At 42.6% G+C, this 144,179-nt stretch overlaps 2 protein-coding genes and 1 long non-coding RNA gene across 3 annotated transcripts; 2 read left to right on the top strand and 1 right to left on the bottom strand.

Annotated features, from left to right (window-relative positions):
• Positions 1-33,703: 33,703 nt before the first annotated feature.
• On the bottom strand, positions 33,704-57,509 carry DCLRE1A (DNA cross-link repair 1A). Its single transcript, XM_040992075.1, has 10 exons — positions 57,135-57,509; positions 55,630-56,683; positions 52,343-54,016; positions 50,339-50,472; positions 49,295-49,413; positions 46,306-46,449; positions 42,613-42,758; positions 41,478-41,632; positions 35,173-35,314; positions 33,704-34,214 (listed from the first exon to the last, which is right to left on the bottom strand). Exons 2-10 carry the CDS (start codon positions 56,126-56,128, stop codon positions 34,054-34,056), a joined length of 3,174 nt encoding a protein of 1,057 aa, XP_040848009.1. The 5' UTR covers positions 56,129-56,683; positions 57,135-57,509; the 3' UTR covers positions 33,704-34,053.
• Positions 57,434-93,784, top strand: NHLRC2 (NHL repeat containing 2). The gene is made up of 11 exons (XM_040992076.1): positions 57,434-57,814; positions 62,124-62,276; positions 67,359-67,814; positions 70,314-70,435; positions 71,830-71,959; positions 82,662-82,761; positions 86,284-86,515; positions 87,074-87,196; positions 88,079-88,288; positions 89,652-89,871; positions 93,440-93,784. The coding sequence occupies exons 1-11, from the start codon at positions 57,637-57,639 to the stop codon at positions 93,694-93,696; spliced, it is 2,181 nt and encodes a 726-aa protein (XP_040848010.1). The 5' UTR covers positions 57,434-57,636; the 3' UTR covers positions 93,697-93,784.
• A 14,996-nt stretch (positions 93,785-108,780) lies between these two features.
• On the top strand, positions 108,781-131,573 carry LOC121163972. Its single transcript, XR_005884991.1, has 3 exons — positions 108,781-109,079; positions 130,204-130,212; positions 131,563-131,573. It is a non-coding gene; the product is annotated as an uncharacterized LOC121163972 (long non-coding RNA).
• The last annotated feature ends 12,606 nt before the right edge of the window (positions 131,574-144,179 follow it).

The following is a 144,179-nucleotide window of genomic DNA, read 5'->3' as shown; positions in this document are numbered from 1 at the left end:
CTCTTAATATTTCCTGAGGCATCCTGATATGCAGAATCCTATTTTTCTCCCTCCCAATGGATGCTGGATTGCTTTAGTTTACTCCAGGGGCCAGGAAAGCAGGTGCTGTGGCTTGTTCTAAACATGGATACACTACGGGTCTGTGGGCTGTGCATGTGAGGATACGGGATTTTGTCTTATGAGTAAGGAACAGTCAACATTTAATACAGAGCTCCTGTGACACTGATTTGGGGCACCTGATGGTGGTGGTGTTGGCTTGCCTCTCACATGTGCTCTGGACAGATGAGACCATCCACAATACGATTGGAAGCTGATTCAAATTATCCTTTGTGAAAAATTAGAGAACAATTAACTACCAGACTGGTGACAGAGGAGTTCGGGAAGGAACAAGATGGTGAGGGAATAGAAGGCTTTTCATAACTAACATTTGGTGAGTACCTTCCATGTGCAAGGCATGATTCAGATACTACTGTATCTGGACTTTCCCTGGAAGAGGAGGTGAAGCTGTAGCCTGCAAAAGGATAATCCAGCAAGGAATAGCGGCCAACACTGGAGCAAGCCTGGCCTGAACTTTCCCAATAAGAACAAGGAAGGCACGGAATGACTCAGTGTTTTCACGCCTCTTTCGTTTCAGGGATGTGCCTTCACTTCTGGGCCTGTTGCCCAAGAAAACTACACGCTCCACATCTGATACCCCAGGAACCAGGGGAATTCTCTGGAGGTTCCTGTTAGGATTGATTAGCTTGTTTTATATACCCTTCCTTTTAGATAGTACTATATAGCATTCAAGTTTACAAGCAATTAAAGCAGACCTCTCATGGCAAAGGTAATTTGGGCTGCACATCTGCATGGGAAATGAGGTCTCAAGACTCCCTAATTGTAAAACCTTCCCATCAAGTGGGAAATAATACAAACATGCACTATATATAAGGCTACTCTGATGAGCCTAAAACCTCAGAATTACAACCACAAGAGATTGACAGCAAGGCAGGGCTATCTGGTAGGTTTGGGAAAAGCTTCCTAGTAGGAGCAGATTTGAGGGCAGTGTTGGAAGGTTGTATCAAAAGCCCCAAATGTGCAACTACCAGAATAGGATGGAACGGCCCAAGAAGTTCCCAAGGGCCCTGTGGAGCTCCTTCACCCCTTCAAGTGATCACCATCAGTGTTTTTTGGACATTTGGGTTCAGAACAATGCGTTGAGCACTGGTGATATTTACAAGAATACAACACATTCCTCATGGAGGAGATAATTTACTTAAGGGTACAGGGGTAAAAATTGTTTAGTGGTAAAATTTTACCTGCACTGAATTGAAATATAAATCCACACAAAAAATTGTAAATGAATGTTCACAGAAGCATTGCTTATAATAGCCTAAGAGTATGTCCTGAAATTGATGTTACTACAGCAAAGTGTTATTTCATCATAAAAAGGGATGAAGTACTCATATGTGCTATGATGTGAACGAGCATTGAAAACACTCTAAGAGACATGAAAGCCATATTTATATGATCCTGTTGATATGAAGTGTATGCGATAGAAAAATGCCACAGACACAGGCAGTGACTAATGGGTTTTGATAGGAATGGGATGAATGTGACTGTTAATGGCTACTTTTGGGGTGATTAGAATGCTCTGAAATTAGGAAGTGGTGTTGGATACGTAACTGTGAAAAATAAAAGCCACCGAGCTGTATACTTTAAAAGGGTGGATTTCATGGTATACAAATGATATATAGTAAAAAAAAAAATAATAATAAAATAAATAAATAGAGAAAAAATTTCCTACAAAGGCTGGGCTGGAGAAGGTAGGGGAAGTTGATAACAAGGCATTCCCTCGCCAGCTTGGTAACAAGCTTCAACCACAGTCAGCAACAACTAGAGACAGCAGCTGCCTTTCCAGTCTTTCCAGGCCGCCTTCGACATGAACCTTGAAGAGTATCCTTGTGTAAGAAGTCCTCTGACCACCTGCTTAACAAGAATTAATTTCTGACAGGTGACAATTCTTATAATCATCACATCTCAAAGTGAGATTATTCCCAACAAGTAGAGGTGCTACCTTGGTGTAAAGGACTATACACACCTGAACTTTGAAAGAAAGCATGACAAAAGAGGGTAAGGGGGCACTGGGTGCCTACAAGGGTAGGAGGTACAGAGATAGAATGCAGACAAGCAGGAAAGGCATTGGTAAGGCTCGCATGACAATAAACATGCTTCTTAACTTGCCAGTAGCTATTTGCCTATTTAGCTGGAAACTATGTCCTCCCCCCACCCCTTTCAGGAACCAACTCTTGAGTATTTAGGACTGCTAATATCTTCCTGAGCTCTAAGAAAATGCTAGCCCCAGGTTGGAGGTGTATGTGTGTGTGTGTGTGTGTGTGTGTGTGTGTGTATTTGCCTCATCTGATAACGCAACCCTGATTTCTCACAGGCTAGCTTGCAATAAATCCACACACAAAAATGCACTAAAAAAAATGGTCTTGGGTAATTCTCAATAATGACCAAATTATGAGATCTCCAGCAAGGAGACAAGATGCTGCAGCCATCAGCTTTGTGGAAGAGGTCTAGGGCTCCAACTCGGGGGGAGGGGCAATTCAGAAGGCATCGGTCTTCACCCATTCCAGAAACCTAGCAAGATGCTAGCAGCCCCAGGCAGCCTGGCTGCTGCACTCCAGCTTCTGTCTAATTAATATCTCACACTTCCAAACAAAGTGGGTGAAGCTGCCAAGAACTCTGCCGGAATTCCTGCCAGCTTACATAAGCCATGCCTGAGTGGTGCTGTGGATTTATTAGGCAGTGTTGTGAACATTTTGAATGCAGTATTTATTTACTGAGAGATATAAATAGACTTGATACTAGGTCACCATCACTTGAGGAAAGATGCTTCCCTTGGTATGCTCTTCTGTTGGCAGCTGGGCTTATGCTTCCTTCTGCTTACCATGGTTTCGCGTCCATAAGTCCACTACCCTGTCATCACACTCCCTCTCCATGGGCTGGATTGGAGAGATTAGAATTGCTTGATTCATTCTCTCTAAAACAGGAATTCAAGGACAAAAAAAAAAAAGGGACAGTGCATCACAACGCCGGGGGCCCTCTGAATAGAGTATTTATTGACATGGCAGATATTTAACTCATGTGGTCTAGCTCAAAGAATACCTTTCTATACCATCCCTGAGCTTCTTCTCTGGGGCAAAATTGATGATCACTCTGAGGCTTTCAGATCCCTTTGGATCTATTTCCTCTGTAGCACATGATCCATTAATATTGTTTGTCAATATATCTGTTACCCTATACAAATCTGGGTCTGTCTTGGTCACCTTTCTATTGAAGAGTCATCAGAAGGCTCAAGATCATGGCAACGTACACCAAACAGAAGTGAAAGACAAAGTCACAACCTCACAACGCCTCTTCCTTCCCAACCAAGTGCCATGATGACATCCACAGGTGCAAAACAACCTCCACTTGGCATTGATCACACAGATGGGTTCTAGAACTGCATAGTTCCAAGACTTCAGAGGTAACGGAGAAGCAAACTTGCCACTAGTGAGAGTCCTCAACTTTGCTCTTGAGTCAACAAACTGCTCACAGCTGCTTAGTACAGGCTTGGAAGTTAGAACTGATGGCACAAACCTCTTCATTCTTAAAGATGTTGAAAGGAATGGAGAAGGGCCTGACTTTTTGAGCACCTACTCAACACTTACAGCAGTATGTTTATTATTCCATGTAATCTTCTTGACAATTTTTCAAGGGAAGAACCGCCAGCTGCAGTCTACAGGTAAGAAGCATGAAGCCCAGACAGGTTGTTGTAACTCTGTCAAAGCGACCAGGTTCAAAGCCAATTTGGGCTGCTTCAAGCACCCATGGACTACTAGGGAAGACATCATTTGTGGAATCCTACTGGTTTACCATTTAGTGGGACTCAAAAAATTTGTTTCATCTCTCTTGGCCTCAATTCCTGCATCTGTAAAATGGAAATAATATTATTTTTTAAAACAAATTATAGTATAATCTTTTAAGGAAACCATGTAACCTTTAGTCCTATTGTGCTAAGCCCACTCATGGAGATAGGAGCAATTATCATGAATCAAGTATGGTAGAAATGACGAAAGATTGCATTAAGTGCTAAAATCTACAATAGAGACCGTTAAGCATGCAGGAATTCAAAGAGAACACGGAGCGGGTCCCTTAGAAGAGAGCTTAAACTCTAAAGAGTGAATAGCAATTGGAAAGCCAAGAGAATGAGTATGATGAGTGAGGGGGGAGAAACAAGTTTACACTGAGCATGACAGCAAACACATCACTGTGCATAAAAGTGATGAAAAGTCCCAGCGATTGAGTATTTACTGTAGAGTAGGAAGTGTGCCAAGCCCTGTGTAAGCCCTGCATCACTTAATCCCCCTAATCATTTTTATCTTGGATATTCTCCATTTTACTGACGTGAAAACTAAGGCTCAGAGAGGTTACATGATTTGCCTGGAGTCACACAGCTACTAAATTATAGAAATGAGATCTGAAGCCTGATGCTCTGGACTAGGAGAAAAACTGGCATGTGTTGGAGAGAGGTTATGGGGAGAGGCATGCAAAGCCAGGATGCCTCCAAGTCACTAGCAGTGTCAGTTGAAATGAAATAATTTTCTCCACAGGAAGTTAAGAGACACAACAATAACCTAAATATGTCTCCCCCAGTTTCCTAAAACTTGCCCTGTCCTCTTTTGGAACAGCATATCCATCTCATTTAATTTGACCTTTCTGAGGTATTTGCCACATCATTTCATTTTTGCCAATGTCAACAGGCGTTACACTTTGTTTTCAGTCTTGATGTCCACATAGTTAAGGTGGTTTCCAGTACCCCCCACTTTTCTTCCTGTTTTGAAAATTAGCCTTTCTTCCCCTTTTAAATTAATAGCTAATACCTTTTAACTTAATCATCTGTCTGTTTTTCTGCGTTGAAAGAACAACAATGAAAGGTTGGCTGGTCAATGAAAGCTCAGCTTGACTTCCTTAATTCCATCTGATAGATTGCAGCCACACGAAAGTACATGAAGTACTTTCCAGAGACACATTTCCTGAGGATTCTTTAGCAGAAGAGTTCCTCAAGGTCGTTGATTTGTAGTTTATATTTCTTTTAGTTTCATTGTACTCAGCAAAGAATTCCAAACCCTGTTACTATTTTAGACTTTCCTGTGTCTGTGAACAGTTCATCCCTGTATATCATCCTCCCGGCTTTGAGTCTTTTGTTATCTCTTTGAGCCCTTCAACCAATAGGACTCTTTCTATACAGTATTCTATCAGAGAGTGTCTAGGCTTTGCTTCAATCACGTATCAGTCAGTCCTTGTGCTCCAGGCACTTCAAGAATTTAAAGCTAGACTTTTATTACAGTAATGACATACACGATCTAAGAAGTCACTTAATTGACATCCACCAATGGACCAATCCAACACTGTGACTGGGTGATTTCAATAAGAAGTGATCCGGTGGGGCTGGTATAATTGTTTAACTCCTCTATCTGCAAGCACAGGCTTCCTATATGATTGCTGGTTCTAGTTTCAGCTGCTCTACTTCCCACCCAGCTTCCTGCTTATGACCTGAGAAAGTGGAAGAGGGGACCCTGCACCAGTGTGGGAGACCCAAAAGATATTCCTGGCTTCTGGCTTTGGATGGGTTCAGCTCTGTTCATTATAGCTCTTTGGGAAGTGAGCAAGTGGATTGAAGATCTTTCTCTATGTCTCCCTTTTTTTGCCTATCCGTAACGGCACACGGTCAGTTCACATGTCACCTAATTTACCAATTTCACGGCAGAAACGTTGGACTTCAGGATCAGGGTCCCCAGCAGACCCTAAAGATTCAAGAACCATCAAGTGACACTGCCATATCAAGTGACACTTTGCTTTCCTGGGATGCCAAATATCAAAGACGAGAGCAACAAAAGCAGAAGATTCTCCTGCTCTGGACGTAAAGGTGACCCTTTAGAAAAGGAAGTACAGTCTTGGAAACCAACATCCAATGATAATCACTGCATTTGCTCTCAGAAATATGTATAAACAAGAGGAAGGCAGTGCCTCCTTGAGAGCCCATCTCCTTCCCGTGCACTGCTCCCCAGTGAGCACTGCAGGTACGCCATCTCCACAGATGAGAGCACTGCAGGGCACACTTAGCCCCAAGGGTACCCCAGCTGGAGTGACTTCATGCTGAACTGCCCAGTGCCCTGGGTGTCTTTATATAACATACACCTCTGCTGTAGAAACACAGGGGAAACTATGCAGATAGTCCCTCCTTGGAAGCTAACTGGCAGGTGGAGAAGAACTATGGAGTCTTTTTCTATATGTTAACTGTTTTTCCATTTCAAGTTTAGAAATAAAACCAGATTTAATCACTGTGACAGGGCTGGGTAACATGTCTGTGTACTGAGTCCTTATGTCAATACTTTCCTAGAATAACATTTGCCTAGAAAAAAATAGAAAATGATACTTAATACTGACCTTGTCTAGTCCAATGCAACTCCATTAACATGCATTAAACATCCACTGCGTTCGAGAAACCATGAAGACATAAAAATGGGTTACATATAACCCATCCCTCTGTCATCACTTCCAGCATTGCAAACCGTCATGCAAGTTCTTGGGTGAAAGATTTGTAAAATAGCAAATCCAGACCAAAGCCAGAATCTCTTTCTTACTCCCAAACTGTTAACTGAGCTCCACCCCAAAATGGGACAAGAGCTAAAGATCAGATGTTCTTTGGTAAGTCCTACAACGTTTGAGTTTTAGCCACTTGCTTTAGTACCTGTTTGACAGCAGCCAATAGATATGAGGGGTCTTCACACACTTAATGGAAAATGTGTATTATGAAAAGCAACCCATGCATCATTTCAAAATATTTCACACCAAAATAGATGGATCTTTTAATTCCACTTCCTACAAATTTGTGAACCCTCTTGTTTCTCCAGCATCATTTCTTCTGCACCAGATCAAACATGCAGAAGTTGCTGTTGTCCAGAAATTTACATTCAGTTAAAATAATCATCTCTGGCATCAAATTATGATAAGAGATCTGCTTCCTGAATAATGAAAAAGACTGTTTTTGGAGACTACATGCTCTGCCAGTTCTCTTAGGTATTCTTATTGATTGACATATGAATTGAAATTAAAATACTATGCATACTGGTTACCATTTAAGCTAATTATACCTTTCCTTTAAAAATGAATAGTGTATTTACACTAAAATTAAGGGTAACTATGCTATGGATTAAATGCATATATTTTCAATTAATCACCTAAAACATCTTAAATGTACTTAACATGCTGACAACATCAAATCCTTTTTGTAGGTTTTCTGTTATTCCTAAAATCCTGGAATTAAAAAAAAAAAGCCTGCAGGACTGTGATTTCTGTTGCCTAACATAATCTTGGATTTCTGTTTTTGACAAATGTAATCTTTTGAATAACTTGTTTTTGTCCTGAGAAATAGCCATCCCACATGTGCACCCTTGTAAAGGCCCCAAATATTTTTCACCTCATAAATTTGCAGCATTTCTGCGAGGTAGTTGGAAAGAGGCAGACATTCCCTAGCAACATCTTTTGGATATAAAGAGCTCTGGATTTTAACATTCAAATGATAAAGTACACTGCTTGGAAAAGACAAGAAATTGGTTTTTAAAAAATTTAAAGCAGGAATTTGTTTTCATCACAATCAAAAAGAGAGGAACGCTATCAATGAATCCAGCAGTGGGATTCCCTGGGCAGTTGGGGGTGTAGATGACCAGTAAAACATCTGGATTTCATCTGACCCTCACCACCGACTCTCGAATCCATCACACAGCGAGAGACCGAGGTAAGTTCTCTGACACCTCACTTTCTCTCCAATTGGAACCCACATCTCACCTTCCAATAATGAGTGTCCCTCCTCCTCCAAAAAATATGATGATGTTTCCGTCTAGCCCACTGGTTCACTGTGAGTAATCCTATTTAGTTAAAGTTAGAACAGGTGTGAAAAATTCCCTAGAGCGATAACATTTCAGTTGGTGTTGACACTAACCTCGCGAGTTTAGACTGGATGTTTACTTTCCAGTATCAAAAGCACTGGAACGATTTCTCTCCACATACAAGATAATCTAAACAGAAAATTTGAAACCATGTGATCCACGCAGGATCTGTTCTGCAGAATCAGAATTGGAATCTTGGCTAAATCCAAAAGTAGCATATTGACAAAGTCACAGGATAGTAATTTAATTTTCCAGATAAAATGAGGGTTAGATGGCTGGGCAAGGGGGTTGTTTTCAAATTATCTCAAGATCAGCTGTTCCTAGTTTTGTAAGTTGTGTCTTCAGCCTTGAAAATAAATAATTGCACAATATTTCCAGAACATAGATCAGGTTGAATTCAGAAGACCAGAAATAACTGAATTTACTCTGTCTCTCCTTCACATTTCCTTACTTTTAAAGGAGTTATATATTTATTGAAAATGTTTTCAGTAAAACTTTCAGATCCATTTTGTTGAGGACTGGGTTGTATTCCATTATTCACTCTCCTCTGATGAAACTGGCACGGAGATTGTAACAATTCCTCTGCACCCGGACTTTGAAATCAGCCCTTAACAAGAACGTATTATTTTTTAGTGTTCCTAAACATTGTTAAAGCTAACAAAAGGTCTAAGAGTCCTAAGATACTAGGTGGGGTTTTTATTTCATTGCCTGATTGCTTTTGTTTTTCTAGAACACTCACACAGTCGAAGGAAAAGGCTGCAGTCGCAGTTTCTCTAATTCTGGGAGTCCGGCAGTCAGAAGGTCAGGGCCTCTCAGGGGCAGCTGATGACAGACAGAAGGACTTGGACATTCTGTGACCACAAAATAGGAAGCATTCCATGGTCACAGTGCTGGGGAAGAAAAAGCATGCTCTATTGTCACCCAGGGCCGCTGAAGACAGGGCTTTGCTGGGATGTGGGCAATCTTACTGACCTGCAGACCTGGGAGTACAGGTTTGATGGGTGTTGATTTGGATGGATGTTTCTTGGACCATTTGTTAGATTCACTTTCAAAAAAAAAAAAAAATATCAAACCCTTATTTCCACTAATTTGTCATGTGGAAACATGTAAGATCTGTACATGAGGCGGTGCCTCTACTGTGTGTGTGTCTGAATCTTCTATTATTTCCTCCTGTAAATTTTCAGTTATCCTCAGAACTGGGCAGAAATTCAAATTCAAATAAATTGCCTTTCTAATCAACCTGCTTACAAGAGTAGCAGGCCTCCAGTTTCTTAATCTACACAGAACTCATGGCAAAGGAATGCTGAATTTTCAGGAAGATTAATAGGAAATGCAAGTCCACTTCTTTCTGACTTACACATTTTGCATAACTCATGTTATTTTTAGCATCTGTTCACATTACAGTTTTTAATGTGATAAAATGGGATGAAACTCTAAAAGCTGACTTCTTTTAGGTTGAATTCCTGTTTAGTCTTAAAGAAAATCCTGAACATTTTCAAAGAAAATAACCCATTTCAATTTTCCTTAATCCATAAAAAAGTCAAATAGGGATGAAATGAATTGTAACAAGGGAATGAAATAAATTGGGGAAATAGTCTGCATAGGACAAAATCGAATTTACATTTGGTTTGGAAACATGAACCTCCTAGTGTCTGTGCTGGGAAGATTTTATTGCTTAGGTCAGTAGTTTTCAGCTCTGGCTACATATTAAGATTCTTTGATGAACTCCAACAACAACAACAAACCGGGAGAGCCTCCCTTACCCAGTGGAGCCAGCATTACTGGGAGTGAGACTTAGGCCATCAGTGCTTCTGAAAACGTCCTGAAACACTCACATAAACACAGTCAGACTCGAAGAGCACTGATTGAACTCTTGCAAAGAATCAGACCCGAGGGCCTGGCGTGGTGGCGCAAGTGGTTAAGGTCCTCGCCTTGCCCGCCCGGGATCCCATATGGGTGCCGGTTCTAATCCCGGCGGCCCAGCTTCCCATCCAGCTCCCTGCCTGTGGCCTAGGAAAGCAGTCAAGGACGGCCCAAAGCTTTGGGAACCTGCACCCGCGTGGCAGACCCAGAAGAGGCTCCTGGCTTTGGATGGGCTTTGGATCGGCATAGCATTGGCCGTTGCGGCTCACTTGGGGAGTGAATCATTGGACGGAAGATCTTCCTCTCTGTCTCTCCTCTCTGTATATCCACCTTTCCAATAAAAAAATAAATCTTTTTTTAAAAAAAAAAAGAATCAGACTCGAGAGACACATGTGGTCACATGGCCTGTGTTCTGGGCATCATTGCAGATCTGCTACCAGCAGACAGCAGTAGGGAGAAACAAAAATCAGGCCAGTGCCAGCCTTAGGTTAGATGTCCAGTCAAATGCACATTGGGCATCAAAAGGAATCTTTAAATATGGAAGGATTTCAACTCTACTAGTAAGTGTGTCTTTGTGACTGAAGAAAAAAATGTATGTTTGCGTCTGACTTCGGAAAGCTCAATACTTACAACCAAGGGCAAGGTCTATGAAAATTTGAGAAAAGGTGGGGAGAACAAAAATCAGAAAATAATTTTTTCTTGGTCAAGGACTTCCTTGCTTCCAAAATATGAAAAGCTCTTAGGAGAAATTATCTATTTTTATTTGTTTAGCTATATGTCATGTGCAGGTTTTGTATGCACTGTAGAAACTATTAACATTCAGCACTGGGCCCGGTGCAATAGCGTAGTGGTTAAAGTCCTCCCCTTGCACACGCCGGGATCCCATATGGGCACCAGTTCTAATCCCGACAGCCCCGCTTCCCATCCAGATCCTTGCTTGTGGTCTGGGAAAGCAGTCGAGGATGACCCAGAGTCTTGGGACCCTGCACTTGTCTGGGAGACCCGGAAGAGCTCCTGTCTCCTGCATTTGGATCAGCTCAGTTCCGGCTGTTGTGGTCACTTGGGGAGTGAATCATCGGATGGAAGATCTTCTTCTCTGTCTCTCCTCCTCTCTGTATATCTGCCTTTCCAATAAAAACATATAAATCTTAAAAAAAAAATCAGCACCTCACAACTTTACTATCTTTGTTATGAGAACATTTACAATTTACTTTTAGAAATGAGTATTTAGTTTAACCATTAGGGCTCCACTTGGGAAGTCCATATCTGATATCAGCGTCCCTGAATGTTGAGTCCCAGCTCCATCCTCCATCCCACTGCACAACTGGCAGGCAACAGGCGGTGACTCAAGCATGAGGGTTCCTGCCATCCATGTTGGAAACCTGGACTGTGTTCCCAATTTCTGGCCTCAGTGTGGCCCAGACCCTGCCAGCTCTGGGTATTTCAGGGCATGACCCAGCAAGTAGGAGATCTCTCTGTGTCTCAGTGCCTTTCAAATAAACAAAACATTTATTTAAAAGAGTAAAAACATGTTTGTTTTTATTGGAAAGGCAGATCAGATTTACAAAGAGAATAAGAGACAGAAAGATCTTCCATTTGCTGGTTCACTCCTTAAATGACTTGAACTGATCCCAAGCTAGGAGCCAGGAGCCAGGAGCTTCTTCCAGGTTTCTTGTGCAGGTACAGGATCCCAAGGCTTTGCGTCACCTTCTATTGCTGCTCTAGGCCATAAGCAGAAAGCTGCATGGGAAATGGAACAGCCTGGGCACGAACATGTGCCCATAAGGGATTCTAGCACTTGCAAGGTGAGGTTTTAGACATTGAACCATTGCATTTTAAGCAAAATCATACAAATCTACTTTTAGCAACTTTTAAAATATACTAGGCATTGTTAGTCATCACACTGTATAACAGATCTTCAAAACTTATTTCTCTTATCGAAATGAAGTCTTACATGTTTAAACCAATATCTACATATAAATGTAGCAATATCTAACATTCAAACCATGATTCTGAAGAATCGTGGATTTTAAAGTTAGAGGCAGAGGAAACTTAGTGCCATGAAAAAGTGATCTTTTTCTTTTTAAAGATTTGTTTATTTTCATTGTTTCAAAAGGCAAATTTACAGAAACGAGAGACAGAAAGATCTTTCATCCGGCTGGTTCACACCCCAAATATTTGCAGTGGCTGGAGTTGAGTTGACCCAAAGCCAGGAGCCAAGAACTTCCTGTGCTCCCGGTCTCCCATGTGGGTGCAGGGGCCCAAGGTCTGAGCAAACTAATCTTCACGAATTTGTTTCCTGGTTTGTAAACTAGGGCTTAGGTGAAATAGCAGTGAAAGTGCGAATCATCTTTAAAATTTTCAGGTGTAGGCCCCGGCGCGGTGGTGCAAGTGGTTAAGTCCTCGCCTTGCACGCCCGGGATCCCATATGGGCGCCGGTTCTAATCCCGACAGCTCCGCTTCCCTTCCAGCTCCCTGCCTGTGGCCTGGGAAAGCAGTCGAGGATGGCCCAAAGCTTTGGGAACCTGCACCCACGTGGGAGACCTGGAAGAGGCTCCTGGCTTCGGATCGGCATAGTATCGACCCGTTGCGCTCACTTGGGGACTGAATCATTGGACGGAAGATCTTCCTCTCTGTCTCTCCTCTCTGTATATCCGCCTTTCCAATAAAAAAGTAATAAAAATAAAATTAAAAAAAAATTTTTCAGGTGTACAGGTGTTATTTTTCTTAATTCAAGCAAGCTTTGCTGTTATTGGACTTTCAAGGTCAATCCCCTAACAATGGTTTTTAGCAGTCTACCTTGCTCAGAAACCTAAACCAGAGGCTACTGTTACCAAGTAGGGTTAAGAACACTCCAGAAAAATGTAGTCATTTTCCTAAATAACCATACAGGTCTTGACTTTATCTTCCTCAAGGACGAGCTAATAAGGAGTTAATGGCTCAATTAAAGTTACTTCATGTGACTAAAATAGGACATTATCTCTTCTGTAAGTGGAGAGAGCACTGCTGCTTGTTAGCCTGTTGGCTGTTGGAGGGCAGCCGAGTTTTAAAATGTTTATATCCCTATGTCCTCCTGCCCCAAGAGGCTTAATAAAAATCGGTTGGAACTAGATTTACAATATGGTGACTGGATATTTCATTTTTGCCAAGATGAAGCTTAATCCCCTGGGAGTATTGCATTTCATCTATGTAAATATCTACAATTTACAGATGTCTGTCCCTACTCCAGCAAATTGCAAAAGACTGTTGATGACATTTGGCCTCCCAAGAGCTCACGGAATTGTTTACAAACTATATTCAGTCAGTATAATTTTCAGGCTTTGCAATCCAAATTGGGAGCCTCAGCTGTTAGATGCCGGGGCATTTCATAACATGCAGCCTCAACTTGATAAACTTGACTCTTGTTTGTGTTTCTTTAGTTCCCAACAGCCTCAGAGTTGCTGTTCACTGGGCCCCATGCTTCCGTCTCATCTAGAGCAGACACTCAGGGCCTCCCTGGATGGCACAGTGGTCTGGGGTTGGAGCGAGTGTGGGAGCCATTAGATCCAGTGCGCTGATCTGTACCACGGGGTATGAAGTCGTCAGGCGTCAAAGGACTTGCTGAACCTTCCTCAATTGGCAAGAAAATGACAGTGAATCTGAGGACTCCTAACTCGCAGATCTGTTGTGGGAATCAGCAAGAAGCATTTGGGAAGGTTACAGGTGTTTTGATGGCTTCTCAGGCTGCTGCTGAAATACGGCACAAGGGTCGGGGTTCATTTTCTTCCTCTGGTTCCCTGCACACTTCCTATGGTGGAAGGGCAGTAGGTGGCAAGCCTGAGTAACACACACAAAAGCAGAAGTAGTGGCATTTGTGGAGATAGAAGGATTGGGCAGTAGGGGGAATACAGGAGGGTTTTTCCACCCCCGATGGTTTCCAGGAACTTTCCCAGCTGCTTCTGGAAAGAGAAATGGTTTCCTGAAGCTCTGAATAGGACTTTATGCACACAGAGGTCTGGATTTGGCTAGGTGAAATGAATGAGACAGAGATTTGTAAATAATAAAGCACTAGGGCCCGGCGCCGTGGCGCAAGTGGTTAAAGGTCCTTGCCTTGCACGCCCGGGATCCCATATGGGTGCCGGTTCTAATCCCGGCAGCCCCGCTTCCCTTCCAGCTCCCTGCCTGTGGCCTGGGAAAGCAGTCGAGGACGGCCCAAAGCTTTGGGAACCTGCACCCACGTGGGAGACCCGGAAGAGGCTCCTGGCTTTGGATCGGCATAGTATCGGCCCGTTGCGCTCACTTGGGGAGTGAATCATTGGACGGAAGATCTTCCTCTCTGTCTCTCCTCTCAGTATATCCGCCTTTCCAATAAAAAAATAATAAAAATAAATCTTTAAAAAAAATAATAAAGCACTAGATAAGCAAGATTATCATCCATTATTTAATTTAATCCATGCAAGGATTGGTTTTCATTTGTATTGTCCCAATTTGGAGTCAGAACAAAATAGGGCTAGGTGCACTACAAGATTCAGTCTTGGCTTTTAAAGTACAGAATGGCCACACTTGTTCCCTTCACCACAGGGAAGATCCAGCTCACCCAACTCTTTCACTAATTCCTCACTCGAAGGCATACAGCACACACCTAATTCTTAGTGGATTAAAATCATCCAGGGTTAATATTTCAAAGGCCAAGAAAAACCATCATGAAAGAGAGCTTTGCGAGTCATCCTTGTGGAACCTGGTGATGTGGGGGCATTTTGGCACTGGAAATTTACAAAGCTAAATATGAATTTCAATAGAGCTGCTTGATTCCTTACCAAAAAATCCCTGAGGTAGTAAAGCAATTAAGATTGTAATTCACATCGTCCTGACACTAGAGCCCTGTGTGTATGGTGGCAGGATGCCCAGCAGGAGGGGAGCTGGGGGAACAGCTAGTAAAGGTGTGTTCTTGCAGCCCAGAGAAGACTTCGCCTGATGACAACTCATCCTCAGGAGCCAAAAGTGAACTATGCTCAAAGTTCCGGTACAGACCAGGAAAGCATCGAAAGCTAACATGCAAATTAGATCTGACCTTCATGGCTAACCCAAAATAAATCAGTCTCAGAAGCACTAAGAACTCAAAGACGAAGGCAAGATGGATGATTCATTTCTGAAAACCGCAAACATCAATGGCCTCTCAGGCATCTGTGCTAAACAATCCTTGTCTGTCTTTCTTTCTCTTTCTCTCCCTCCCTCCCTCCCTCCCTTCCTTCCTTCCTTCCTTCCTTCCTTCCTTCCTCCCTCCCTCCCTCCCTTCCTTCCTTCCTCTCTCTCTCTCTCTCTCTCTCTCTCTTTCTTTTCCTTGTTTTTGCTGATCTGAATTGAAATCTCCACATCGACACATCACATTGACTTTCCCAAAAGTGGAATGCCAGGCTGGTAGGGAGAGATAGTAGTAGAGCTCATGGAGTTCTGACAGTGACTAAGAGAAAATTCTCAGAGAAGCCAATACACTCGAGAAACCATCTACACCATTCTGGGATCCAGCTCTTGGGGATAGGGAAGCTGTTCTTACCATTTTCTGAAACTTTGAACTTAAAGTATCATAACTAAAAGCAAATGTTGAAGAAATGGGAAGTGTCCTAAGGAAGGGATGTACGAACTGAAGCTTGTACCAACTGTCATGTCCAGAACCCTTCAGCCAGCTCAATCACCACGGTTTTGAGGTTTCTCGGAGAGGGGTCCTAGCTGAATCTGCAGCGTTGGAGTTGGTGAAGGAGGTGGCAGGAGGGAGGGCACTGCTGTGTCAGGGTTGCTCAGGATGAAACTTGCAAGGGCCTAGGAATGTGGCTGGGGAGCAACACAGCAGCCATGTCAGCGTGCTGACTGCACCTACTCTGTATTAAGCACCCAACATGTGAGAATCTTATTTATCATATATGTATGTTTTACTCACAGTCATCTCATAAACAAGGCCTAATGACCAGTCCACTTTATAGGAGAAATCAAGGCATTGGGAGGTTAAAGAACATGACACACAAGGACAAAAATTCTGGCCAAAGTTGTTTGACTCAGGACTTCTGACGGTGCTAAACTGCTTTTCTGGAAGGTTTTCTTAACATTTCGATTTCCTTTGTCCCCAGAAGCCCAGTGGCTCCTCTGCTGCATGTCTGGGCAATGCCCTTCCTGAGAAAACCCTTTCCTGGGAGCACAGAGGTAGTGTTGTCCTCTTGTCTCCTTTCAGTATTCGCCAGGTGGGGAAGGTCCTAAGTCACCAAGCTTGGGTTGAAACTGAAAGCAGAAGAGTATTGACATTTTAAAGTACAATTTTAAAGAAGTGGATGTAAGATAAACAAAGGTCTAAATACCTTTAAAATTAAGGAATTCCTCATCCCTCCTGGAGGTGTGGGTTAAAAACATAAATAAGTTCAAGGAAATCTTAAAACAGTTCTTGGATGGTAACATCCCAATAGCTTACTGAAGGACACCGAATGTGTCTTCAGGATATCTGTAATCCTTTGGAGAGGGTATAATGTTGAAATCACGTCCTACAGTATTGTTACCATTGATCGTTTCCACACTGGATGAATCGGGGTCTAGCCTCTTCAGGAAACTTTCACTTATTAGGTGCCTGGGTGTCAGCAATTTTGGGGACAAATTATTCCAAAAGATGTGTAGTCAAAAGCTCTGAAATTCAGTAGCTGTTTTATAACATTTACTGTTGTGTTATTTTTTTCCCTCATGCATTCTCTTTAATGATGCTTTATAGCCATTGATGATTTATATCTATTGTCTGTACATCTCCTTCCCAGATTGAAATCAGCATGGCCTACACTCACACAAATCAATCACCCAACAGCCTTATGACTTGGGATCCTGTGCCACCTGCATGCTGAACTTTCAGTTAGCCCCAAAGGATTGTAGTTGCTTGAAACAGTTCTTTATTTCAAAATAATAGCAGATCTACTCGATTAATTAGTGGTAACAACGAGTCGACCAACACCCCAAAAATCAAGCTAACAATAAAATACATACAATTATATTTTTGTCTTACTTACTGACAACTTTGAGAAACAAGTAGATACACTGAATAATTGGGTTGGGTCATTCCCAGGGAACTCTAGCAGTATTCCAGTCCCCTTTGCATTGAACCCATATCCTTATCAGCCAGGCTCTGTGTGGCAGCACCACTGCCCGCAGAATCCCCACGCCTGGGCTCCCATGCTACATTCACACTGGTTTGCACTGAGCACTTCAAATGCTTTAGGCTTTTCTCTATAGAAAGACATCTGCTTCTGCTTCCCTCTCCTAACCAGCTTCTGATCCTCTCCCTTTGCCAGTGGATCTTTTTCTCTTGCCTTCTCTTGGAAAAACCAAAACGTGAAACAAATAGGAATACATACGGTCAGTTGGTAAGCAGTGTTTGGCCAAACCTATCAGGATGGAATCAAAATGGAAGAACCCCCTAGTTTGTCAATATAAACCTTCATTAAGAAGACAGGAAGAATCGTTTCCTATCCAGTGTTGATTTCTCCAGGGAATGTTAACCTAATCCAAAGTGACTTATTGATAACTACTAAAAAAACTTTAATTTTGGATGGCAAACAAATTACTATCCAATTATTTTGGATTTTCAGTCTTTCACCTTGTTTATTTAAAACAATTATTTTTTTATAGTCTTAGTTTGGTTTTAAGTTTAAATATACATGTGAGGATTTCCTCATTCTATTCCTAGCCATGAAATATGAAGTCCAACAAATGGATCCTGAAGGAATGTAAAAATGAAAAGTAGAGAGGTTTCTTGAGTTGTTGCTTGCCAGTTTTTAGCCTTGTATTATTCTCGGATGCTAGGTATTCAGGTGTACATTTGATGACGAGGTGGTCCTCCACATACACTAGCTAGCATCTCTCTGCTTGCTGGGTCACTTATTATCTGGGCATGAAGCCCACATGGGTTTTCACTATGGGGGGAAGTCACTGGCCACTAGAATCCAGTGCTTTCCCATATCAGACTACTGTACTATACAAAGTCAGCTACATTCCTGGGTCCTTAGGATTCACTGTAACTCATAGGGCCAGAGATAGTAAGAGCGTATCCAGGTTCCAGCATGGCACCAGTTTCTATTTCAGCTGCTCCACTTCTGATCCAGCTCCTTGTTATTAACCTGGGCAAACCAGTGGAAGATGGCCCAGGTGTTTGGGCTCCTCCCACCCAAGTGAGAGATCCAGATGAAGCTCCTGACCTCGCCTGGTCCAGCCCTGGCTCTTACGGCCATTTGGTGTGAGAACTACTACATGGAAAACTCTCTCTTCCCCATTTCTCTGCAACTTTTGACTCTTAATATAAATAAGTAAAACTCTAAAGATGACATTCAGTGTGGACAGATGCAGGTTGTGCTGTAAAAATTCACTGCTAAACTATCCCTATACTACTTCCTTATTCAAAACTTTGTTTCCAGGTGTGTCATCTGTTTCTATGTCCACACGTACATTCTACAGCTATCAGTGGGTGAGGCTTCTAATTCTTTTTTTTTTTTTTCAGTGAATCATTTTACTGCTATCTTTCATGACGTCTGGCTGTGTGGCATGGCAATTCAGCCACCCTTTTCTTTTTCAATATTTGTGCACATATATTTCAGTGTGTTTAGAACTAAGCAACACCCACACTTCTTGCTTGATGATTCAAGGTCTTAAAAAAACTGCTAAATTTTATCATTTATCTGAGGTCTACAAATGAAAACAATGATTCTCAATTTTTTTTTTTGACACCAACAATCATCTGGACCCTTCCCTCTTAAAAACAGAAGCCAGCACAAAACAAAACCATCCTAAAGATTGCACATTTCTGAACCCCACCCTGGGTATACTGACTTAAGCCCAGGAATTTGTCTTGTTTTCTTGCTTGTTTCTGTTGTTGTTTTCATAAATTGGAGTCCTTGGTAATCGTGAGAGAGGCCTCCAGATCCTGTACTGAGAAACACTAGAAGGAAGAAGAGCTATCGTGGCTGTTCTCACCCACTTGCCAACATGTCATCAGGGTAACTTCTGTCTAGGCTCAGAAAGAAGCCCGCGGGAGACAACCCAACTGTCTGCAATGTCAGGGGAGGAGAAACAGGCAAATGCTTTATTTCAAAAAATGGCCTGATTTCACCATCTGACTGCTGCCGCCTCCTCATCCTGCAGCTCTCCCTCCCTGCCCTTCCTCTTCCTACTTCTTCCCTCTCCATCCACCCCCCCTCCCTTCTCTTTTGTTCATTCAAAAAGACATTCTTTCCTCCTGTCATTACCAAGCTCTCTTTTCCAGAGGCTGGCACTAGTTGAAAATAAGCTGTCTTATTTTTAACATGACTTTGATGGGCACATTGCAAAATAATGGCAAAATTCAATAGCACAGCATTGCTTAGGTTTTAGTAAGGGACACTCCTCCCCCAAGCCATACCCCCATCCTCACCCATTGCTATGACAATAAGAGACAAACAAATGGCAGCCTAGAGTCACACCAAATTCAGGTTTACCACACACAGGACTCTCATGCAGCCATGGAGGAAACCTCTGGGAACGTATGCTATGTCTGTGCTATGCCCAGCAACCAGGGTAACTCAGGGTCCAGGGAGGAGCAGAACTCTTGAAGCAGCCATTGGAGAATGTGAGGGTAACATAGTTAACTGGAGAGGCTGCAAATGCAGACCAGCCATTTACAAGCATGGTCCGTCATTCTGCTATCAGTGAAGCGGACCAGCTGCCCTGAGACTCTTGTTGCTGGCCTCTGAGCTATGAGATGGCAGTTGATTCACAACATCCTTTTCTCCCCCACCCTCCAGCCAGGAAATGATGAAAAAAAGAATGTCTCCATGGACCCCTCAAGGGATAAACACAGGAACATGCTCATTGTCTTTTGGACATTTAGTGGTTGGAATGGAAAGAAAGGAGCTGCAAAACGGGGTGAATGATTAATGCTGAGGCTTGAATCTGGGCAGTATTTGGACCTCCCTCCTTGTAGTCAAAGGTGCTATCCTGGGAGAGCAGTCCCAGGAGATGAGAGAGAATGGGAATTTACGAAGCTGTTGTGTTTTCCACTAGCAGGATAGCTCTGTACTTCTACTGGGAGCCAGACATCTGTATTGCCTTGATGACTAGGAAAGTAAGCCATGTTCCTTCTGTGAACCTGGCTACCCTCAGCCCAGAAGGGGAATCCTGAGTACACAGGAGGGAATGGCATGCACTGGGCTTTCCTACAAGCAGGAATGAGTCCCTGGCCTCCCACATATTCTCAGCACCACATCAAAGCTTCAGCTATACGCTTGCCACTGAAGCTTCTTAGATCCACGGCTACTCTTCATGCAGAAGAGGTGTGGCTAGCTCAGTGTCTTATCATCCAGGAGAGACCTCCAAAGAGGTTCCATAACCTACCAAGCTTGCTGATGGACTCAATTAAATTTGAAAACTATGGCGCTGAAGTATAAGTTATCATTTGGTAATTGACATAATATAGATTTTGTAGGTTATTTGCAGTACACATTCTTTATCAAAATAAAAACAATCTGCATTTGTGAATTTGTTTGGCTCCTGTGGGTTCTCTATATCCGGTGAAGGCAACAGGACTAAAGTGCTATATTCACACATGCATTATTTGCTAATTCTTTCCATCACTTATTGAAGGGCTACCGTGTGGCTGTGGGATCATCACCTCATGTTCGTTTCTACAACAACATGGCCATCGAAATTACTATGAGCGGCTAATCCTTGCATTGGTTTACTTTCAAAGCCCCAAACCTAAGCTGGAAAAGGGCTGCTGTTTACAAATATGAAGAATTAAATATTCAAAAATAAACAAAATAAATTGGATGAAAGCATTTTCTTACCTGACATGCGTGGCTACTTTGCAACATATCCATTGTGGTAGTTGTGTTCCACAAAATGAAAATTCCCAAGCCCCTGTGCTCACTGATTCTGTTAGTTAGGGGGTACATGATGGAAGTATAGCGGGGATTCATATGTTCAGATATGGAGACATGCGCTGTATGTCTCTATGCATACAGACCAGAGATGGACTCCCAGTGAAATAATTGAAATTCTCCTAACAGATGATGTACTCTCTGACAATGTCCATGCCTACATTGCCAAGAAACACTTCAACAACAGCATGATGGACTTGTGACTGTTCATGAAGGACATCCATTGCAAAACTAGAAAGGAAATCCAATGGGGGGGGGGAGTTGTGGACCTTGGGGGAGGGCATGGGTAACCCCAGAGCCTATCATAAAACAAAATAAAATATTTTAAATGTAAAAAAAAAAAGAAAATGTCCAAGCCAGGAAATGTACAAAACACAGGCAAACAATAACAACTGGGCTACAGATCGATTAGTTTTCTCATTGTATTAGTGCAGATGGGTGGAAGAGGTTCTAATGTTCACATAAGAAAGAATTCAGAGGTGAGACAGAGGGAGTGGTAAGTAAGGTGAGGAGGTTTAATAAGGTAAGGAATCCGTAAGAATAGATGGGCACCTTTCCAGATAGAATCTATGAGACAGAACCTACTCATTCAGACCCTGGAAAGCAATGTGACAGTTTTATGGTGAGAATTCACCTGATAGGCCAGGCTGGCGACTCACAAAGAACTGAGAGCTGAGTGCACATAATCCATTCAGACTGAGGCTAATAAAGGAATGGACTCCAATTCTTCCCTTCCTCCCACTCCTCCTGGAAAGTTTGCTGGGTGTAAAGTAGGTAAAATTCCTCCCAAGGTTTTACTGCCCAGTGTTTTCATACTACATAACCTACTTGGCACTGGGCAAAGAGGATTCTCTTGGGGGACCGTCCACCTGTAAAGTTATCAGGGTATGGGCAGGACTGTAGTGTAAGATACTGGACAGCTTCCAAAGTGTGCTCCTGGGGCTGTTAAAGCTGCTATGTTCCTTAGTCTTTAGCAGTTCCCTCTTCTCCTTAGGTCCCTCTTGCACATATAAGCTCATTTCTAATTTCCTTCCTAACAATTCTAGGAGAGGAGGCCAAACCCCAGAAAAGTGAACTCATCTGCCCAAGATTACAAAGTTACTGGTAGCACTGAGCCTAAATTATGACCTCTCAATACTACATCAGGGATTTTCCTTATTATACAAGAGATCTGTCTTCTCAGAGAGAGCCCTAAATTAATTACAAGTTGGGTGATGACGCTACCTTCTCTGAACATGCTGATCATCTTGAAATGGTGATAGCATTTGTTGTAGACTGAATGTTTGTGTCACCTTCAAAATTTGTATGGAAGCTTAGTTTGCAATGCAACAGAAATCATGATGTGGGACTGTTAGGAGGCTGTGAGGTCATTAGGCCTCCTCCTTAGTGAAGAGATTTAAGGCTCTTAGAAAAGGGACAGCATATCGGTCTGGCCTTCGGCCTTTGCATCCCTTCCATATGTGCAGACTTGGCAGTCGGGCACTATTTTGGACACGAAGATGCTGAACCTTTGTGTCCATCCTGTTGTTAGATTACTCAGTTTCCAGAACTGTGAGACATAAATTTCTATTATTTATAAAGGACACAAACTCAGATATTCTCTAAGAATAGCACAGACTAAGATATGCTGCTGTTTCTTTTTGCTAATTTCACCTTGTTTAATAGAAGTTGGCAACATTGTTTTCTTTGGCTGATGGTCTTTCTGACCAAAAGGGTTTTATCCTGAAAGTGCCATGCTGGGGAGTGTTTTCCCCTTTGATGCTCTCCACCTGCAACTCCCACTTTACCTGCCCATGTGTGAGCAGCTATAGCGCAGACCCCCGCCTCCCTGTCATGGCCACATTCTAGGGACCTATAGGTGTGGGACATAACTCCATCTCACCTCCTTCCCAAACCTGGTGTATCAGCATCACTCAGGGTTTCTACTTTATTCGCAGACAAACCAAATAGCTCCTCTGTGCCAGACACTGAACTAGGGCCTGGGTGTGCCTTTCACTCAGAAGGGACCAGGACAGAATCTGAATAAATGCTCTGGCGACAAAAGTAATAAACAAATTTTAAAATTTTTCTTTGAACATGGTACACTCTGCTGCAAAGCAATCAGGCCTTTAATATTCCTGTATAATTTGCCAAACCATGCACCGCTTCCAAGAATTACTTAGAGAAAATCATAACAGACAATATGGCAAACATGAACAAGGGAGACTTCATGCTGTTCCAGCAGAAGCCAGAAACAGTGCTGTTTAATGATGAAAGAAAAGTAATATCCTGGGGTTGCAACAGAAAGACAAACCGTGTCTTGAAGGAAGAAAGACAAGCAGAAATCAAGGCTGTTTTCAGGGAATAAGTATGTGTTGAGAAAACCCTGGGTGCTCTACTCCCCATCCAGCTCCTTGCTTGTGGCCTGTAAAGGCAGCAGAGGATGCTCTTTGGCCCTGGGTTCCTGCATGGGACCCAAGCTGAGTGCTTTCCTCACTGTTCTTAAGAAAAGGACCAAACTCACCATTACAGGGTTAAGAAGAGGGCTGGGCCAAAACCTGCAGGATCCCTGGGAAGGATATCCAAACTGCCCCTTAAAAACCTGAATGGATATAAAAAATATTAATTCAGCATTGTTAGGTAGGAAACACTGGTTCTGTTACTAAAAAATAGGATTTATATTTTTGTAAAAGATAAGAATTTGTTGACATTTGCATGAGCTGTAACATAACACCTTTTCTGCATTTGATGTTGCATGCATGTGTACAGATGGGACTTTGTTTTATACATTGAAGCTATGTAACCACCTTTTAAATTTTTCATAACATAGATAGCTTTTTCCAAGTCTTTTCATGTTATTAAGTATATTTCCACCCTGTCACTTTAATGACTACATGGCTTCCCCACCCTTAGTTTTAATGATCTGAGAAACAGAGAACTCTGGTCTTCTGACTCATGCTCCCAACATCCACGTCAGTTAAGGCTGCTTCAGGGCTGAAGCCGGAAGCTGGCAGGCTATGTATCAGCAACAAGCAAAGTCAGGAGTCAGACCTGGAACAACTGGGAGGCTAAATGCACATTTTAAAAACTTATTTCTAAATTTGATCTTTTCCAACATATGTACATGCTAAGAAGGCAAACAATAACAAAAGGTTTGTAATAAAAAACAAAAGCACCCTGTGGCACATGACCCAACTTGAGTCTCGGTCCCACCCCCGCCAGATAAAGCCATTTAAAAATTATTTTAACTGTTGCTCTTCCTAAAAGTATATACCACTTTTAACTGATTTATCTATTTTATGCATGAATTTCCCAGTATGATGCAATTAACCATTAAATAAAGATATGCTGCTTACCTACTGCATACAAGCCACTGTTCCAGGCAGTAGGGATTTAGTAATTAAGAAGATAGATAAGGTCACTACAGTAATGAAACTTAAATCCAGCTCCCTGCTTGTGACCTGGGAGAGCAGCAGAGGATGGCTCAGGTCCTTGGGCCCCTGAGCCCACGTGGACACGTGAAGGGGGCTCCTGGCTCCTGGATTTGGATCTGCTCAGTTCTGGCTGTTGTGGCCTCTGGAGAGTGATCCAGTGGGTGGAAGATCTCTTTGTTGACTCTGAGGTTAGATCCATTCAGGAATCCACACTCTATCTTCTTTTTAAAGGCCCTCATCTGGAAGGTCCCAGATGGCTCTACCAAATCTGGGCCTCAAATATGGAGATGAAGGAGAGAAGAGGTGCCAACTCTACAAGAGCACAGCTAACTTCCTACCTCCTCTGCTTACATGGACACACCTGGCTGTAAGAACTTGAAATATAGCTTTCATTTTGGACAGCCACATGCTGTGCTAAAATTCTTACTTTGGAAGAAGATGAGAAGACACATCAGACTCCACTTACTTTTCTGCCAAATGAACATTTTTTTTTTCACAGAGAAAAGGTCAATGGCAAATGTTCTGAGGAGGAAAAGAACTTGTTTAATGGCGAGAAAGAAGTTAGTGTCACTCACCAGAAATGAAAACAGGAGTTGGAGGATCCAAGATGAGGCAGAATCCAAGACAGGGCTCGGGCAATACAAAGATAGTAAAACCAGGGCAAGAAATCGCATTTGTCCAAATGAGAATGCGGAGCCATGGAGAGTATTCCGCAGGGAGCTGATCTGCTTTTCCTCTGCCACGTCTCTCACTTCCTCTATTCCTTGCACTAGATGATTAATTTTGATAATGGACAAATTAACCACCACATAATCATCCGTATTGTTCATTGCAGAAACATGCCGTTTATCGTGATTAATTTCCTTTTTTCTGTGCAGCTTTTAGCTTGCCTCAAATAATACCCTGTTTCCCCATACATGGTTATGTAATAATAACCTCACACACAACACACACCCTTCAATTTATTATAGCTCTTAATCATATCAAATTTCAAAACAGTTTTTTGCCCAACTTATTTTTATTCTGTCTTCCAAAATCTGATTGAAATCCCTCATATATTGGTGTTTCCCCTATTATCTTCTTATGCTTGGGAACTCATTTTTTTCCCTCTCTCAAATATTCTTTATTATTATTTTATGATACAGTTCCATAGGCCTTGGGATTTTCCCTGCTCCTACCTTAAGTTCCCTTCCCCACGCTGAGGGGAACCCACTTCTTTCTAAATATCTTCGCTATTAGGTTAACAATTCTTAGGATATAAAAGAGAAAATAAACATGCCCTATCCACAAATTTAATTAAAATTGTATTACATAAAAGCTGAAGTTTGCTCTCCTTTCACAGTAACTTTTAACCTTCTTATATGCATTGAAAATGAGACTCCCTCTTTGACATTTCTGTGAGGCTACAGAAAAGATTACAATGACTTTTAATAGGTCAATGTCAAATTATTGTTCCTCTGAATGTGACTGAAGGCCAGGAGTGGACAGTGAGGTGGTTCAGCTTTAACAAGGCTCTCTTCCTCCTCCTCATTCAGTTCCTGTGTCGACATTGTCTCTGCCTCCACCATTCCGTTCCTCCTGCAACAAACTAGGATTTCATGTTAACATCCTTCTATGTTTTACTAGATCTTTAAAAGCTGGCATCTCCGTCTTTCTGGTTTTTTTTCAATGACTCATCTCACTGCCTGAACTTCTTCACTGGAAACTGGATTATTTCTTGCAGACAGCTATGCTGTCCTTCTTTGAAAAGCTTTCATCCACGACCACCACTGGTATAATTGTCACTCTTAGATTTTATCTCATTTGTATTTTTGTTTAAAATCTACCCCAAATTCTATCCCTCCCTCTTAAAGATCCAGAGCCTGTGTTTACTACTCAGCACCATGTTTTACACGTAATTAGCACTCAGTAAAGGTCTCCTGAACAAACTGAGTTACCTGATGGGCTGCCAATAAACTTTGTCTTCTAATATGTTTAAAAGATATCATAAAGCTTCTGTCATTGCATATTGAAAAGCTGAAAAGGCTAGCATGATAAACTAAGTGCTTTTCCCATCCTAGAAGCAGAGAGATAGCAAGAAGTATTCAACGTTTTTCTCAACTGTTTGCACAAGGATAATGTGACCCAATCCATCTGCCTCCTTTCACCCAGGGACATCAAATCGTGACAACAAGAAAAAAATCTCCTTCGTGCTGAACTTCTAACGACTTCTGACTTATTCCACCTGTTCTTTGTCAGAAGCTTGTTAAAAATTTTAATACCTGTGAATAAATTATTAGGACAGAACCTGGAATAAGTATAGGGTTCTAATATAAAAGTCAACAACTTTGAAATAAAAAGATAAGTCTCTTGGCTGATTCTCTTTTCTCACGACATGTGAATAACTGGGTTGTTTAAAAGATGATGCTTTCACTATATCTGTTTTTTTTTTTTAACTTGAGCTTAACCAGGAATTATGTAACTATAGCATTTGGGGCTAAAAGGGCTCAGTTGTCTATTTCATTATCCAGCTTTCAGAGAGAGTTTCTAATAGCATGTTACAGTTTCAAGATTTAAAAATTAGATGAAGAGGGTCCAGTGTGATAATGTAGCAGTTACATTCCTGCCTTGCACGCACCAGGATTCCACATGGGCGCCGGTTCTAATCACGCCGCCCTGCTTCCCATCCAGCTCCCTGCTTGTGGCCTGAGAAAGCCAGTTGAGGACGGCCCAAGGCCTAGGGACCCTGCACCCATGTGGGAGACCTGGGAGAAGCTCCTAGCTTCAGATTGGCTCAGCTCCAGCCTTTGTGGTCACTTGGGGAGTGAATCATCGGATGGAGGATCTTCCTGTCTCTCCTCCTCTCTGTATATCTGCCTTTCCAATAAAAATAATAAATACATCCTTAAAAAAATTAGATGAAGATTTATATTTTATTTCTTCACATCAACATCATGGACGTTTTTATAAACAGCACTGTGAAAGCTCAGCTGACGCTCTCTGCTGTTCCCTGAAGCTGCCTATCCAAAGCCTTCCCTTCCAGTTTAGGACTGTGAAGCTCATGGGCTTCCCTTCTGCAACAGGAAGTAAGGGTGTCCCCTTCACTGTACCTAACCACTTCAGGACATCTGCAATGCTGCTGTGTACTCTCAGCTTCCTCCTGTCACCGATCCATATGATTCCCTTTGAACTAAAACGGGGGTCTTGGGCCTGGCACGAATGCTCAATGGCTAAATCCTCATCTTGCAAGGGCTAGGATCCCATTTGGGCACTGATTATGTCTCAGCTGCTCCACTTTCTATCTTACTCCCTGCTTATCGCCTGGGAAAGCAGTAGAGGATGGTCAAAGCCTTGGAACCCTGTACTCTGAATGGAGACCAGGAGGATGCTCCTGGCTTCAAATTGGCTCAAATTTGGCCATTGCAGCCATTTGGGGAGTGAACCAGCAGATGAAAGATCTTTCTGTCTCTGTGAATCTGATCTACTTTCCCAATAAAAATAAATAAATCTTCAAAATGGTGATCTTGATATTATTAAGCCTCACTTATCTTCTAGTTGAAAGCCGAAATCTAATTTTTGTTTAGGGCTATATATTTCAGAATGATCATTTAATTGACCCTCGTGAAAATTTTTATTGTATTTTATTTGCAGAGTTAATGAAAATGCTTATCATAAGTCATTATGGAAAATGCCAATGAAAATAAATTACCACTTCACAGTGATGAATACAGCTATAATAAAAATCAAGAGCAGTTCTTGGTGAGGATTTGGGAAAAGGAACTCACTCCTATTGCTGGTTGGCAGGTAACATGACGCAGCACTTGGGAAAGCCACTTGTCAACGCCTCCACAAGTTTAACCACTCTTATCAGATAACCAAGCAATTATACTCTGAAGTATACATCCGAGAGAAATGAAAATATGCATCCACACAAAAGCTGACTGCTGCACTGATAACAGAACCACCATCCCTACCAGTTAAAAATGCAGAAACAACCTGCATATCCAAGATGCTAGTTTCAAGTCAATGTATGATTTGGCCATCAAAAGGAATAGAGTAATGATACTTGATAGAATTTGGATGGACCTTGAAAACACTACGTTAAGTGAAAAAGCCAATTACAAAAGATCATATACCACTCTAAAGATAGGTCCAAAATGGGAAAATCAATAGAAACAGAAAGATTAGTTGTTGCTAGGACCTAGAAGTGAAGTGATTGTTCACAATTATAGTTTTTGTTTTTGAATGACAGAAATGTTCTAAAAGAGATTGTGATAATGGTTGTATAACTGCGTAACTATATTATGAACTGCTGAACTGTACATTTCAAATGGGTGACTAGCAGGGTATATGACTTATATCTCAATAAAAACTGTTAACTATTTTTAAAAGTAGAGTTTGGTACTGTTCTGATGAATAAAAGACACTAATAAAAATTGGCTGAGCTAGCAAAAACCCGTATATTTGACTTTTATTCCCTTTCCACACACGGTAGCTTTTAGTTCAGTTACAATTTAATCTGCTTATCCCAAATGATACATTGTCTGAAATTGGAGCCTCAACAGGAATTCTATAATCGTCCTTTCAAGTGAACATAAAAACAGTTTAATAACATTATCTAAAAGTATATTACAATCCTGCATTGAAGCCATTTCATGATTGTAAGCTCTTGCTTTCTATTTTGAAGTAACAGAACTGCTTATACAGATAGAATTTGGGTTTACTAATCTCCTTTCCTTGAAATTGAAAGTCTACCATATTTTCAGAAAGCAAGTAGTGTTATAAAATCCCTACATAATCTACTGTAGTTCTGAGGGGATTTAAATTTACCAACTTAAATCTGAAACAAAAGGGTTACACTTAGGTAATACCTAGTGAACAAGTTTTAGGATCAATACGGCGATCAACTATGAATTGCTTTAATACTGGTTTTTGTTTCCAAATTAGTTTCCTGTATACTTTGTTCTACCAATTAAATCATACAAATTCAACCTGCCCGAATACAAAACGATGCAAACTTCTCTTAACTATTTTACACATACTAACTTCTATCCAACCCCTAAAGGATTTTCTCAAATCTACATTTCTCAAAGACAAAAAGTGTCTGTCTTAAACTTCAACACCTTACAAAGATCCCACAATTCCAATAATTTCTCAAGGTTCAAGGCGTAGGCCAGTTGTCTAGTCAAATTACAACACATATCCTGTTTGCATTGTACATCTGCATCTGTAACTATCCATGTTTCTTCTATTTTTCTATTGTCCATTCCTTATTTCTAACACTTAAATCTATGTGGACTGCCCCAATCTTCAAGAACTCCGCGTGTTCTTCAGAACACTTTAGAAACTGCTGAGCATGGAATCTGACACGTTTTGCTGTTCTTGTTGCCTGTTCTTTTTAGCTGAGCTTTGCGTGACAACACCAGCAATCCACAGCTCCTTTTCACACCTACGCTTGCACACCTCTGGGCCCTGGCTAGCCTTTGTGCTGCCACCCAAACTGTGACACCTCTGTTCAGCTGTCACCATCCACAGCAGAAGTCATCATCCCTCTAGATCCTTCCTTCACAGAAGGAATTTCTCCTTGTAAATGCTCTGATGACACTTTCTTTTTTTAACTAAAGAACCATACCCCTCATGGCAGATTGATTGACATGAAACCTAGCAACATGTTTTTCATTGTCTCATGCTTAACTGTGCATGGATCCCTTAATTTAAAAAAACACTCAATAAATGCATGTTAGATTGGATAATTCTTATCCCACTTCCCTACAACACCAAGGGCAGTAGAGGACATAAAGCAGTTGACTGATTGAATGTAGCCTAAGTTTCTGGAGGGAGGACGCACACATTCAGTGACCAGTTTGAGTCACAAGCTAAAGTGACAGATCATGACAAAAACAAAAGCTTACTCTCCAAATTTTTTCTACCCTGAACTGGACATCAGCAATAGATGCTTTAATGTATCAAGATAATCAGCTAAGTATTTTCTTTTGATATATTTTTATTTCCAATAGTTTTTATGAAATACAACAATTTCAAGAAAATCATGTGAAAGTAATTTGGAAGTCAGTTCTTAGACTGTAGATAGATAATTGTCACTGTGTTTATTCAAGATTCATTCAAGCATTTATTATTTATGAGAACTATCTCTGGGCCACTCATTGAGAAGAGTCACTAAGTCATAAAACCAGTAAGATACAGGGTCAGCCCTTAAAGTGTTTACAGTACACTAGGAGAAGAATCTCAAAGGAATTTGGGTCTTGATATGTGAGAAAAACTAGCACTGATTAACATGATATTGATGAACTTTTTAAGTTCCCTAAAATGTTCCCACTTCAATCCAGCCTACACCTGAATTTTAACTTGTACAAAAACAAAACTGGTAATATTTAATGAAAAATATTTTTATGCCAAGCCAACCTCAAAAGGACATAATTAGATTCCATGAATCATGGGTGGGCCTAGGGTGTGAAGAGATGTTTCCTAGAGGAGAATCTGAGGAGACAGGGACAGGGGAAAAGAAGTGCCTACTTAAATTTAGCACCATTGGCACCGCCCCTGCCCTGCTTTATTCCTGGCCCGGCTGTGAATGTCATAAACAACAGAACCGCAAAATCATGCAGAGAATGCATTCCTATGCCAAAACCATAGGTCTGCTTTTTCAGAAGGAAGGGGTAGATACTGAAGGAAAGAGGAGATGAAACAGTTAGCAGATGAAGCCATGACCAACTTAACAGCTCCTAAGTACTCAGGTCATAGCGAATTCTCATTTCTCCATTGTTTTACTATCCGTATGAGGAGCTTTGGCTTGTGCTGACTTCAAGTTAATTGGCATAAAAATCCATTTCTAAGAGCAATCCCAAATGAACCACATGAGCATGAACCAACCAAGCAGCAAAGTTACAAGCACTCTTCCAAGACAGATAACTTTAGAAATTAGTGCCTGAAGATTTGCCTCAAAGTTCTTCCGTCTGTTATTTTGACGGTAATTCAGAAGCAAATCTATGATTCCTGATGCACTTGATCCACAGGAATATAAATCAATACCTGAACAAAGCAAAGCTTAAATTAGTTGACTCGACCAGCAGTTTCATATTTAGGTATCTGATTAAACAGAGTGACTACTTGGAAAGCACTGATTGACAGTGAATGAAAACGGTTATAATTATTGGATCAAAGTTAAAAGAATCTGAGATTAACTCTGAACTGCTATTGCACTGACAATACAGCATTCAACATTAGGGAAAATAGCTTTCTGAAAAGTTTCAGGTAAACATGAAGTAAAATGTTTCTCCTTTGTTGGTCTTGTTGTACTTCCATTCTTCTACATACTTTTTAGTATGTTAAACATTTTGAGTTGCTGATAGCTGGGTTTTTTGTTTTTGTATTTCACTTTATTTTCTTTCCTTAACTTTTTAAAGTCTTATTTTTATTGGAAAGTCAGATATACAGAGAGGAGGAGAGACATAAAGATCTTTCAACAACTGGTTCACTCTGCAAGTAGCCACAACAGCTGGAACTGAGCTGATCTGAAGGCAGGGGCCAGAAGCCTCCTCCAGGTCTCCCACACAGGTGCAGGGTCCCAAGGCTTTGGGCCATCCTAAACTGCTTTCCCAGGCCACAAGCAGGAAGCTGGATGGGAAGCAGGAACCGTAGGGTTTAGAACTGGTACCCATATGGGATGCCAGTGTATGCAAGGTGAGGATTTTAGCCACTAAGCTACTGCACCGGGTTTTTGCATTTCACTTTAAAAGTGAAAACTTCATGTACTGAAGTATTTGGTATTAGAAGCAAAAGCTTTATATACAACACTTAACAGGCACTGGATTATGGTTGGTTATCTATAAAACTATTTAGTATAGCTCTCGCATTTAGTTTTACATATTTTGATGCAAAAGAAGCAAGAACAAAATTGTTCCTAGCTGCCATAAATGGTTTTTGTGTAGAAAGATATTTTTGCAAGGGATAAAAAGAAAGATGAGGAGGCTGCTGTTAAAATAATATTGCTGGGGGAACTGGGAGTAGGCAGTAGGTGCAGCAGTTATGACTCTGCTGGGTCTGCCCACGTCCCAAATTAGAGTGCCTGGGGTCCAGTCCTCACTCTGCTTCTGATCCTGCTTCCTGCTAAGCAGCAGCACGTGCTGGTTCACACACTTGAGACCTCGCCACTCACAGGGGAGGTACAAAGTTGTGAGCTCCTAGCTTTAATCGGGTCCCTCCTGGTTGCGGGCATTCGAGGAATGAGCCAGTGAATGGAAAATCCCTGCCACAGTCTCTTGGTAGTTCCATATTTCAAAACAAAAAAGACAAAAATTAAAATAAATGCTTGGATTCTCAAAGTAAACATTTAAAATAAAAAAAGACAATTCTTGGAAAAATTGTTAATTTAATAAATAAAATTGACCCTGAATCACTGAACTATGTAACCTATGTAAACAAAACTTGCTAGACTGTCTTAAGTGTTTAATAAATTACAAAAATTTTAAGATATAAGGTTTCCAAGGCAAGTTAAAATAATTTAAACTGATAACTAAAATTAACTGAGAACATAAATACTACCATTCTCCAACCCAGAAGGTTTTTTCTCCACCTAAATGCAGCCCCTACAATTTTTACCTCCACACAAATGAAAATCTAGGGTCATAAAAATAAAATTCATGGAGAATATTACACCAATAATGACTAAAATCATTATCAAAAATTTCTGTGGCTGTTTAATTATTTATTTATTTTAAAATGTCTGTATTTTTATTGGGAAGTCAGATACATAGAGAGTAGGAAAGATAGAGAGGAAGATCTTTCATCCACTGATTCACTCCCCAAGTGGCCACAACAGCTGATCTGAAGCCAGGAGCCAAGAGCTTCTGATTCTTCCACGCAGGTGCAGGATCCCAAGGCTATGGGCCATGCTCTACTGCCTTCCCAGGCCACAAGCAGGGAGCTGATGGGAAGTAGACCTGCCAGGATTAGAATCGGCACCCATATGGGACCCCGGCGTGTGCAAGGTGAGGACCCTACCCACTACAAAATTCATGCAGCTAACATCATATTTAATGAGAAATTAGTCTTTTCCAATAACATCAGGAATAACACAAGGATGTCTCTCTATTCCTTTTCAACACTACAGGGAAGTCCTATCTAATGCAGTAAGAAAAGAACTAAAATATATACAGATTGTGAATGAGTAAGTGTTTTGTTCACAGGTAATGTAACAGTCTATGTAGACATCAAGTGATTAAACAAAGATCACAGGATACAAAGTTAATTATCTTTGTATTTTTGTATTTACCAGCAAAGAGCAATTAGAATTGAAATCCAGATCACTGCACCTTTTAAAATAGTGTCAAGTTTTTGCTAAGTCTGAGTTATGGAGACAATATTTCCACTCAGACTTACCAAAAACCAAAAATCCCTTAAAAAAACAAACAAAAAACAACACCAAGAGTCATTATAGAAAATCTTATTAATTTTTATTTATGGATATCATATAAAAGTTTTATTTCATACTTTTAAAGATACATAACTACATATATATGTGTATATATACCTGTATATACACATACATATATATATATTTCTCTTGGTCTAGTTCATTCATTGCCATGACTCCTTTTGGTTCCTGAACTTGCCTTTGTCCTCCCTTAAAAAAAGCCTTAAGGCTTTTTGCAGAGCACAGCTGTATCCACTGGGATAGGAAGTCATGGGTCCTAGGGATGCCGGTCTGTTATCTTTGATGATGGTGAGGGGCATTCAGCATCATGAACATGTTGTTAGAATTCCCATGAGAAATAAAGCATTTTCATGAGATGTTTCACACAAAGTGTATTTCATGTCCCTGTCAATACAATTACTAGCAAGCCACACCTAAGGTACTTAACTATCAGTGAGTCCTCTGGGGTATGGTCAGTATCCAGCTTCCAATTTCCATTCCTTAAAATATTGCTCCATTGTCCGCCTAGACTTCCAAGTGCCAACATTTACAGTAGGTATGATTTTCTGGGGCTTCAGCCACTGGACAAATCGTTTCATTTCTAAGTAGCTGCTATGTTCGCTATAAGGAATCCCTGCAACATCAAAGACAAGACACAGTGAACTAAAAATCAAATTACTTAAAAAAATTCAAAAGCACAAAGGAGAAATGCAATCTTGATATTTTGGTCAAAAACTCTTTAGTGCTTTTACTAAATAGCGTGGATAACTTTCATAAAGAAAACATATTGTTGATATCTTTTACAAAGTAAAAAATAAAACTTAAGCTTAAAAATATATAATTTTTTCTACATATACACTTAGCATTCAACTTAAAGAGATTTATTCAATCAGAATTTTTCTTCTTTAAGACAAAATCTTTCCTTTAGATACTTCACTCAGGCATGTAGTTTAGGAAAAATCAGGAAGAAATACGAGTACAATGTGAAGTGTCATAAGCAGAAAACTTGACTTTCATCATGGGCAGGCAGGTTCTAGTCCCCAACCTCAGCATACACATAAAGCAATAAAGAAGAAAAAGAAAATCAAATACGCACAATCCCCTAGTATTTTTGTTGAATATCAGGTACCCTAGAGAAAGTAAACTGTGGCCTTCGGACGAGGCGAGGCCAAGCTCCTGGGAGCGACAGAGTGAACATGTTCCCACTAGCCATCCAGTACTAGGCTAACTCAGGGAAATAGAGAAGTTCCTCTGAGGAGGGAAGTGCTTAGCTGGGTTTGTATCTTTTGCTGTGCCTCTATCCTGTCCTTTCTCTGCCTCTCTCGATATTAAAGCATCATCTGGACTTGAAGGACACCTTCCCAGCAACCCTCCTTCCACCTAAGACTACAAATTCCTCTGTCATGGATCACTCAGATGAATGACCTGCCTGCCACTCAGGCTCTTGTACGTTGGTTCATAATGGACGAAACAAAGACTTGTAGACAGATGTTAAACTTCTGAGTGTACATTTTTCTTGGGCCTCATTTTGTAGCATTTAAAAAAAAAATTTTGTCATAAACATTAGAAGTGAGAAATATTAGTTATTATACCATATATTGAAATATTTCCTTTGATCTGGGGAATAACATCAGTTATTCTAGTTAACTTGTCAGAATGAGTCCATCCCGTAGGTCGAAAAGCCAAAATCTCATCATATTGCTCACCAAACTTCTTCAAATGACTCTGTAATCCCTAGAAAACAAAAAAGTGCATTATTTAATGCTCAATTGAGATAGGTTATTGTGGAGTGAAATTGAACAATGTGTTATGTTATGCTAGCTCAGTCACAGGGAATCTTTCACTGTTAAACATTATATGTTTTCTCTCCTTATCTGAAGTTGAATAAGCTTTAATCTGGAAACAAAAGTATGATGAGGTGACTGCCAAAATAAGTAATTATGCATAAAATTATAATAGTGAAAACTGCTCAAAAAAATCTCTCCTCTCCAAATCCTACCCAATAGAGACACTGATACCCATATGGGCAAACAGCCATGCAAACACAACTCCAGCAGAAGACAGAGACACAGATAGGAAGATAGAAATAATTCTTATTAAAATAAATTAAAGCATTGTCCCACCTCCCTCCCTCCATACCGCAACACTCCCTGACACTCATGTGGGTGTGCATCCCTCTCAACTCTGTATGCAACGTTAAAAATTAAACAATTCAACACAGGTACACATTTGAATAAATGTATGATATTCTCAGATGTTTACTTCTTCCTCCTAAAACAATTTTAAAAATTTTAAAACTCACTCTTCATGCTGTGACAACTGGAAGTAATATGCTCTCTGACTAAATCTTGAGTACAAAAGAATTGCATCAAGCTAGAACCCTAATACATAATCACTTTGGATAATATTCTTAGAAAATAAATGACCAAAAGTTCAATCACTGAAAGACAAACCCAGGTGAAGACAGTAATGGCACAGCAGGCTGGCGGACTGGCCTGGTGGGTTACTCTGTCCCTTGCAACACAGGCGCCCCTCACCTCAACGCCAGTCAGTCCTGGCTGCTCTTCCTCCCCATCAGTTCCCTCCTGCCATTATGCCTGGAAGAGCAGCGGAGGATGGGCCAAGCACCCAGGCTTCTGTCACATGCAGGGGAGACCTTTTGCCACACGCCAAAGAGCTGCTGGCTCTTCTTCAGTTTAGCCCAGACCTGGCTTGAGGGGCCATTTGGGGAGTGAAAAAATCTCTCTCTCATTCTGGTCCTTCTTTCTCACTTTCTCTGTCATTCCTCTCTTTAAATAAATAAGTAAATCTTTTTTTTTCTAATGGCACAAAGATTACAAAAATAATACTTTACATCTTAAAACAAAAACAGTTTCAAAGGCTTTAACAATAAAATTCATTTCATTGATAAATGCATAAAAATGTTAGATAACATTTTATTAATCTGAAGTCAATATATAAACAGTTACCATAAAAGTCTTTGTTTGAACCAACTACTATGCCCATGGAAAAGGTTCCCATTGTAACAATATTCCTGGCCCTGAGGATTTTCAAGTTTTTGCCCTGGTCACACTAGACTTAGCCAATGGAATGTGATTTGTTTAATCATCTGCTGAATTACTATTGTTCCTCCTCTTGTCCTCACACAGACAGGAAGTAACAAGAAATTAAGGTTTAAGGTAAGCGTAAAGCTGCAACTGACTCCAATGTGTCAACACACGTCGCCATCCCTATCGGTCCTGCACAAACATCCAGAATTAAAGGAGATTTCTGCCTTTTTATGAGACAAAGCAGGCACCACGAAAACATCACATGGCACAGGTTAACACCACAAACAAAACCTTAGGATGGCATCATAGAAGCCAAACCTACAGAGGAGACTACCAAGCCACGAATAATCCATACACTACAACTGGAGAGCTATCCTCTTGAGAAAATTCATTAAGAATGCTAAAATCAACACAAAATTCCTTATGTATGATCTGCCACTGTGTAACTGATCCACTGTTGAAAACATGCTCTTGGAAAGGTTACTAGAATTTTTTTCCAGTTTATAAACAGTGATCAATAGATTGTTACATTTTTCCGAATTCAGTCCATGAGGCTTTTATCAGAGGTGGCAGTCAATGACATGGACTGGTATTACTGCCACGTTGCAAGCCTGCTTTGCACAGTCTTCAAACTGTGTTAGGCTTATGTCTTTGCAAAAATTCATCACCGCTGGTATAACACAACAGCTTTGGCTGGAAGAAAATCGACTACAATTACTAAACTACAGCATTATGGTAATCATCAACTTCCAAGTTTTTAAAATAAAGAGATCTTTTCAAGATGCCACCAAGACATGGTCAAATTAATGGAGGAGGAGGAAGGACAAATGAAGGCAATGCCAGTAAACATCTGTTCTAGTATTAGGTGGGGTAGCAGTGTCAGAAGGGGAGACAGGAGCACACACTTCCACCTTCTGGAAGCTTGCAGGCAATAAACCTCCACTTAGGGGGCAGACGGTCAACAAACTCCTGGCTTCCAGGTCTTTGTTGTTATGGAAATATCCTCCTTCTTTTCCAGAATGTTTTTTTATTTGAAAGTGATACTATGGGCCTGGTGCGATAGCATAGCGGTTAAAGTCCTCCCCTTGCACGCACTGGGAATCCCATATGGGCGCCAGTTCCAATCCCGGCGCCCTGCTTCCCATTCAGCTCCCTGCTTGTGGCCCAGGAAAGCAGTCAAGCCTTGGGACCATGCACCCACGTGGGAGACCTGGAAGAGCTCTGGGTTCCAGGCTTCAGATTGGCTCAGCTCAGGCCGTTGTGGTCACTTGGGGAGTGAACCATCGGACAGAAGATCTTTCTCTCTGTCTCTCCTCCTCTCTGTATATCTGCCTTTTCAATAAAAATAAATAAACCTTTAAAAAAAAAAGTGGTACTAAGACACACATGCACGCACACAGAGACAATGATTTTTAAGCCGCTGATTCACTTTTCAAATGGCCACAAACATCCCAGACTGCAACAGTTGGAAACAAGCAGCCGGGCACCTCACCCAGGTCTCCCATGTAGGTGGCAGATACCCAAAGCCTGAGCAATCACCCACTGCTGCCCAAGCTGGCGCTCAGATACGGAACGTGGACGTCCCACACAGTCGGTTTTCACGCTGTGCCACAGAACCCACCCCACTGCTGCTTCTTAGCAGTTACCTACAACACCTCTTGTTACCTACGACACCTACGACACCGCAGGCTCACAGGAGCCCGAAAGAGTGACCTTTTCACAAAGGTCCCGTTTTGAAGTTTGCGTCTTACAAGTGGGAATGACAGGTCTAATGACGTATTTGGTAGCGTGGTTAAGATGCTGCTTGGAATACTCGCATGCCATATCAGAGCGTCTAAGTTCCAGCCCCGGCCCCACTCAGATCATTCCCTGCTACTGCAGATCCATGAGGCAGTGGTGAGGGACCAAGTGCTGGGTAACTGCTAAACACACGAAAGACCTAGATCAAATTCCCAGCTCCTTGCCAGCATCTGGAGTGTGAGGCAGCTAGTGCGAACTCAATCTCGCTCTCACTTTCTCCTATAAAATAACAACAACAAAAATTAATAAGCTAATGACTCCAGATCGATCCCTTGTCAAGGACCTAAGCTTTAAAGCAAAACAAAACAACAACAAAAAACAAACAAACAAAAAAACATTTCATCCATTAAAGCCAATGTGAATTTGCAGTTGTCTAGAAATTGTAATCTTTGCTAAGTTTAAATTTGTAAATTAACAACCTTTAGAAGGCCTGAACGGCAGGAAGCAGCATCTGCACTGCGCAGGCCCAGTGGGAACCCACGCAAGAGCAGGTGGTCTGCTCCTGTGCTGGGATGACTTTCTGATTCTGCTCAGAAGTCTCACTGCATCAGTTGTTTCTTTATCTCATCTATAATTTTTCCTTTCCATCTCTAATGATTAAACCAGCAAATGCCCTTCCTGTACCTCCCATGGTCCTCTGCATCGGCCTCTATCTCCTCACTTTCTATTCACTCTTCTCTGTTCTGTAAAGCAGGCCGTCAACTTTTATTGTTTTTCAAGTGCACAATTCAAGGGTTTTTAGTATATTCAGAAAGTTGTGTTAATACCACACTAATTCTGGAACATTCACATTGCTACAAAATAAACCCTGTGCCCACTGGCATCACTCCCTAGTTCTCTCCTTTGCCTAGACTACTTCGTGTCTTTACAGAGTTCAATATTCTAGATATTTCAGACCAAAGGAATGGTAAAACACGTAGCCTTTATTACCTGGCTTCTTTCACCTGGCATGATGAGCACAGTCTATTCATAGTGTGGCCTAGATTAGTACCTCATTCCTTTTTCTAGCCAAATCATATTCTATTTTATGGACAGACTAGGTTTTATATATTTATTCATAATCTGATGGGCATCTGGATGATTTATAACTTTTGGCTATTATAGATAATGCTGTAATAAATATTCTTGAAGGAGTTTTTGTGAGCATTTGTGTTTTCAGTTCTCTTGGGGGTACATCCGGGACTGCCATGGACAGCACAGAGTCACTCTACATTCAGCTTTTAAGGAATTATCAAACTGCTTTCCATAGCAATTGCTTCATTTTACAGTCCCACCAGCAATGAACAAGGGTGCCAATTTCTCTATATCCTCACCAATTGTTACTGTCTTTATTCTGTGGTTAGCTCTGGCAAACTACATCTTTCTATGGTTTCAATTGCAGCTTCCTGATAGATAACAACATTGAGTCTCTTTGCATATACTTATTGGCCATTGTCTGTCTTCCTTGGTGAACTGGGTTTTGATCCATTCCACAGCTCTCTGCCATTTGGCTTCCCCTAGCGTCACTTCACTCGGTTTTGGTACAGGTCGTAAAGAAGTTCTAATCGCCATTCCCTCCTCTGGAGCATACAGTACTTTTGGACACTCCTGAAAGTTCTATGCTTTTCTTTTCACCAATACCTTGACTCCCCCACTCCAATAACTTGTTTAAATGGAACAAGCCAATTTAGTGGGAAATAAAACTGCAAACTAAAAATAAGAGAAAAACATACTTCCCTTTGGATAACAATGTCATTGTTAGGATTAACCAACATTTCATTAGCCTCCACAAAAATTGGATACTTCCCAAATTTAAATTGATTTGTAAATTTATCTTACACATGAATGGACAAAATTCTGTGTTGGCTATTTTTATGAATTGCATACTCATGAAAAAATAAGTCATTAAAAAGTTTGTTTTAATCACATGATCAAAGGAGTAGTTAGTTATACCAGAGAATTTCCTTAATCAAGGGAGTGATCTAAAACATTTGCTTCCTTTATACCACATGGATTATTACTTATAAGACAGTCATCAACACACCAAGATGTTAAAAAAATTATATATAAAATTGTACCATGAACAAAACAGGAAGTGTGTATCTTGGAATCAAAGCTAAAATATTTTCTACAGATACAGTTTTATCATTGTATTTAATTTTCTGTACATCCGTGTTTTAGAAGCTCTAACACAGAGCAAAATAGCCCCAAAGAAAAGTAAGACCTCCATGGGGACTTCTACTCATTTCCCCATTCATCTGGAAAAAACTGGAAGATTGCCTTAACACCGTGAAGTCCTAATGACTAGGTCATGATGCACGCTTTTCTACTTTCATCCCCTTTGGCATGCAGGTTCTCGAGTTCCTGATTCATCCTGGCACATGAAATACTCTATAAAGTTACACACAGGAAAACGGAAAGATTTTCTAAGGCAGACTTTACTAAAGATGTGACTCCAATTGGTTTCCTCCAAGTTGGATGAATGCCAAATGGGATTCCAGTTTATAATTGGAGAGGGGCTCAGAAAACAATACCCCAAAATATGGCACCCTATTTTCAACTAAGAGACTCTTGTGAAACAACAGATGCTGGAAGAAGCATTACTCTATCTACTTAAAAATCCAACCTGCCTAAGAAAACAGCTACCTCTGTCTTTACTGAGTTTTCACCAGCTAAACTCATTCTAAAGGAAGGAAGAGAAAAGAACAGAACCACATTTGCACAGATTCTGTGACAAGTTGTTACTTTTCTATTATGGTCCTTGAGGCCCATTCGATACCCAAACTAAGTCATTCACTATTGTATGAGAACCAGGCCCACTTATTCACCCAGAATCATGAACCACCCATCAAACCTGTTGAATTCCTTTCTCCCTCTTCTTTACGGAAAAGGCTACTACATACTCTGTCCAGGGTACCACAGGGGTAGTTGGTCCTCGCCGGGTAGTCATACTCCTATGACTGGTCTCTGGGGACTCCAAGCACCTGCATACCCTTCTGCTGTTAATCTGCTGTCGTCTCTTTATTTCAATAAAACTTAAGAGTATACAAAAGCTTTTGAAAGTTTACCTTAAAATTGATTTGCATCATGGGGAGAAGGTGAACCAAAGAACTGCACATATCTGTAGTGATAAGGGAATTAATTTCTGGTGACTTGAGGCACTGCAGTGTTTTGTATTTTTCTTGGGACATGCCCACCTTTGAACCTAAAACATCAGCAATGGCTAGAGGCAAAGAAAAAGGTTTAAAACAGTAACATGAAAACTTGAATAAAAATAATAAAATCACCACTAGATTAAGTTTTAAAACGAGACTTTTCCAAGTAAAAATAAATTCAAAACATTCCTATTCTTATCATATCTCAAACAGGCTGAACAATTCTGTGTGGAATAAACTATAGCAAAGCTAAATAACTGATTTCAAAGCCCTGCTATTTACTATTTAACAACTTCAAAAGATGTCCGGAAAGGAGCGGTGGCCAGGAAGAGTTGGATGTGGGACAGTCAGTCCCTTATGGCTGTGCTCCTCCCCGGCCGAGCACCTGTCACCTGTAGTGTTTCAGCTTTCAGAGGTTTTGGGATTTGCAGTATCTGCACGGACTTTCTCAGTCAAGCAGCTTTAAAGACTCAAAATCCCAAATTCTCTGAAACTCAGAGCATTTCAGTTGCCCAAAGGACACCATGTTTCAGAATCTGGAGCATTCTGGATTTTAGATTTTCAGATGAGAGAAGCCCAACTTGTTATCTCCACGTTTAACAGCATGTTAGCACTTTTTTTTTTTAAAGGCAAAGTTTGTGAAGAAGCAGTCCAACAATGCTCAAACTGAGTTATGTATCCAGATATCATTTATAAACAAAAAATTCAAGCTGTTCTTTAAAGTAATGAAATGATTATTTTCAAAGAATATAGCAATAAAACTATGCATTAATCATTTGTTAAAGTTTACTTAAAGCAATTTAATTTGGATACTTATGCTATAAACATCTTATAAAAGTTAAGGTAAACACACTTCTTAAATTTTTCCATTAGGATTAGCCTTTCAAAGTTTAAATGAATCAAACTCTATTAGATTTTCCTTCGGTCTCAAAAACAATGTTGAATGGCTTCACGGGATAAGTGTCAAACGCAACTGAAAGGGTCTTCATGCTAAAAGCATCTGCTCTTTATAACATATTAATGTAAATTAGATACAGCTATCACTTACCCAGGAAGACTTTCTCTTTTCCGATAGAATAGGTGCCACAGACAACGAGAACACGCGGGTTTAGAGTTACAGCCTCAAAGGCAGTGCTGATGGCAAACTGGATAACCTCTTGCTGAGACGGAAAGGTGTACTCGGGGCTGCAATACCTGGAGCGTGCAAACGGACTCATTAAAAGAACAACCAGAAAGCCACAGATGGGATCCTATTTAGAAAATGGGCTTTAGCAAGACTCGTACACTGAGACCATGACAGCTATCATACTGCCTGAGGTTAAAAACACTTGTTCCTAGTTAATACTAATTTGTGATGGAATTATAGGCTTCCAACATCACTTTCTTTTCATCAACCTCAAATAAAGAAATGGCATTTTAAAGACTTGCTTCCTCCAGGAATATTTCTGGCCAGATAACTATTTCAGTTATGAATTACAAATCTCAAATTGTTTTATTTTTTTTAAAAGATTTATTTATTTCAATTACAAAGTCAGATATACAGAGAGGAGGAAAGACGAAGATCTTCCTGTCCAATGATTCATTCCCCAAGGGAGTGAGTGCAACGGCCAGTGCTGTGCTGATCCAAAGCCAGGACCCAGGAACCTCCTCCAGGTCTCCCACCTGGGTGCAGGATCCCAAGGCCTTGGGCCGTCCTCCATTGCTTTCCCAGGCCACAAGCAGGGAGCTGAATGGGAAGTGGAGCTGCCGGGATTAGAACTGGCACCCATACGGGATCCCAGCGCGTTCAAGGGGAGCACTTTAGCCACTAGGCCACGCCACCGTGCCCCTCAAATTGTTTTAAAGACTTACATGAAAACGCTAAAGGAAGTGGAGAGAGGGAAAGATGGAAAGACAAAAGAAGTCTTTCATCAGCTGGTTCATTTCCCAAGTGGCTACCATGACCAGGACTAAGCCAGGTTAAGAACCAGGAGCCGGGACCTTCAGTGGCTCTCCCTTGTGGAGATCCAAGTGTTTGGGCCATCTGTTTTCTCAGGCCACAGCAAGAAGCTGGATCAGAATCAGAGTGACCAGGACAAGAACTGGTGCCCACATGATACACTGGTGTGGTAGCTGGTAGCTTTATGTGCTACGCCACAAGGCTCAATCACTAACGCAGAAAATATTTTTGACAGAAATTATATTTGGACTAAAGAGTTCTGTTGTCCAAAAGAAACTATGGAAACTAAACACAAATTTAATAAAGTGGTTTTAGATCAAACAATTAGAACATGGATGACAGTCTCTTCTTGCAGATACAGAAATACATTTAGTGTCAATAACAGATCCACTTAGGTCTAACTTGACAAGGTAACACACAATGAAAAATTAATCCTAAGTTATTATTTACAAAGAGTTATGATGAAACAAAGCACTTCACTAAAAGCAACAGGCTACAAACACTAATGAAACACATGTTTCTTAAGTTTTAAGACTGTTTTTGAAACCCTTTGAACCACTAGGAGAGAAGAAAAACTTAGTCCTTTCTCCTGTACAAAGCCATGATGAAATTCAGAATCATATGTAGTATCACATACATATTTATCAGATATATATATATATTTGATACAATGTTTAAAGTATCAAACTGCAAGTTTTTTAACTTCTTAATACATAATTTATTTACTATTTAAATTACATGTAAAAAATAGGGAGCCTGGCACGATGGCTCCATTGGCTAATCCTCAGCTTGCAAGTGCTGGGATCCCATGTGAGCACTGGTTTGTGTCCCGACTGATCCACTTCCCATCCAGCTCCCTGCCTGTGGCCTGGGAAAGCACCAGAGGATGGCCCAAAGCCTTGGGACCCTGCACTGTTGCAGGAGACTGGTGGGAGGGTCCTGCCTCCTCACTTTGGATTGCCTCAGCTCCAGCTGTTGTAGTGGTTGGAGGAGTGAGCCAGTGGATGTAGGATCTTTTTCTCTCTGTCTCTCCTTCTCTGTGATTCTGTTTCTCCAATAAAAATAAATAAATCTAAAGAAAAAAAAAAGCCCTAAAAACCCAGAAAAATTAGATACAGTGTGAGAAAACTGGATGTGGAAATACCAATCCATCAAAGCCACTTCTCTTTGAAACAGACTGAAACAGCTAACAGAATTATTTCTATACTATTATGATAATATAAGGTATTTTAATGTTATTACATTGCATATCATAAGTAAATACTATATTTATCCATCAATTATGCTTTAGTAAATTTGGAAATAAACAAATATATGCATAACATTACAATATAATGGCTTGTATTACAACCCATGTGTAGTATTTAGGAATTCAAAACTGCTATTTATAAATTATCTTTTCTGACCCAGCTATCCCACTCCTAGGAATATACCCAGAAGAAATTAAAACTACATATGAGAAGGGGATCTGTAATCCTATATTTACAGCAGCATAATCTAAAATAGCAAATACATGGAAACAACCCAGATGCCCATCCAAAGAGGAGTGACTAAAGAAACTGTGGTACATCTACTCTGTGGAATATTATTCAGTCATTAAAAAGAATGAAATTATATAATTTGCTACTAGATGGCCCCTACTAGAGACCATTATGCTCAGTGAAATAAGTCAATCACAAAAAGAGAAATACCATATGTTCTCACTAATATAAGAAATCCATCATGCAAGTTGGAATGTATAGTGATGCAGTAATGGAGACTGCCATATCAAGAAGTGAAGACGCAATGCAACATGCATTTCTGCTTCCAAATAAAAGATGGACTCCCAGTGAAAGTGCTGGATATATCTAGACAATAGGATGATGGACTGTCTGACGTTGTCTGTACCCGCAATGTCGGGCCACACTTAAATAGCAGACTGGTGGAACTGTAACTGCTTATGAAGAGTTGTGACATTACAGGAAAAGTCAACTGGGGGGGTTGGAAATTGGGGCAAGGGGAATCCAAGACTATAGAGAATTGTACAATAAATTTCAAAAATAAAAATTAAAAAACATAAAACAAATTATCTTTTCTAAGAAAAGAACAAACTAATTTTAAATTTTGAAAATCCGAACCAAAGGCGGCCCCTTTCTTCTCTTCACAGCTCTATTCAGCAACACAGACACTTCCCTTAAGGTTCACTTAAATGGGTGTTTACCTAAATGTCCTTCAAAGCCTTCTTCCTTATGTCAGTAATTAAGATTCTCATACAAATGGACTTTTAAAAATAAATCACAGGACCTCGTGTAGTAGCCTACTAGTCAAAGTTCTTGCTCTGCAAGCACAGGGATCCCATGTGGGTGCTGGTTCGTGTCCCAGCTGCCCTACTTCCCTCTCAGCTCCATGCTTGTGGCCTGGGAAAGCAGTGGAGGACAGCCCAAGGCCTTGTGACTCTGTGCCTAAGTGGGAGACTCAGAAGAAGCTCCTGGCTCCTGGCTTTGAATCAGCTCAGCGCTGGCCTACTTGGGAAGTGAACCAGAGAATCAAGGATCTTTCTGCCTCCTTTTCTCTGTAAATCTGCCTTTCTGATAAAAATAAATAAATCTTTTTTAAAAATTACAAAATAATTTAACTGCTGCCTCTTAAGTTCTGTATTTGCAAATTTGCAAAGCTTTTTTTTCAAACAGCATCCCTTTAATAAATAGCCGTGAAGTGTGTAGAGGCAGGAGCGAGCATTCAGATTACCCAAGTGAATGCTAATTCATGCATTACAGAGTCAACGGCATCGAAGAGGCATGGATGGCCCAAAGGCTCTCTTACGTGGTGTCCAAGTACAGTGTGTGGACTTTCTGGCCCGCAAGAAGAGGGGAACGTTCCATACTGGGGTCTGCTCGGAAGTCTCCGGTGTGTAACATGACAGTCCCGTTGGGAAGATGAAAAAGGATCATGGCGGCTCCTGGACAGCTGGACACAAACAATTTAAAGGAATACTGTTAACACAGAACATGTAACTCAACAAGCTAGCACGCTGTATCAGCTGACCACAGTGACCCAGCACTGGACTACAGAGGAAATCCAATGCTTTAAGGAAACCGACACCATCAAAAAAACAGGAAGACTTGGTGCTAAAGGACGGATTGACCTCGCAGGCCTGAGTTGCTCAAGCTCCCAGTGGCAGAAAGCCTGTTTTTAGGACCAGCCTTTGGGAAATGAGCTGAGCCCTTGGAATATGAATACTGTGTACCTGACTACAGTGTTTGGCATGCTTGAGGCAAGGCTCTGTAGAACTAACTGGATTAGATAGGTTATGCCAACTACATAATGCTGAATTCTTTAACAAAGTTAACTAAAAAAAAAAAAATCAGAATTCAGATGTCAGTGCAGTGGCTCAAATGGTTAATTTACCTCTTGAAGCACCAGAATCCCATAGGACACTGGACTAAGCTATTCCACTTTCAATCTAGCTTCTAGGTTATGGCCTGGGAAGGCTGTGGCGGGTGGCCCAACCCATGTGGGAGACCTGGAAGAAGCTCCTGGCTCCTGGCTGTGGAATGGCTAAGCTACAAATGTTGCGGCCATTTCAGGAGTGAACCAGTAGAAGCAAAGATGGAAAAATCTTTCTCTGTCCCCTCTTCTCTCTAAATCTGCCTTTCCTGGCTCAGTAAAATGACTCAATTGGCTAATTCTCCCCATGAAAGTGCCTGTATCCCAAGTGGGATCTGGTTCATGTCCCAGCTGTTCCATTTCCCATCCAGCTCCCTGTTTATGGTCCAGGAAAGCAATGAAGGATGACCAAAGGCCTTGGGACCTTGTACCTACATGGTAGACCTAGAAAAAGTTTCTGGCTCCTGGCTTTGGATTGGCTCTTCTCTGGTTGTTGTGGCCATTTGGGGAGCGAACCAGTAGATGGAAGATCTGTCTCTCCTTCTTTCTGTAAATCTGCCTTTCCAATAAAAATAAATCTTTTTTTTTTTTTTTAATGAGGACTTGGGGAGGGCCTTTAGGCCAGTGGTTTTACCCACGTTCTGTGTTGAGGTACCCACCTTTGTTATCAGCTCTAGCTCCTGATTCCTGCTTCATGCTGGCATAAACCCTGGGAAGCAGCAGGTGACAGCTTATGACACTGCACACCTGTAACCCACATGGCAGACGAGAACTGAGTTCCTGGTTCCCAGTTTTGGCTGCTAGCGTAGCTCTCGGCTCTTAAGAGCATTTGGCAAATAAACCAGTGGGGGGAAGCTCTCTGTCTCCTGATCTCTCAAATTAATAAAAAGTGAATCAGAACTCACACGGGCAGGTAAAGAAAAAACAGCTTGCAAAAACTCAAAGGCAACCTAAATAGCAATGGCCTGTATTTTAGGAAACCTAGATGTAGTCTCACATTTTCTCAAACCATCTCTCATCTCTTTAGTAGAGGAGGCTGACATTCTATAAAAAGCAGGAAGAAGCACAGCTGATAACTGTACTTTGGCATCATTAATATTAAGTACTGACAATCAAGAAAAAAGGAGGGAAATGCAAAGAATTTCTGTAATCATAATAAATATACCTTCCTTTCTTTCACTTTTTAAAAAAGATTTGTTTTGATTGGAAACGCAGCTCTACAGAGAGGAGAGAGAGAAAATATCAAGATCTTCCACCTGCTGGTTCACTACTCAAGTGGCTGTAATAGCTAGAGCTGAGCTGATCTGAAGCCAGGAGCCTGGAGCTTCTTCCAAGACTCTCACACAGGTACAGGGTCCCAAGGCTTTGAGCCACCCTCTATTGCCTTCCAAGCCCACAAGCAGGGAGCTGGAAGGGAAGTGAAGCAGCCAGGACATAAACTGGCATGCACATGGGATCCTGGTGCATGCAAGGTGAGGACTTAGCCACAAGGCTATCACGCTTGGGTTCTCTCACATTCTGGCTAACAAAGCCTAACTGTTCATCTTGTGACTAACTAAAAATGTCTTTTAAAGCCAACAGAACAACAATCCTTCCTGAGAATTCCAGAAATCAGCTTTGAGCTAGGCAGGTGGAATTGACAAATATGACTAGTCGGGCAAGATGGTAGGATCAGAGCTAAGACTGCAAACTCAGAGTCACAACTGGGACTCCCAGCATCTCCTTCTCGCACAGCTGGAGGTCAACACATGGCCAGCCCCACCTCTGGGTCCCCTGGCTCCTGACTCTCCCTTTACCTCCCATTTCTGCTCCTTTCAAAAATCCTCCTGTTAACTTACAAATTGGGAAAAGCCCTTTTGAGTCTGAAGATGTCTGCTTTTCTCCCAAGAGTGCCAAACTTTTGAACAAATCTGTTTCTTTGCATCAACTCAGGTTTCTGGTGAATTGGCTGTTGAGTGTGAGCAGCCCAAGCCTAATTTTAACAGTATCATTTTCTAGAAAAAAAAAAAAAGCCTCCCAAATCTTAAATATCCAAGGCAGAAAGATTTCTCAGTTGCTGTATGTGTGTGCAATTCTCTCATAATTAAACGGCTGTTAATTTATATAAAGAGAATGCCAAATCATGAGCTTGTGAAGATAAGAGTAACATGTCATTTTTAAAGTAATAAGGTGGACTTCCATATGCTGAAGGAAGCAACTTAAACTGGACCAAAAGGGTTAGATAACATTGAGAGGATATCTAAATTTAATTTCTTATTCTATAACTGGGAACATTTTGTTTCAAAGGTAGAAATGTCTTACTCAAGTTTAAGATATATCAAGCATATTAATTGTAATTAAAAAGAGTTCTCACATAACCACGCAGTGTGTTTTCCTTCTGGACATTTAAAGAATCAATGATCATTAAGACAGTTTTAATACTTACTGATTGGCATCAAGCAGAACAACTTTCACACCATTAACTACACATTCGGTGTCCATTGGCAATGTATGGATATATTGTTCTTGCACATGAAGCTTGTTCTTCAACAAACTGCCAGTTATCTGAAGAACAGGATATGTTTATTGTTGACTCCAACACTCTCTCATACCTAGCTTAGAACTGCGACATCTCCCTATTGGTCCACTTACATTCATATAAACCCTACACAATACCAGAACAACTTCCTAATTCAACCATGGCCTCACCTAACCAGAAAGTCCACCCTTCCCAGAGTGATGTACAAGACCCCTCTAGATCAGGCCCTGGCTCCTTCCTGGGGGCTTCTCTCCCACTATCTTCTGTCTGAAGTTCTCAGCATTCTGAACTACCTGGAAGGCCTATACTACCCTCACATAAACTCCATTCTCATCTGGAGGCAGAAAGATGTGGATTCAAACTCAGGCTCTGTCACTCATTAGGACTTGGAAGATGTCACTAACTTCTCCAGGCCCCAGTTGCTTCATTAATAAAGGGAGGATGCTGTGAGGATATAACCAAATGCTAGCTAAAACCCTTAATATGAGGGATTAAAATGTGCACTGTTTAGTTAACTGTTCAAAATATCTCTTTTCCCACAAGACTTTTCCTAATGTTAGCTTGGGTGAGAGTAAGGCACTCCCTTCTCCCTATTCCCAGGCACTCCATCTGTAATTCAGCTGCAACACCCATCTCATTGTGCTGCCATGTGAAATGTTTTCCCTGGAGGCTCCAAGCTGTGTAAAAGCTAGGCATTTCACCCTGCATATCTGTTTGAGCACTCAAAGAATGTTACAGAATGAACCTGGAGTCGTTTAGTACACCAATTTATTCCATCTACTAAAACATGTTTCTTGAAAGCTAACAGATGACATGATGTCATTTTAGAACCTTGATGTATCTTCTGCAGCAGAACAACAGATCCTACAGTTTCAATCATTCCTTTTGAAGCACCGTGCCTACGGATCTGCACCACTGTACCAAGTCATCATTGAAAACACTAAAACCTACCTCGCTACAGTACACTGGGAATGTGGAGTTTTTAGACAATCCAGCATAATGATCGGAATGAAAATGTGTGAGAAAATAGGCTGAGCAACCTTCAACTGTGCCGTACTGAAAGGCATCCACTGTGAAGGTGGTTCCTGCAACAAAGACAAACAACAGAGCAAGATGAGCGGGCGCCAATGAGACCTCAGTTAGACTAGGATGAATGAGCCCTCCATCTTCTTTACATCTCATTTGCAATTTCATTCTAATCTACTAAAAAGTGCTTTAACAAATTTAGCAGTCATACCAGAGATGGAAATAACTCCAGTTTCTTCCAAACAACACAAATAGAGATTCTATGTTTATTAAAAAAAACTGCCCCTCCCCCCTGCAAATCAAAATCCTAATGCTACAAACTGATTATTTGCTTTACCCACTAGTTTCATGATATATGCCAGATAGCTAAAAATCCTTATGGCAAACAGAAAAAAGAGAAGATAAACTTTCTTCTCAAACCTCCCCAAAGGGGACAATACATATATGCATTTAGGGTGGCAAAAGTGACTGAGAGTCGGAGTAATCTTACACATTACAAAAGTCTGTGGCTCTCCAAAGGTCACAGAATAATAAAAGATACCTATAGTCCTTGAATTTCATTGCAGGGTGGAAGTAGGGGTACTGGAAAGGAAAAAACATTCCTATGGCATTTCACCAGAGGAGCCATGATGAAAAAGGGCCAGGAAATCCCATCCTAAAATGTGTTCAGGGAAGAAATACCAAGAATGATGACAGGGATGGAAGCGATCAGTAACACGGCATACTAGTTTTAGATTCATTTAAAGTACCGAAAAATATTCAAGGGGATCGCAGTGTGCTACAATGGCATAAGTTGATAGTCTGCACAACCTAACTCTGCCTTTCAAATAAATGTTCTCTTTAAGTAAATCAAAATAATTCTTAAAAAGTGATGCAATGACATATATAAATACTATTCTCTGTAAAAAATATTCTGACCAAGTATATATATCAAAGAAAAAGCACTTTTACAAATACCTTACCAAGTATAGTTCAGCTCTATTTTTCAGAAGTTATTATTTAAAAAAAAAAAATGAAACATACTACACATTTTCCCACCAGCTCATCTGTGAAGGCACAAGAAATTGCAAGAAGATGAACAGACAAAAATTTAACTTATGATACAGTTTTAGAATGTTTGGATTTCACGATCTGTGTACTTATACGTACAGAAATGTGCATATTTCTCTTCTTGGAGGTTGCAGGTATTCAGTACTTTATTTCTCATAAGTACTTAGACCCGGCTTCTTCTTAAAGAGATGTTTTTCCCTTATTCTGTTTCAAACTAAATCCTGCTTTCTTACTAATCTGTGACTTGTACACAGGATATGTTTAGAAACAACTGCATTAATCGAATGGAGAGTGAATGGAGCAAAAAAAAAAAAAAAATCAGGTCGATAAACCCTATGAGTGTACTACAAAACGTTTGTAGGAAATGGAGTTTAAAGTTTGGGATGGCCATGGCTGCAACACCAGCATCTCATATGGACACAAGCTTGTGACCTGGGTGCTCCACTTCCAATCCAGCTCCCTGCTGCTGGCCTGGGAAGGGCCACAGAGGATGCTCCTGCGATGCTCCCAGGGCTGAGGCCCACATCACACTCGTGGGAGCCCTACGTGAAGCTCCTGGCTTTGGCCTGGCTCCGCCCACGTTGCTGTGGCCCTCTGGGGAATGAGGTCTCAGGATCTCTGTCTTTCCCACTCTGTAACGTGATTAGTATTTTTTTAGAGGTTAACTTTGCATAAAAAGTCTTAACATCTATATAGAGCTTTCACATTATACGATCTTTCACAAGTGTTTTCAAGATAACTCATGATAGAGGCCCTTGAAGCACCACGAAAAACAAATCCATTTGGTACAAACATCAAACACATACCAGAAGCAATGAATATGTTTAAAAAACAAAACTGTCTTTTTTGATATATTTGAGCATTAACATTTCAACTTACCAGGTATTTTCTTATAAAATGGGCATTTCTTCTTTCTTGCATCAAATGACTCTGCGACATCTAAGTTTCTTCTGTGTGGCCCGCCACGAGCTGATCTAACAAAGACTTCACCTTTACTTAAGCTGACTTTTTGGGATGGTGTATTACTAACAGGGTGATCTGCCCCCTTCTGATGGCCTCCTTCCTGCTGTGAACTGGACTTCCTACGTCTCTTTCTTTGCTGTGATTTCGGAAGTTCCACGGGGAGTGGACTCTCACTTAAATTCTTTGTATCAAATTCCAAGTCACTTAAAGACTTTTCTGCTTTCCTCTTGCACTGTCGGGATCTCCTTCCACCGTGACTTTGAGTTTGATTTAAGTCCTCCACTTTCAACGCCTTTTTCTTTGGCGATTTCTCTTCTTGTTTTTTGGGTGGTAGTCCAAAATACACACCTATATCCATTTGCTTCATTGCCTTCGTAAGCTGTCTTGCATCACACTTAGTAGGGGAGGGCGATATTTTAAAAGACTTGGCAGCAGGAGGTGTGCTAGGACCCGTTTCTGTAGTTAAGGCTGTGCCTTTACTGCCTGGCATTCCGTCTAATTCCTTCCTGCACAAACACTCTGACTTAGGGTTGTTCTCAGCACCGAGGGTCTCACCTGATAACTCTCTTGCTCTACTTGGCCTGGGATCCAAAGGCAGCTTCTCTCCTTCCTCGTTTCTGGAAGGTTTGGAGTCTCTATGCTGCTGAAGTGTTGCAGGAGAAACTTGATTGTGAACAGCTGATTTGTGAATTACCTCTTTCTGTTTGTCTGTTGAGTGAAATTCTGGCTTCCTGGGTGTTTTTCTAGTGGCTTGATAATTAGAGGCGGCGAGTTCTTCTGTTAATGCAGGTGGAAATAACTGAGAACAGGAATCATGACTTGCTGATCCATCATGCGAGCTAATACTCTCATTATTCGGGGAGATAAGCTGAGATGAACTGTTTGGAACACTGGACCTGTACAATTCTCCATTGTACCTATCCTGAGTTAAGAAGCTGCCTCCTGTAAGGAAGCTATCCTCTTGGTCCTGCAGGATGGGCCCACGGAGCTTTCCAAAGGAGGCAGAGCTGCTGTCTTCTTCCTCTAGGCTGCCATCTTTAGAGCTTTCAGTAAAAAACAGTTCCTGCAGTGAGTCATCCAGCTTTTCATCCATATCATAAGTGTCTTCATCACTCTGAAGTGGAGAATAGGAAATCTCACAGTTGCTACAGTCATCTTCTGGCAATGGCAAGTTCAAGTGTTTTGAGTCATTCTGGCTGTCTAACATCTCATGCTCAAGAGGCAAGGCATCTCCTACCAGTGTGTTTGTCTTAACAGCATCCGTAAACTGTAGCACCTGTTGGGGCTTCTGATCATCTTCAGAATAGATCTCTCCTTTGGTTTCAGTTGGAGACTGAGATTTTTTCAGACTCTGTGTCATCACCAAGGGATCGTCTGAAACACTTGTTAAGTTCCCACTTTGTTTCTGACACAGTCTTTCCTCAAGCCGACAAAGAACGCCCGAATTAGTCCCCCTGAAACTACCACCTGCCCCGTGGGAGGGGCTGCTGGGAGGACTCCGACTTGCCCTACTCTGGGCAAGCAGGAAGTGAGTGTATCTCTTATAGTGGGAAGGAATTGTTGAGGAACACAGGAGACCCTCAGGACACTCTGAAAATCAGAAAGAAGAACAAAGTATAAGCTTGGACAGTATCCGCTCTATAAATTCACTCACAGGTGAAGAATCATCAGTCCTACACTGGGGGGAGGGGTGGCTCATGACAATAATGATTTTTAACTGTCCAATGCAAAGACCAGCACAAAATACCAACACTTGCTGGGGGCATCTGGCACAGCTGCCAACCTGCTGCTTGGGATGCCCGCTTGCCACACGGAGGGACTGGTGTGGGTCCCTGTTCTGTTCCCATTTCTGACGTCCTGTTAATGTAAACCTTATCTGGTGGCAGCCGATGACGCAAGCATGTGGGTCTCCAACTGAATGCCCAGTTTCTGTCCAGTTCTGGCTGGTGTGGGCATTTGGCAGCGAGGTGAGAGCTAGGGGTGGGATGAGCCTCACTTTCAAATAACTAAGTTTTAAAACATTAGCGAACGTTGATCTAAGATGGTTTTGCAAGAATACTTATTTTAAAATCAAGTACATTTAAAAATTATTTTCCAAATAATCTCTTCTCACAAAAACGAAGTAAGTTTAAACTATACAAATCACAACCCACTCTCCACATATTCCAAGTGGGATTCTCTACATGTGAAATCCAGCATCTATTACACATTATGTTAAACATAATGAAAGCATACTGGTGTATTCTCATTAGAACATTAATCACCTAAGATTCCCATCCAGTTCCTTTTCCTGTACATTAGCATGATGACAACAAAATCACACATAGAAACCAAATTTTAGCTTTCTATATAGTTCCATAAAAGGTCAGAAATTAGGCGTTATTTAACTTTTTTTAAAGATTTATTTTTATTATTTTTTTATTGGAAAGGCAGATATACAGAGAGGAGAGACAGAGAGGAAGATCTTTCGTCCAATGATTCACTCCCCAAGTGAGCGCAATGGCCGATACTATGCCGATCTGAAGCCAGGAGCCTCTTCCAGGTCTCCCACGCGGGTGCAGGGTCCCAAGGCTTTGGGCCGTCCTCGAGTGCTTTCCCGGGCCACAGGCAGGGAGCTGGAAGGGAAGCGGGGCTGCCGGGATAGAACCGGCGCCCATATGGGATCCCGGGCGTGCAAGGCGAGGACTTTAACCACTTGCACCACCGCGCTGGGCCCAAGTTATTTAACTTTTAAGAACCTTCACCTACAGAGCGAAAATATCGCCTACCTTACAAAGAGTCATTGTTACAGTCAAGTAAGGAAAACAAAAAATCCAACACTGGGGTCTGTGATCAGGCATAGTAGGCTAAGCCTCAGCCTGCAGCACTGAGATCCCATTTGGGTACCAGTTCATGTGCTGGCCACTCCACTGCCAATTCAGCTCCCTGCTTATGGCTTAAGAAAACAGCGGAGGGAGGATGGCTCAAGGCCTGGGGCCCTTATACCCACATGTGAGACTCAGAAGCCCCTGGCTTCTCCTTTCACTCAGCTCTGGCTGTAAAGGCCATTTGGAGAGTGAACCAGTGATGAAAGATCTCTATGTCTTCTCTCTTTTGGCTTGTTTATTGCTTGCTCTTTTCAGTTCAGTGCGGTGACAGGTCTGGGCAAACACAGGCCTTTGGGCCTATAGAGAGATCACCACCTTTTCTGTAAGATTGGTTACCTGTTTCAGAGGCGGGAGGAGAATCCAAACATTCAAAGACATGCCACCGAGGTGTCTGGCCTAGCAGCGAGGAAAAGGGCATCTGGCAGCTTGGACAGTACCCACTGTAAACTGGGCGTATCTTTGGGGACATCTGTTTGCTCTGGGGAGTCCGACAGCGCTTTCGTGGTGTGCTCTGCTTGTCCTGGGATTGCGGCATGCCATCTCCATCCCCGCCGCCCCGGGCTTCCTGACTGCAGGTGGCACAGGTCTCAACCCCAGGGTTCCGGGCACTGCCCCTCTTCTTCCCTGGAGCCCCCCTGGCTCCCTTTGTGTTTCTGTTTTGTTTTGCCTGATCTTTTCCATCTGTTGCTTGTTCAGTGGATTTTAGACTATTTTCAGAGCAGTGATTCGGATGTGCCAGTTTTGGTTTTCTTTTAGATTTGTATTCCCAGATGTCTTCTTCGGAAGAAGTGTCTTCCAACATGGCACAAGTTTTTTGTTTTTTTTTTTTTATCATTGAAGAAGCCCTAATCTTCAATCAACAGTTTATTCCTTGTTACAAAGTTTTTAAGTGGAGTTATTTTGCTGGGAAGCAAAGATAACAAAGTATCCACTAACTCCATGGGGATCTAAAGCTCTGGGAAGGGGAAGCCCCTTATGCCACAATAAAACTAAGAACCAGTCACAGAGGTGGCATCTGTGTCACGTGCCGCTGTGGCTGCTATGCAACATCATCCAGGTATCCAGGCCTTTTTCAGTTCATTCCAAAGAACCACTACCGCCTGAGCAACTACGCACTCGCAGTGTAGGTTCAACAGTTGAACCTTGGATGCAGATGTGGGGAACTGGTAGAAAGAAATGCCAGTTCTGTTTCAAGTAGACAACCGTCCAAGGAAGTCGCAGATCTAATCATGGTGCCGGGACAACCGGCTTCGTAAGGGTTCCCAACACTAAATGATCACCAGTAAAACCAATCACATCGTGGTCAAAGGGGTGTGTGATTCATCAGAAACAAACGGCCGCCTAATCAATGGCCGAGGCAGCGTCTTCCTCCAGCAGCAATGCACAGATCCTGCGGAACGAACACAGCTCAGGTCACACTCCGTTCCCCAGACCGCAGGGGTAGCCCCTCTCCACGGCGGCCCGCTTTGAAAATCCCGGGGGACTTGCCACCTGCCCACCACACCGCACCCCACCCCCAACTCCTGGCTGGGCTTTCTCCTTGGGACGTGGAGGCTTGGCACCAAGTCGGGGAGTGGGGCCCGACTCCTCTCCAGGTTAGGCACTGCCGCTTTCTGACGACTCGGGGGCACGCCCCCCAAGTCCCCTCACCGCCGCCCACCTGCCACGGCGCCCCGAGGAGCAGCCCCAGCTGCGTCCGCTCCCCTCAGGGAACCCTTCCCCGCTCGGCTGACAAGTCATTCGCGCCCGCACTTTCCGCACTGCCGGGGTGACCAAAAGTTCCTTATGTACAAGCCAAAGTACTAGCCGGGCATCCCCTTCTCCCTGGAGGATATTCCTACCTCTGGTTCCGTTTCTCTTCTTGGCGGGAAAAGCTGACAGCTGCTAGTGCTGTGTCGAATCGGCTGACGGACTTCTTGAATGGCGGCATGGGGGGAGGGGTGCTGTAAAAAGTTTCTAAACAGTGTGCCACTGAAATTCCACGGACTTACTTTAACTTTTTTTATAGTTCTAACTTGTGTTAGTTTCCAAAGTGCGGGACCGGAAACGTTCCCTTCGAGCGTCTAGAACGCGGTCCCTGACGCCTTTTCCATGTCGAATCTGCCACCGCGAATGTCCATGCTCCGCGGCGGCGAGAGGCCCCAGAATGGGTTTTAATTACGTGCCCAGGACTGGCGGTTACTTGGACTTTGGCGTTTGAGCGCATGCCTAAAAAAAAAAAAGGGGGGGGGGGGGTCTGTGGCCTGGAGTGAGTCAGGAGGCGGGAGAGGCGAATGTGCCGTCTGGAAACCAAAGGCCTGTACTCGCTTCTTGTGTCTCCCGCGGCCGCCTCAGGGAGAGAACATGGCGGCGCCCGCGGCCCGGGGCTGCAGCCTGGCCGGCCTGCTCCCCGCGCAGACGTCGCTCGAGTACGCCCTGCTGGACGCCGTCACGCAGCAGGAGAAGGACAGCCTGGTCTACCAGTATCTGCAGAAGGTGGACGGCTGGGAGCAGGACCTGTCAGTGCCCGAGTTCCCGGAAGGTGAGAGGGCTGCTTTCGGGGTGCGCGGGGGGGGGGGACCCTCCCGGGACCTCGGCGGGGTGGCGCCCACCTGAACCCCGGCTCGCCTGCTCTACCTGAGGGTCCCCGGCAGCTTCCTAGCTGGGGTGCTTTGGCTAAGACTTGTTTTTTGCAGTTGAGGAAGTGGCGTTGGTGAAATGCCTTGTCCGGGACCGCCCCATAAGTCACTACCCGAGTTCAGTTCCGGCGCTCTGCCTTCCAAGTCGTGACAAAGTGATGATGCATTTGAAAAGCCGGAATCAATGATAGCCTGTCTCCTAGATTCGCACCCCTGCTGTGTGAGCGTTTGGCGCAGGAGGGTGTAACAGCCCCCCAAGAGCGGGGCGCTGGTCGGGCATGGTCATTGTTTTCCCTGGGGGTGCTGGCTGGTGTCCCGGCGCGACACTGACACCACATGTATAGTTAATGGGTTGGCCGTGGCCGGGTTCACTGATCTCGTGGAAGGTATTACAGAAGCTGCTCTGACAGCAGAGTCCCCCGTGGGTCTTTGTCCAAGCTTTTTGCACCAACCTTAACAAGTGCTTTTCTTTCGTTTGTCTTACTTTAGATTAGAACTTTTGTGGAATTGTAGCAGAATTCAGTGCATCATACTTAACCCATCAAAGAAACTAAAATATGTTCATGCTTTTATTTATTTATTTATTTATTTGTATTGGTTATATAGGTGAGAGCAATGCCCATGGTGGTCTCTAATTAGGATTGGAGGGTTGGTATGGTGGAAGGTGGGTGGGACATGTTTCCAAAAAAATTTTTTTTTTCTGTGTCTGAAAGAGGAAAAGGGAAGGAGAGGCCGCTGCTTATGGTCAACCCACGTCAACACCTGGGGATCCGCTTGTTTGATGAAGTCTTAGAGACCACACTGTGGGGAGGAGGGTTCTGAGGGTGTTACTTGAGTGGTTTTGTTAGTTCTGAGAAGTTGTCGGCTTCGTTGCTCCGTCTTTCCAAGGTCTAGTGGCTAACGGAATCCACTGAGTCCGCCCACAGGCCCAGAGGCATGCTGCAAAGCTTGGCCAGAGGAGTTGTCCAAACTGTCCTGCTTACCTAGATGAGCCAGCTGTCCTAGCCCTGCATGCCTCTGGACATGCTGTCCACTGCACAGACATCAGTAACTGAGGAGGCCCAGTCCTGATACATGCATTCTAAGGCTGAACGGTGTATCTTGTGATTTTCGCTACGGTCAGGGTCTGAGTCCAGCGGTCCAGCAGTGAAGTTCCCCCAAGGAACCTTGCCTCGGGTGACCTCACGTGTGACATGTACACCAGCCATGCAGGGTCAGGTTCAGCCCATTACTGCTCCAGCCAATGCAGAATGCATGCACTTTTAAAGGCTTGATAATATCAAAATGAAATAATAAAAAGACTTGGTAAGTAGGTTGTCAGTTACAGGGCCATTGGTCAGCAGACCTCTGGCTAGGATGCGGGATGATTGTTTTCTAATCATTTCACATTTACGGTGAGTGTATTTTCATTACCATGCGACATGACTTCTGTGACTCATAAGCAATACTCATTATCAGGCTTGGTATTGGCATAGTCAGATTTTGTGCTGGACCTGATTATTAAGGTCAGAAGTTTTAGAAGTGAGTGTAAGACCAGTATGGTGGCGAACTAGGCTAAGCCTCCAACTACAATGCCAACATCCCCTTTGGGCACTGGTTTGGGTCCTGACAGTTACACTTCCCATCCAGCTCCCTCATACGGCCTGGGAAAGCAATAGAGGCTGGCCCAAGTCCTTGGCCCCCTGCAGCCACGTGGGAGACCCAGAAGAAGCTCCTGATTCAGCTGTGGCCATTGGGGGAGTGAATCAGGGCATGGAGGGTCTCTCTTTGGCTCTGCATTTCAAACAAAGTCAGTGCCTTGCAATTGCAAAGTCATATACAATAACTGTCCTCTAAACTGTGTTGTCTTTTTTCCTTTTTTCTTTTTAGAAGACGTATGTGTACTGCAGGCAGAGCAGCTTAATGATTTTCATTCTGGTAGGCTGGCAGACTGGGATTGAGTTTATCCGTTTGTTAATGTGTATGACTTCATTAGCTCAAGCCTTACTTTCTCACTTGTAGAAATGCAGTTATCTTTCGATGTTACTATGTGAAGGCAATGTTAAAAGCGGTTAATTCAGAAGCAAGCATACAAAGTGTTGGTAGTTTATTGTATTCAGTAGTGTTGTTTTAAAATACACTGTACCATTAAGTCTGGTAAGCAGCCAGCACAGGAGCTGAAATGTCATTTGCTCCTCCAGATCTAAATCACCTTGACCTTTATAGAGAAGTCAGAGGAGACAAGTTCACAAATACATTTTTCAAGTAAGGTGTGAAATCTGAGTGTGTGCTGCTTAGGGCTGCGTTCCGTATCATGCCTTGGTTGGTATGTGGTTAACTTTGTCAAGAAGGGAGAAGTCCGAGATGAATGCAGCTTGATTCCTCGCTAGTTTGTACTGTGTGGTAGAATAGTTGTTTATAGAGTTTTGTCCCAGCTGAGGAGCTGTAGTTATTATTATGAGGCATTAGTTGTTCCTGTGTTGTCCGTTGCAGAAACAGGCCATCTGTATGTTTTAGATTGTGCTTGGGTCTGTGTGGTTCAAGAAAAGCCATGCCTTTCTGGTGCCTTTCTGCTGCACGGGTGCCCAGGATGTGACCCACTGCTTTCAACAGGTTCTCTAAGAGCTGTTACAGTATCGGATCAACTTTCTAGATGCCCCAGTGCTTGTATGCAAGTGAAGCACCGGGGTCATGTTGCTAACAGTTCAGACATGCTGAGAGAATCTGTACCGTGCTGCTGCAAGCCAAACGGTCAAAGTTCTCACCTAAGGGGAGAAGTCACCTCCTGGCTCTCGTGTCCTTGAATGGTGAAGAGCAAGAAACTCGTGCTAGTTTTGCTGTTGTACTCTAAACTGCAGAAATTTACAGCCACAGTACCGGAAATGTGCTTAGCTAAATGTAAGTGGCGGGGTTTGGTACTGTGGGTGGTTGTAGCATCAGTAGAGATCTTGGAGTTTGTCCCCTGTGAGTGGAGAACTACTGTGTATACTCCATCCACCTGGTTTTGGCTTTCGGTTGCTACAGATTACTTCCAAATAGCCGTCTTAGGGCATAATTAATTTTAGAACTTGCACTTACTCACAAGCAGTGGTAATAAATTTAATATGTTTTTCGAAAACTGGTTAAATAAAGATTTTATATATTTAATATTAGTTAAATAAAAAATCTGTGTAAGTGGAGTTAAAATTGTGATACTTAGGTAATTGTAATTGTGGGAGTACAGATTAATGAGATTCTGTTTTCTTTGGAAAGAGGGAACATGTTCTTCGGTATTGTTGCTTTCATGAACTCTACACCAGTAACCGTCTTCTGAATTTTGCATTTCAAATATCTTGCATAGAGCATCTCATCTGAATTCAGGACATGTGCCTTTTACAAGCTGGCTTAGACATCGTGTATGCTGGCCCATGCATATGTTTCTTTCCTTTTGCAGTTGTCTTATTGTTTTTTTAAGTTTGATTTTTCATTCTTGATGCCTAACTCTGTGTACAAGTAGGTTCTCTGAATATTTGAAATGTCTTCTTGGTTTTTGCCTCTCTTTTTAAATATCTTTTCACACATCCAGTATGACACCATTTCTGAAAGAACTCAGCAGCCTTCTCTCGCTGTATTTGCAGACTATCTCCTAACACCAGCTTCCCGTCCTCTGCCCTCTCGCTCTTCCTGCCTGTGTGCCCGGCCCCTCTTTGCTTCCATTGGCCCTTGCATCTCTGTAGCCTTGCCTTTCTGACGATCACAAAGATCTGTTTTATTGCAGTCTGTGAAGAGGTATCATGTCTTCTATTTATTGCTTGAAAAATGTGCCCTTTGATAACATAATTCATCACAATCTGTCAAGAGTCTCCATACGCTCTTGACTGTATACGCTAGTCTTACAAAAACCAAAAATTCACGTTAAAAAAAAAAAACTTATTATTGGAAAGTTAGGCTTACAGAAATAATGGGTGGATGGCTGCAATGGCCAGAGCTGAGCTGATCCCTATTTCATGTACATTTAGGGTCCCAAGGACCTGGGTCTTCCTCCACTATTTTCCCAGGGAGCTGGTTCAGAAGAGGAACAGCTGAGACTAGAACTAGTTTCCATATGGGATGCCAGTGCTTAAAGGTGGAGGATTAGCCTGTTGAGCCGTAACACTAGCCCCACATGTTCACATTTTAATGGGGAAGTTTTCAGTGAATTGTTCCTTTTTTTTTTTCTTTTAATTATTGCAGTTTATTTTGTGTAACTTGCAGGATTAGAGTGGCTGAACACAGAAGAGCCTCTTTCTGTTTACAAGGATCTGTGTGGAAAAGTGGTTGTGCTCGATTTCTTTACCTACTGCTGCATCAACTGTATTCATGTGTTGCCTGATCTCCACGCATTGGAACACGCCTTCTCCGATGAAGGTACGTGCCCTTCACTGACTTTGGGCTCTCCTGGCGCAGGCCCCGCTAGAGCAGCAGCCTCGGCTGCTTGTGGCCCAGTGCAGCTTGGCAGGGCTTCAGCCGCGCTGCGAGGAGTCTGGCTGGCGCGCCAAGGGACTCCGTGTGTCTTTTTTTTCAGCCTCAGTCTGCTCCCCAGAGAACCAGCATCTTGGATATGGCTTTCTCTGAGGATAGGATATGATTCCTTTTTACGTGAATAGGTATTTTAAAAGATATTGTCATGTTTTTAAATGTATCTAAATGTGTTTTATGAGGAAGAAGATCAAACACATCCTAATTTTGTACTCTTCTCCCTTGATATAAAGGTTTAAAGTTCTTATTAGGAAATTGAACTCTTGTTAATGTCAAATGCAAAATATTATAGCAACTTTTTATTTGACCCTTCATCATTTAAAAATGATTTATAGCTGATATTTTCCATGGTGTGTCAACAGTCCTTATTTTGTGGTAGTACAAAATCTGAAAATATTAGAGATTGCACTTAGTGTTTAGATCTTTTTTCTTGTTTACTTTTTTATGATAGTAGCAAGGGAGTAAATTAAATTAAATATTAATTAAATTTCAGTGAATTGGAGCCCCGTATTTGGAGTGAATACAGAAAGATAACATCACTGATCTAGTGAGAAACAGAGATGGTAATAACAGACTATGCACATGTACTTCGGAAAGTCCATGGGAAATGTGAATAAAAAAATATATAGATTTTCCATCTGCTTTTTGGAGAGCCCTTATATGTATGTGAAGAATGAAGTATATCCTGAACGTTGGTTTTTAAGAAGGAGTGATGTGAGATCTGTAGTGCAAGTGCAACTTGAACTGCTTGTGAATGATAATAGGTTGTGTCTTGGTGCAACGGCAGGATGCTCACATCATGTCCCGCTGGAGTGTGGGTTCAGGTGCCAGCCCCTCTTCCAGTCCCAGCTACCTGCTAGTGTACTCCTTGGGTGCAGCTGTGAGAGGTCGAGGAGCTAGGTTTGTGCCACACACGTAGGAGTTCCAGAGTTCCAGGCTGCTGGTGGCCGTCTGGCCCAGTCCTGGCTGTGATAGACATTTGGGGAATAAACCGGCAAACAGAAGATCACTCACTTTCTACTTTTTAAATAAAAATTAAATTATAGTAGATTTTATGTTAAAATTGCAAATCCAGAGATCTGTCGAGAAATTGAATATTCTCAGTAGCCAAATCCTGTTTTTAAAAATTAACTTATGGCTTATTTAATTATTGTATGGTATCCTGTTATCTCCTTGGTTTTGGGTGCCTGTGCTTCCTGTTCAAACTGTGCTATTACTGAGCATGAGTTATGTACAGGGTGCTGGCAGCTGAGGAACTACATATACATAGCAAAGTGAACTGAAAAAACATGATGGGATCTGTGGCAATAAGTAAATCCACGGGCCTAGAAACACTGGAAAAGATTCCTCAGTGAAGTAGACAGTGGGGGGGCTGGTGCTTGAAAAGTAATCAGCAGTTCAGCCTGCCAGGGAGCTGGAGCTGGGTGGCCACTGTGCTGAGAGCTGACTTTTACTGAAATTAAACACATTCCACAGTGAATGTGCCCCTTGAAAGTGGAAAGCCTGCAGCATGAACTCCAAATATCTCAGTAATATGCTACTATATGAAAATCCTGGCAGGTTAAAACCAGAAGATTTTTATATTACTCAGAAGGTAAGTTCAATATGTGTTGACAGAAGCAGACACACCTAGCTTGTCACGGGAGCATTCTTTCAACTGTCACTGGAATCATCTTGCTTTCTTGCAGCTGGTTGTCTTCCCGTTACTGCCTAACATGTCTTGAATGCACCTGCACCATTAGTGTTCATGGTCTCAGAGCAGCTCTGCCTAGTATGAGCTACACCTCCAACCCGGGGAACTTTGAGGGACCAACTACGTCAACACCGTAAGGGATAGCACAGGCGCACCAGCACCTGCAAGCCTGAGCTGATGGCATCCAAAGGTTATGATGCGATAGAAGGTGCAACTTAATAGTTGACCCACAAGTTGAAAAAGCTGAGTGAGGAGGCCCTCCACCTTGGTGTTCTGGTTTTCATTTGGCTTGTGTTTTGAAGGTTTATTAATTTGAAAGGAGGAAGGGGTAGGGAGAGGCAGAGATTTCCATCTGCTGGTTCTCCCTCACAGAGCCACAACCACCCGGTCTGGGTCAGGCCTAAGCCAGAAGCCAGGGATTCCATCCTGGTCTCCCCACAAGGACAGAGTGCAAGTACTTACACCGTCTCCTGCTGTCCTCGCTTTGTGTTCTTTATGTTGATCATTATTACACTCTAAGTTCATTGATTCTTTTATGATTAACCTCATTCAGTAAATTTATGATAAATATGATATGCAGATATCTCAGTTCTGAACTTTTGATTTTTTCCTGTGGTTTCCATTTTTTTTTATGTTTCCTATGTTTTCATTCTTCTCTTAAATAGTTTTCTTAACCTTATGAATTGTAGTTACTATAGCTGCTTTAAAGCCATTGTCTACTAATTCACATGTCATCTTTGTTTCAGCATTGGTGCTTAAAATATTTTTTATAATAGGCCACATTACAATGCGTTTTTTTTTGGAAAAAATTTGTTTTTTTACTGGAAAGGCAGATTTACAGAGAGAAGGAGAGACACAGATTTTCCTGCTGCTGGTTCACTTTCCAAATAGCTGCAATGGCCAGAACTAAGCTGATCCGTAGCCAGGAGCTTCTTCTGGGTTTCCCATGTGGGTACAGGGTACCAAGGCTTTGGGCCAACCTCCACTGTTTTCCCAAGCCATAAGTAGGGAGCTGGAATGGAACTAGAGCAACCTGGACATGCACTGGCATCCATATGAAATCCTGGTGCTTGCAAGGGGAGGATTAGCCAATTGAGTCACCATGATGAGCCCAGTACAGTGTCTTTTGAGTGTCACGTAATTTTGGGCTGTATCCTAGCTGTTGGAAGTTACAATGGAAATACTATGGATTCTATTCCAGCTACCTGAGAGAGGAAATGGATGTGTTTTAGCACACATTCAGTCCTCTAAGTTCGAATTAGAAGTCCTGTCTCATTCTCCATCCGCTCTCCTGTCAGCTCAGTGGTTCATCCTGAATTCTTATCATACTTCTTTGGGTCTGTTGCGCATGTGTGTCATTTAGGTGTTTCTGCGCAGAATGGCGAATTGCTTTCTCCAGATCCGTTCCCCTCCCTTGGTTTCTGCCACTTCCCTCGTTCTCACTGATGGGATTTCTGTCGGTGCTTCAACCGCTTAAAATGGCTCTAAAACTGGGGTCTACTCTTAGAGCAAAGCTACAAGAAGGGACGGGACTGAACTGGGATCTCCCTTATCGTGGCTTGCTCTTCTGTTTTCTAATCTTCCTCCTCTAATCTACCTGATTATGTTTACTTTCTCAGGCCTCACACCTAGGTCTCTGTGTATGTGTGCTTGTGCATCCGCTTTGCTTTAGAGCTACTCACTGTGATAGAATGATGGGCTGCTGTGGAATTATGGTTTCTGTTTTGTATGGTTATATTTTTATGCTGGTTTGAGTGGTTTTTGTCTTGTTTTGTTTTGTTTTACAGAAACGTTGGGAGATTCATATTTATTTAGTTATTATTACCTCTGGTAACTTAGTTGTCAATGTTGAATTCTTTGAACCCAGCCTGATACTTCTTGTATTTTTATCTCTGTACTGATCTCTTGAAAAATAAATAAATAAATAAATAAATATGTTGTTCCTATTTTTAGCAGTTGTAGTGTTTATAAGCAGCTTTATTCTAATAACTGTATAATAAGAATTTTAAACAAATACAAATCCTTATATTATGGAAATATCTTACTTACATTCATTAAATCTGTAGTGTAAGGTTAGATCAGAAAAATGTGACAAATATGTCAGGTTCCTCATAGTCACTTTGAATTTTGGAGACTTATTAGAGGTGGGAATTGTTTCAACTTAAAAAAATAAACACTTTCTTTTTTGATAGCTTAGTTAAAATTGGATGGGGAATGTCTGGTCCAAGAGCTATATAAGGCCCATGAATTTACTTGGTGTGGCCCTGCCAAGGCAACTGAAGGTGGGGCTCAAAAGTCAATAAATCTACAGCAGGCTAATGTTTTAAGTTGATGATTTTGTGTGGCCAACAAATGATGTTATAAATATTCAAGTGATTCTTGGCAAAAATAAAAGTTTCCCCATCCCTTACCTAAATAAATGTCACAATGAGTTTTATACTGCAGAAAAAACATAAATTTGAATATGGTTGTATGTGGTGATCAAGATTGCCATAAGATTTAAATTTATTGTTTATACATGTGTTTCATGCAGTTAAAGATACTTAGTTCTACGCTTCCTTTTTTTTTTTTTTTTAAAGAAGTTTATTTTTATTTATTGGAAAGGCAGATTTGTTGAGAGGAGAATCAGAGAGAAAGATCTTCCATCCACTGGTTCACTCCCCAATAGCCACAATGGCTGGAACTGAGCTGATCTGAAGCCAGGAGCTTCTTTCAGAGTCTCCCACGTGGGTACAGGGTCCCAAGGCTTTGGGCCATCCTCTGCTGCTTTCCCAGGCCACAAGCAGGGGGCTGGATGGGAAGTGGAATAGCCTGGACATGAACCGGTGCCCTTATGGGATCCCAGGGGTTCCAGTGCTTACAAAGGGGAGGATTAGCCAATTGAGTTACAGTGTCATCCTCTGCCCCCCTTTTTTTCTTTAACCTTGAGGGGGCAGAGAGACCCTGTTCTCCTTGCTTACTCTCCAGATGCCTACAATGCCCTGGGCTGGACAGGGACTCGGGCTACGAGCTGAGAACTGCATCCAGTTCTCCCGTGTGAGAGGCAGGGAGCCCGTTCCTTGAGCCAGAGCTAGCAGTTAGCCGCAAGCATTCCTGCAGTGTGGAACAGGGACATAACTGATCATCGCCAGGCCAAATGCCTACTCTTGAGCTACTTTGTTTTTAAAATATTCTATAGACTGTTTATGTTTGTTAATGACTGAAAACCCAATGAATGATGATGCTATTCACATTTTGAAGTTTCATAAGATGGAGTGTAACCAGTTTTTCCCTTTCAGATGGTCTTCTGATAGTTGGAGTTCACTCGGCTAAGTTTCCAAATGAAAAAGTCCTGGATAACATTAAGAGTGCTGTTCTGCGCTACAATATCAACCACCCAGTGGTTAACGATGCAGACGCCAGCCTTTGGCAAGAATTAGAAGTTTCCTGCTGGCCAACGCTAGTCATCCTTGGACCCCGTGGAAACATGTTGTTTTCTTTAATTGGAGAAGGACACAAAGATAAATTATTTTTATATATTTCAATAGCTTTAAAGTATTACAAAGAGAGAGGTCAAATCAGAGATCATAAAATTGGAATAAAACTCTATAAAGATTCCTTGCCATCTTCACCATTGCTTTTTCCTGGCAAAGTAACCGTAGACCAAGTTACTAACCAACTGGTAATAGCAGACACGGGCCATCATAGAATCTTGGTCGTTTTGAAGAATGGACAGATTCAGTACAGCATCGGAGGTAAAGTTTACTTCTAATCATGCTATATAATATGTTTTACATAGTTTTAAAAAAGTAACTCAGTAAATAGTCATATTATAAAATTGAAAATTTTAAATAAAAACTGGCTATTCAACATGGTCAGTGGCTACAACAGCTGGAGCTGGGCTGCCCCAATGCCTTCTAGAAGCCAGGAACAGCTTCTGGGTCTCCCACATTGGGCCATCTACCATGACTTTCTCTGGCACATTAACAGGGAGCTGGATTAGAATTGGAGCAGTCAGGACTTGAACTGTTGCCGGTGTGAGAATCCTGTACTGCTGGTAGAATCTTAGCCTCCTGTACCACGGTGCCAGCCCCAGGAGAGGTCATTCTACTCTGTTATTTTTCTGATCTTTGATGTAAAAATGCCTCTTACTTTACTTATATTACCAGTGAAGTCTGTAAAGTGCTTTCTTACTAATCCTGCTTATCCAGAGTGGCCTGATATTTTAAAAAATATCAGTGAAAGAGAAAAGTAAGTTATGCCTGCAGTCAGTCCTAACATGCCAGCATTAGTACTAATGTAGGGGTGTTTGGATTTCCATTGTAAATAAGCTAATTGTATTCCTATGCCATGATGCTGTTTCTGGTATGCCAAGCGATTTTCCTTAGCTCTTGAATTATTATGTCTCATGTTGCGGGTTGTTTTTCTTTTTTTAAGGGTATATGTATGTCTTCTGGTGTTTATTTTGGCTGTTTGGTATTTTGATTTATAATATGTAGCTATTACAATTGTTATTCAAAGTATATAGCAGCTTGAAATGAAGTATTTAAAAGACTTAATAGATTAAATAATTTTCAAAATAATATAAATTTTCTCCTTTATTAAGAAACTAGCAACAAGCTGCATTTCCCAAATGTATTTCTAGGAATATTGTCACATGATGTATTAATAGCTTCTGCTTGAATTTTCAAGAAAGAATTCTTCGGCCAAACGTTCTGAGGAAGCACTGATTGTGGCTTGAGCCATGGTTTTGGTTGACAGTGGGGTCACAGGACCTAGATCTTTTTTTCTGCTGGTTTACTCTCCAAAAGGTCTCAGTACCCGGCATTGTGCAGGCTGAAGCCACGAACTTAGAGCTTCTGCCGGTTGTTCTTCCGTGTGGGGGCAGGGGTCCAAGTACTTGGCCGTGTCCTGCTGCTTTGCCTGGCACATTAGCTGGGAGCGGGATCGAAAGTGGAGCAGCCAGGTCTTGGAACAGGTGCCCTCATGGAGAGCCAGTGTTGCAGGCAGCTGTTTTACCAGCTGTTCCATAGTGCTGGTCCCATATTATTATTGTTGTCATTAGTAATATTAACAATCATATATGCCTGGCTCATTTTAAGCATTTTGCCTGTAATTACTTATTTTTGTTCTCAGTGCTACAGTTAGATAATATTTTATGTTCTGTTTTACAAAAGGAAAACTAGGACACAAAGAACATTCCCAAATGATCAGCTGGAGAGAGGTGGAGCTGGGCTTTACAGCAAGACTGTTGTGCTGTTGGCTCTGTATCATACTGTCTGCGTTTGCCGGCTGTTCTAAGACAGCAGAGTTCTGCAAAGCAGCTAGCAGCTGTTGACTTCAAGACTTTGAGGGGCTTGTTCCCTGATCCCTAGGAATGACTAGCTGTTTCTCTCAGCATGTATAAGCAGCATGGGATATGGCGTCTGTGGTCAAAGAGAATCTTTAAGCTGGAGCTTAGGGATTCAGGGAACACTTGAATGGCCAGCACGATCTGAGTCTGCTTGTGTTTGCAGGCATGTGTGTTTTCCTAGGAAAGGGATCAACATTTCCATTGCATTGTTGAAGAAGTGTTATCATCCAAAATTGTTGGGAAATCAGTGACTTTTTAAAACTCTTTTGAAAACTCTGTCTTTATTTGAAAGGCAGAGTTACACAGAGAGCAAGCAGAGCTTTTCCATCTGTTGGTTCACTCCTCAGACGGTTACAATGACCAGGGCAGGGCCCAGCTGAAGTCAGGAGCCAAGAGCTGCTTCTGGGTATCCCGTGTCGGTGCGTGAGCCCAAGCGCTTGGGCCGTTCCCTTTTGCTTTCCTAGACGCTTTAACGAGGAACTGGATCAAAAATTCAACAGCTGGAACACAGACTGGTACCATATGGATTCTTGTGCCCCAGGCAACAACTTAACCCACTATGCCACAATGGCACCCCCTATTTTTAACTCTTTCTAGACTAGGCAATTAAGATGCTTTTATCATTTCTTCAGATACATGATACAATATTTAAATACATTAGTAACGTTTTATCCTTTCTTCAGATACATGACACTATTTTTAAATATATTAGTAACTATTATACTTTTAAGGCCTATTAACAGTGAAACTTATTCTTGAGAGAATTCTGTCATTTGAAAGCATTTTAGGTTGTTTAAATATAATGTTTCATTAAAATCCCAGCACTACATTACAGTTTTTGTTTTGTTAAGATGACTTTTAGGCTGGAAAAAGTTTGGCTTGTAACTGACTTGTCTTTTAGGACCCAACCCTGGGAGAAAGGATGGGATATTTTCAGAGGCAACTTTTAATTCTCCACAAGGTGTAGCCATATCGAATAACATCATATATGTGGCAGATACAGAAAACCACCTCATAAGAAAGGTAATTTCTCACTTTAAAGTTTTAGTACTTTTTATCAGAAATACCGCCATTTGCTCTGCTTAATCTTTGAAGTTTAAGGGTGACAAGCATGTCAGTGCATCCTTTTTCAGAGGTCCTTCCTTTGCTTGAAGGAATACATCTGTGTTGTCAGTATGCAATAGCCACAAGGAAAAAACTTCTGAGATTTTTTTTTCAATCCCTGGCTTCAAAGCCACGTGCCTAATCACCCCAAAACCCCACATTTTGAGGCGTTCTCATGCTAGGAGTTTACAAAGTCAGTCTTCGTCCTTTTTCAGTTAAATGTTTTGAAATCTCTGCCTCCTTTCAACTCTTATGCGTTGGCTAGAAATGCTTATTTGTTACTCCTAAAATTTGTTTTATCTTCATATAAAAGTAATATGTATTATTGTGTTTTTTAAAAAGAGTTATTATTTTGATTGGAATGTCAGGTTTATGGAGAGAAGGAGAGTTAGAGAAAGATCTTACATCCACTGGTTCACTGCCCAAGTAACCGCAACGGCCGGAGCTGAGCTGATCCAAAGTCAGGAGTGCAGTGCTTCTTTTGAGTCTCCCATGCAGGTGCAGGATCCCAAGGCTTTGGGCTGTTCTCTATCAGTTTCCCAGGCCACAGGCAGGAGCAGGAAGGGAAGTGGAGCAGTGAGACATGAACCAGAAGCCACATGGGATCCTAGTGCATGCAAGGCGAGGATTTAGTCATTAGGCTGCCATGCCCAACCCATATTCTGTTTTTTTTAAAAGCAGTCAGTTACTAAATAGAAGTTAAAAAGTCCCCTGACCATCAGTTGCAATTCTACAAAGGTAACCAACTACTATTAAAGTTTCTGTTTTTCTGAAACTTAACTCATACACAAATTTATGTTTAAAAATTATTTTTAGATAATTTGTTTTAGGATTTGTTTGAGAGTGAGAAGGCAGAAAAAGAAAAGGTATTTTCCATCTGCTGGTTCACCCGTTATAAATAGCTATAAAATCTTAAGGTTGATCCAGGTTATACTTAGGACCCTGGAATTCCATCTTGGTCTCCCATTTGGGTGACAAAGGTCCAAAGGCCATCTTCCTTTTCTTTCTGGGCACATTGGCAAGAAACTGGAAACAGAATAGCTTGGTACAAACTCAGGGCCCTGATATGTGATGTTGGCCCTGGAGGCTGCAGCTTAACTTGTAATATTATAACTCCAGCCCTCAGATAGAATTTATTTCTTTAAGCAAATAGGACAATATCATACATAGTGTTTTGTTTTGTCACCCTGTAGTTAGCCATTTTAAAGCACTGTGTTATAGATCCTTTATATGTTCTATTGGAAGTCCTCACATACTAAAAAGAAAAAGCAAAGTAACATGCATTGCATAAAAGTTCCTTTACATTCCCATAGATTGACCTAGAAGCTGAGAAGGTGAGCACTGTAGCTGGCATTGGAATTCAAGGAACAGATAGAGAAGGGGGCGCAAAAGGGGAGCAGCAGCCTATTAGCTCCCCCTGGGATGTAACATTTGGAACGTCAGGTGAGTACACTTTTCTATTGAATGTAAATAAACTGTGCTTCATAAATGCAGAAAGTTTAAATGTTCATGTCATATTCACTTGGAGTCATTCTAGTGTTTTATATTTTGGCATCTGTGGCTTGGGATTTAGATGTGTAAGAACAAAGACATTAGTAATATACATAAGATGCACCGTATTCCTGTATTCAACGCCATGTGACATGCAAACGTGAGACAGTATTCAGAGCACTCAAATTTCGTCCTAGCTGGAACTTACAATTAATGCAGCTTTGAAAATTCTTAAATTGAAAGAGTAACAGTTTCAAAATTTCAGAAGATTTTTCATGAACTTTAATTCTCTAGTTTGAAAAAATATAAGCCAGACCCTCCACCGAGCATCTAGGCTTATGGGCAGATCAAAGCAGACATAGGATGGGAAGTGATATCTTAGCCCTGACCCAAGGAAGCCAACACCATGTTAGAACAATTGAGACTGCTTCAGTAACAGCCTCGGGATGAGAGCAGGGGCCGCCTCTGACCCCTGGCACTGATGGGGACTGGCAACAGGGAATGGTGTAGCAGCTGCCTTGCCCTGCAGCACTGGGGTGAGTTGGGGGTCTTTTTTCTTCACCCATCTCCCTGCAACCCATTTTTTTCCCATCCAGAGACCCGCATGCGGCTGCAGTCTTCTCACCTATGTAAGAAACATTTAAAAATGCCTTTACATTAAAAAAAAAAAAAGAAAACCCAATGCAGCAGCTGTTTTGGTGTTTGTACATTATGGAGCAAGTAAAAATTTTTCCAGCCTAGTGGATTATGCTTATAATGATAATGAAACTTAAAATATATCAAGAAAATAAATATTCATTTAGCCAGTATTCTGATATGGGGGGGGAAAAAGCATTTCAATTATTTGAGCAACTGCTAATAGATTTTTCCTGATGCGTGGTAAGATTTTCATTGCAAAGAAATCTGAGGGCTGAAATCCATTTGGCTTTTATGAAGCATTTTCTTTAAAAGATTAATTTGAAAGGCAAAGCGAGTGAGGGAGAGGGGGAAAGGCAGGGAGATCGTCTGTTCTTTGATTTCTTTCCCAGTAAGAAAAGGTTGGGCGAGGCCCAAGTTAGGAGCCTGGAACTCTGGGTTTCTCACTGGGGTAGTGGAGACTCAGGCACTTGAGCCACATGTGCTGCCTCCCGGGCGTATCAGCAGGAAGCCGAATCAGAAGTGATGTTGTAGCTTGGACTTAACCATCACTCAGATACCAAGTGTGTCTCAAGTGGTGGGACCTAACCTGCTGTGCAAGGCTTGATCCAGCGCGAAACTCTCTTTCTTTCCCATTGTCTTTTCTGCATGTTTTGTATCTACCTTTATTGAGCCTTTCCAAAGTATGGCCCAAGAGGCCTAATTGGTACTTAAATTTAAATTATATAATAGTATATATATAACATAATTACATATTATCATTATTAATATATACAATGTTATATAATATGTTATATATTATAGTTTAATATCAATTACATTTAGATTTAAATTATATAATGGTCCAAGAGGTAACGGGGCTGGTGCTGTAGGCTGGTAAGCTAAGCCTCCACCTGCTGCACTGGCATCCCACATGGGTGCCGGCTTGTGTCCTGGCTACTCCCATTTCCTGTTCAGCTCCCTGCTTCTGGCATGGGGGAATAGTGGATGATTGCATAGGTCCTTGGGCTTCTGTGCCCAAATGGGAGGCTTGGAGAAACCTGGGACTCCTGGCTTTGGATCAGCTCAGCTCCAACTGTTGTGACTGTGGGGGTGAACCAGCTGAGGGAGGATCTCTGCCTCTCCTTTTTATCTCTGTCTTTCAAATACAAATAGAATAAAAGCTAAAAAAAATAGAGTAAGAATTAAGGACAATTTGAAGGAAACTTAGCAAATTGTCTTTCTTTTAAACAGTTAAATATTTTAGTATTTTAAATTTTCCATGGAATATTTCTGAAATTCTACTGTAGTTATGAATGGAAAAGAGGGTTGGATCAACAGGAGGTACTGTGATACTTTTGTGCTTATTTTTACAATAATGGGCCACTCTGCAGCGTAAATAGGCCATAGCCGCACCTTGCAGCATGGATACATATCTGTCTTTTTAAGAAACTAATTTGTATTTGTAAGGCAGAGAGACAGAAATCTCTCTGCTAGTTTACCCCCACAACAGCTGGGGCTGGGCTTGGGCCAGGCTGGCTCCAGAGCCAGGAACTCGTCTGACCTTTACACACAGGCAGCAAGGGATCAGAGTACTTAAGCTCTCACCTGCTGTCTACCGGGATGCTCAGGAGAAGGCAGCAGGGGGCTTGGCATGGTAGCCTAGAGGCTGACTCCTCGCCTTACACTCCCGGAATCCCATATGAGCAGCAGTTCGTTTCCCCGCTGCTCCACTTCCCATCCAGCTCCTGGCTTGTGGCCTGGGAAAGCAGTTGAGGAGGATGACCCAAAGCCTTGGGACCCTGAGTCCACGTGAGAGATCCGGAAGGGTCTGCTGGCTGCAGATTGGTTCAGCCCTGACCCTTGCAACCAGTTAGAGAATCAGCAGATGGAAAATCTTTCTCTGTTTATCTCCTTCTCTGTGTAAACCTGTCTTTCCAATACAAACAAATATATCTTAACAAAAAAAAAGATGGGACGGGGAGGAAAGTGGAATCTACAGCAAGGCTAGAGCTCAAGCCAGCACTGTATCTCACGTGGCACCTACACTGTTCCACTCAAAGCTCATGGCCAGAGGGAGAAAGGCAGTGGAATGTGAGAAACCTGCAGTATGGTCTTTTAGAAAGTACAGCAGTGATCATGATGAAATAAGCATTGAGAGATCAACTAAACATGACAGTATTAAAAAGTAGAAGCAGAAAATGATACCTGAGTGGTTGGTCTAACTACGCCGTTACAGTAATAAAGACATAAAAATAATTGGTATAACAAGATATTTATAAAACTGAATTTCATCTTTTCTTCTGTTGTCACTCCTATGGTTAGCACTTCATCGTACATCAGAAATAATTGCTAAGTACAGTGGGTTAAGTTTTCTTCAGCACGTGTGCTTAGGTAATGTGCTTCTGTGACTTTCCCTAATGTGCTGTAAAATACCACAGTGTGCTTGGGCTTCAAAAATAATTAGGTGACAAAAAAAAGGCATTTTATTTAGTATATTTAGTGCAGTTTTTTTGGTGGGGAGAACAGTTGTATATTTACATCCAAAATTTGACGGAAGATTGTGAAAATTGTCTTGGTGTGGATGTTTTTAATTAGATTGAAAAGTGATGGATATCAAGTAAGATTTACTCTCTTCAGGCATTTGCTGGTAGTTCTGTGATCTTGACAGACTTACAGTCTTGTAGCCGTCCGTGGTGAAACTACAGAGCACGCCCATCGCCCCCAAGGCTGTCGGGATCCTGTGTGCATTCTCCAGCCCCAGCCCCACTTCCTCCGACGGAGCAGGGTACTCTAGTTGCCCTGGCTGGCTTCTGTGAACATACTGCTTGGAGATGCATTCCTCTTGTTCCCTGTGCCCGCACTGTGTTCTTACTTACTGTTACGTTGTGGTCGACATGATGTTCACTCGAGGGGCATAGATATTTGGCATATTTCTGCATCGTGGTGTTCATGAGTAGGGAAGCTACTATAAGCACGTGTCTGTAGGGGTTTTTTTCATGGTAATATCTGTGTGTTTCCCTTAAGGAGAATGCCTAGAAATGAAATTGTTTGGTCATAAAATAACAATATTTGTAATTTTCCTCAAAAAAGCTGTCAGACTTTTCCAAAGTAGCTGTTTTCTTAGACTCCCCTGTGGCCGTGGGAATCATTGCTTCTGCCTGAAGAACTTTGTGTAATGTCCCTTGTAACTCAGCTCTGCTAGCGGTAATTCATGTTAGCTTTGTTTCTGATCTGAAAAGTATTAGCCTTCAGTTTTAAAGCTGTTTTTACTTTATCTGTGTCTGGGCTTTTCCTGCTCTCCACCCTTCTGAGACTCGGATATCACTCGGTACTCTGGCTTTGAATTGTTTTCGTAGGAGATCTGCTTTGATTTTCCCCCTCATTCTTTTGCCTGTAAAGTATGTTTTTTCTCTGGTTGTCTTCAGGATTTTGTCTGATTTTCAGCCATGTGCCTGATATGTCTAGCATTTAATCTGCTTGGAGTTCTTGACTCCATGGTTTGATATCCTGCATTCTTTTTTTTTTTTAAGATTTAATATTTTTCTTTATTGAAAAGTCAGATTTACAGGGAGAAGGAGAGACAGATAGGAAGATCTTCTGTCCAAGTAGCCATAACGGCCAGAGCTGACCTGGTGCAAAGCCAGGAGCCAGGAGTTTCCTCTGGGTCTCTCTCACGGATGCAGGGTCCCAAGGCTTTGTGCTGTCCTCGACTGCTTTCCCAGGCCACAAGAGTTCAAGAAATCTTCACTTATTATCTCTTCAAATTTTTTCCTGCCACCTTCTCTCTTCTGTTTCTGAGACATTGGTTAGCACGTGCTACATTATTTAACGTAATCACCACCAACTTTTACATACTGTGTTATTTTTATTTCACTCTGCTCTCTCTTTCCACCTTACCCCCATCAATTTGCTAATTTCTATTGGTTTATCTTCAGGGTGACTCTTTCTTTCCTTATCTGTGTCTGATCAGCTGATGGGCCTGGTGAAGGCATTCATCTCCAGTCTAGGGGCTTTTTTCCTAGAAGATGAACAGGTTTCTTCTGCAGCTCCCCTCTGTGCTCTGGTCTTGTAATCTGGTGAGCGTGCTTGTGCTCCGACATGCCCTGCAGAATGGGCTACTGCTCTTGCTACTGAATTCCAGCCTTACCTTGAGGAGGGTTTTGGTCCAGCCTTGGTTTTGGAAGGCACCGAGTGAGGTGGGAAGCTTTTTCATTGATCAACAGCTGAACTTTGGCTTTTCTGACTGCTTTGGGTCGTGTCCAGCCTCTCCCAGCAGAGGGAGACCTCTGCTTGGTGTCAGGCCTGGGTTCCCTCCCTCCCCTGGGGGCAGAGTTTTTCTTTTGCTATAGTTGGTCCTTTCTTATGCCTTTCTGCCTCTCCCAATGACTTAAGGCTTTGGCCCATAAAAGGTTTAGAGATTGGAAGCAAGTTTGTTTACCTTAAAGGACATTTTTGCCAATACCATTAAGAGTTTTCTGGGTTTGTAGTTGCTTAAAATAGTAAAATATTTTAAAGCAGAATTTCAAGTAATATTCACTTTTCATTTGTGGATCTTGTTCCTCTTTTTTGAAACTAACTCCTGGTTGGTGGACATTGTGAATGCTAAGCCAACGTTTTTGTTCTCTGTTTACTCTTGAAACTCATTTTGTTTGCAAGAACACATGTGCAGCTCTCAGTGGACGAGCAGGCAGGGTAAACCCTTCCGGGGGTTGCCGTGAGCATGCACTGTGAGACCACACTGGCAGGGCTCCTTGTCTCTGCAGCCGTGGGACACTGCACAGGTCTCTGGCTTCTGCTTGTCTCCATTTCCTGGTCTAAATTAATGATGCAAACAGTAACTTCGAAAGTTAACCAACAGTGCCTGACACATAGAAAATACTATTTAAGTGTTTGCAGTTATCATTTTTGTTGTAAAATAGAATTTTTTCATAAAGGTCACGAAGGAGGGGTGTTGTGATATAGCCAGTGAAGCCTCTGCCTGTAACTCCGACATCCCAGAAAGGTGCCAGTTTGATTCCTGGCTGCTCTACTTGCATTCCAACTCCCTGTTCTTTGGGAAAACAGTGGAGTGTGGTCTAGGTATTTGAGCCCCTGCACCCATGGGGAAGACCCAGAAGAAGCTCCTGCCTTTGGGCTGGCTCACCTCTGGCCATTGGACCATATGGGGAGTGAACCAGCAGAAAGACCATCTCTGTCTCCTCTGTAACTGCCTTTCAAGTAAAAGAATAAATATTTTTTAAGATGTATGGAGAGACGCCAACAATCTGAGCCAGACCAAAAGGGAAGTCAAAGGACTGGAAGATACACTTTGAGGGTGTCATCCAGCTCCTGGCACGCTCCCAGGGCTGCAGAAAGCTGGCAGCGGGGTGACCTCCGAATCCTGCAGTAGGAAGCGGTGGGCACATTTGATCAAATTCCTACTTCTGATGCCGATGGGTACTTGATGCCAGAGCCAGGTTGGTGGGTCAGAGGCCAAGGAGGAAAGAAAAGGGTCTGAGCAGAGAGCTGAACGGTGTGCTAGCTCCCTTCCTAGGTTTGTTTTTCCCGGCCAGAGCACCTGTGATTTGGAGTCAGATTTGCCTTGGAGTCTTGGAGTCTCCAGGTTTAGCAGTGTGGATTTCTGTGAACTACTTACATTCTTCAGATTTCAGTTTCTTTACATATTGAAGATGATACTAATAGTCTTACTGGCTCTTACAAGAAAGGAAGTAAGCTGTGTAAAGTGCTTGGCTCAGGGCCTTAACCAAGGGAAATGTTCTGAATGGTTATCATCCCCGCCATGCCCAGTAGGTTTACAATCCCCGGCAGCTGAATCCTGGCCTAAGATAGCTGCTACATGTTTTCTCATTCCTCAGGCTTCTAAGGGAAGTAGGTACACAGAGACCAAGGATAAACAAATACTTGTATTTTATTCCTGTGAGGCTAAGCTACGTTGACCTGCTTCAAGAACTAGATAACGGAGGCCAAATTTGGTCTTTTCAGTCAGAAATATGCCAGCCCAGCTCCTCTTTGACAAGGCAGAGGCTTAGATACATGCTTTTAAAAAGGGGAGGGGATAGGTTATTGCAGGTAAAGCCTCTGCCTTTAGGGCCGGTACTCCAAATGGGTGCCAGTTTGAGTCCTAGTTATTCCTCTTCCAGTGCAGCTCCCTGCTAATGTGTGTGCTGCTGCACCATGTGGGAGACCAGGAAGAAGCTCCTGGCTTCAGCCTGTTCCATCCCCAGCTGGCCATCATTCAGGGAGTGAACCAGCAGATGAAGTTCTCCTTCTCTGCCCTTCATTTGATTCTCTGCCTTGTAAATTAATGACAATCAAATCTTTAAAAAACAAAACAAAATAGTTCCTTAATATTAGAGATAAATTTGCTTACCTCACCAACTTTTCCTGTACTAGGATATGCATGTGCAAAAGGCTACTATTCCCAATGGGAATAGAGTGACCCATCAGGGAGGGGAGTCCTTGCAGTAATGCCTGATGGCCAAGGTCAAGGAGGTAACAGATGATCAAATCATGGACAGCCAACTGCATTGCTGATGAATGCTGTATGGTGTGTTACAGAATGGGGGGATTAAGAATGACTTGAGAAGCTGGAAGAATGGAGCCCTTTCATCTTAGCTTTCCTGATCAGCCACATCTCTTTGTTATCTGTCTGGGTCTGTCATTGACCACGGGCCGCCTTTCAATGAGGATAAGTGACAGAAAAACCTGTGGTTGTTTGCCTCAGTAGTGCTTCTCAGGGCAGAGGGCTTGTATACATCTTTTGCTGGATTGACCCTTGGGTATTGATGGTTTTTTAATGGCATGATAAATTGTGTTTTCTGTTTGCTGGTATAGAAGTAGGATTTATTCTTGTTCACCAACTATATATATATATATATAGCCTTACTGAAATCACTCATGAGTTGTAATATTTCCTCTGAAAAATTTTAAAGAATTTCTATGCATATAATCATTTCATTTCCTAATGATTAGAATTTGTTTGTGATTTTTGTGATTTCTGTCAAGTACTTGGCACACAGCAATTGCATTTCATCGAGTCATCATCATTTACATTGTTAAATTAAAATACATTTGAAAATAATATAAGGGGAAAATTTGTTCTGAACACAGGCTACTTAAAGCATTACAGATGATCCTCTACTTTGTCATCTTCACTTCAAAATATCATGAGTCAAAAATATGTTTAATACAGCAGCTGAAGATCGGTTAGTATAGCTCACCTATTGCATATCAAACCTTGGTAACACAGCACCTGTCAGAACAGAGCCAGCCCACCCTGGGAACTGAGTGGGGGCTGACGGAGGGGCTGACAGAGGGGCTGACTCGGAGCTGTGCTTGCTGCTGTCACCGAGAATCTGCAGGTGGATACCAGCGTACGTAGCTGGTCTGGGAAAGGAGACCAACCCCAAGTACGATTTCTGCTAAATGTGTATCTTACACACAACCATTAAATAAAGCATTGTAAGTCCCAACTATAAACACAGCATAAAATATGACCAAATCAAATGTCTCATTTATGTTTTCAAAGTAGTTTCTCAGTACATTTTTTAAAAATAAATATATTTTTTAAAAAGATTTATTTTTATTATTTTTTCATTGGAAAGACAGATATACAGAGAGGAGAGACAGAGAGGAAGATCTTCCATCCGATGATTCACTCCCCAAGTGAGCGCAACGACCGATGCTATGCCTGTCCGAAGCCAGGAGACTCTTTCGGGTCTCCCACGCGGGTGCAGGGTCCCAAAGCTTTGGGCCGTCCTCGACTGCTTTCCCGGGCCACAGGCAGGGAGCTGGAAGGGAAGCGGGGCTGCCAGGATAGAACCGGCGCCCATATGGGATTCCGGGCGTGCAAGGCGAGGACCTTAACCACTTGCGCCACCGCGCGGGGCCCTAAAAAGAAATATTTTAATAACTGAATTAACTTAATAAATAGAGCTTGTGTTGTAGTGTTATCTCTTAGAAAAAAATTGAGACTGATTTTTAGTGGATAGTCCTATACTAGTAAATATTGAACTCATTGAACTCCAGTTGTTCTGTAAGTTAGCTATATATATTTTTGAAAGTTTCACAATCAATTAAATGATGATTTTTTTTTGTTTGTCCGAGAGGCAGTTCATATGGACAGAGCTCCCATAGTTGAATGGTCCTCTGTCATTGGCTGGTCCTCTGTCAGTCACAGTCAGGAGCCAAGGGGTGTGGTTAAGCAAGATATTATGAGCTACCAATGTGCATTTAATATCTGCTCCTCTTGACCAGTGTCTGAGCTAGAGGGCATTTTCACCACCTTGGGGATTCTTGCATGTATAAGCCAACTACAAACTAACAAAAAGGCTAGGACCACACCTATTGTGTTTATGGAGTTAAAAAACTTATCTAGGCATTTGCAGTGCCTTGCTTTATAGTATAAGCTACATGAACTAGGTTAAAAGCAAAGGTTTTTTACATTTAAGTGCTGTGTCAGTATTGTGGGGGTCAGTTAGTAACCATAAAATTAAAAATTAAAAATTTTAGTTCACTAAGCCTAATTTTTTGAAAAACTTTGCACTAAATTGTATCATTCCTAATTGAGAACTAGGCTGGAACGGGTTTTAAACAAAGTTATAATTGAATTAGTTTCATGTCTTAAGAAGCTTCTAATATTGTGTAAGAGTCTTATTTTGGGGGTTTGGCAAGGCACCAAGCTTTCACAGATGATTCCTAGAAAATAATAGGAATTTATTAACATGACTTACGTTGGGGGGTAGGAGGGATTGCTGATATAATCAGAGAATGTGGTTATTAGTTGTATGCATATGCGTATTAAATGGTTATGTCCTGTAACCATTGAATTAATGTCTAACTAGCTTATGCGTGGTAAAATTCAAGTAAGCATTGGTCACAGCAGTTGGTTATATCCTAGAGTACATGGAACGAACATCCTGGCTCATAATCATGAGGGTGGAGAAGGCGCATCGAGGTGCTCAGCTACAATTCTAGGTCTCATTTATGGCCCACGTGGCCATGGTGGGTCCAAGCATACCCTCAAAAATAAAAATAAAAATAAAAATACCAACTACCTGACACCAGAGTTCTGTGTGACTATGGGCTAACACATGGGCAACAAGGGTCCAACTGCTTGAACTGTTAATAACCTGTACTTGCCAGGCTCTGCCTGCATTGGCCCGAAACTGACGTCCGATGTGGAGACAGGAATGAAACCCAGGCACGCTGATGTGAAATACATTGAGCCAGGCACCCCAAACAATTATGTGTCAGCGTTTTCAAAAAGTTTAATTTTATTTGAAAGGAAGGCAGAGAGAAATTGCCCATCTGCTGATTTACTCCTCAAATGTCCACGATAGCTGGGAGTGGGCCTTGTCAGTGCCAGGAACATGGAACACTCACGTGGTCTCCCACTGGGTGGCCAGGGCTGGAACGCCTGGACCTTGTTCCATTGCATCCCCAGGAGCATTAGCAGGAAGCTGGGTTGGAAATGGAGCAGTGAGCAGAACAGGCATCTGATATGGAATGCCAATGAAGCAAGTGGCAGTAACCCAAATGGCAATCCTGGTCCTGCAACATGGATTTTTAAATAACTTTTGGTTTGTGTCTGAGTCTAAAAATTAATACTGTGGCAGCAGTATACTTTCTTAAGCTCATGTAAGATAAAATTTTTCACAGAAATTATCCAAGGAACTTGTTACCAAAGCATGTATCTTAAGTGAATAGAGCTCAGTATTTGACTGGCAAGGAGTTTCTTTGATTATATGTCAAACTTTTTCTCATGCTGTGTAAAGTAAGAAACAAAATGTTTAAAAATATTGTTCCCAGAGATACAGAGAGATGTGTTGCTATTGTGTGTACTTTGTATTCTTATAAAATCACCTCTGCCACACATTAGAAAATTTTCTAAACAACTAAAAACACTGCAAATGGTCTTATGTCAGATGGTTTATAAACATGTTGTAATCTTCCCTAGGTTTAGATTTATGAAGCTGTTGGAGCAATCCTATTGGCTTACTACATATATATTAATTGCTGTTTATTTTTTACAAAGGTTCAGAGGGCCAAAAAGATGACATTCTCTGGATAGCCATGGCAGGAACGCATCAGATATGGGCACTCCTATTGGACTCTTGCAAACTGCCAAAGAAAAAGTAAGTGGCCATGTCTCTCTTTCCTTTATTTTTGTTCTTTTCTTTCATTTAAAAATTTTGTTTTTATTGATTTGAAAGGCAGATTTACAGAGAGAGATGGAGAGAGACAGAGATCCCATGTCTACCAGTCCATGCCCAGATGACCTCAGCAGCTTGGCTGATCCAAGCCAAAGCTGGGAGCATCATCCCGATCTCCCGTATGGGTGCAGGGATCCAAATACTTGAGGCATCTTCCGCTGCTTTTCCCACAAATGTTAGCAGGGAATGAGTTTGGAAGTGCAGCAGCTGAGATTTGAACTGGTGCCCATAAGGGTTATTGGTGTTGCAGGTAGTGACTTAAAAGGCTATGCCACAATGCCATTTCCCATGACTCTTTCATCCTGCTGATACCCACTATTTAGTTATGGAATGCTAAGTTATACTTCCGTAACAAGCAACCCAGGTTCCCAGCGCATCAGATAGGATTATTTCTTCCCATCAGGCATGTGTGCTGACCAAGCAGCCACCACCCAGAGCTTTACCAGTCATCCTGGTGGGGGAAAAGGGAGAGGTGGTGTCACTGACTGACTCTTAGAGCTCCTGTGTGCCCTATACTTCAGCAGCCGGTCAGTCTGAAAGCCACTCTTACCAGGAACTTGGAAAGAGCAGTCTTTTCAAGCACCCAGAAACAGAACTGCAAATACTTAGTGGCCTTAATCTCTCAAGGCGTAACTTTGATGTCTCCAGTCACTTGTTTGAAAAGCTGAGTGATTGGTAGTTCAGATTTTGAGACTGGATTTTTGTGAACGTAGGCGAGCCACTAGAGTTTTCTAAATCTCAGATAACTCAGACTTTTTTGAGATAGGATATATGTGAAGAGCTCAGCACAGAGTGTGACACAGGTGGTTAACATCGAGAGCTTTGGTGTCAAAGCAATACTCTGGAGTTCCTCATACCTTTGCGAAGAGCCTCTCCTGCTCTCCCTGTCACCCCAGGTGGAACTGGCCATGCTCTTCTCTGTGACCTCACCGTCCTCACTGCAATGAGAAGTTCACCTGTCCCTCCTTCCCCCATTCTGCTTCCTGCCCTCTTTCTCTCTTCCTCTTCTTCATTGCACTTATCTTTAACTATATCCTACTCCCTGACTGCCGCAGGAGGGCCCCTGTGCCATTTCTCTGCCCCTTGTATTTAGTCAGAAGATGGTATAGAGTAGTGCAGCTCAGTAAAGGTTTGCAGAGTGAGTGAAAGTCATAGACCATAAGGGGTATAAATCAACATAGGAATTAAATATTGGTCATCTCGATTACCTTTCTCAGTAGAAAGAAGCAGTTGCATGGAGAATTCAGAATATCAGACACTCCAGCTAGTTGGAATGCCTTTTGCAACCTTTAATCATGCATCTGGCAAACGTGGATTTGACTTCAGACCTGTTCAGCTCTGTGCTCGATGGTAGTGATGAATTGATAGGCTCATTGTGTTAAGGACGAAGTGAGTATGTATGGCTGTTCTCCTTGGTGAGCTTGCAGAGGAAGAATCTGATTTAAAAATAGTGGGTGTGGAAAAAACCTCTGCAATAATCCTTTACACTGAAATTGTCCCTAATAGATGTAACAGAAACAGTAAGAGTTGAGATTCAGGGAAGGCACCCCAAAGAGATAATCTAAACCAAGACCCGAAGAGGAATATGAGTTAGGAAGAGGAGGAGATTTCTAAGGAAGAGATTACACTGAACCATATCACCCCAACCAAGACAACACAGTGTCTTGTGAATCCTTTTTAAGAAATTTGGGGACTGGTATTATGACATATCAGGTTAAGCCACTGTCTGCAAAATTGACATCATGTGAGTACCAGTTCCCATCCTGGCTGCTCCACTTCCAGCCCTGCTCCCTGCTAATGCACCTGGGAAAGCAGCGGGGAAAGACCCAAGACCTTCGGCTGGGACACCCGTGTGGAAGACCAGATCAAACTCCTGGCTTCTGCCTTTAGCCTGGTTCACTCCCAGCCATTGCAGCATTAGGGGAGCGAACCAGTGAATAGAAGAGCTCTGTGTAATTTAATCTTTCACAAAAATGGAATAAGTTTTAAAGCAGATTTAAAAAAATGAAATTTGGATACTCTAGAAGCATTTGCAGAAAGTTTTAAGCTAGGAAGCAACATCATATTTTTGTTTTTGAAAGTGTGCTGGCAACACTCAAAGTGGGACTCTGCTAGACAGAGATGCTGTGATGATGTTCTCCAGGCAAGAGATGGCAGTTGCCTGAGCAGCAAGGTTTTTAAACCAATACCGTTTTACTTGGGGCATAACCATAAAAAGTAAACAGTTGACAGAGCTTGCTGGAATAGGTTGTTCTGGGCAGTGACTGTTTAGACATCATGGTCAAGGGCTCCCTCAGTCTTCTGGTAAGTAGAGCTGTCACTTCATCATAGGAAAATGGTCACTCAGATCACGTTCTGCTGTATCTTACCTTCCAGGATGCCTCATTTAGTGTCAGTCTCGAGATGGTAACGACCCCTAACGTTTTACAAGTCATAAGTGACTTGTCAAAAGTGACTTCCCCACTGGTTACTGGAATAAGAGTGTTGCTTTCTTAAAATGTTGAGACTCCAAATTTATTTGGCTTGCATGTTATTAGATATATCTCTGTGTCTTGCTTATTTTTATATGTGAGTTTCTTGAATATGGTGATGTTGAACATGTTGTGTATCCTTTTGCCTCTATCTCCTGCTGCCTGCTACAGAGCAACAAGGAAGTGACAGTCCTTATAGATTTTTGCATGTTGTGCCATATTGAAAAATGATTTGCATCCTAAGTCAACTTCTTCCTTTTCATGAACACAATATACTAGCTTTGCAGTCCTTCTGGCATAGGCACAAAAACCAAAATGTAGAACTTTCTCTGAATTTCAAAAGGAATCATTGCAATGGCTGTTTAAATGAGATTTTCCTTGTTTGGATGAGAAACTGGTTTCATTCAGTTAAAGCAACATAATTTCCTGTCTGATTCTCTTAAAATTGTCTAGCCTGGATACTATCTTTCAAAAGCGATTTTTTTTTCTTCTTTTTACTATTCTCTTCTTATAAATAAAAACACAAAACATTTTGAAAGAAAGTTTATGCTGTGCACTCTAAAGAACTAAATAATCTTTTTAGTTTTTTAGTTCTGTTTTGGAAACTAGCATCACATGAAGCTTAGAAGTCAAGAAGTTAAGGTAGGGAACTGGCTCATCAGTAATCTCATCATTGTTCTTACCTTAAAATTGTCACCCTGTCAGGAATTTTCTGTCTGGTCTTTGAGAGTAGTTTCAGTTTTATGCATTTCAGAGAAAAATCAGCAGATCCTATATAGTGGCTAAATAATTCAGTCATTAGGAAAACTATAGTGAATGTTAGGCCAACACCACTAGTTCTGTGTTTTGTTTTTTGTTTTTTTTTGTAACGGTGCCTATCACCATTGATTCAGTCATTTACATTCATGGATTTAATAACTGTATTGGACATAGTGGATCACATGTTGGCCTCATCTATGAACTTGTCTTTCAGTGAGTTAAAAAAGGGAACCTGTGTTCGATTTGCTGGAAGTGGGAATGAAGAGAATCGGAACAACGCGTACCCTCACAAGGCGGGCTTTGCCCAGCCTTCTGGCCTCTCCCTGGCCCCTGAGGAGCCCTGGAGCTGCCTCTTTGTGGCCGACAGTGAGAGCAGCACCGTGAGAACCGTCTCGCTCAAAGATGGAGCTGTGAAGCACCTTGTCGGAGGAGAAAGAGATCCCATGGTGAGGACATCACTTTTGCAGAGTACCCACTAACCAAGCTGGCAGTTTCTTCAATTGTGGAGAGTTAAGACAGTTTAGGAGAGACCATTCCTGGCCAATCCATGAATTGAAATGAAAATCAAGCAGAAGAATATGTGAATATAAGCAAATAGAAGTAGCACAACCAACTTGCAAGAGTAAGCTGACTCTGCTTGATTATATGTCAGTGTTAAGACTTCAGGGAAAAAGGATAAAATGTTGATTACTGATGAGAAGAAACAAATGTAAGTTTGATACTTGGCAGTGAATTGGAAAAAGCATGGGTCCAGCCAACCCAATCTGTTCCTGGCCAGGTATGTGACTGTTGTCAGTAAAGCTACACAGATTAACACAGGCTCAAAATTCTGTGACCTCTTGCTAGTTTAAATCAAGCAAGCTCTATTTATATACCTTGCCTTTCTTGTGAAAATTGGGTTTCCCCCTTTAACTTCAATAGCATATTGACTCATTTTAATTGTAATTTTAACTTACACCATGAATTCTTAATAATTGCTGTTCCTTTTTTTAAAAAAATAATAGAATTTATTTGCTTTTGGTGATGCTGATGGAGTAGGAATCAATGCAAAACTTCAGCACCCACTTGGAGTTGCGTGGGACAAGAAAAGGAATTTACTGTACGTGGCAGACTCCTATAATCACAAGGTAAGGCTTGTCAGAATTATGGAACATGTGGGCCTTTGTGTGCTCTGTTTCAAGTGCTGAAGAAATTGTGGCTCTCCTACAAGTGCCACTTCAAAATGTAGAGGAGCAGCGGTCCTTGACAGTGCATGTCCACTTGCTCTTTGCAAGGAGATGATGCCTCTCTGGGGAAAGCACAGGCTACCATGGCTGTCACCAAAGCTGTGAACTGTGACCCACCAGAACTGTGACATGTTCAGTAGATAAGGAGACTGCAGGTCCCCGAGAAATTAACGTCAGCTAACAAATAGAACGTTTTTTCAACTGTTGCAGTTACTATTAGCAAATAATTTAATTTTTTAGCAGTATTTCCAATTCTTGTTTATTCAGCACTTTTGCTTTTCATTGCATTTTTCTGTTTTTTTTTTTTTAATTAGTCAATGTTAATTCTTCCTGATAAGAGGCCAGAGCTTTAATATAAATGGGCTGTGACTGGCAATCAGTAAGTTGTACAAAGATCGCAGATCCCTGAACAATACTTGATGCTCTTGAAAATAAAGTCATTTCATTTCTGGAAATGGGTCCCAGTGGTAAAGAAAAGCAATAAAATTTAACTTTTTCTGATTAAAGACATTTCTCAAAGATTGTTTCTGAAAGACAAAATTTAACTGCAAAAAATAAGAAGAAAATAAAATCTAACTGATTTTAATTTTCAGCACATAGAATGGGTTTATCTCCCCTTAGATTGTAATTTTCATGTTTGACATTAAAACAAAAAATAGAACTATCTCATCTTTTTAAATTTTGCTAAGAATGTTAAGGACAATCAGAAACTCTGCTTTGCTTGATACTGCATACTCTTATGCACAAAGATGCGACTTTCAACTTTATGTTTTTATTCTTCAGATTAAAGTTGTGGATCCTAAAACAAAAAGCTGTATAACGTTAGCAGGAACTGGAGACACAAATAATGTTACAGGTTCCAATTTCACCGAATCAACTTTTAATGAGCCAGGAGGCTTGTGTGTTGGAGAGAATGGTCAGTTACTGTATGTAGCGGACACCAATAATCATCAAATTAAAGTGATGGATTTGGAAACAAAGATGACTTCTGTGGTAAGTCATCTTGAAGCCTGAGTGTTGTTGTTTTTTTTTTAAGTTTTATTTATTTTTATTGGCAAGTCAGATATACAGAGAGGAGGAGAGACAGGAAGATCTTCTGTCCGTTGATTCACTCCCCCAAGTGGCCAACACGGCCGGAGCTGAGCTGATCCGAAGCCAGGAGCCTCTTCTGGGTCTCCCACACAGGTGCAGGGTCTCCCACACAGGTGCAGGGTCCCAAGGCCTTAGGCTGTCCTTGGCTGCTTTCCGAGGCCACAAGCAGGGAGCTGGATGGGAAGTGGGGCCACCAGGACACGAACTGATGCCCATCTAGGATGCCAGCATGTGTAAGGTGAGGACCTTAGTCACTAGGCTACCGTGCTGAGCCCAAATCCTGAGGCTTTAAGACCGATGCTAAGATTCCTGGTGGAAGGATTTTGGGTTAGGACATCTTCAGTGACAAAGTTGATAGACTTAACAGAGTAGGATGTAGATGCCTCCATTTGTTCTCTCTAATGACTGTAGCTGTTGGACTTTCTAAAAGATATCCTATTATTTTTAAAATACAAGTTCTATCTGTATTTGCTGAGAGTTGGAGAGAATTTGATGAACCCGTGCTGTGTGCGCTGGGTTAGGTTGTTGAGCTTTTTGTGTCTTTGCACTGATCCTTGGATTAATGTAAGGGCTTTGCTTTTACTGTGCTGCATCCATTATGAGATAATTACCCAACGGAAGCTTAAGAGCTAAAGTAACATTGGGAGAAACTTATGTTATAATCAATTTTTTAAAATAAGTACAAGGTCTCTAATTTTCAAGGAGAACTATCTTAAAAGCCGCCTCTTAGTGAAACTGAAAAAAAAAATGCAAGAGCTTTTTTTCTTCCCCCTTAAAATTCTGATAATTTGCGGGATATGTGTTTTAAAATAATGAGCTCAGATTATCACCACAACCATTATTTCTTCACATGAATCTTGATGTAAGATGGATAACATACTTACCTAAGATAATATGTGTCTACTACACATATTTATAGACATGTTTATACACATGTTTATACACATATTTATACACATGTTTATAGCTTAGCTTTAATTCCCATCACGTGTAAACGTGTTGGACAGTTAACTTAGTTCTGTCTCATTTCAAAGTGTTGATAAGCTTTTAGCTAAGATGAAATAGTTTCTTTACCTACAAAATAATCTTGAGGGTTTATTTTTCCTGAGGGTTTATTTTAAAGTAAGCACATTCAAACTATAAGAAGAATGGCAATTAGTTTCTTGGATACAAAACTTACATTATTGCTCTGAGGTCTGAAAATTAGCTTCCTTACTCCACAATTACTATGGAGTGCTTCAATAACAGATTGTCTGATTTCTAGCTCCCCATCTTCAGATCTGAAAATACTGTTGTGGATGGTCCAGTCCCAGGAGAGCAACAGAGGACATTACCCAAGCTGCCTAAATCGGCCGCAAGCGTCAAGCTTTCTCCTGTGACAGCGTGTCCTGGCCAGACCCTTCACTTCAAGCTGAGCCTGGGCCTTCCATCGGGAGCAAAGCTAACAGAAGGAGTGCCCAGCTGCTGGTTTCTGACAGCTGAAGGTATGAGTGCAAGAGTAATAATTCATAAATTCCTGATGCTCACTGTGGTAATTTTTGCTATTTGTTATGTAACATGTTTACTCTATGAGCAAAATTTGAAGATTATGTGGAAAAACAAATTGAGATCTAATGCCACATTGACATTTTTCTTTTGTTTTCAAGATTCTTCCCCCCAACCCCTTTAAAGAACCATGATAACACCTAGCTTAATCCCACTCCCTGCTAATGTAGCTGGGAAAGCAGTGGAAGATAGCCCAGGTCCTTGGGCCTGCACCTGTTCCGTGGGAGACCTGAAGGGAGCACCTGGCTGCAGCTTGGCTCAGCTCTGGCCTTTGCGGCCATTTGGGGCATGAAACGGTGGGTGGGAGCGCTCTCTCTGCCTGTCCTCTCTAACTGTGCCTTACAAAGAAAAAGCAGTGTTAACTCACCAAAAGTTACTTGTCAGCTCTTAGCACTGTTTCTTGGAATGTGGGCTTTGTGTACTTGATCCCTTATTCTAACCTTGATCTTTATTCCCAAAGTGAACTTAGTTAAAAGATCTGGAGAAACAGAAGGGACTCTCCCCTTTCCAGTCACCTTTATTCATTGCTTCTTTCCTTCCTTCTCCATGTTTGGATCACAGTGTGAATGGGCCCCTCTTTCATAAACTGATGCTAGGAAATCTGCATACTGCTTGCCCTAGCTGAGCCTTCCAGCACTCTGCACACAGTGGACAGCAGTTTTCCAGTGCAGAACGCCAGAGTGTGACTGCTTGTCTAATGGTCTTCCTCTGCTCTCGTCTCCCACGCTCTTTCACCCAATCTCACTCAGCCTTCCATTTCCTCCCCAACTCCTCCTTCGTACCCTCTCACACACTTTGGTTCTGTACGTGACTCAAATCCTGGCTCGTGCCTTCTTACCTTCATACATTCTCAGAAGCAGCAGCTGCTGGCCTGGAAAGCAGCAGGCCAAAGAGGTAGTAGATAAACCATGAGGAACTGCTCCGGGAGGTTAGAAGGCTGGTTTGGGTGAGTGACTGAGCTCATAAGAAAACCAACCCCTCTTACTTTCCGTGAGGGTGAAGCTGACCAGGCAGCCCTCTGAGGCTAGCCCTGTGACCACTCAGCCCTCTAGGTTCACAGCATATCCGAGGCCACCAGCTTAACTATTGTCTGAAAACACTGCATACCTGTGTGTCATGAGTAGTATATTAAGTTTTAAAATTATGTATTGACAAGTAGCATGTTTATGTTAACTCTGCCTTGTCATATATACACATGAATGAGTCCTTGGAGCAAGTTACGAATAGTATATTAAAAGCAGATGAAGAAATCTATAAAGAAAATATTTAGCTGTTTTATCACTTATCCAAGATAATAGCTCTGTTATTATTATATAGGCAGATAAACTTCCAGAAAAAAAAACAGATAATTAACATTTTTGAAAATTGTTTCTTAGTGTTTGTATAGATGCAACTGAATATTTCTCTTATTTAGCTTATATAGCAACAGAAACACTTATTTTTAACTGAATTTTGTTCAGTATAATCTTAGTTAGAATATGTGAAAGTTTTTAAGTCTTATCTCCCCCACCCCTCCTAAAAAACAACATAACAGCACTGACACTTTTACAAACCCTACTGTTCTATATATGAGAAATAAATAAAGCATTTCAATGTTTATTTCTAGGTTTGGATATTAGAATAACAGTTTATTATTTTCTTACTTTGATTTAAAATCTGAGAAATTCTGTACTGATGTTCTCACTAGCAAAATTAAGCATTAAATGAAACAAAAAGAAGCTGAGCATGCCAAAGAATTTTAAAGATAATTTTTAGAGAATTGGTTAAAAGCTCCGCCGTAGAAATACTGCACTTCGACTGTTGCCTTGAGCCTTCCTCTTAGTCCTGTTTAAAATATCTTGCTTGGACCCGGCGCCGTGGCCAAGCGGCTAACGTCCTCGCCTTGAAAACGCCAGGATCCCATGTGGGCACTGGTTCTAATCTCAGCAGCTCCACTTCCCATCCAGCTTCCTGCTTGTGGCCTGGGAAAGCAGTTGAGGACGGCCCAATGGTTTGGGATCTTGCACCCACATGGAAGACCTGGAGGAGGTTCCTGGCTCCTGGCTTTGGATCGGCACATTACCGGCTGTTGCACTCACTTGGGGAGTGAATCATTGAACAGAAGATCTTCCTCTCTGTCTCTCCTCCTCTCTGTATATCTGCCTTTCCAGTAAAAATAAATAAATCTTTAAAAAAATATATCATGCTCAAGTTTGCCTTTCAGACAGCAGAATTCTGTAAGCAGTAAACTGAAAAGAGAGAGGCAGGAGCCGAGCCTGCGGTTGACCCATCCTAAGAACCGAGGAACAGCTTAGGAGCTAAGCAGTAGTGGGTGCTTCATCACTGCTCGGGAGACAGAGCTGGTCCAAGCATTTGGAAATCTTTAGACAGTGTTCCATGAACCCTCTGTTAAAATGGCAGGAATTGTCTCCGCACTTCCCACATGCTGCTCCTGTGAACCCTAGCACTGCGCAGGTCACACGTGCACTTCCCCTGCACCATGGCGTTCCTTGTGGGAGAAGCCTTGAGGGCAACAAAGAGATTTAAGGAAAGTTGGTACTAAAACACTTAAACACTTTAAGTAGTTTATCAGACTTTTGTAGATAATTTGTGTATTTAAGTCTAAGAAGAGTTTTACATATTAAAATGAACTGGAAAAACATCTATTTTTAGATGGTGTTAACCTATGGAGATCATGTATACACTGTAGCTGTTTGTAAAGAAATCTGTTTGTATTATTATATGTGTTTATTTTTAAAGAATTATTTATTAGAAAGGCAGATTTACAGAGAGAAGGATAGACTGGGAGAAAGAACTTCCATCTGCCAGTTCACTTTCCTAATAGCTGAACAGCTGGAGCTGAAGCCAATCCAAGGCCAGGAGCCAGGAGCTTCCTGCTCGTCTCCCATGTGGGTACTGGGTCCCAAGGCTTTGAGCCATCCTCAACTGACCTCAAGCAAGGAGCTGGATGAACACAAACAAATGTCCATATGGGAAACCAGCATTTGCAGGTGGAGGATTAGCCCGTGGCACCAGCCCCAGTCACTGGCTTTTTGATTATTACTTTTGAATGTTCAGTAATTCATTAACTTAATTGCAGGGTCATTGTAGAGCTAGGAAATTTACTTGTACTTTCTATTTAATGTCTGTTATACTTTCTATCTTATATCTATAGATTTATGTATTTGATAAGGGTAATCTATTTTTTTTCAAGCATTCTATTTCTAAAACTTATCTTCAGGAATCTGTGAGCATATTTGCAATATTTAGTTTGATTTTTGTAGAAATAATTTATTTTACAGTGTTCAAACAAAGGGAAGAATTGCAATAAATGCTTTTAAAATCATCAAGTTGGGAATTTCTCACTGTTGGACTTTATATCCTGTTTATATTGATGTTCTTTCTACAGAGCAGAAAGCCTCACACTTGGGAGTTTTCAGTAAATATTTGTTGATTGAATGACTCCGATCTCCATGAGATGTTTTCCAATTTCCTACAGTCTTACTAATTTACTTCTTTATTTTCTAGGCAACGAATGGCTTCTGCAAGGACAGATACCATCTGGAGACATAGAGAACATTTCCAATCAACCAACAATTTCATTGCAAGTTCCCGGCCATTGCTTGTCACTTGAGGCTGTTCTGTCAGTCAGCGTTCTGCTTTATTACTGCAGCGCGGACAGCAGTGCTTGCATGATGAAGGGAGTTCTGTTCAGGCAGCCTGTGCGCATAAGTGACACACAGCAAGGCTGTGGAGCACCTGTAGAACTCAGATACGTGTTTTAGGAAGCCAACTAACAACGGCTCACCACAGGCTCCTCTTCCATACCCCTGCTTGTGTCCTCACCATCACTGTAACTTAGGAAAAAGCACGCTCCTTATTTGCTTTCATTATTATAAACCAGTTCCTTCATTCTGGTTGTGTGCTAGCTAACCCAGTGACCATCATTGGAACCATAGTGTTATAATCTGTGCTGCTATTTGGCACAAGACTGAAGTCCACACTAGAGCAGGGAATATTATCAAGAAAATTTGCAGTAATTACCAATAGTAGTAATACTAGGCATTTAACCTTTCTTTGCTCCCTTATTAAAGGCTGTTGGCACACCTGAATGTATAGGTTTCACAGTAACTGAGCCCCTATGTTTGTATAACGACATCTGCCATTCAATGTGTAAGGCTTATTTTCTGCCCCACACTGTAGGTATGTTCATCAGAGTAGAAACTAAAGAATAGACAGCTGTTAAATATGATCTTTATTATGTGATTTATTTCCACTGAGATTTTTAAAGATAATTTTTATCTATTTTTATGGTAAATTATTTGTATTAATACACTGTTACTAATGTAACTTAATACAGAAAAGTTGAACATAGAATCTCTAAGGGCATATAGACTCACTCCTTTAAACTTTTTCAAGTGAATACATAGATAGTGAATGATTTTTCAGAAATATTATGACTTCCACAAAGAAAGACACATTGGGACATATTACTATGTGTGTAAAAGAATTTATTGCACAGCTGAATTTCGTGTAAATGGGTATACATATGTTGTGTGAATTATGTTTCACTTCTGTGTTGAATGCAGATTTGCTAGTTTGAGTTTTGTTTTTTGTGGTTCTCATGTTCAGAATTTAAATTTTGATCACTTACTGCTTTTTTTTTTTTTTTAGATTTATTTATTTTTATTGGAAAGGCAGATGTACAGAAAGGAGGAGAGACAGAGAGGAAGATCTTCCGTCCGATGATTCACTCCCCAAGTGAGCGCAATGGCCGGTGCTGTGCTGATCCAAAGCCAGGAACCAGAAACTTCTTTCCAGGTCTCCCATGTGGGTGCAGGGTTCCAATGCTCTGGCCGTCCTCAGTTGCCCTTCCAGGCCACAGGCAGGGAGCTGGAAGGGAAGTGGAGCTGCTGGGATTAGAACCAGCGCCCACATGGGATCCTGGCTAGTTCAAGGCAAGGATTTTAACTATTACGCTATCGTGCCGGGCCCCACTTACTGTGTTTTTAAAAATCACTTTTTAACTCCTTAAATGAAAAATTTCAAGGTTAAATACTTTTATACTATTATGTTAAAATACTGTAATACCAAAATACTACAGTAAGTATAATATATCCTAATATATTACTCTCGAATCTATTACGACTAAAATATATAGTGATTTTGTGACATTCTGTTTTTTTTAATCCCAAAAGAAATAATCAATGAGGTTTTTTTCTATTATCATAATTTATCCTTGTAATTATTTAAAAGCCTGTTTCTCTTTTTGCTGAAACTGGTTGAACGTACTTGTGATTTAGCCAGTCTACAAAATTTTCAGAACACCAGGTGAGCCATGTTTATTTATTTAATAAATGTTTATAAACAGCGTGGCATGCTTCCCCACCTTCAAAAACAGTGCTGAATTTGAAGTATGATCTTTTTAGCACCATCTCTAGCCCTTTCGTTATATTTTTTTGAAATATAGTTTTGAAACATAGTATTCACTTATTTTATTCTAAAATTAATTCTCTGAATTAAAAGTGTTAATCACAGCTTTGATTTACCCAGTAGCCTGACAATACTGGGTTTTTTTTTAACACAAGTATCAACGTAAAACTATAAATTATATGTATAAGCAATTACCTCATAAACTTTTTCTCTCAACAAACAGCCAGGGAAAAAAATGTTTTGTCATAAAAGAATATATAACACTTATATTCTCTTTTATGGAGAATAGGCCTTAGCTAATCTCATTTGATTTACCCTTCTCATTTCCAGTTAAAATGCAAATTTCTGTCTCAGGACGAAAGCAGTTTTACTGTCTAAAAGAAGTGTACTGAATTTCAGCTTGCTAATTTAGAACTAACTAATAATTTATTCTTCAGTGTAATGTACAAACAAACCGATATGTATTATATATTTGCATGTACGTTAGAAGTTGAAAAATATTCTTAGAAGCTATTCATTGTATGTTTCGGGTTAATTGTTAGGTTTATTCATTTCTTGTCTTTCAATGTTTAGTTGTATTGACTTCATTTTTCTACCCACTGCCACTGTTTGTTTCCTTACGTTGAAAGTATTATTCATGACAGGTTAGCGTGATCTTGCTCTGAATCACACTAAAGCAGTGTAAATAGGTTCTCAGAAGAGGCAGCTTCTGGGTCCGTGTCTGGCTTCTGTTTTCTGTAAGGGCTTGTGTATATATTTTTAATTTGTGCTTTTCTTCTCTCCTGAACTGTGGTGGCCAGTGATAGTTTCAACAGAGTGAAACTTTACTGTAGGTCACCTTAAACTCAGAGAAGTGGCATTATGCACACTTTGACACAATACCTAGAATCTTTGCCCTAAATTATTCTGCTGATTTGTCACTTTTTTTCCTCCTGTTATGATATTTTCCAATTGTTAGTGTTTGTGTGTGTGTGTTTGTATGTGAATTTATACTCGGGATTAATATTATCCCTGTAAAGAATTTTGCTTTTTCGAGCAAATATTTAAGATACTCCCAAAAGAAAATCTTCCAGTGTAATCACCTGAAAGTGTAACTTTGGCAAAGCTCAATGACTGAAAGAATTGTTTTTCCTTTACTATTTGAATGATGTTTAGATGTACTGTTATCAGGTCTTGAGAAACAAACTACTTCAAATGCAACCAAAGTTTAATGTGTGCGGATGAGTCTGTGTGTAGGTGTGTCTGCGCAGACCTGCACGCATACCCAATGCAAAGACCAATTCAGGAACTAGTCACAGGTTTATTTTTATGGGAAGTATACTTTTAATCTAAATGTTCTTTGCTTACTTTCCAACAACTGAAATATTAGGGAAGATATTGATAATACCTGTATAATGTTCTTTTCTACTGCACTAACTTTTTTAACCAGACTTCAGTCTGTCCATCATTGTTGGCTTGATGTTGAGAACAATACTCAAAACTGAGTAAATTTCAATAATATACAGTTAACCAAAAGCATATACATATGCATGTTTTAATTTTAAAAGAAAAAAAAGATTATTAATTGAAAGAGAAACAATTGATCCTTTATCTGATTCTCTCCACAAATGGTTACAGTGGCCAGGCTTGTTAGGCTGGTCCAAAGCTAGGAGCCAGGAGCTTCTCTGGGTCCCCCACATGGGTAACAGGGACCCAAGCATTTGGGCCATCTTCCACTGCTTTCCCGGTTACATTAGCAGGGAGCTGGATTGGAAGTAGAGCAGCTGGGACTGAAACCAGAGCCCACAGGCTGCCCCTTTACCTGTCATGTCATGGTGCTGGACTTTGGTTTTAACTCTATGTCTCTGGATTTTTTTTTATATAATTAAAATGGAGTCATAAGCATTTCCTAAAGTCACTTTTTATTACCGAAGATCAGACACTTTTTTGTGTCCTTAATCTACTACTGACTTTTTCCTTAATTATGTGACCTGGTAAAGTCAGAAATTATTATGGCATTTTTTTTCTAGTATTTCTGTTGTGTGATGTGATGCAGTGGTTTAGAGCCTGGGTTTGGATTCTAACTGTAAATGAGGCTTACTTAACTGCCTTATGACGTCATTTGGCAGTTAATAGTTAACAAAACTGTTGGTTATTGGTTTAGTTAGTTAATAAAATTCATAGCCCTAGGTACAAATGACTTGACATTTTCTTTGCAATTGCAATTTTCTGTAGGTGAACAGTCCTCTATCAGCTGTCTAATACATTAATATTTTCCATGCATATAAGAATAGACAGTTTTGTGATGTATCATATTGCTATTTATGAATAATATATTTATAAAGAAGCATACTCACAATGTTATTAAAACTTTTAGAAAGAACTGTGAGTAGTAAACTTGTCTTGAGAAAGTCCAGGCATATACAGTCTAAACCACATTCCTAGGACACAACCCAATGCTTACACCAGAATACTTAAATCTTAACCTAGAAGGCTCCCTCTAACGGTGCTTTACACGGTCCTCCAGGTGCTTTCATGCTGGCCTTACAATAACCGTCCAAGTCAGGCAGAGAAGTGTCGATTTTATAGATGAGGGAGCAGTTCTGAGATAATTGGTGACGTCGGAAGATCAGAAATGGAGGCCTGGTGTCCGGCCAAGGCTTATTTTTGTCAGATGATTCAAGGGTGAGTTGTGAGTCGAGAATCTTTTATTCAGGTACAGGTCTGCTAGGTCTTAACCCTACTGTAAGATAGAAAGGAAAACAATGCTGAATTAAGAGTACCCAGCTTCTGCGGGTGCTTTCTTAAGCCTTGCAGTGGAGTAAGAGTTCTTGTTATTTGTCATGACTTCCCTAAGTGTTTTATAGGTGTTAACTTTTCTAATCCTCACAATAACCTTACAAGGAAGATACGGTTTTTGCTCATTTGATCAGTGAGGGAAAAGGCACAGAGGGAGTTCACAGTATGCCAGCTAGACGTCACGCAGGCGTGGCAGACCTGCATGGCAGCTCCCTACTCTGTGTTAGCCCTCAAAGTCATTTCTTAAAACCTAAGTCTTTAATAGCTTTACGTAATAACTTCTTACTCCAAAGAGCCCCAAAAGTCTTAGCCATAACTGTATTTTAAAATTTAAATAAATTCATTTAATTATATGAGTTCCCTTTATCTACTCTTAGAAAAGCCTATATAATTGTTAATTTCCAAAAAAGATTTTATATACTACTTTTTCTTTCAGATATCATCCAGTTTTTCCTGACAAGTGGAATCTTGAGGAAATAGCTACCTACCATTCATTTTTAACAGTGGTGTCTTTGCTTGGTCCTCCAGGTAATTTAGACCTTGCTGTGAAGAATTAACTGAATTGTTAGCATAGGAGTGCCTAGGGTCCTAGCAAGCTTATTTGTAGTTTTTAAAAATTGTGTTTTATTAGCCAAAGCGATCTCTAGGAATACCGAGTCTTCTGCTTTCTTGCTTTGTAAATAACACTGGTATGTAGATCACCACCTCTGTCCCAGAAACACACACTCACCCCATGACTCAGCCATATTATAGCACTTTTGCATTCAGGTATAGAAGGCAAATGTCTTTTCATTGAGAAGTAGTTTGCTGATTAAGTAGTAGTATGGTACAGTAAGGCATTTGTTAACTTTGTGGTAAAATCCCTTCCCTGAAATCCATAAGGGAATTTAAGAAAAGTGATCATGGCATTATTACTATTATTCTAATAACAGTAGAATTCCCTGAGTCATGGAGGTGCCTTTCCCTTTCCCTGTGGCAATAAGTTATTTTAAATGAAGAATTAGTGCTAGAGGTAAGTCACTATTTGGTCATGAACCATTAGGTTTGCTATTCTCACATTTGCAAGAGGGCGGTATCAAGAGTAGTGCTGAAAGTTGGCGGCAGAGCAGCTCTGAATACACGTGGAATACACTTGTGTGCATTCCATCCTTGGCAAACCCTGCCTGCAGCTTAGGCTGGCTGAACGTAGGCGCTCAGATGGCCTGTCTGACCACAGAGTCTGGTAGAGTGGAGCAGGGAGACAGGTCTCCTTAGCTTTTCCACCTGCAGTGTGCTGTCCTCAAAGGCTGGAGTTGGAGCATTGCTATCCTACATCCTTGTGTATTGCTTGCGTAGTTAGACGTGCACGTTGTTGCCCTCTTGGCTAGCCTGTCACTCTCAAGGTGCACCGAAGGACCTTTTGTTCCCTTTAAAGCCCCAGGATCAAAATCTCATAGGCCTCCTCCCCTACCTTATGCTAGCAGACAGGCACTGAAGAACACCATATAAGCACAACAGAACATGAAACAGCTTTATCCCAAAAGCTGTTCTCTGTCAGACATGGAGTCCATTCCCTTTCACTTTAAGCAGTAATGTACAGGCCTCATCTTTTATGTAAAACAGTTCAACACAATTGTCAGACTTTTTTATATTAAAGGCTTTGGTAATATGGCTCAGTTTATTATGTTTTGCTTTTAAAATATTTGGTTACAAATTTCCATTTGAAATAAAGTAGAAGTTGCTTCATAAAGCTGAGAAAGAGAAATTCAGCCCTCATATTTAAATACGCTCAGTTTAAATATTTGTTATCTTTTCCTAATCTGTTTAGTACTGTGCCTTTGAGAAATACATATTGAAGTAAGGAGGGCATTGCATTAGTTGATAAATTATGCTAATCGAGGAAAAAAAAACAGACACATTTGTTTCTGAAAACCTGGGACTGCCATGTGAGCCTGGTGTTTTTGGAATTTGTCAGTCATATTTAGCTCCACCCAAAGCCTCCTCAGCCAGTGAGCACTTGCAGGATGGGCTCGTCAGGGAAGCTTTCCTGATGTCTTTGACATTGCTAGCAGGTTCTTGCTTGTATAAAGTGGAAGTTCACTGACTTTGACATAACGTTGAAACTCATTGCTCATTCCTGCCTGTGATACTCAAACCACTGAGACTGCCCTGGGAAGAATCACCTCCCACTTCCTCCTCAGCCAGGGCTCGTTAAAAACACTCGTGGTTCCTGTGCAAGTTTCAGCGAGGAAATACTGATCCGCAAATACCTAATACGACACAATTGTTTTGTTGTGGCAGGCTCTTTTTTTCCTCGACTTCCTAATAATATCTGTTTCCAAAGGAAGATAAGATCTTCAATGAATTGGTGGCTTCAATTTGATTTCTTTCTATTGTAAGACATTCCTTCCTCACTATGTTTTACACAGGCTAATATGAAAGAAAAAAAAAGTTTGAATTCTTTTAGGATATACTCAAATCCAGTCTAGGAAGATAATTGCTATCATTACTTTACGTGTGGGTTGCAGACAAGTCAGTTTGCTGTGTGGTTGCAGTGTCTGTCAGTGTTTCTAACTGTAGCATTTCATAGATGTGTCAAGTTTTAGAGACAGCTGCTCTTCAGCACCTGTGTGGCTCAAGTGTGTGGGTTTGTGTTTGACACTAGTTACTCGCCTGCATTGTCTTCATACCTGTTATTCCAAAGGCTTATCTCTTTTTATATTTAATTAATGATTGGGAATGCAACAGAAACCTGAAATTTACAAGTTTGTAGAATGAAGTTTCTTAACATGGTCTGGTTCTGCAAGAATTTACTCAGTGTGTTTTTAAAGTGTTCTATGTAGACAGGATAATATATTTTTTTACAACACTGTTTCTGCATTTATATCAAGATTGTATTCTTCACTGACTTTTTCAAATGCATTTGTGAGCAGAAAACTGGAATGAGACTGCAGGGCCTTTTTTGCCAACTCAAACGAAGTATAATCCGTATGGTCGTACTTGGCAAGAGTGCGCTTGTGCTGGAGGGAACCTGATGTCTCTTCTAAAGCTTTGTACACTTTTTTCAAGAAATAGATTAAATATTTTCTATCTAAAGCCATGCTTCTGTTACTGTGTTTCCTGTTTTATGTACACCAGGTCATAGTTTTACAACCTGGAGGCCTGTAATCCACACTTTCTTTGAACTTGTAGGGAAATGAAGAGCATAGTATTTAGGTTTTTGAAAAACTGGAAGCAGATGCTTCAGATGATACAATTATAACCGAGGTGGGAATTTCCTAAAAATCATATCTGGGCAGGGCTATATACTCAGTCAAATAATATTAGAAACATTTGAGAAGGACAAAAATTGGATCTCTAGTTGAGATTATACACACAAAATTTGCAAAGTAATTATGACTTGAAACTACAAAAATGTCAGAAGAAGCTAATGGGACATCTCCAGTGCTAGAGTTGAGAATAACAGAACGATCTGAACCCTAAAAGCAGTGACTAGAAAGATTGACATGTACGGATAAGGCTACATGAAAACTGAACACCAAGTTACCAAGAAAAGACAAACTGGAGAAGAAGGTATTTTCCAAGCATAGCATGGACAAAGGGTTATACATGGAGAACTTTTAGAATCTAAGAGAAGGATATCCCGGCTGGGAAACTGGCAAAGAATGTGAACATGCAATCACAGAAGAGATGCATGGCAAGGGAAAGATGTGCAATCCCATGAAATCAGGAAATGCAGTGTAAATTCACTCAGCCATCTACTAAGCAACTGTTTAATGCATTATTCTAGGTCAAATGGGTGAATGAATCAGAGAAGGTCCCTGCCCTTTGTGTTGTAAGCTGAGAGACAAAACAAGGACTGAGAAAACAAAAGATTACTGCTGTAAACAGGCTCCACAACTGAGCATGGGTGATAGGAAAGACATTTTGCATCTATGTGGAGTGCAGAGGCCTGGCTGGTCACTGTTTTCCAAGGTGGTTCTACCAGCTACACTCAAAGTGGAAAGGTGAAGGAGAAACACCAAATCCATGGTTTTTCTTACCCAGGACTGCACTGCTTGAATTTTTGCTATTCACTTGTAGGATGTTATCTGGATGCTGTGTTGATTTATATTGCACGACCATAAATGAAACTGAGCATGTTTCTAACTTTACAGACTTATGCAAACTAGTAAAACACTTGCACAAGTGCACAAAAGTTGAAGCAACCTACATGCCTATCAGCAGCAGGGGCTGGGATAGGCCAGGCCAAAGCCAGGAACCAGGAACTTGATCCATGTTTCTCATGTAGTTGACCCAAGTACTTGAACCGTCATGTTCTGCCTCCACAGAAAACTAGAACAGAAGTGAAGGTGGGACTGCATCCCAGCACCGTGATATGGGTTGCAGGATCCCAAGTGACAGCTGACATAGTTCAACACCTGCTCCTTCAGTTCAATTTGTTTTATTATTTTTTTTTGGTCATGATATTTATTTATTTTTTATCTTTTTAAAATTTATTATTATATTTTTGACAATCTTTACATAATTAATTGGAGTAAAAAGGTCCAAAGGTTATAGGAAAGTGGGTAAGACTATTATTTCCATATTGTTTCCTTCATGTTTATTAAGGGAGAAGGCCCACCCAAGTTCCCACCCTCCCCAGCTCCCGCATGTAGGGTGTGCTCCGAGGTTCTAGCTCAAGTGGTTTTGATAGTTCACCAGTTATAAATCACTGCCAGCCTTGCCACTCCAAGCACTATGAGGTCTTTGAAGAATCCACTGATTGACATAGTCCATCATAGAGTCTCCATTTGCCCTGTATTTCTCTCCCAACATATAGCTGAGATGGTTGATTGACCTGTTCTGTCTTCTCTCTTTTGGTTAGGGTTCTGGGTGCAGCATTTTGATTGGGGAAATCTCCAAAGAAACTTTGAGGTGTTCTCGGACCAGATTCTTGTATGTACTAGCAAGTACAGGGCCCAGCACAGTCCATCGCCCCAATCAGCTGGTGGTTGCAATTGCTGGGTTGGTTTTGTTTTCACTCCCAACTTCCACTGGAACCAGTGGGTGTTGCAGTCCAGCCTGGTTCTGTCTAGCACATACTCGGCCCTCGCATAAACAAGTGGGAGCTGCAGCCTAGTTGGAGTGACCCACAATAATCCCCACCAGACCCGCCCCTACCCTGGTTTGCCAGTATGTATAGCAGTAGACCAGTCTGTCCCACACCCCATTCCACCCCAACCAATTTGTTTTAAATATTAGTGAAAATATTAAAAATTGTCAATTAAAAATGTATGTGGGAAATTCTAGTTCATCATAATTCAAGGCCTTGCAAATAAGAACTGAGATTTATATGTCTCATAAAAAACCTTTTAGACTATAAACAGTACTTGCGTGTCGTAATATATAATTTCTAATACATGTAAGTACCTTTGCCATGCTTTGGCCAGTTGTACTTTTATGCTTTCACTTTTGTGAAGTACCTCCAAGAGTTCTTTACTGTGAATTTTGTAGCAAAATCACTTCCTCTAGGACCTCATCTTTCTATCACAAGCACTTTCTGAACTTCACTAAGTTTCTCTGGCTTCTTATCTAGACTATTAGCTAGTAACGAACGGTATCAGCATTCTCACGGTGAGCTCAGATTTCACTTCCAGTGTCATCACTTTTCATATTTTTTGGTACTGCTTTTTTTCCCCCCTCTAAACACTCCATTTACATAAACTGACAGGTCACTCTATCTAGGAAACAAGATGACAACATACCTGTCTGCCTTGCTGCCTGGGCATAAATTAATGGATGCACAGTGCCCAGTCACTGACAAACTTTGAGAGATGTGATGCTATTTAACTGATTCTGGGGACACCTTTGCTATTACATAGTGACTTATGGACTATAGTGCTGTCAGTGAAGTTTAGACTTGTTGCAGTTAATACGCCCTGGTAACTGAAATTTGAACTGTGTTAAGGGACTAGTATTATTACAACAGTAACTGAAATTGTGCATGTTAGAATTGTTTAAAGTATATATAGGGGAAAAATCATACATGCGTGGAAACATAAGCATAGTATACGTGCATATATACTGCATTGTATACTGTGACAGTATATATAAATACATATAAACTAATAATTACACAATAAACGAATAACTACAAAGAGTTGAGTTTAAAGAAGGAGATAGCGAGGAACTAGTAGTTTTTGATTCAAACAAATTTTTGTGTAGTTTGAATTTTTACAAATTAATATTGTAATTTTGTAGAGCAAAATCAAGTGACAGAAAAGATTACTTTTGTTTTCTGTAATCACATCACCTGCCCTGTGTGCATCCTGAGAGAAGTAACTTAAAGGCTAATGAGCATTGCAGGGGAGGTTTGAATACATAAATGCTGGTTGAAGACACATACCTATAGTGGTTATCACAGGACATTTGAAAAAAAAAATGTTTACACAAAATACCCAACTCTTTGCCAGATATTACCCTTGACACAATTACCTTAAAAAGTATTTCAACCATTTCTCACCCTTCCTCTCTCCTGCCTTTAAGGAAATAAGTCTTTTCTTTTTCATTGAAGATATATCATATCTGGACCAATAGAGACTCTAAGGTGGATTATGTCAGCCAGTGGATCTTGACAGAATTTCCTCATCTTTAGATCAATGAAATCAACAGCATTTCAGAACTATTAATACCACTTGAGCAGTACCCTAGCAACATGCTCCACATTGGGAACCCTGGGATGACATCAGGTGGCCATCCCCCATCCCTGAGTACTGATGCAGTTGGGATGCTGGGTGCAGCTTCTCTTCCCAACTCCTCCAGGCACAGGAAGAAGAAAAAGGAAATGTGGAAACAATGGTCTCATTAACTTTCCCTGATGCTTCAAAGCCTTCCCACCCTAATCTGTGGTCCACGTGGGCATTCACCCTTCTCAACTATGTAATCATCAAAAATAACATTTAATAAAAAGAAAAAGCTATCTCTGACTTTTAAACGTTTTGTCTGTTGTAAGATGTGCACACATTCAAGTTGTATGTACTAAATTATACATGCATGCCACAATTTTATATAGATGTATCAAAATTCACAAAAATGGGATGACGAGATAACATGCATTTCTATGAGCTTTCTGAGATCCCTTACATATCATTTGTATGTGTTTGTTTCCAGTTGTAATTTCTGACTTCCCGTAAGATACCTCAGTCAGATTCTAGAACTTGGGGTACTTTAACAGCAACTGTAATAAATGCTTTAAGCTTTGAGAATTAGGATTTTAAAATATGTCAAACATATTTAGTTGCTAAGAAAAGCTAACAGATAGTATCACTGTACAATGTGTCTGCTGTTATTTCCGCTTATTGAAGAATCTCTAATTTGTCACTGGCAGAGTGGGTGGATCCTTTAGCATGGCTGAACTCTTCCCAGCTCGTGAGATGTACTCATTTCCCCTGATATGTTTGGTATGTTAATTGGAAAACAGTCATTCTGCATGACATCTATGCTTTTATATTGGAATTGTTCTATATTTGGCATTTCATTTGAAATGACTTCACTGAGTCCCTTAGTAGAATAGGCAAGATAAGAAGGATAAATATTTGAAGTATAGTTTATCTCACTATCCTGGAAAGGGGCAAACAATGTCTTACCCATGTTCAGGAAACTGACATGACTTAGGAATCCAAGCATTACAAGGAGCTGATGAGACCGGATAACCTGCCCCCTTGTCTTCAGTCAGGGATACAACTAGGGCAGCCTTGCAGAAATCAAGTAGAAAATAGGATAACTGCTTTCATTTGTTTAATTTCCTAGAGCAAGAACAAAATATCCACATGGCATTAGCAGTGCTTGGTTTTCTTGCACCTTACCATCTGTAAGATCATCCTGGGTTGCTGGCTGCGCTCAGTGTTGTAGGTAAAACGTACAACGCTGAGTTCATTTGGATCATCTGTGCTGAGGCAGTAGTTTTCTGTGTGGTGGATTAAGCCACCACGTGTGATGCCTGCATCCAGTATCAGAGGGGTTTGTTTGAATCAGCACACCTTGGCTTCTTATCCAGTTTCCTGGGAAGCAGCAGGTAATGGTCCAAGTGCTTGGACCTCTGCCACCTACATGTGAGACTCAGATGGAGTTCCTGCCTTCTGATTTTGTTCTTGACCCAGCCCTGCCTGTTGTAGGCACTTAGGAGTGAACCAGCAAATAGATGACTCTCTCTCTCTCTCTCTCCTTTTCCTCTCTACACTGCCCCTCAATCTCTTTCTGCCTTTCAACTAAAATTTTACAAAATTAGATGGTTTTAAAGATAATTTACGAGTGGTACCTCTGTGAAATTCTCCTACAATGAATGGGATGATAAGAAGTTGCATTTTGGCTGCTTGTGAGATCAGCCATGTAAAGATAGGGAGCTAGCTAGCCTTTTTAGAAGTTTAAATGGAGTTCTGCACACTTGCTGGAGAAGTGTCTGTTATCGTCCGAGCACTGGCAGGAATGTCCGCATGCTTGTGTCTATGACCAGGCCTGCATGGTGGTCATCCTCTTTATCTCTTACCCAATGGGGCAGGTATATTTGTTCTTCACAACCTCAGCCTTCTCTGGTCAACACTCATGATTTCATGTTTTATCATTTTCTTCAGTACCAATTCTCAGCATGCATACCTGCTAGGTCCTTTTTCAGTCTTTCTTTACATGTTAGCCCTCCTGAACTGTTCACAACCCTTTGAAGTCCCAAATCCGAGGACTGAAGTCACACATTCTATGAGAAGAACGATCAGTGCTGGGGATTAAGAGATCATCCTGAAAGCCCTCTAAATTGTCTTTTCAGTGAACAACCATAACTGGTGAAAACTATCTCTAAGTAACTGTTTAAAGCCTCTGAGAATTCTCCTGAAGGACACACAGCTCATGAAACAGTTCTTAAAGCAAATTACTAAATATCGATTTTAAAAGAGAACCAGTCTGTGGCACATGAGGCATGACCCACTTCCCCTCTCTCCCTGCCCCAGATCAGAGAAATGGAAGCTTCATTTCAGGTGTGATGAAATGAAACTTCTTTCCCTCCAGTTTCCAGTTACTAGACTTTCATCATCCGTAGGAGGGACAAGTTGCCAGCATCCTCAACTCCACCAGCTAAATTTCATTCTGACCTGCCAACATCCAGGGGCTTCAAACAGCTTAATCACCTGAGCAACGTTCAATAAATCATACCTCTGTATTGAAATCCCAATCTAACCTGCCATCAGTGGAATTTGCTGGTTGGTGAACACACTGATGTCCCAGGAAGAGGACCCATCCTGATTCCATAAGAAGACGTAAAAGCTCTGTGTTCAGCAACCTTGAAATCCACACAGTATGATTCTTCACTTGTGGGATGTGAAGTGACTTTGGCTGATTGGTGCTGGAAGTAAACTTCAGTATACCTATTGACATCAGAATAATGGCTAACAGATATTCATCCCAGGAAGGCAGCATTGGTTTAACATCTGAACATCAATTAATGTGATATACAATGTCAATGGAATAAAGACCAAACATTACCTAAACATATCAATACATGTAGGAACTCATTTGACAAAATCTGGTACAATTCAGGATAAAAACCACTCAAACGAACAATAGAAAAGAGCCCACTTACCTGATGAGAGCATCCGTGAAAAGCCTTGTAGCTAATACTGTTTTTAGTAGTAGAATTCTCCTCCTCCTGTTTTGATGTAGATCCCTGATGATTGAAAATGTTCTTGGTGGTTGAAGGAGTTTCCTGTTTCCTTTGTTTAGCTTTATCATGAAGAAATGTTGGATTTTGTCGAACGCATTTTCTGTGTCTGTTGAGATGATCCTGTAATTTTTAAATTCTATTGATACACATTAAGTTTTAGATGGAGAATCCACTTTGCACTCCTAAGATAAATCCCACTTATTTTATTTTTGTTGCTGAGTTTGGTTTGCTTATAATAGTTTGGATACTTTTCTATGCATGTGCATGAAAGATAAGTGGGCTGTGTTTTCTGTGTATTGGTTGGGTTTGATATTTGATAATATTGGCCTTAAAAAATGAGTTGAGGAGTGTTCTATTTTTTGAAAAATGCTTTGAAGAATTGCTATTCTTTTTCCAAGTGTTTGGTAAATTTAAGAGTGACACCACCCAAGCCTAGACTTTCTTGTTGATTTTTTTTTTACTATTATTATTACAAATTCAGTCTCTCTGCTTGTTATAGATATATTCAGATGTTTATTTCCTCTTGACTCAATTTGCTGGTTTGAGTTCAGTAGTGTATCCCCACAGTTCAGGTCCATGTGGCACCTATGCATGGGATCTAATTTGGAAGTAGGGTCTTTGCAAATGTAATGAAGTGAAGATAAGAGAGAAGCTAAAAAAAAGAAAAACTCCTTCACCAGAGTGTTTAGATGGAACACAGCCCTACCGGCCCTTCCTTCAGAGGTGCTGCCTCCAGCAGTCTGCAGGAATATATTTCTATTGTTTTGTGGCACTTCAATGTGGAAATCTTAAGAAATCGGGGGAATTTCTGGAAACTTGTTCATTTCACTTGAATCCCTAATTTGCTAACCTATAGTTGTTTTGTAGTTTTCTCTAATCATCCTTTTTATTTCTATGAAGTCCATAATAATGTTTCTACTTATTTAATTTATTTTGAAAGGTAATGCCGCTGAGGAAGACAGACAGATATCCCATCTTCTGGTCCACTCCCAAAATGCCCCAAACAGCCAAGGCTGAGCTGGGTTGACACCAGAAGGCAGAAACTAGATCCAGGTGCATGAAGTTGGAGACAGAAACCCAACTGAGAATCAACTGTTGCCTCCCACAGTGTGCGTTATCAGAAGTTGGAATCAAGGGCTGGACCAGGACTCGAACCCCGGCACTCCAGGAGGGAAAGCAGACATCTCAAACAGAAGAGGTGCTATACTATCAGCCAGAATGTCAAATGCCCGTTCCTAATTTTTTGATTCAAGTAGTTTGAACCATTCTTTTTACTTCTTGGTTTAGGTAAGGCTTGTCAGGTTTGTTAACAGTTTCAAAAAGCCAAATTTTTGTTTTCTCTGTTTCCCATCTCATTATGGTTTCACTAAACCTTACTATTTCCTTCTTTCTTATTTTGGGGTAAATTCATTTTTTAGTTTCTTAACATATAATTTAGGTTATTGATTTGACATCTTTCTCTCTCTTTTTTTAATGTAGTAGGCATGTGCAGCTATGCGTATTCCTCCAGGCACTGGTTTATTGCATCCCGTTAATGTTGGTATGCAGTATCCTCACTTTTGTTCACCTCAAACTCTTCTCTGCTTCTCCTTTGCTTTCTTCTTGGGCCCATGTGTTATTTATTAGTGTGTTGCTTAATTTCCATGTATTGCAAGTTTTCCTACATTTTCCCCTGCTACTATGTTCTAATCTCATTCCCTTGTTGTAGTCAAAAAACAGGTAGAACACCTAGTGCCTCACACCTTTACCAAATATTTTTAAACAGACTTTACTTTTTTTTTTTTAAGAGAATTTTCGGGTTACAGAAAAATAGAGCAGAAAACGTTGGGCTGTTACACACCTCCTTCTGCCAGGCACATGCAGCCTCCGTCACGCTCAGCATCCCATGGCGGAGCAGTGCGTCGTTTATCAGCAGGGAGTCTGCACTACACATGCTCATCTTCCACAGTGCTCAGGCTTCATTAGGGCCACTCTGGGCGTTAGATGTTTCAGGGATTTTTACCAGCCTATCTATTATTACTATGTTATTCAAACTAACCGATTACCCTACAAATGCCCTGTGTTGTGCCTAATCTTCCTTCTTTCCTCTCTAACCCCTCCTAGGCACTGGTATTTCCCAAGGTATATTTCATAGCTAGTCTGAAAAGATAACATGGAAAAAAAATTCTTTGTTGAATAATCTTCAGATTATATCTAAGTAATTCCAAAAGTTTGGCTTCTAGATCTTACCGCACCTTACAGTAAGACTAGACAATGAGTGTAACTGGAGAATGATTAGTATTGCACCCATTCCACTAAAACTAGAAATGAATGAGCAGTGATTTTCATTGTGTAGGTGTTGAAGCTGAGCCTGTGAAAGGGAAACCATATTGCACTGGGTCGTGTCTCCCCAAAAGAGCATGTCCACCTAGAGCCTCAGCATATCACTTCACTTGGAAATGGAGTCTTTGCAGACATAACCGATTAAAAGGAATTCATACTTAGGGTAGATTCTGATCTAATGAGTGCCATGAAAGAGAGAAAATGGGACACAGATCTGAAAGGGGAGAATACTGCGTGAACATCTAGAGATGCAGGAACACAAAAGAGGAGACTGCAGAGAAAGGCAGAGCCTGGGGACCTGCCACCCTGAGCAGAGAATGCCACCGGATGCCACAATTGTGAGAAGTCAGGGAGAGAGAAGCAGAAGGTCCTCAGAGCCTCAGTAGGAAGCCAGGCTCCCCACAAGAGAAATCTCTGCCTTAAACCATCCAGTTTATGATACTTTGCTACAGCAACCCTAAGAAACCAATAGAAAAACTACATAACTTAACTCTGTGCAAATATTTGTAATTTTTTAAAAAAATCAATATGGAATTCTAATTGGGTAGTGCTTGCTTACTGATAATACAACTTAGTGTTCACCTCCAAAATGCTATCAATTTAGATGTGTCCTCAACCTACAGGCACTATCATTATTACCAAAGGATTTTAACTGTATATTCTTTAAGAAAATTGTGTTTCTTTTGTGTTAAGTGTTTGTGAATCAGGAGTAATATTTGTATTCTCTTTCCAGTTCAGAATAATTCTTTAAAAAGCTTTCAACCATCCTGCCACTTTACTCAATTCATTGATTAGTTCTTTTTTGCTGTTTTTGTTATTTTAAAGATTTATTTGAAAAGCAGATTGACAGGAAGAGACAGAAACAAAGAGAGAAACAGAGAGAGGGGGAGTAAACAGTGGTTCACTCTGCAAATACCTACCATATCCAGGGCTGGACCAGGCCAAAGCCAGGAGCCAGGGACTCCAGGTGGAATCCAGGTGCTTGTGATCCACATGCATTATCAGGAAGCAGGATCAGAAATAGAGTAGCTGGGGTCCAGTGCAATAATCTAGTGGCTAAATCCTTGCCTTGCATCTGTAGGGATTCCATATGGGCACCAGTTTGTATCCTGGCTATCCATTTCCCATCCAGCTCCCTATCTGTAGCCTGAGAAAGCAGTAGGGGAAGACTCAAAGCCTTGGGCCCTGCACTCGCGTGGGGGACCCAGAAGAAATTTGTGGCTCTTGGCTTGGGATCAGCTCAACATTGGCTGTGGCAACAAATTGAGAAGTGAACCAGTGGATGGAAGTTCTTTCTCTCTATGTATCTGCTTTTCAATAAAATATTAAAATATCTGCTTTTTAAAAAGAAAAGAAAGGAAGAAGTGGAGTAGCTGGTACTTGAACCAGACACTCTGATATTGACTGAGGGTTTCCCAGGTGGAATTTGGCCCACTATACTGCAATGCTGACTTTGAATTAATTTATTCAAATTCTTCAGAGTTTTCTGGATACAAGACCATTTATGCCGTTTGCAAACTGATACAGCATTCCTTCTTTCTAGTTTAGACAACTTGGGTTTCTTCTTTCCTGCCTGGTTACTCTGGTTAGGACTTCCAATACTGTGGGAAATGGAAGTGGCAAGTCAGCATTCCTGTTTTTTTTCATAATATTAGGGAAAAAAGGTTCAACCATTTACTCACTGTTGAGTTTGCTGTTAACCATGGACTTGGTACACTCAGCCTTTGTTGGGTGAGGCACATTCCTTCTGTGTCTAATTTGTTGAGAAGTTTTTGTTGTTGTTGTTGTTGTTGTTTTTCTTCATAAAAGGTGTTGAGTTGCGTCCAACAAGATAGCCAAGATTGAGAAAAAAAATCTAAATGTCCATCAACAGATGAATGAATAAGGAAAATAAAGCATCTCTACCAAAAAGAATATTATTTGGCATTTAAAAAGAAGGAAATGCTGGTGTAGATGTGGTGAGAAAGGTACCCTCCTTCAGTGTTGGTGGGATTGTAGGTTAGCATGACCACTATCGAAGTCAGTATGGAGAGTGCTAAGACAACTGAAAATTGATCTGACATATGACCCAGCTATCCCACTCGTGGGAGTATATCCAAAGGAAATGAAATCTGCATAGAAGAAAATGACCTGTACTCTTATATTTATAGCAGGACCATCTACAATAGTAAAGATGAGAACAAGCCAGATGCCCACCAAAAGAGGAGTAGATAAAGAAACTGTGGTATATTTACTCTATGGAATACTATTCAGCCACTTTAAAAAATGAAATTCTACCATTTGCAACGAAATAGTCCCAACTAGAGACCATTGTGCTTAGTGAAATAAGCCAATCCCAATCGGATGAATATATGATTAATAGATAGATAGGTAAACATGTAGGTACATATAGTCATCTAGAGGAACAGTATAATAGAGACTATCATATCGAGATGTGAAGACACAATGTAGCATGCATCTCTACTTCCAAATCAAAGAAGGACTCCCAATAAAGTTGCTAAATATATCTTAATAGTAGGATGTTGGGCTCTGCCATTGTCCATACCTACAATGTCAGGATACACTTAAATAGCAGAATGATGGACTTATAACTGCTTTTAAAGGACTTTACTATTGTGATGATATAGAGGAAATCAATAGGGGGTAGGGACTTGAGGAGGGGAGAGGGGGAATCCCAGAGCCTATAGAACTATATCATCAAAATAATTAATTAATTGATTCATAATTTTTAAAAAAATAAAAGGAAAACCTGGCACTGGGCTTGTAGGATATTATGGTCTTACTTATAGGTGGATTCAAAAATAGCCAAATTCATGAAGCTGAGAGTAGAAGGAGGTTACCTGGAGCTAAGGAGAGGATGGGAAGGCAGATGTTGGTCAAGGGCTGTAAGTTTCACTGTGCAGTTAAGTAAGTTATACAGAACTGACGTATAGCATCGTAACCATTGGTAACATACTGTACTAAGACCTACAGTTTACTAAGACAGCACATGCTAAGTGTTCTCACACACAAAGGGGGGAGGGAAATTATATGAGGTGATGTACATAAATTAATTAGCTTTATTAAGATGATTATTTCACAAGATACATGTGCATCAAATCAACTTGTACACCTTCAATACTTGTAGGAAAAAAGATGCTGGAATTCACAGTTTATTAAACATTACTTTCAGATATAACTACTACTTTTCCCCCCTCTCGTTTTATGGCACATTGGCAGTGTAAGTCAAGCTTATTCTGAAAATAAGATCTTTTCATTTGTCCTTCAGAAATAGCATATGGTAGCCAGATTAGGTTAAAACAATGGCATACCATTGGTCTTTGTCAGTAGACTATTAATTGGCTTTTTCCTAACCTCAAACATTATCATAAGTGAACATCATCTCCTGATCTCCATCAGGCTGCTGTTCCCCAGCCACCCCTAGAGTAAGAATGTCCTAGGAATCTGATGAGCATTTATCCAGCCCACCTCCTTCTTTTACAACATCCTTCTGGAGCCTGGGATCTGTGGGTGGGGAGGCAGAGGAAGGAAAGGAATCTTAAAGACAAACATAGGCCCTCAAAGGGAAATATTCTGTCTAAAAATATGGATTGTCCCCAACCCACAAGAACAGCTCTGTCGCTCTTGGTTTTGGTGGTTGGCAAGGGCTGCTAGTGGTTTTTGGAGGGATGCTTACTAGTGACCTCTGCTTAAGGAAACTCCTGGTTTTGTTCACTGTGTGCCAAGGCGGACAGTGGCATAAGTGGGCAGAACCCATGTAGATACAGCATGTTGGTGTAAAGCCCTTTCTTACCTTATATGTTGCTTTGGATTTTTTATATCACTGCCTTGTGCATCATCATCCTCCCTGAATTCTTACTCCAGATGACCCAAACTCTGGCAAGACACTGTGAAGATGAAGGGATGAGCTGAATTCAACAGATTTTTTTTTTTTTTACTTAAAAAAGGGGTTTCCTTTTGTCTCCTGGGTACTTCATGACTTATAAATGATGATAGATAATATTTTTATATATGCATATTCCCTTGTCACTGTAATGTCAGTTGAGTTAATGCTTTGGAAAAGTGCACAATCAGCTGTATGGTTTTGCAAGAAAAAAGTGGAGTGATAGGCTTGCTCCAGATACAGTCTAGAAACTCGGGTTCCCAGCTTACACAGAAAGCTAGAAGATCAAAGGGGAGCGTGACTTCCCTGCACGCCCCCACCCACCTGCCCCCAGGCACAGCAGCCCTCAGCTAATCTGGCTGTGTGGGAGATGGAATAGTGCAACCCCGCCCCCACCCAGTACTTCCACTTTCATCCTCCAGAGCCTGAGAACACTTTCCCCTGCGATGGCAGAAGGACTTGGCAAATGGAAAGTCAAGGACCTTAAGAGGGGCCGATTATCCTGGGGTATCAGGAGAGACCCCAGGCGATCACAAAATCCTTAAAGCACTGAGAGAAAGAGTTGTGTTCACGGCAGAGGAGGTTGTGGTGCTGCAGCTGGAAGGCACCCCAAGCCAGGGAGCCACGTAGCCTCTGTCTAGAAGCTGAGGAAGACGAGAAGCAGATTCCACCTGAAGTCTCCAGAAGGTACCTTTCCTGCACACACCTTGAGGTCAGCTCCCTGAGTACATTCTGGATCTTGGACCTCCAGGACCAAGCTCCTAAGGCTGTGCTGCTTGCAAGCCTTATGGCTTATGGTAATTTGTTGTTGCAGCACAGAAAACTAACACAGATAGAAAGTTCTGCTTCCAGGGCGAGCACTGTAGCACAGCAGATAAAGTTATCATGTGAAACGCCAGTATCCCATATGGGCATCAGTTCATGTGCTAGTTGTTCCACTGCTAATCTAGCCTCCTGCTATTGACTTGGAGAAAGCAGTGGAAGATGGTCCAAGTGTCTGAGCCCTGCACCTATGTTGGAGACCCAGATGAAGCTCCTGCCTTCTCCCTGGCCCAGCCCTGGCCATTGTTGCCATTTGGGGAGTAAACTAACAGATGGAAGATGTCTCCCTTTTTCTCTCCAACTCTGCCTTTAAAATAATGTTTTTAATGGAGATGGAGGGGGGGTGGGGAGACTCTGCTGCCCAGCTTTTATTCTGTTTATGTAGCACGTTGAAATGACATCTACACCTTGACCAGTGAGCAATTAAGCCACACACATTATAGCGGCAGAGACTGGCGCTTGGTTGTTAAGTGCTTCTGGCTAAGGTAAGTGGACTTGACTTTCAAGTAGAGTAGTGTGACAGCATCACATAAACTTACTTCAAGAAGAAACACACTCCCACTGAGAGACAGCTGGCCTGCTTGCAGCATACAGACAAGGACATGCAGTTGGGAACTAAATAGGGAAAGTTCCAGAACCCCCTGCAAAGACCTTTCTACACTCTGATTGGGCACTGGCTAAGTTTCATAGGCCATCTGGATAAACACCGCAGGCCTCACTGAAAGCTATTTCTTCACCAAGCAGAGGACCCCTCATTTAACCACCGTGCCTGTCAGCCTGATACTGAACAGCAGCACCGACCAGCACCTGCCCAGTGTGTGTCTGGGAGGGCATGGCGGCCTGGCTTCACTTCTCCCCAGAGCTGGCTAGAAGAGGCTTTTTCCCTGAATATCCCCATCTGGGAGATAAAACATCTCCTACCTTAGTTCTCTTAATGAACCCGGTTTTGTTAGATGTGGCCAATGCTGTCAGGTAATGCCTTTAGTTATCTCCTGAAGTGGGGACTACAGCCTGTAAGAGCTGGTTTGTGGACTCAGTAGGGGGTACCAGCCGGTAGAGCCACTGTGTCCCTAGTGGGAATAAGGTCCACACAAAGCTTGTGACTTATCAACAGTTGTGTTGTCAGTGGCTGCTGTGATGTGAATATGTATGTTCCTTTAAGACTCACAGGTGGAAAACAAAATCCTAAATGCAATAAAATCAAGAGGGGGTTCGTCGGGAAGTTAGCCATGGGGCCTCCACAGTCATGAGTGGGCTAATTCCTCTTCTCCCCTTCCAAGAGATACCATGGGGAACTTGCTTGGGATACTTTGCCACAAAAAGTGGCAACTAAGACCAGACCCCTACAACACCCTGAGCCTGCTGGTGCCTTGACCTTAGGCTTCCCAAAGCCCCGAACTCTGCACACTAGAGTTTATAAACTGCCCACTGTGTTAGCCAACTTTGTGTTACTTTAACTAAAACATCTTAGGGGAGCTACTTAGGAAGGAAAAGAGGCCTGTCTTGCTTTATACTTTGAGAATTTTGGCTATCCATGGGCTCGGGGGTCCCAATGGCCTGGAGTCTGTTGGAGGCAGAAGGTGTGCAAGGGTGAGGGCTTCATGAAGCAAACCAGGAGGCTGAGAGGGAGCCTGGGCCAAACTTGGCTTGTGCAGCCCACCCTTGAGACCACCCTCATGACTTAGGGAGCTTCCACGAGGCCCACCACCCAGACACCACGATTTCATCAAGTCTCTTGCCTTTGATCCGTCAACCCTTAACTGAAGACTTTGGGATTTAAATTGTCTGCATGAGTTTAGGATGCCAAATCCTGGTTCAGCATGTAACACCCCGTCTGCAGGGTCTTGTTAGTCCTGAGCTGACTAACATGGTGGCAGTCCTGGGCTTAGAATCCAGGCACCCAGAATCCCCGTCCAGGGCTCTCCCTCAGGGCTGGACACCAGCCTGATGCTGTACCCCCGGGGCCTTTGATGACCCACAATCTCCTGCTACATTGCTCTCATCCTCCACATCAGAAAAGTTGGAAAAAATGATGTCCTTCCATCTGCTGTTTACTTTGTCTGGAGACTGATAAAATGTTTCTGTACCCATAACAAAATGCACTTGCTTCCTATGAGATTAAATCTGTTATTTACTTAGGGTTTAAACTGGGCACAGCAGGAGGTGTCCTTGTCCTCTCATTTCCTCCAGGAAAGAGTGACATAGAGCAAAGAGAGGTTAGGACAGACACTGGCTGGTGAATCAGAGACTTGTTGTACCGCTTTTTCTCAGAAATCCCTGGATTGCAGTTCATGTTTTCACGTTAGTACCTAGTCCTGTTGGAAGTGGCCATGTGTGTTCTGTCACCTTCACAGCATCACCAGGAAATTAGGCCTGGCATTGTCCCCATTTACCAAAGGGAAACAGGACCCAGGAGCAGTTCGGTGAGGCAGCTGATGTCAACCGCCAGGGCTGCACACCCAGGATCCAGCCCAGATCAGCTGACTGCAGACCCACCTGGCCCTCTGCCTCCATCCTTGCTGAGGTCATTGACTTAGAGTCTGATAGATTTTAGATGGTGATAAGGTACCCACAGACCATGGGAAACAGCCAGCATCACATCTGAGCATAAATTCAAAACACTTCAAAGTCCATCAGAAGACAAATGACGTATTAATTACAAACGTCATTTTCACTTGGGCAAATCCCAAAGAGGTCTCCCTCTGCCCCTCTGCTTTCTATTGCTCTAGGTCAGAAGTAATGAATCTGCATTTCCTAGGCGATGCTCTAAATCTGATTCTGCATGCATTCAGGCCAGCTTTTGCTTCTTACCTAGGGCAGCTTTTGTTTATTTAAAAATGTTTTCAGTTGTAAAGAGTGTCAAATTAGATCAGTCTATCCCTTCGGCCCTCTGTGAAAAAGCTTTTCAAAATAAACTTACAGTCCTCCAGTTGACTTAACAAAATGGCCTTCAGTTCTCATGAAAGTCACTAATTTTCCTCACTAAAGAGACAGACATCAAGCCCCCAGAAAAGCCAGCTGTCTTGAATGTGTGTGCCGGGCATCTTTTTCTCTTTGCCAGCTCCAGGCACTCTCTTTGATGTCCCTCTCCTTTGCATATGCAGGTACAATATAACTCAATTTGAAGCATCATCAGCCTGGTTTTCAAAACCAAGCCCACTAAGACTTCGTTTGTCTAAAATTAGCAGCAGGTCCATGAAAGGGAGCTCACATTTCATTGGGAAATCGCTTCTGGTTTGCCATCACCTCCAGTCCTGCTATAATGACTGAGATTGTCAATGGGCTAAGTTGTGTCTTTGGAGGAGAAGGGCTTTGCCAGGCAGCAGGTTGAAGGTGTCCCTGGATGTGGTGCTCTCAGTTAACCTGTGCGTGTGAAGAAGCAGTAAGGCAAGGGAGCACCTGGGAGAACTGAAAGATAGAAATATGGCCTCTGGGAGGCTTGTGGTCTTGACAGTCAACCTGTCAGGGCAAGTTGAGGTGAGACAAGCTTACAAGAGTCCTGAAATCTCATTGGTGCTGGTCAGTTGAGCTGAGAACTTAGGAATATAGAAAGGGTAGCTGCGTGAATGCCCTACAGGCTCTGAGTCTGCCCCTGGAGCAGCCTGTTTGCCTCTGAGGAACCCCATGGTAAAGACCCACTGGTGGCAGGTCCTCCTTAAAAGCACCCCTCCAAATGCTGGGTCAGTGGCTGCCCGTGGCTAGCCTGTGAAACAACAAAGGTTAGGCCCCAGGAAGCCAGTTGGAACTAGGAATATGCTGAATGGATGCCTTGTCAGGACCATGAAAGATCTGGTTTTGTTTCCTGTACATTGAGACACAAATCCCAATGGCACCAAGAAGAAACATTGATAGGTGAACAGAAAACTGAAGGACTCATAGATGCTCTGGCATTAGCATGGTTGACTTCACAGCAGGGTGCCTCCCTGGGACCCTTGCCCGACCTGAAGGAAGGATTCAAGCACCCTCATTTCTCCTCCCTCACCTGCAGGCCCTCGAAGTCAAGAGAACAAGAGCTTCATGGGACAAGGCTGTGAACATCCCATATGAGGTGTGTAGTTCAGAATATCCTTGATAGCTTTCGTGGGAACCCCACTGCAACTCCATTAACCAAGGCAACGTTTGCAACCTCGAAACCATGCAGAACTCTCGTAACATCCTTTAGGCCTACGTTTGTCCCTCTTGTGACTTTTTAGTTAGCTTTAAATATTCCTTTTTCCTAAACATCTCCCACCCCTGGAAAAAAAAATTGACAACCCCTCATCCAGCCCTCATAGTGACAATGTGATTAATTCTAACCAGCATGTTGACAGAAACACATTTGAGCTTTTTTCACTGCCTGCCTTTTCAAGATGTTCTCGTGAGAGTTTGTGCACCTCATCAGGGCAGGAGGGAGCAGGTGGGGCTTGCGGAAGCTAGTAGCTATCATTAATAAATACAGGCATGCCCCCAGAAGTCAGTCTGAACCTTATTGTCCAAGAAAAACAAAGCCGGAACAGTGCCAGTGGCCCCATCAGATAAAGGGATGCCACGGGCCTGGTGACCCTTAGAGGCCAGAAAAGAACAGGTTGGATTGTGATAGCTGTGGAACGCAGCTGTCAATGGAAGCAGCAGGAAGGCAAATTTCCTCTGTTTATACAGAAGAGCTTTACAACAATGAGCTCCTGGACAGGAACAGCCAGGCACTCACCCCCCATCACTGGAATATCGTAAGCAGAGGCTGGGTGATCATGGGCAAAGAGGGGGCATGCAAAGCATTTTCCTCTTTGGGTTGGAGATGAAAGTAGATAACCAGAGACTGCAGTGCCTTCCAACTCCCAGAATCCAGGACTCCATAGCTGTGGATAGTCAATCAGTTTCTTATTCCTAAAACGAGGGCTTTGATGCAGACAGACTCTCTGAGGTCCATCCTAGCCCTGACTGATATGAACCCCTTGCTACACTTGTGATATTGGAGGCAATGTTCATACAAGGGACCTCAAAGCTCTGGGTCTGGCTCCAGAGTCTTTCCCATTTTACAAGGCAAGACTGGAGACAGGAGACACCTCCAAATATTTGAAGCCCCACAGCATAGGTCAAATGCTGGGGATCAAACCCTTTGGAAACAGCTGTTCTGAGCTTTAACGTACACACTACTGTTCAAGAAGAGCACCTGACTGATGCCCTGGAGTTCCCTGGTGTGGCATTGAAGGGAACTTACCCTGAAGCTCACGCTGCAGTCTGTGGAGCAGCTCTCAGGGTCAAAAGGTACTGCTTTGTTCCCAGAGAACTGTCTCCCCATGTATCATTACAGGGACTCTTGATCTGTTGGTGCCACGAGTGTTTAATATATAGTTGGTGCACAACATGTGTTTGATTGAAAAAAAAAATACTGAAAGGAGAATGTCTATTTATAGCAAGTCTATTCTAAGCCTGTATATTCACTTCAAATAAGCATATTATATAACATTCTGAATTACCTTGACTATTCAATTTGGAACACCAGTAGGCAACATGAGAAACCAACAACAGCATATAGCAAAATAAATAAAAAGGTATATGTCTCAGGGCCACCAGGCTGGATGAAGGCCCAGAGGCCTTCAGGCCATTCTCTGACTTGTCTCTGATTAAGTTTGTCCAAGGATTAAACGGCCATTTATTTCTAAGGGACCGCTTGTCTCCAAGCAGAGAGAGGAGATAACTGCACTAATTTGAGTAGATATACCCACGTTTTTCTCTTTAAATTGTTGGGAAAGAGAGAATGAGGGACTCTTTGCCTTTAAAACTGCAATACAGGGGTGGGCATTTTACCTGCTTGTTAAGACACCACTGGGACACACAAGTCCAGTGCTGCAGAGTCTGGGTCCCAGTTCTGGCTTCTCTTCATTAAAGCTCCTTGCAGTTTGGCAGACCGTTGCATCACAAAATTCCTAGTCAGTGGGCAGTGGTCAACATAAAGATACTTTCTGCAGAGCAGACATATAATGGCAAGTGGTTTTTGAGTCTCATTCTAAGAAAAACTCTTTAAACTTTAATTATGAGTCACAAGATGAGCCATTTGTCCTCCCACAAGAGGAAATTTGTACATTTCATGGACACTGCAAAGTGGAGCAGGAATCCCACCCACCCCTTGTCCAGCTGAATCCTGACCAGTGCACTTATGAACAGCAGAGATTACCAAAACCTACACACACTCACACTCAGCATACCCACCAGGGTGGCTGTGAACAAACTGCCGAAGTACATTCAGGTTCAAGGACATGGATGGGAGAAGAACAGAGAGATCTTTATCTTTGGCCTGCCACTCGGAAGAAGAGTGAAAAATCTCACTCACTCATGCTTGAATGTCTTGTAAGGTGTATCATCTGCGATCGCAAGGCAGTGAATTTTCGCAGTGTGTCCCTTCTGCTCCTCCTCCAGCCCAGGGATAGAGCCAGTAGCTCAGAATTGGGGAAAGCAGGATGCGTACAGATCAGGTGGGGCCAGGGAGAACTGAACCCTACATGGAGCCTCTGAGGACTACTAGATGGGGGCCAACCTGGGGTAAGTGCCCCTCTTGAGCCATTTTTAGGAGTCTCTTCAACGCTCACGGCAGACACTGGCAAAGTTGCTGCCTGTAGTCACTCTGGAGAGACGATGTAGCAGTTTGCTGGTATTGCCACAACCAATCACTACCAACCGGGTGGCTTACAGCAATGCACATTCATTCTCTCAGGTGCCTGGAGGCTGGGCGTCTGAAATCCAGCTGTCAACAGGACTGTTTTTCCTCTGAAGCTTCTAAGCAGAAATCCTTCCCTGACTCCTCCCTGCTTCTGGGGGCTGCTGCCAGTCCTTGCATGCGTTAGTTTATTGCTGCTCTGTCTCCTTCACATGGATTCTGTGTGTGTGTGTGTGTGTGTGTGTGTGTGTGTGTTCCTTCCCTCCCCAAATGGTTGTCAGCAGTTTCAGGACCAGGGCAGTGCCTGTTTCAGCCCCCTGAAACTCCTTTTCCTTATATAGCTGAACAAAATATATCCCCACCCAGGTGTGAAGCCCACACCCTTTGCCACTCTTCCCAGGGCTTGGACCATCCCCTTCTTCCCTACTGTTCTGGCTCCTGACCTCTTGCTGTTCTCCTGTGCCTGCCCATTTTTCAAGTTCTGCCTCTCCACCTTTGTTCTCCACAGCACCTGATTCAGAAGCATAACTCTGTTGAGGACTTGGAGAACAGCCTGGGGAGCCACCAGCAGCCACCAGCAGCCACCATCTAGTAGCTCCATCCATCCCAGTCACTGGGGTTCACTCTCTGTCCTTGTTTTCCTTGGCCCCCTCTTCACCAGACCCTTATCTCTATGTGAGAGTACCCTCATTCCAGTATCCTCACCTGCCAAGGGAAAACACATAGTTCATCTAAGTCCATGATGCTAAGAGGCTTACTCTTGATCCTTCCCCTTGTCGAGGACCCAACTTTGCATATTCAAAAAAATGACTTCATTAAGGAGTTTTGGTAAACAAAGGAGCAATAACAAGACAAGGAATTGTAGGAGCCTCACATTTTTTTCTGTATTATTAAAAAAAATTGTTTTAGGTCAATTCCACAAGCAAGATCTCCTTCCCGTTTACCAAAATAACCCAAAGCCATTTCCCCTTCCCACTATAGTTCTGACTCTCCTTGTGGGTAGACTGACAGGTGTATCTAGCATTTTACTGTGGTCCTTGGGCTGAACAGCCAGAGCAGGTGACCCTTCTGGAATCCTCAGCTGTTCAGGGACCAGTGCTGAAGATGATCAGCCACCCCTCCTCTCTTGCCCTTCTCACCTTCTGCACCTCCACCCTGGATCCCATCTCTTTGAGGGCTTTTAAAGCATCACTATTTCTGGACCCTTCCAAGAATCAACTATTGGAGTTTTCCTACTACTAAGCACTCCTTGTCCCCATAAGTTAATTGCTACTTCCTGTTATTAGATGTTTCTGGGTGTAAACATTTTCTCTGTCTTGGTAAGACTCCAAATCAGGAAGCCAGGGACCATGCCAGCTCCCTGATGTTAATGTCAACCTCTGATTTCTGTGACACTTTGCTCATAGTAAATGATCCATGCAGAAAAACTCTATAACCTCCACCTGCTGAACTATCTCAGGCACACAAAAATAGCCAAGTTATTTCTTCCTTTGGATTCTGAAAGACAGTGACAGAAAGAGAAAGAGCTCTTCCATCCACCGGGTCATTCTTCAAATGGTAGCCATGGCTGGGGAAAAGCCAGGCCAAAAGCTGAAGTCTGAGACTCCATCTCAGTCAAGTGGATGTCAAGTGCTCTGGCCATTTCCCATGCCTTCTCAGGCACATCAGCAGTGAGCTAGATCAGAAGCAGAGCAGACAGGACTCAAACCACTGTGCCATAACGCAAGCTCTAATGCTGGATGATTTTACCACAATCCTTTTTTAAGAGGAGAAAACACTAATATTTTCATCTTGAAAATGTATGGTTCTATAATGAAATTGTAGAAATAGTACAAGGTAGCAAAAGTGTATGCTTGACAGGAATTATTTTATTTGTACAGTTTGAGTTATCTGATTGCTAAGGATTGGATTTGTGAGTTAGCCAAGGGTTTATGTATTAGGACCAGGGTCCCAATGTGATCATGTAATGACACGGTGGGACCTTTAAGAGGTAGGTATTAAGGGCAGTTCCTCAGGTCGCTGGGGATGCTGTCCTCGGAAGGACTCAGCATGGTTCTTGTGGAACCCTATTTGGTGCTCACAAGAAGGTTGTTTAAAAGGACCAAGAGGGTCGCTCTCCTCTCTTTGGCTTCCTGTCTCACCATGTGATTTCGGTCACACAACCTCCATGGTGATACTGAAGAGCCACGAGGTAGCCAAGGGGGACATTGCCAGGCCATTGGATCTTTGACTTTCCATCTCCAAAACTGTGAGCTTAATTAAACTCTTTCCATTGTTCACTGCCCAGTTTCAGGTTTTTTTTTTGTTTTTGTTTTTGTTTTTGCTGTGGTATTAGAGTGCTAAAAGACTAGATCATACTACACCACCGTCACCATGGATAAGTCAGAGTACACTTAACCAGGTGTCCAAGTGTTCCACAGACCCACTTTTAACTCTGGTGTAGTCTGTACACCATGTATTCTGCTACGGCTGGGGAAGTCTTCCCCATGCCATGTTTGTGCACGTGATTGGCACAGTAAAGGGGCAGCCTTACCTAGGGAGTGTTGGAGGGAGCTGATCACCCTTACCACCACGCAGTGTTGGCCCGGTGCCTGGGTCAGTCATATCCATAGGTGTCAGTCGGCCTTTTGTGCATCAGGAATCCTTACTGAGTCCTTTTCTGCCTGGGAGCCGCCTGTTGGGGAAGCCCTTTTTACACAAAGGAATATCAGAACCAATTAGAGGAGTGAAGACTTCCACCGTGCTTTTGTCAGTTAGATATTTTTGTGAGCAGTGTTTTTGTAACACTGAGTTCCCTCTGGGATCATACTGGCCAGTCTACAGGAAGGCACAGCCCCTGCCATAGCTGCTATGATATCCCCTGCACAGGAAAATCTTTTTTCACTTCGCACCTACCCCCCTTTCCTTCTGATGTCTCAGATGGGGTCAGATGCTGCTACCGCCAAGAGGATTCCCACGTAAGAGCTGTCCTGCCCCTCTCCCTCTCCAGTGTCTCCAAATCAGGCCCGGGCAGCCCCTCCCACAGCTGGGACTTGGGTTTCTGCCAGGATGGTCTGAGGTCTAGAGCATCCTTTGGATGAGTTTGAATTGCTCTTTCGAGACTTCCAATTAAAACACTTGTGTACTCATTTGGAGTGTCTAGCTCTGGGTTTGAACTTGAACCCTGTCTTGCTAAAAGGAAAGAAAACACTCCATGAGCTCTTTAGTGCAAGATCCAGCCAGATCCGCACCAATTCTTATTGTCAGTGGCACTAAATTCTGGACCCTCTGGCCACCCTGGAGATTCCAAATGGCTCTTCAAGGCTAATAGCCTCATGCAGACTCAGGGTTTGAAAGAAGTCAATTGGGATCACATGAATGCACGCCAGGCCAACCTCCTGAGCCTATAAACATTTACCAGATTGATGTTGGACTGCAAATTAACATCAGATGGTGTTAGCCACGGTGCCCCCATTTGTATCATCAAGTCATGAGTTGTCAGTGCTGGAAAGGCTCCTGCAGCTCTCTTAGCCCAACCGCTTCTCTCGACAATGAGGAAACCAGAGAGAAAGCGTGGGCACTGAATCAAAGTTTACCAAAGGACACACTGATGGTTGGTACAGAGGTAGGACCAGAACCCAGATGGGTCTCCTGACCTCTTACAACTGTACTCTTTCCACTCCAGCCCTTCTGAGTTCCCGGATAACCAAAACACTGACCTGGCTCCGCCAGAGGCTGGCTGACTTCTGTCAATATTTGCCATTCCAGGATTCCAGCAGAACCTAGAGCTTGTGACATCTGCTTGTGTAGGTTGGTTGTGCTTTTTTGACTTCTCTGTAATGGGCAAGGCTTGGTGTTGATTTAGTTTGCCCACGCTGAGTGTTTGGCACTCTTTTCCGGGTTCATTGTCCGCAGATGTTCCATGTACATCCAGCCCGTTGCCTCTGCCCTCCTCCTCCCGGCAGGATCCACATGACGCTTTCTGACCCCTTAAGGGAGGCTGGCAGGGAACAGGGGTATTTTTCTGTGAGGGTCGGGATTTCCTGGCCTTTCCTTTAACGGAGCTGTTGGATTGGAAGACAGGGGAGCTGAGTCTGAGTGTGGGTCCGCTCACTCTCTGTCTTGCTCTTCCAGAAAGGTTTGCTTCCAGCAGGGATCCAAGGTGCTCCCCACCTGTGCTCCCCACCTGTGCTCTCTGCTTCCAGCCCTGCCAACTGACCGCTGCCAAGGCTGGCATCTGAGCTTCCTTCTGGGCTTCAGGGATGACTTCTTGCAGCAGCAGTGTCTGCCAGGTCCCATACTCTGCTGCCCCCTGTAAGCTCGCTCACCCTCACTTACTCCAAGCCTGTCTTCGATGGGCTCCTTAGTGCACAGGCCTGGATGCCACCTGGGCTGGCCTGGGTGATGCACCTGGTGATTTCTTTTCTTTTCTTTTCTATTTCTTTTTTTTTTTTTTGCGGGGGGTGGGGGCAAGGTTTATTTACTTTTATTGGAAAGTCAGATTTACAGAGAGAAGGAGAAACAGAAAAAATTCTCCATTCGCCGGTCTATTCCCCAAATGGCTGCAATGGTCAGAGCTGAACCACTCTGAAATCAGGAGCCAGGAGCTTCTTCCAGGTCTCCCATGCAGGCACAGGGTCCTAAGGCTTTGGGCCATCCTCTACTGCTTTCCCAGACTACAAACAGGAAGCTGGATGGGAAGTAGAGCAACCGGGATATGAATCGGCACCCATATGGGATCCTGGCTCATGCAAGGTGAGGACTTCAACCACTAGGCTATGGCACCGTGCCCCTTTGTGATTGTGCTCCTGCAGATTCTACACACATGTCCAGCCAGGATTTGGGACAACTAAACTACTGTCTAGCTTCCCTATCCAAGCGTCTCTAGGGTCTGCTCTCCACCCCTGCTCCTATAGCTTCTGCAGGACTCAAGTGGATCCAGACCAGAGTATGGCTACCCTGTTTTATTTTTTTATTTTTATTGGAAAGGCAGGTGTACGGAGAGGAGAGACAGAGCAGAAGACCTTTCATTTACTGGCTAACTTTGCAAATGGCCACAATGGCCAGAGCTGAGCTGATCCAAAGCCAGGAGCCAAGAGTCTCTTCCAGGTTTCCCACATGGGTACAGGGCACCAACGCTTGGGGCCATCCTCCACTGTTTTACCAGGCCATAAGTTGAGAGCTAGATCAGCTGAGACATGAACTGGCACCCATGGGGATGCTAGCGCTTGCAGGTGGAGGATTAGACTATTAAGCCGCTACACCGGCCAAGGTTTCCCTGTCTTACTGAAGTCTAAGGGCCTGTATGTCCACACTGACTGATGGAAGATTTGCATGCCCAAGTGTGCAGACTTGAGAGTGATTTCTTGATAGAGCGTGAAGAACTCAGTTATCAGAAAAGCAAGGCTGCTGGTTCCTGTTAGGTAAATCTGGTTGTTAATGTATCTAAATTGACTTCATTTTGTATCCTGAGATTCGAGCACATCAATGGGCCCACCCCTCCCTAGGCTCGCTGCACCACGGGTGTCCCTGGAATGTGGTGATTTGTCGAGATAGAAACCCAACCACATCTGGAGGGCTGATGGAGTCAGGCCTGTGTGTGTTCCTTGTTCAAAATACTGAATCTGATGAGACAATGAAATGGCTTCCGTTTCTATTTTTTGCTCATCCAAAATCCGGGTTCATGGTTTGTCCCTTTGACAGTGTCCGAAAGCCTGTGCCTTCCTCCGGCAGCTCTCAGCTGCATGTAGCACAGGCCCTTGTCCGACACTCGGGACTTCACCTCACTCCCAGAGCCCTGAGAAAGGTCATGCAGGGAGTGCCGTGGGAATACACTGGCAACCCAGGGTGGAGTACAGTGCAGGCTGAGCTGGCCGAACCCATGGAGGCCCCCAGAGGCTCGGAAAGATGACAGCTCCCGGTGGACTTGGTCATGGAGGAGCCTGCTCTGCTGGGCTGTGGTGACCACAGGAGCTGACTGCTGCTTCGGGCTTCTTTTTGGCTCCATGTCGGGTCCTGAGCCCGAGAATTCAGAGCTGTAAGATGTTTCCTATCTGTTCAACGACATCTCCAATAGTAAATACCTCCAGCTGGCAGATTCTGACAATGACTTTGTACATTGCCTAGGGTTACATTTGCAGAAACTGAGGAGAGAGGGGTGACTGGGTGGGACAGGACGAGGATTGGAGGGAAGAGGTCAAGCAAAGGTGTGATTGCAGGTATAGTCCTAGTGCCCCTGCAGTGGGAATTATATTCCATCTCCCCACTTTAGACAAAGGGGGCTGTGGTTGGCTGAAGACCCCTGGGGTCCAGAAGAAGTTTTGAGCTCTCACAATCTTCTGGATCTTTGTTTGCAGGAAAAGCAGCTTTGTCCGTAGCCCCAACAAGCTTTTGCAAATCAGGGTGCTTTGCAAGCAAAACACTCAGAGCTGAAGGACAGAAGAGGCATGTGGAAGCAGTGAGAGGCTCCCAAGAGGCCCAGCAGTCTACCCAGCTCACTTCATCCTGTAATAGCTGGAACGATGGCAGAAGGATTCTATTATCCATTTATGGACAAGGAAACCAGGATAAAGGAAGCCAGACACGAAGTCCCACATTCCGGGTAAATTACAGAACAAATGGGTCTCCCTCCTCCCAGTTCATCCTTTTCCCCGTTGTCAGACTGTCTTGCTGTCTGCTGTGGTTTCCCACCTGGCCTGTGTGACGCGTGTCCAGAGGCAAAAAGCAGGAAGTCAGCTCAGCCTGGATCCAAAAACTGACTGCAGGTTCTCCTGGGGTTTGCTGATGACTTAGATGACCCAGCATAACCCCAAGCCAGGACAGAGCGCCGGGAGTGGGGGCACGTTCCCGCTCCCACATCTCTGCGGCTCCGGGAATGACTTCAGAATGGGGCAGTTACTGATTAGCAAGCTCGTAGGAGATTTGCAGGATCCCAGTCTGTAGCCATACTGTCCCTTGTCCTTCCTGCTGGTCCCTTCCAAGTCACACACTCCTTGCTTCTTGCTTCCCCACCCCGGGTCTGCTGCTCTCTGACCTCCCCGGAAATGGGCTTCTCACTCTACCTTCTCCTCCTGTTTAGCCTTAAATATGTTTCAGCAAAAGGACTGATATGTTCCCCAGGCCCGGCTTTTCACCTAGCACCACAGTCTCCAGAATGGATGCTTTATGGCTGACAGATGGTTGGACAGCATTTAGTCACCCAGTTCTGGAGACAGAAAAATGGAAGCTCTGCCATCCTTCATGTGTCACAGCCACACTCAGCTGGGAAACACGTACCCTGGGTTTTCACATGGGCTTTTTTTTGGGGGGTGTGGGTGGAGTCAGAGATAATGGAGGGCTCTGGCAGCAACCTGGGTTGCTAACTGCATGGCCTCAGACTCACTGCACTTGTTTATGTCTGTTTTCTACTCTGTAAAATGGGCCAACAAACAGCACTCGCTTCATAGAGCTAGGGGATTAGTTGAGTATCACACACTTAAAGAACTTAGAAGGATGCAGAGTAAACAGTTCTAGCAGCCTTGTCCATCCTGATTATGGCTATTGGTACTTTACAAGAGGCAGAAGGTCAAGGTGTCTATTTAAACATTGCAGATCTAAGATTGTGCTCAAATGTCACCCTACGAAGGGCGCTTTCTCTGGCCACTCTATTTTTAAAAATCATGCTTTATTATAAAAGATCAAAACATTTATCCCTGTTTTCCAATTGCAAAACCAAATCTGCAGTTCAATGCCTTACCACAAGAGCTGGAGTTGTGGCCCAGCATGTTAAGCTACTGTTTGCAACACTGGCAACCCATGCATCTCAGTTGGAATTCCAGCTGCTCCATTTCTGATCCAGCTCCTTGATGACATGCCTAGGAAAGCAGTGGGAGATATTCAGGTGTTTGAACCCCAGTACCCATGTGGGAGACCAGGAAGGAGGTTTCTGGATCCTGGCCTCCGTCTGGCTCCTTTGGCTTTTGTGACCAGCTGGGGAGTGAACCAGCAAACTGAGGATCTGGCTATCATCTCTCTCGCTCGCTCTATCTTACGCTCTCTTTGTCTAACTCTGACTTCAAATAAATCTTTTTTACAAGTCCTTACCTCATTTCTAGGGACTTCCACTGCCCCTACAAAAACGACTGCATTGTTTTCTCTTCCCTTCCAATGTGCCTTGCCATGCAGCTCATGTGTATTTATTTTGTTCTGAATGATATGTAGCATTTGTGCTTGTTTGTGGGGGTGTAGTGTGATATTTGCTGAATGTACTTTTTAAGTGGTGATCAATTCCATATGAGTAGTAGTAAGTACATCCATCGCCTAAACCCCTGGGTGTGCTCCCATTTTGGCAGCCCAACTCAAGACACCAGCCCTCTCCCTTCCTTTCCTCCCGCCCTGCCTCTTCCCTGCTTGCTGTTTTCTAACCTGCTCTGTAATTCACTTATTTTATTATCTGTTTCCCTACTAGAAGGGAAGGCAAGAGCAGAAGTTAGTTTCTATTTTCTCCCTTCCTGTAACTCCCAGTGCTGGAACCATGCAGCACATACAGGAGGGACACAATAAAGATCTGTTGAGAGATAAAGTGATAAATCCTGGATGCAGGATGCATGGGGGCAGGGGGTGTGAGCTTGGGCGAGAGACTTGGACATCTTCCTCCTCCATCTCTGAGCTCCCACAGCCAACTCCCACAAATACATAGTGCCACTGTAGCGGCAAACTGCAGAACAAGCTCCAGCTCTACAATCAGACACTGCATGCATCAAAAGGAAGAGAGCTGAGACTGCCAGCCACAGATTCATCCAGTTCCCAGCTCTGTCTCCTATGTCACCGGCTGTCTCTGGGCAAGACCCTCTATCTCCCTGAGTCCCCCTTGTGATTTGATTGCTGTTACCGGGCCTCTCCCAGCTTCCAGGCCTCCTCACCCACAGAATCTAACAGAGTAGGAGTCTCACTTCCTTCCAGGTTACCTCCATCTAAATCATTGAGGATAGCACAGGGCACAGCTGCTTTTTACGGAGCACTGGTGGCGGGGGAAGACTTGAAGGGAGCGGACCTCTCTGGAAGCTCTCCTTGCACATGCCTGGGGCAGCTGTGAGCAGCAGGGTTCAGGTTGGTTGCTGGATCCTATTGAAGTGGGATAACTTGTGTGGGGCGTGTGTATGATGAAGCAGTTTGTTGTTGTTCGGTTTTGTTTTTTACTGGCAAGATTTCTGCCTCCAATGGCACTCATCTTGCCCAGGAACTCACTTCATCTAAAAGAGAAAGCAAAAGAAAAAGCAAACAAAATTACTCTACCATGAAAGAGGAGACTTCATACTCTGATTACGAGTCCCTGATAAGAACAGCCCTCACAGCCAGTCATGGAATTCTGTTCCAGTGCTGAGCGCGCCCCAGTGCTGCCCGCAGCTCCTCACACTGGCAAGGATCTTTGTGATGCGTGCAGGCAGAGTGGGAAGTGGATTTGAGGCAGCCTTCAGGTGGCTGCCACAGGGCCCGCCATAAGTGAACAGTGGATCACTGGGGACATGAATTCAAGCCGTCAGCCAAGTGTGTAAAATTGTCCAGCTGAGTCTGATTTATAGCCCTCTCTCTCTACTTCCCACTGCTTACTCATTCCAGAAGTCCTGAGAAGGGACGTTAAATCCAAACTTGGATCACTAGGTCAAAAGCTCCAGAAAGCGGCCGATGCTTGTTTTTCTCCCGTTTTTGTGGTGAGCACCTTCGTTTTCACCTGTTCCTGTTGGAGACGCACATAACTGTAGCATCCTCTATGTAAGCTCCTGGTCTCCTAGTTAACCAATTAATGGATAGTGCTGAGGGAGCCATCTCTTGGTACCTGAGTTCCGGATATCCCTGGTAGGAAACACTTAAAAGGATCACATTATTATTGCTGTGTACTATTCTAACCTTTAAGTCTCTTCAGAGAAATGTCTAGTATGGCTAGGACTCAAGAGTGGTGGATGTCAGAACCAGCTCTGCGACTTCCCTGGACTTCAACATCACCATCCTCAAGCTGACACGTGATTTCTCTAAGATTCTCTCCACTTTCTACCCTAGATTTAAATTCTAGAATTTTTGAGCTCTTCACAGCTGTATCTTGATTAAGACAAGTATAATGATTTGTATCATAATTACAATAGGGAGAAGCTGAGTTTTTTCCTGATCAGCTTTCCAGTATGAATGCAGGAATTTCTAACTATCTTATGAAGCCATTTTTTCCCATCACTTTTGGCTGTTATCAAAATCCAAGCAGTGGACAGCCCCTTAACATATACCTGGTTATTATATAGTTATATACCTGGATATATATATATATATATATGTATATATATATATATATATAATTATATCCGCTTTGAGCAGTTTGCTATCAGCACTCCAGAATTGCCAAGGGCGTCTCCCACGGCCCTGTACTGTCCTACTCGGATATCTTGAGGAGATTTTCAGAAATGTGAACAAAGCGCTAGGTACAAAGTTAACAAGCCAGGTACTTACCATGGCAAAGTAATAACTAGGAAGAGTCTTACGTCTAGTAACAGATGCATGGGCAGAGTAGATCCAAACAATCAACTGTAATTATAGCTTTAATCGTGACTTTAAAAAGCTGTCTCACAGCATGGCAAAAAGCTCTTGATATTCCAGAAACAATTTGGGAGAAAATCCTTCCCATCTTTGTAGTAATTCTTCCCAGGTAGTAGCATTTAGGGGTGGTTTTTTTTGCAGTTATAATATTTTTTAAGCTTTAAATGTACTTAAAAGAGTTTCTGAAAAATTAGATATGTTATTAGGCAAAAAATTTTAAATATATATTTATTTTGATGCAAAAATTTTTTAAAGATTTATTTATTTTCATTGGAAAACAGATTTTTTTTTTTTTTTTTTTTTTTTTTTTTACACAAAGAGAAGGAAAGACAGAGAGAAAGATCTTCCATCCATTGGTTCACTCCCAAAAGGCTGCGATGGCCAGAGCTGAGCTGATCCAAAGCCAGGAGCCAGGAACTTCTTCTGGGTCTCACATGCAATTCAGGGTCCCAAGGCTTTGGGTTGTCCTCCACTGCTCTCCCAGGCAGGGAGCTGAATGGGAGGTGAAGCAGCTGGGACATGAACTGGTGCCCATATGGGATCCAGGCACCTGCAAGATGAGGATTTAGTCAGTTGAGCCATTGTCTGAGGCCCGATGCAAAACAAAAAAGGTTCATATATATGTGATGTCTTCAAATTTTGCATGGAAAGGGGCTGGTGTTGTGGCATAGTAGATTAAGCTGCTGCCTCTGATGTCAGCATCCCATCTGGTAACTGATCACAATCCCAACTGCTCCACTTTTATCCAGTTTCCTGCTAATGGCCTAGAAAAGCCGTGAAAGATGGCCCAAGTGTTTGGGTCCCTAACACCCACGTGAAAGAAAGACCTGGCTCTTGGTTTCGTGCTGGCCTAACACTGGCCTTTGTGGCCATCTAAGGTAGTGAACCAGTGGATGGAAGATTCTCCTCTCTCTCTCTGTAAAACTGACTTTCAAATATTAAATAAACTTTTAAAACAAACAAATAGGGCCCAGCATGATAGCCTAGTAGCTAAAGTCTTTGCCTTGCACACAACAGGATCCCATATGGACACCAGTTCATATTTTGGCTGCCCCACTTGCCGTCCAGCTCCCTGCTTGTCACCTGGGATAGCAGTGGAGGACGGCCCACAGCCTTGGGACCCTGCACTTGTGTGAGAGAACTAAGAAAAGTTTCAGGCTGCTAGCTTTGGATCAACTCAGCTCCGACCGTTGTAACCACTTGGGAAGTGAATCAGCAGATGGAAGACCTTTCTCTCTGTCAATCTGACTTTCTAATAAAGATAAATCTCTTTTTAAAAGCCATAAAACAAGCAAACATACAAAAGTTTGTGGAAACTGCATATAATGAAAATTTGCATTGATTCCCAGTCAGATTTGTAACTAATGCTGAGAGTCCCTGCAGGGAAGCTTCTAGAGAAAAACTGAGATCCTGAGTTAGAAGAAAATGCAACATATGCTCTTGGTCTATGGCTAAGACATTGGGCCTGACCCCAGGGAGGATAGAAGCCTCTGGATGGAATCGATGTACCATTTGTGTAGCTTCTCCCTCAACTCTCTTGCTGTTTGATTTGCTTTGGTTTTGAACTCCTGAGGATAAAAATGGCGGTTATGCCCGAGATTCAAAATGTTGCTTATTAATGCAGAACATTTAAATAGAGACAATCTTGGCAAACAATCCTTGGGCTTGAAAAAGAAACATACCTTTTGTTCCCCAAATAAAAATATCACAGAATCAAATAAAATGCCGCTCCGTTTCCCTGGGCCTGCATACCTAAGTCATTTGTCCCAATCATCCTGCCTTGTTTTATGACCGTTTCATCTCTAGGGCAGGATGCTGGCCAAGTTTTATTCTGTTCTGAAAAAGGATCGATCCAGAGCCATTGGATGCTGGGGGTAGAGTGAGTTTTCTTTTTTGAAACGTGCCCTTCCTGTATTGTTCAGGCTGTCCAGTTCTTTCTTAGCCTTGGACTTCCTATGCTGCTGGTGTGATTGCCAAGTTCCCCACCAAAAGTTCCAGGGAGGAAGACAGTCACAAGGAAACTCAGCTGGCGGTGATGGAACTTGCTTTCCTTATTGAAACGAGGATTCTAGGTCAGGGAACCAAACAAAAGAGGAACATAAAAGGAACTCATCAAAATGCAGGGCTTTACACTGAGACCAGCACTACTTAACTCTGAATTTAGAAGCGAGAGGGACCCGAATCAGCTTCCCAGAAAATATGGCACAGTTCCCTACTTAAGCCAAGTGGATTTAATTCACCTTCTATTTTAAGGCTTGGCCCCATCTTTTGTCCTGTTACTTCATCTCTCTTATCGACTGCTAATGTTTTTTATCATGGCAAGCCAGCTTAAATCCTTTTTGGAACAAGACACGCATAGGCACACTCACTAGAACGCCCTCATCGATCTGCTAGAGCTAAGGGTTTTTCCTCCCGCTCTGCACCCTCACTTCATGCCCTGGAACGCTGGAGATAGCGTAGACTGGATCTCTATTCTTGAACAAATGTTGATGTTGGAAAAGGTGACGTTCAGAGAGAAGCCAACTGAGGGTCTGTCATCGGCACTCAGGGTCATTTCCAAGTGGGATGAAATGTCTTTTGTATCCCGATTAACAAGTCCTAGGTTGGAGGATGTGATGCTGTGTGATGTTGTTGGGGGACAGCGCTGTGGGAGGTAGTCAGGCTTAGGTGAGGTCCTGTGGATGCAGCCCCCACAATGCGATCAGAGCAAGAAAAACCACGACTTCCTCTCTGGGTCAGGGGAAACACAGGAAGCAGGTGACTACCTGTATCTCACAAAGGAGTACTTCACCAGAAAGAAATCTGCCCAGCTTCGGGTTTTGAACTTTAGTTTCCCAGCTAAAGAAATAAATGCAGTTTAAGCCACCTCGTTCATGGTGTATTTGGTTAAAGCAACCCAAGCTGACCCGCTGCCTCAGTCTAGTCTTGACCCCAGTAGGACTCCTCTGAGCCACCTGCCATGTTAAGTGCATAGTCCATCTGGCCCTGATGGTTCTCTCCAGCTCACTGCTGTGTGCCTGAGACAGCTGCACACAGCACCTTTTCTGCCCCAAAGATTCCTGAGGCCCATCCACATCCCCTCCCCAAGAGCCTTTACTCAGTCACTTCTGTCTTCCTTAGAAAATCTGGAAGCCCCATCCTACAAGGGGAGCTCACCGCAGATTCTTGTACTCCTCACCTCTATCCACTCTGGTCTCTTGGGAGCTGATCTTTTGGTTGCCACGAGGGTGGCAGTTTCCATGCAGGTTCTCCACGGATGGTGAATTTGTTTTTCTCCTATTCCATTCTGTGAGTACCAATCACAATAAATTACACGTTGTGTTTTTCAGCTGGGCAGACAATGCCAAGTTGACAGCACATGTCGTGCTCCTGTAAATGGAGATGGATGAGGCCCGAATGCCTGCAATGGGAAGGGGGTAGTGATATGAAAACCTGAGTTGTTGCCAGGCGCTGTGCTGCCACCATCTTAGTAAACCAACAGCACTGCCCTGAAGCGGCTTGCATGGAGCACAGTGCAGCAGAGTAGGGTAAGTACTCTAAAGCTGGGGTAAGTCTTTGAAAACCTGTATAAACTCGTGTGACATTTGGATTGGGATCAAAGCACCCTTCCAATTGTCCCTGTCTTTGAATTTGCACCTTTATCCTGGAGCTGGGAAGGGATTGGATGGGATTCCATCTGCCCCTGAGTACACAGGCCTGTGTGCTTACCATGCTCAGCTGGTAACCACAGGCCCTCCTTCCTTCCTCAGACGGGCTTGGGGATGAGGGTCCAACATGCACTGTGGAAGCCACAGGAGTACCTTCCTGACCCAAAAGCGTGGGCAGAGGGGAGCCCCCAATCCAGCAGTGCCTCCCAGATGCCTGGTCCTTTGCAGCCTTGAGATTTCCTTACCTGGGCTCCAGTTCTCTGAGGGAGACACTGGTCCTCTGGGTGCCGCAACAGAGACGGGCGAAATTCTCAAGGGCTCCTCTGGACACCTCTCTGCATTACCCTCTGATGGGGGGCGAACAGCATTCACTGTATGCCCCCCCACCTTTGCCCGAACCATGCATTCCACATCATACCTGCTGTCCACTCTGGCCTCTCACTTCTGGATCTGGTGTCCAAGCATGGAAGAGCAGTTTCTAGGCTCCAGCAGACCTTGGTCAAGCAACACTGTCCTGGAAGGAAAATGTTCGGACGGGGTATTCCTGAGGTTGCTGCAGTGAGGGGCTGGGGGATTCCTTTACCACCTGGTACTTAGCAGCAGGGTTGATAAATCCTGAAACTACCGAGACACCCCTTCCATAACCCCCCCACACTGAGGAGTTGTGCTGCCTCAAATGTCAGTAGACACACCTCCCCGCCTACCACCACTAAAAAACACTAGTCATCAAAAACAGGGCAAAGGGACCCCTTCTAACAAAACAGTACGTTCAATAGAACGTTGTGTGCTTCCTGACCCAGTCCCAGGCTGTGCATGACCAGGAAGACATCCCCACCTTCCCTGGGTTTCCATCGCCCAGGCCAGGGGCAAGCAGCAGGCATGCCCCCATAGAGTCCAGTAAAGGCCTATTGAGTTTGGTGAACTGAAATACATTTCATCACCACCCAAGAGTATGAATAAGGATTTCCACAACATTGCATTGAGGAGTCAGGGCTAAAAGCCCTGATTTAAGGGGATGAGGGCATGAAGGGCACATCAAGAAATGGCTGGTGCTGGTATTAGTGGTGCTACAATTCTTCTTTTTAATTAAAAAAAAAATTTCTACGAGATGGTTTTGTAGGAATAGGAATTCCCCTACCCTACCCCAACCTACCCAGAACTCGGTCAATTCCACAGGTGTCTCTGCTGAGAGAGAAGTGAATTAGAGTCGTGACAAATGAGAGCAGTGGGCAGGAATGAACATCCCTGGAGGCCAAAGAGGGATCTGGAAGACAGTGGGGGGAGGGGGCAGGGGGAGGACAGGAGAGACTGAAGTGTGCAGGCCATTGGGGCTGGAGCAGAGGGGGAGGGTAGCGTTTGGAGGAGAGGGGGAGACAGATAGGAAGCAACCTCCATGTGAGAAAATTCTAGAAAATGAGAGGATCTGGAAGCAGGTTGCCGAGGGACTGCAGAGTCTTTGTAGTGTCTGCTTCTGTTCAGCTTTGCTGTGCCGTTTGGGAGCTGGCCAAAGGAACACACTCTACCAAGCACCCAGCACCCAGCTCCTAGGACCAGTACCTCAAAGGATCATGCATCTCAGAGTGGCTGACTGTGACACCCAGCGGGAAGCTGTCAGCTGTCTGTCACTGCACATTTCCACGGTGTTCAATGTATTCGTGCTGTTATGTTACCAGTCTCCAGGATATCCTCTTGCCCACTGCTTCCTACAGCCCCTGGGAACCACCAGGCTTCTGTCTAACTACTTTGGGCACCCCACCCCTGCCAAGTGGACTTCTGTGTAGAAGAGCAAGTGCGTCTAAGTCCTTCTTTTAGAGTGATTCTGAAATGGGGAAGGAGAGCTTGAAAATGAAATATATATACACACACACACACATATATATATCCATGGATGGAATATATAATGGAGACTAACATACAAGATATGTTGCAGTATGCATCTTTACTCTTGAATAGAAGGAAAACTTCTGGTGAAACTGTAACAGATACCCTGACAATAGGATACTAGATTTTCTGCCATCACCTATACCTATGATGCTATGATACATTTGAATAGCAGAATGCTGGATTTGTGACTGTTGCTGAAGGACTATACTGTTGTAATAAAATGAGGGAAAGTAGTGTGAGGGGGAGAGAATGGAGGGAAGAAGGAGAGGTGGAGGGGGCAATCCCTATACCCACAAACCATATCATGGGAAAAAAGAGAAGAATTGTAGCAACGCTAGCACCAACACGAGGCACAAGAAGAAGCCAGACCTTGGCTCTGGCCATTGGCATTGTCCCATAGCATCTGTACTTCCACTTGAACTCCTATTCAGGTCCTAACTTTCCTCCCTGCCCTCATCCCACCACTGCCTGGACCAACCTTCACACTGGACTATGCGACAAACGAATCTACATAACGACTGCTGACAGCTAACAGCCTGGTAAATCTTGTGTGTCTCTTTCACAAAGGGCGATGTCCCTGATTGTGGAATTTCAGCTGACAGCCAAGTCTGGCAGGGGCGAGCCTGGTCACAGACACCATTGTCTGCCCAAGGCGACTGGGTTTCTCTCCATCTGTCCCCTTCTCATCCAGATCTGAGGCTTGTTTCTTTGTAGGTGCATCTGTTGCAGCTAGGGTAACTCGGCAGAGCACTTTCTGGTTGGGTGCCCTGCTCTGTGGTCTGCCCCGCCAGTTGAGGAAAGATCTGGAAAGAACTTGGGAAATGGGACCAGTGGGTGCGAGTCATCTAGGACACAGGTGATGGTCCTGGGGTGCCAGGCTCTGCAGGACCATGGAGATGAGGTGGCAGAAGCAGGACGTAAGGTTCAAGGGCACTTGATCTTTGAGGGAGTATTCTTTGGGAAAAGTCTCCCTCCATGGGAGTGAGGGACCCAGCAAGGAGAGGTGTCATGGAAAACAGTTGTGACGAGGGGACTTTGCTCTCTTCTGAAGCAAGGGGCTGGCCCTTGTGCCTCTTCATCCCACAGCTGCTGGTGGCAGGCAGCGCTGCTGCTAACCTCCCAGGTCACCGCAGGGAGGAGGCCCTGCGGGTGAGAGGATCTGGCCCGTTCTTCTGAAGGAGCGTAACATCTGCATGACTCACGCGTGCAAACCACCCACACGTTGGAGATCTCAAGTGGTTGTCCCTAGAGACAGAAATAAACCACAGTCCCATGGTGAAGAGCTCTCTCTCTGGCTAGGAGTCAAGAGAGCCAAGAACTTTCCAGTGTGAGCCCTGGGAGAAAGAGATTTAAGGTAACCAGAGACCCTGGCATAGCGCCTGCCACGCGGTAGAGTGTGGACCTGGACCCTTTTTAAGAGTGAGAGAAAAATAGCTCGGCATACAAAGCTTACTGCCTATAAAGCCCAACACCATCAAAATCCTTCTGATAAGACGTGGCAGCAGCCTACTGTGTAAGCATCCTCTTCCAAGAAGAGATGCTAGGTGTATCTGTGTTGGCTGCATCCTCAGAATAGGTCAGAGTGCAATTGTAATATTTTGCCAGTCAGTCACCTGCCCTGTGAGCCTGTCATTCGTTGTCCACTGCCTCCACCCAACCGTTTCAGACACAGGCCGGTACTGCCCCCCAACCCCCAGACCTCTTATTCTCTGCATTGTTTCTAAATCCTAAAGCAAGTTGGTCTTTCTGTTGGATGCCTACTTTCTGATCCTTCCAGAATATGCAACAGCTGGTGACATCAGGGACAGCTCAGGAGTCCCGAAATGACTTCTGCCCAAGAAGCCGAGGCATCACAGCTGCTTGTTGACAAAGTAGGTGGCTTCCCATGGGGTGTGGAAGGCCAGAACTGGGCTGCACCAGCTGGGAGGCCTGACATGAGGAGCAGAGCCAGCTGCAAGGAAGGCATGGTCCCTGCTGTCCTAAGGAACTTGAACCTGACCGTTTATCCAATGAGCCATCCCATGTGTGTTGGCTCTGGTCTCCTGGCAGGATTTGTAATCAACAAGGTGGTTCGGATTTCAAGGAAGTAGCTTCTCTCTTAGTTTATGGCCAGTGTGTCAACTAATGGTTGGCCCAACCCAGACCCTGCAGAAAGAGAAGACTGCCTTTCAGGGCAGGGTGCAGCACCCACTTACCTTCAGCCACCTGGGTAGGCCCGCCCATGCTGCGGTCAGCCAATGAGAGTCCAGTCACACCAAAAAAGGAGCTTCCTTCTCAGCTGAAGTTCACCTCTGTCCCAGGTTTCCAAGAGCACCGCTACTACATGCGTCATAAACCCTTTGAATCCACAGGGCTGCAGGCATCTCCTGGCTCAGGGGAATTGGGATTTTGCTCTGCAAACACGGATGACTCAAGCTGGTGCGGGGAGGATTTTCAACTCCCTGATCCTGTTCAAAGGCCCCATGGGAGCTCCAGAGCCCTCCAGGAGTCTCCAGGGCACTTTGGAAATCTCTGATCCAAGGAATCCCTACCTCCGCACACCAGCAGGCCCAGCCTGAAAATGACTAGAGGCATTTCCAAGTGGCCCCCCGGGGCAGGTCGGGCTAGGGGAGCTGGCTTCTGCCCTTCCCATCTCTGTGAGCAGTTGATTCCCCCAGTCCGCCTGCTGGAGCCACATCCTCTCCTTACACAGTACACAGTTTGGTTTCCACTGGTCTCAGACCCAAACTGTGTCCCTTTAGCCCCGTACCTGTCCCTGTCCCTAGTGCTGGGAGGGTGTCACTAGCTGGGGGCAGCCACTGTTTACCTTGTTGAAGCCAAGGCCAGGTATGACTCCTCTTGTTTGGTGTTACAAAGTTGTTGGAAAAAGCATAAACCCACAGCCTTGCCCAGAGGCTGCAGAAGTTGGAGCAGCACTGAGGCCAGGTAACAAGAGGCAGTGGAACACAGTGACAGCCGCTTGGGATAGACTGTGATGACCAGGCAGGAAAACGGGGGCACTCACCCAGAGCTTTTGAGCCTGTCTGCCTCCAGCCCAGGGCCCTCTCTGGATAGATGTGCCCTGGCCTTTCCTGGGTGCTCTGCTCTGCTTTTGCTCTTGGCTTCCCCTCTCCTTGTTTCTTCCACTCCCTGCTGTGGCTGTCCCTCCATCTGTCTACCTCTCTGCCTTTTTCTGTTAGCTGTCTTCTCCGTCTGTGCTTCTATCTCACTGTTCCTCATCCAGCTACATGTATCAACACAAACTTACGTGTATACACAATGTACTCAGGCACACACAGTCCAACTCCACACAAGTTCATCCTCACAGAACCACATACAACCACACTCATAAACATGCACACGGCATATGCCTGCACACATATGAGGCACACAGGCACACACAGAATCACCTGCAATCAGGCACAGCCCAACATGTACAATCCTACACAGCACCACAAGTTCACACACACACAAACACATGTTCACAGATGCCCACTCTCATCTCTTCCTCTCTGGCCAAGCTAAGCCAACTCAGCGACTGGCTCTCGACACCCAGGCTTGCTGCTGCCTCTTTGTGCTAAGAGTAATTAGCAAGCAATTGAAGAGGTGGAAGGGGGCCTCAATTAATTAAATAGCTCTGAAGCTCAGGACCCATAAGCTATGAGGCCTCATGCATAAAACTGGATCCAGGTACATGAACCCCCGGAAACATGCCCCCCAGCTCTGTCACACGAGTAAGTGGTGATCTCAGCACCCATGACCGCCTGGTAAGAGGTGCTACATCCCTTACACCGTTTGAAGATGACGTTGGTTAGAGCGAGGAGGCCTATGTTGTTCTAGCCCTTCAGAGAACTTTTACAAAGGAGAAGGAAGATGGTGACTGCATTGGTTTGATGGGAGTCTGTAATGTGATTTAAAAGGGTTCCTTGAGACAGATGTAGGACTTACTACTTAAGTTCAAATAGGATGAAAGATCCACTAGAGCATAGCACAGAAGTAAAAATCTCTTTTAAAAATCATTTCTATAAGTTTTATACATTTATCCTAAAGGTGATGGCAGTGGGGAGGGAGAGAGGAATATCTCTTCCATCTGTTGATTCACTCAGCAAATGCTGACAATAGTTAGGGCTGGACCAGGCACAACCCAGTCTGGGTCTCCTAAGTACTTGAGCCACCATCTATTGCACCCAGAAGCAGGAGTGGCGCATAGACCCAGGAACCGAACCAGGCACTCTGGGTGCAGACACCGAGCTGTGACCAAACATCCGCACACCCACAAAACCTCTTGGTTTTTGGGATTTTCCCCGTGGCCCTGCCACAGATCTGCTACTTAGCAGAAGCGACAGTTGACTTCTTCTGGTCTGAATCACCTAACTTCACCACGCCAGTAAACATAGAGTTTACTAAACACAAACATTCACCCAGAAATTGTTTATCATGGCTGAAAAGTAACAAACAGGAAGTTGCAAAATATTTTCTTTTCTTTTTAATGTATTCAAGGCAAATCCACACTTTCTGGTTCCCAGTTAGCTAGTATTTGGGGGATGTTTGTGGCGAAAAACAAGCAGCTCTTACAGCCGGAGGGACCATGGTGCCTGAGCCAAAAGTCAGGAAAGGCCGTCTGAAAAGAATTATGAAAGTAGAGCAAAATGTTGAAAATGGGAATCTTTCCAGAAAATCTGGAGCATGTGGGAGCTTTCTGATATTCAGTCATCTCTAAGGGCAATAGTGTTGAATAAAATTAATACAAGAATTCCCTTATGTATCATGGGAATGTTAAATAAAGTGTAATGTATCCTGCTTAAATAAGAATATATTTGTGTTCATGTACATATCTCTATATAGACCATAGATCTGTAAAGAAACACATATAAACACACATTGATGGAGGTATTTATGAGATTTGAATGTATATTACATATAGGGTGTATATATATAGAGACTATATGATCATCTATCTGAGTTAGATTTAATCTTAATAAAAGTTAAAATGTTCATCTTAAATGTTTAAAATTTTATAAGTGTTTTTTTGGGTTTTTTTGTCTTAAGCAAGTAAGCTTTCAGCTATATAGACAAACTCAGTTACCACTTTGATGTAGTTTGCAAGAATCTCAGGCAGGTGACATTTCCCAATGTGTAGTTCATAAACAGTTCTCAAGTGCCTGGTAGTTAGGAGGAGTTGGCTGCTTTAGTCTTTGCAAGTATTCCAGTCTGAACTAGCACTGTGTATTGTCTAGTGTTGCTTCAACAAATGGCAATAATCTCAGCGGCTTTTAACACGCATTTGTTATCTGACAGTTCTATGGGTCAGAGTCTAAAGTTGGTCATCCTGCACGTAAATCAAGGTATTGGCAGCACTGTGATGTTTTCTGCAGATTCCAGGGGAGAAAACTTCTCTGCATTTTCCGGTCCCCCAGGTCAAACGCTTTGGTCCATGGCCACTTCTACCAACTTCAGAGCCAACAGTGGCAGTTCGAGTCCTTCTCCCTGCGGCTTCTGACCCTTTTCTTCCAGTCACTTTCCCTTCTCTTCACCAATGTGGAAGTTTTCCCTCTTTGTGAAGATGCTTAGCATTGGACTGGGTCCACGTGGATGCCCAGTAGAATCTCCCCATCTCAAAGTGCTTAATTGCGATCCCATTGGCACAGTCCCTTTTGCCACAGTCACAGGTTCTGGAGCTTAGCAGGCAGAAATCATTGGACCTTTATCTTGCCTACCTCTAGGCCAGGAATCTGCGCTGGAATCTAATAGAGGTCGATTCAAGTTGAATGAAGCAATAACATCAAAGTTTTGCAGAACCCGAGTAAGGTATGAGATTACTCTGAACTTAAGCTTTCTCTATCCTTCATTCGGTGTGCCAGACAGCAAGACGAAGCTGTCACACTCCCACAGTCTCCTCTATTATCTCGAGACGAGGCTGTCTGCAGTGTCTTGGGTCCAACAGGGCATTGGAAAGCTAGTATGTGTCAGTGTATGTTGGAAACAGCTTCTGAGAGAACAGCTACTGGCTCAGTGTGTAGTCTGAGCAAAAGTGGGGAATGAGCTGGTGGTCTAGGCTTCAGAAGAACTGAACTCTGCTACAATGGAAAGGAGTAAGGGTGGTATTGGGGAGCAAGCAAGATTATCGGAGTCCTGAGTATCTGCCTTCCAGCTGGGTGTGACTTAGTGGGAAAATCTAGGCAGGATGAAATCAAGGCAGCAGCAGGGAGACCTTCCTGAGGGCTCAGGCCCTGGCACATGCAGGTCACACTGATGTCTCTGAAAAAGACACAAACCAAGAGGTCTGGGCCGGCTTGGCAAACTGAGAGGGTCAAGGTCATCTTCTGAATAGGCCCAGTTTCCTTCCACTTGCCCCCTTCATTTCTTTAATCTCAGTTGAAAGCAGTTCTATGGATCTTTCAGATCCTGAAAAGGTGCAATGCAAATATTATACTTTGTACCTTTTATTTTTAATACCATGGGAAGAAGTCTGTGAAGTATTTACTGTCTTTGTTCTTATTTGGGCTCATTATGAATTGGTTATCTGCCTGCAGGGATAAGCAGGCAAGGAAGAGGCACCTGTTTTCTGAGCATATGTTGGCAAACAGGCCTGATAGACAACAGTTCGGGTGTTTATAAGAAGCCTATTATAAACATCAGTGTGCTTATTCACTGTTGGCACAACACTTCTCAACATG

Source organism: Ochotona curzoniae, unplaced genomic scaffold (assembly GCF_017591425.1).
Source record: "Ochotona curzoniae isolate NIBS_2020 unplaced genomic scaffold, NIBS_Ocur_1.0 contig_66, whole genome shotgun sequence".
NCBI classification, from domain to species: Eukaryota; Metazoa; Chordata; class Mammalia; order Lagomorpha; family Ochotonidae; genus Ochotona; species Ochotona curzoniae.
This window is presented reverse-complemented; position numbering and strand designations above follow the sequence as displayed.

What these genes read in the sequence shown, in the direction of transcription:
- DCLRE1A (XM_040992075.1), bottom strand. Translation starts at nt 56,128, where the DNA reads ATGATAAAAAAAAAAAAACAAAAAACTTGTGCCATGTTGGAAGACACT. An exon ending in ATTTTATAAGAAAATACCTG is followed by an intron (nt 50,473 to 52,342) that starts GTAAGTTGAAAT and finishes TCTTTGTTGCAG; the next exon opens with GAACCACCTTCACAGTGGAT. An exon ending in AGGAAATATTTCAATATATG is followed by an intron (nt 34,215 to 35,172) that starts GTATAATAACTA and finishes TTGATGTTGCAG; the next exon opens with GGATTCCTTATAGCGAACAT.
- NHLRC2 (XM_040992076.1), top strand. Translation starts at nt 57,637, where the DNA reads ATGGCGGCGCCCGCGGCCCGGGGCTGCAGCCTGGCCGGCCTGCTCCCC. An exon ending in TGTAACATTTGGAACGTCAG is followed by an intron (nt 71,960 to 82,661) that starts GTGAGTACACTT and finishes TTTTTTACAAAG; the next exon opens with GTTCAGAGGGCCAAAAAGAT. An exon ending in CAGACTCCTATAATCACAAG is followed by an intron (nt 87,197 to 88,078) that starts GTAAGGCTTGTC and finishes TTTATTCTTCAG; the next exon opens with ATTAAAGTTGTGGATCCTAA.